This window comes from Dermacentor silvarum, chromosome 3 (genome assembly GCF_013339745.2).
Source record: "Dermacentor silvarum isolate Dsil-2018 chromosome 3, BIME_Dsil_1.4, whole genome shotgun sequence".
Lineage (NCBI taxonomy): Eukaryota > Metazoa > Arthropoda > Arachnida > Ixodida > Ixodidae > Dermacentor > Dermacentor silvarum.
In genome coordinates this window covers 181,126,813-181,263,503 of record NC_051156.1, presented here as the reverse complement: position 1 = coordinate 181,263,503, position 136,691 = coordinate 181,126,813, and the positions used below count along the sequence as shown (strand labels likewise).

Genomic DNA, 136,691 nt, shown 5'->3' with positions numbered 1-136,691 from the left:
GAAAACGGGCATATATATAAACATATAAACCTATATTCAGCGCCTACCAGTGCTGAGTAAACGATAGCTTGTTGCGTTTTATTGCGATAGTAAATATATGGACACTTCAAGCGGATTTCTGCCGTCGGCGTCGTCATCGCCGTCACCGTCGCCGTCGCCGTGAGGTTCCATATAGAGTCCAACGGCAATGAAATCGTTGCCGCGCGCCGTATATGCTTTATGTGCGGGTGAAAGCGCGCGTCCCTCGCGCGCTATCACGGGGAGCGAACGTACGGCGGAGAGCAAACGCGCGTTCTGCGCCGTGCTCCCTGAAGGGCTGCAGAATTAAGCGTCTCTTTCCTCCTTACAATCACCATACATAGAGAGCAAACGCGAACTCTTCCGTCGCGCGAAAGGCCATGGGGGTACGGAAGGGAGGGAGGGGAGGCGACGTTTAGCTGCGGCATCAAATGCGTATTTATATAAAAAAATGTCGAAGTTTCGCCCGAAAGGCGGAGCATCCATTGCGATAGCAAATTAGTAGAGAGCTATTCGGAATAGGGATAGTAGTTTTATCGGCTGCATAAACTTGGACACATTCGCTTACTAACTGAATTAACAAGCGTGGTGTCAGCGCGCACAAGCAAACATGAATAGATCACACTGAATGACCGCAGACGACGACTGTCAAAACGCTGGCAGCAAGCGCAGCCGCCGCAGCGGGCGAAGGTTCGTGCGGTCTATCGCTTCAACGGAAACTAAGCGGCGAATGCACATCGCATACAAAGGTCAGAGCCGTGTGGAGATAAGATACGGTGCGGGCGACCGTCACAGCCGGGCAAAGTACAAGCGCAGTTCTCCCCCCCCCCTCCCTCCCGCGCTGACTTCCCGCTTTCTTGCTTTCGCGTGGGAGATTGAGTGGCCAGTTCCCCTTGCGCCCGGTTGGAAGATACGCATTTGGTGCCGCAGCACAGCGTCGCCCCGCCTCCCTCCCTCCCATACCCCCCCGGCCTTTCGCGCGACGGTCGCGTTTGCTTTCCGCCGTGCGTTCGCTCTCCGTGATAGCGCGTGCCCCCGCGCACTTTCACTCGCGCATACAGGGCGCAGCGACGATTTTATCACCCTTGGACTTTATGCGGAACCTCACGGCGATGGCGACGCCCACGGCAGAAATCCGGTTGAAATGTCCATATAATTGCTATCGCAGTAAAACGTTCAGAGGCGAGAAGGTGGTAAAGGCTTCCGACGCTGCTCGACGAGTGTACCGTTCTGATCTCGTCAAAAACCTCCGAGCCGCCACCACACTTAGCGGCAACAGTCACCAACGCCGCACGCGTTCGGATTGAACGCGGACAAAACGCCGACGGCGTCGACAACAGTTCTGCGCGTTGCCGGTGCTGCTGCATGTCCAAGTTTATACAGCTGACAAACAACTATATTTACTCCGTATAGCTCTCTATTAATTTGTAATCGCAATTGATGCTTCGCCTTTCGGGTGAAACTTCGACATTTTTTTAATAGCCGCGTTTACAAGAATACGACAATGAGACATTACATCCATTTCCCGCATGTCGAATACACGTAAACGCCGGCAATGCGCGAGGACTCAAATTAAAGCACCGCTGACGTTGCTGTGCATTGTGAACTGTAGCTATGATGTTGAGAGTATGTTAGATTTTTCCCAACTACGTACTTTCAAAGAAGAATGGCTGATTCGATCTAGTTGATATCCAATTGATCTAGATGACCTAGTTCACAACAAACAACGCCCGACGTGTCTATGGTGGGCACAGTAATGGTTCCACTGCATATGATAATATACGTCAACAAGGTCATATGAGGAAAAGCATCCCACCGCATGAGAAGCACGGCCGTGAGCAATATTTTTTGTACTTTTTTCTTTTGTTAGAAAAAGTGCAGAGAACAACGTAAACAATGGATGCCAAACCGGTCTCCGTTTGTTCTTTTTGTTATTGTGGTTTCTTGTAAATGTATTAATAACGCCTGACCAAGAGTATTTGTAGGGATGATTTCGTCACATGATCCGTCAGAAGCTCGCCTTGCCAATATGTGTTGTAGTGAGTGATTTCTCTTGTCCAAAGATAACGTGCGTGTCCATAATGAGAGAACTGCTTGTGTTAATAGTTTGTAAAGCTTAGCAGAAAAACCCGGAACTTTATGCCACCAGACAGCAAAGACCTCCGATTTCTTCAGGGTTTTCCTCTCTAGACATAGCACCGCACTTTTACGTCCCGAATTTATATATATATATATATATATATATATATCCAGTTGATCTAGTTCACAACACACAAAGCGATGCCGGACGTGTCTATGGTGATACGTATATATATATATATATATATATATATATATATCACTCGAGAACGAAGTACCCTGTGACAACACCTAATACCCCAGTCACACACGCCCTTTCGATCATGATCAAGCCCTATCGGGATCGAACTTCCCTTTCTCGATTTGCTCTCTTCCGAAGTTTGGGCAAAGAAGCTAATCACGATTGCGAAATTCGACCCCGATTGGGATTAATCACAATCGAAAGTACCCGTGCGTCACCGGCATAAGTTAGGAAGCATACACTTATAGACGTACACCTGGAATACACTAACGCGGCTAAACTCGAAGCCATTCTGCGTTTTGTACATGCTTAGCTAGTGCCACGTGGATAGACTCTCGCGCTGTAAAGAGCTATTTACTTTTTAGTTCCCTCAATCACTCTTATTTAATAGCAAGTGCGGCATCATCATAGGATGTTAAAGGTGAAGTAGGAAGATAAAGTCAGTCAAAATATATTTGCAAGGTGGCCGAATTCTCACATAATCGTGAGGCCATGATCACCTGAATTGTTCTGAATTCCACATCTGTCGACTTCAGCATAAGGCAAGGCGATATCGGAAAAAAGGAAGTTCAGTCTCTTATAAAATCATTTGTGGTACCGAATATTTAATTCTGTATTATTTCAACCTTACTCGCACTACTGGCGAGGCTTCAAACTCTGCTTGGAAGAACACTCTGCAGTAAGCTTATGGCTCAAACACAGCCTGCATGAAGATGCACAATATTCTGTGGACGTTGTCGTTCATTCACTGATTTCTTCCAGTTCACCAACCAGGACGCAAGCAGCCTGACTCTCAGAGAAAACGTAAGTTTGCGAGGCATGGGCACGACGGATACTATACACGAAAAATACAGTGGTAGCTGTAGGTCAGACTAAACAACGCTCACAGAAATACAGGGCCTATCAGAAATGCATTAGAGATTTATTTATTTATTTATTTATTTATTTATTTATTTATTTATTTATTTATTTATTTATTTATTTATTTATTTATTTATTTATTTATTTATTTATTTATTTATTTATTTACGGAATAATTGTGTCCACTTGTGTATTTAGTGTATTCAATCAAGCCTCTGTGAATGTTAAGGATGGTAGAGCAGTGCCAAATTCCTAAGACATACAGGTGCTGTTTGCATGCGCGCGGGTTACTATGTGTTAACGAAACAAGAGGGGCAACTAAAACTGTAAGCGAGATAACGACGTATGACTAACCTAATGAGTGCTAGTTCCAGAGATAACCACTGTGTTCGTAACGTAGCGTAAAATTTAACATAAATTCTAGGGTTTTACGTACCAAAACCAGGATATGATTATCAGGCATGCTGTTCTGGGGAACTCGGGAAAAATTTTGACCACCTGGGGTTCCGTAACGCGCGCCTAAATCTAAGTACGTGAGCGCTTCTGCATATTGCCCACGTCGAATTGCTGCCGCTGCGGCCGGGTTCGTACCCGCGACATCGACCTCAGCAGCGTAACACGATAGCCACAGGGCTACCATGGCCAATGTAGAGTAATCGAAGCACACTTCCCTATGCGCAGCTGAAGATTGTCGTGTCCTGGGCTCCCATGATAATCTTCGCCGCCTTCGTGAAGGTAGGTTATTCGCATCTGTCCAATGGTACATTTGTTCGGTTGTTTCAGTTTGCTACAAAAGCCGTTAATAAAGGCTTTAAAGCAGTATTACTAGAATAAATGGGTCCAGGAGCTCTAAGACTTAAATATTCAATTGGAGGCTGCCTAACGTCGCACTAGATCTTAGGAAAATGGACAATTTTTACAGAAACTGTCACTACTGTCTTACTTGACTAATTATCCGAACGCTCTTTAATACGACCATATAATTTGGATGCGAGTTCCACCACTGGAACGGCTGGCGCTGCTGTCGGCGTGACGTAGTATGAGGGATCACGCGGGCCCAGCTGCCGCGCTGGCTGTGTCGGCGGCGTCGGGAATGCGAGCGGAACTGAGAATAACGGCTTTTGAACACCGCGTGTTAGTCTTAGCCATGCGGTGGTTCGCAGCGCAGCTATGATAAATAATGACATCGAAGGATTCACAGAAATATTGGGTTGTTGTGAACGCTTATCACATGTCCCCATGCGCGACGAAGATACCTATAGCTGCATGACGTATTTCAAACAGCTTCCTAAAGCTCTCACTCAACATAATTTGGCCTCACAAATGATCACATGCTCTCACATAAAGCCCACAGCACAATGTAAATTTGTTTAATATCGCGCATTCGTGATGACAAAAAAGAACAGAAATCTGCGCAGTATACGGGACAATTAAGAGCGGACGAAACTTTCATTTTTTTTCTGTCAGCTCTTCAGTTTGCCGTCTTTGTCGCAAATTTTCTGGCATGAAGTTGTCCCAGTTATGTTAAATCCAAGAGCTTCTATACCGGCTGTCCCACGTAACTTGAGCTTAACTTTTAAAATATGCAAATGCCCTGCAGCTGGACAGAACAAAGGTGATGTTGTTTGCTGTCACTTAGAGATACTGAGATTATTTTTGCATTCCGCCTGATTACATAATTGGTCTTAATTAATCAACTTTTTCAAATCTATAATTAGATTAAATCAAATCTATAATTAGATTAAAAGTGTCAATGATAAAATTGTAGCGTAACATGAAAAACTCTCGATAGAGCTTTCTGTTGCTGAATAGGTGCTACATAAAAGTTTTTTTTTTTTTCAATCATGTCAGGAGAGCCCGAATACACGCAGTAATGCCGCGCGTCTAGCCGTTCGAGGCAATTTAGAATGAAAAGCATGTATGCACACCTGATTAACTCAAGCAGGCTGGGTGACTATTGTCGCCTCCCGGTTTCAGTGGGGACGCCAATAAATCATCATCAGCAGCAGCCGCCGCCAATAGTCTTTCCATAGTTATTTTTGTCCCCAAAAAGGAAACACTATTGATACGACCGAGATGCGTACTTATATAGGATGCATACTGAAGCCCTTTTAAGCAGCTTTGTTACATCCATTCGAATCCCCTAAATATTTCCTCCTGCCAGCAGTATAGTCGTGAGAGTAACCGAAGGAACTGAAAGGCTTCAAAAGGTAACTCATATAAATGCAACAAAGCCGTAAGTTTCTTTATTGTAAAGTCTAATCAGATATGCAGTTTATTTCACTTACCGACATATCTTAACAAGGAGGCAAGAAAGGAAAAAAGGAAGACAAATCGCCCCCGGCGGGAGCCGAACCCACAAATTCCGCACTACACCTGTGGTGCTTTATCTCCATATCATTATGCCTTCAGAGTGTTAGCCAGCGCCGCTGGCGGCCATGGTGGCGGATTTGGAATGTCCATTAAACGGCAGGCGCCACTCCTAAGTTGGAGCAAGCAACAAGCGATAAGGTCCTTGTATACTGCCTTATGAATCAAAACTCTACCTCCACTCGAGAGTATTATTTCAATAAACAACGATTCGGGCCGATGTAACGTGGTACGCAAAATTGGTTGCCGTGATTTCGATGTAACACTTGTAATTACACAACCGCGCCTCTTCCCGTTGCAGCTGTACTACATTTCCTTGCTGTACGACTTCTACAAGGTGTACCGGGCAACTCGGGGCAGGGCGTTCGACAAAAATTCTCCACTCCACGTGTCGGCCAAGCGACAAAAGCGTGGTCGCTTGTGGCCGTTCACGCGGTGGCTAACAGGTGACCGTACACCTGCTGGAAAAACTCCTGCAGAGGGGACACCCGGCGGACGAACTCCCGGAACTCGCACACCAGGTGGTCGCGCACCAGGTGGTCGCACACCAGGTGCCCGAACACCAGCAGGTGCCCGAACTCCGGCAGGTACCCGAACTCCAGCGGGTACCCGAACTCCGGCAGGTACCCGAACTCCAGCAGGTGCCCGGACTCCAGGCGGACGAACTCCAGGCGGGCGAACTCCAGGCGGTCCAACTCCAGGTGGTCCAACGCCTGAAGGGCCTACACCTGATGGAGAAACCCCTCCGCCTGTTGAGCAAGCGGCGTCCACTGACGGGCAGGCTTCTGGCAGTCGTACACCGAGCGGGCGAACCCATGGTGGGCGAACTCCCGGTGGACGAACTCCAGGCGGTCGCACTCCCGGAGGACGAACCCCTGGTGGACGAAATGCCACTCGTACGTCGGGAGGACCACCTCCAGGAGAGAGAACACCAAAATTCCAGTCGCCACCGCTTCCAGGTGACGCCGAAGCCTCCGCAGGCACCGGCAGCACGGCGTCGGCGTATCAACCGCCCCGCGTCCGTGCTACGCGTCAATCCGAAGGCGGCGAGGGCGGGGGCACGACCACCGCGGGCACCACCACAACGCCGTCCCGCGCTAAGAACAAAGCACGCAAACGCGGAACGGCGACCTCCGCAACGCCGCCCCGTCCGTCAGCCGCGGTGCGAAAGCCGCGTGAGAGTGACCATGCCGACGCAGACCAGGTAGCGATCGAGATTAGCGCTTCTACTTCTGGGACGTCAAGCGCCAGCGCCGTCAAACGTATCGACGGCGCCGCAGGCCTTGCTGCTGACGTCAGCGCTAAGAGATCGAGGCAAGCGCCATCCGACGACCTCGTGAACACCGAGGTCAGCGTCGGAACGACCACGTCCCATAAGTCCTGCGCCGATCCGGCGACGCGTTGAAGTGGAGGCGGAGCATTGGGGCAGCATGACGGCGTCATCAGTGGTGCGTCTTCCGCAAGAGGTTCTAGAATGCCTCGACAGAACGACGCCACCGAAGACGTCCGCACTGCTGAGACGCCCTGGTCATGGATCGCCACGTGCTCAGTCGAAACACGCCCCGGCAGCAAGAAGTCGACGCCACCGCAGCGCAGGCAGAAGTGGCGGCGACCATTACGCCCAGTCTCCGACCGGTGCAGACCACCGGAGAAGAAAGGCTGAAGGATACCGGTCGTGCAAAGAGACCGCAGTCCACGGGCCGTACGTCCAGCCGTCGAAAACCGTAGTATCGGTGGCTCGAGGACTCCGTTGATGACGCTAGCACTAGTGAAACTGACTTATGCGAGGTTACAAGGTTCGATGATAGATAGCGTGTAGGAACGGCGTTATCAATTGGCACGTGTCATCTCCTGCCCCGATTACACGCTCGGCGCAGGAGGTGGAAGAGGAAGAACGTTTATCCTGAAAAATAAAAACGCGAGTATGATTCGCGCCAGTGTGTTTGTGTGTGAGGAGTGGGAGGGAGGGTAGTTAGGGGTGGGGAGGGGGGGGGGGTTCCTTGTCCAGGATCCGTTCGGTTATGGCTGCCCGCCGGGCCCGCCTATCCAGTTGATGCTGGTCCCGCAGGTGTGGCCTTGACAACGCGGCCTCCCACTGTTCGGGCCTAGCATTTTTGACTGTGGTGGATGGTGGGCGTATTTGGGCATGCCAAAGTAGAGTGGTAAATGGATGCTTAAATGGATGAGCACTTCCAGCAGTGTGGTCATTTGTAGAGTATGGAGGATGGGGTGAATGGCCAATATAGGCTTAAATGCGGAAAAGTATTGGTCTGTAGTTGCCGCCACGCAACGGCTTCTTCTTGGGAGAAGGTTTCGTTAGGAGGGGGTAGAGGCGGTGGGATACGCAATCGTGTTGGAGGAGGGTGTGATAAGTGGGGGGGTCAGTGTTTTGTCTATATCCACGCTCTCCCCTCACCGAGTACAGAACGCAGTCTGACCATAGTATTAAACGTCAGTTGTGCATCGTAAAGATGCGGTGTAAACTCACCTCAAGTTGACTGTTCATCGACCTACACCAACAGCGGACTTGCTATTTCCAACATGGCCTTTCACGAAATGGATCGGTGTATAGGAACGATCAATGAGATTCACGTATAGAACGTTTCTCGCTCTTCAATATAGAAAAACATAGGCAAGAATTCGCTGGACGCACCTGCGCATAGTCGATGACCTGCAACTAAATATAGCGCATAATATGGAGCAATGTCGTGTCATGGGCTCGAAGCATATGTTCGTCGATGTGGAATTGGCTTATAAAATGGATGTCGTGTCATTGAAACTCGGCGCCGGCGTTACCGCATGCATGATAGCATAATGCAAAAATACCGATTTGAGTGTCGTGCGTATGCGACTTTTTCGCGCAGCACCGAACGGAAACTTTGTTCGAGAATAAAGGGAGCCTCTGAGCTCATCGACAACGAATTAATCAGCAGAATAGTCGATTATGACTCATGCGCGTCAATGGGTAAACACGGCTACAGTTCTGCGCAAGCGTCCACGTGGCAGTTGCCTTAAAATGATTCTGCAAAACACATTTTGGCCCTTTCGCATCCCTTCATGATATCCCGTGCTTCTCAGGCAAGATGAAGCTGATAATCGCTGATAATGAAAGACACGGTTGGTGGCTTTCTCTGAACGTGTTGCTCGAGGCATGACACGTGCTCTATAAAGCTTCTGATTGCGAAAGTCACCATTGGCCGGTTTGTTTAAACATTTCAGCCGAGCACATTCACCAGGCTGACAGTACTAAAAGAAAATTCAAAAGACGAGCCGGTGTCTGATCAGGAGTGGTCCGTGTTCCATCGGACATCAACATGGTGCCCTTCTGAAAGTAGCGGAAAGCGAGGGCATGCGTAAATCAGCAATAGGTTTTGCGCAGTCGTATTTTCGCGTCTTGTATATGGCTGAAGTCACGTCGTAATTAACAGCCTCAACAACAAAAAAGTTGTCGCAGTTTCACCTGAAAGGCGAAGCATCAATTGCGATAGCAAACTTGTAGAGAGCTATACGGAGTAATGATATTAGCTTTATCAGCTGTATAAACTTGGACATGCAGCAGCATCGGCAACACGCAGAACTGTTGTCGACGCCATCGGCGTTTTGCCCGCGTTCGCTCAAAATGCGTGCGGCGTTGGTGACTGTTGCCGGAGCCTCTGATATAAATAGGCACTGCGTGCCGCAGCTAAACGTCGCCTCCCTTCCCTCCTCCTCCCCCACGGCCTCTCGCTCGTCGGAAGAAGGCGCGTTTGCTCTACATACATGGTGATTGTGAAGGAGAACAGAGACGCCTACTTCTGCAGCCCTTAAGCGAGCACGGCGCAGAACGCGCGTTTGTTCTCCGCCGTGCGTTCACTCCCCGTGAAAGACGCGCCCCTCGCGCCCTTTCACTCGCACATACAGCGTTCGGCGCGCGGCGACGATTTCTTCTCCAAATGACGTCATACGGAACCTCACGGCGACGGCGACGCCGACGGCAGAAATCTGCTTTTGAGTGTCCATATAATTGCTATCGCAATAAAAAAAGCCCAAACGATATTGTCGGTTATCGTACAGTTGATAACCGTAACGAACGGTTGCACACTTCCACATCTCCGCCACTTTCAGGAAACCACGACACGCCGAAGGCTATACTGCGTGTACCTTCGTGCCGCTGTCACAAATAGATCTGCTTTGCTCTTCGATTCCCATTCAAGCTCGCACCTGCAGATCTAGGGATCTCAAAGCATCAGAAATTATTTAAAGTGAATATATCTCTTTCTTTCGTTCTTTTGGCTGTTTTTATTGCGATAGCAGCCTTATATGGACACTCCAGGCGAATTTCCGCCGTTGGCGTATGTGATAAAATCTGGGTATCGAACCGAACAGTTTTCGGGTTCCGTTCGGGTTCAGGCTTCTGCATATTTTTCTGTTTGGTTCAGGTTCAGCTCCGGAGCAACGAATGATGGTTCGAACGGGTTTAAACCTGTTCATACAGTTCATAATGGTCCGGCATCGAGGAGAATTAAAAGCTTTAGTTAACAACGCTTTGCAGGCTTACTCGACAATTTATTCGAGCGATAAATAGTTTATGTATACCCGTACGTGATGCGGACCGATGTAAGAGGTCTGTCTCAAAGCTCATACAGTGAGCCCGCAAAAAAAAAGTTGTAACCTCAGACACTGATTCAAACAGGTAAAAAAAATGAGCAGTAGCTTAGCTCGGCTCTGCCAGGATATACGTAGCGTGAGCTAAGTCGGCCACATCATTCAGAACCGGTAGACCTGGTGGCATGGGCGGGTAACGATACCCATTGGTAACGCTAAAGAGTGGAATATTCTGCTTAACGAGAAAGTTCTTGCACGTTGTACAAACCCGCGCCACGGTTTCACCCCACTCAGGCGGCACCGCTAAACTCAACGTTTCACGCATGGCACTACTTACCGGCGTCAAGTCTTTCATGTGCCACAGTCTTTCACACACGTCGCACACATATCCAAACGGATTGTTTACGAAGTCTGTCTCGAAGGTCCGAGTCGCACTGGCGCTTTCGCTAAGTTTCACCGTATAGTCGGTCAATCGGCGAGCCTTGACGTCATCGACGGCGTCTTGTTGCTGCTGCTGCTGAGATGGTAGGGCACGTCGCTCAGCCTCTTGGCGAGAGAGAGAGAGAGACAACTTTATTCGTCAGAGTTGGGAGCTAGTTCATGGGCTCCTCAGGAAGGCCAGATGGCCGCCTGGCGATGCGTGACGGCGACCTCTTCGCCTCGCTCCACGGCTCGGAGTTGTACGTCCGGACTAGAGCTAAGCAGCACTTCCTCCCACGATGAAGGTGAGGGAGAGGCCAGGAGAGCGGGTGGAGGGGGATCCTCTTCGCAGTACCAGAGGATGTGACTGAGCGTAGCTAGCTCGCCGCACAGGTGACAGTAGGGACTTAATCTGTCTGGGTAAATGTAAGAGTATACTAAGGGGTTCGATTATGAGTATGTCTGTAACCTACGCCAGGTGACCTCCTGACGCTTGTTTAGTTTACTGTGTGGTGCGGGCCTAGTGTGTCGCATAAGACGGTAGTACTGGGTTATGTCGTGATACGAGTGCAGGACTTCGTTTGAGGTCTCCGGGTACGGGAGGCCCACCACTCGGCTGACGAATCCTCGAGCATGCTGGTGGGCCGCTTCGTTCCCTGGATTCCCCGCGTGAGCCGGGACCCATATCAACTCTACTGAGTGTGGTTCTCCACTGTTTTGTAGTGACTGTAGGAGCTTTAGTGTAGTGTGTGCCACTATTCCTCGCGCAAAGTTTGTTATGGCGGTTTTGGAGTCGCTCATAACTATACAGGCGTCAGTTGAGGCCACAGCCAACGCAATGGCGGCTTCTTCTGCTTCGGTGGGTGTGGCAGCGCTTAGCGAGCTTGAAGTTGTCTGTGCCTTGAGTCCTGGGCCTGGAACGGCGCAAACGGCGTAGGTGTGGGGTAGATCAGAGTACTGGGCTGCGTCGACGTACGCCACAGCGGAGTTGGTCCCGTACGTCTTGTGTAGTGCCTGGGCCCTCGCTCTTCTTCTGCCGTCGTGGTGGCCGGCGAGTGTGTTTTTGGGCAGGGGTTTAATGATGAGCATGCGCCTGATGTGTGGTGGGATGGTGGCGGGGTGGCTGCCCATCGGGGACACTCTGAGGCCCATTCGAGCGAGGATCCAGCGGCCGGTCTTGCTACCTTGAAGACGGTGAACCTGTGATGTGCGATGTGCTTCAATGAGTTCTTCGATGGTGTTGTGAACTCCCAGTTGAAGAAGTTTTTCGGTGGAGGTGTGTCTTGGTAAGCCGAGGGCTACCTTGTATGCGTGTCGTATAATGCAGTCGAGGCGAGCTCGCTCTGTCTTCTGTAAGTGTAGGTATGATAGTGCATAGGTGAGACGGCTGACGACAAAGGCTTGGAGGAGTTGGAGCAGGTCCTTCTCTTTCATGCCCTGCTTACGCGCGCTCACTCTGTGCAGCAGTCTCATGGTCTGGTTCACCGTCATCTGGAGCCGGTCAATGGTGATGCCGTTCCGCCGGTTCTGCTGCAGTATCATGCCCAGTACTCGTATGTTCTCGACGTGGGTGACTGGCTGCTGGTTTACGCGTATCGTGATGTGAGGTGGGGGTGACTTGTGCTTGCTTCGGTCGGGTGGTCGGATAAGGAGGAGCTCCGACTTGTGCTGGGAGCACTCTAATCCCGCTGCCTTCAGGTGTTGCACGACGATGTCGGTGGCATGTTGGAGCGTTTCTTCAACTGTGCCGTCCGACCCTTCACACGTCCAGAGCGTGATGTCGTCGGCGTATAGAGTGTGTCTGAGTCCCGGGACTTCACTCAGTTTCGGAGGGAGGGTGCGCATTGCGAGGTTGAATAGGAATGGCGACAGGACTGCGCCTTGCGGCGTGCCTCTGTTCCCGAGCCGAATGGGAGCGGAGCGCAGGTCCCCCACCGCGAGCTCGACCGTCCTGCCTGTGAGGAACGACCTGATATAGTTGTAGGTTTGTTCGCCGGGTTGCAAGTCGGCTAAGCTGTCGAGCACTGCCGCGTGGAGCACATTGTCAAAAGCCTTATGGACGTCCAGACTCAGTAAAGCTTTCGTGCTCGAACCACTGTCTGGATGCAAGAGGTCGTGGTGTAATTGAAGGAGGACGTCCTGTGTAGACAAGTGTGACCGAAAACCGAGCATCGTGGGTGGTAGAAGATCCTGTTCCTCTGCAAAGTTCTGTAAGCGGTAGAATATTACATGCTCCATGAGCTTGCCTAGGCAGGAGGTAAGTGAAATGGGGCGAAGATTCTCTAGGTTCAGTTTCTTGCCCGGTTTTGGTATGAACGCCACCCGTGCGTGTTTCCACTCAGGAGGTAAACGGCCGGTATGCCAGCACTCGTTCATATATTCGGCTATTGCTCTCACGGACATCGGGTCGAGGTTACGCAGCACCTTGTTCGTAACCCCGTCGGGACCCGGCGCTGACGTCGTGCGCAGCTTGTGTAGCGCAGCGCAGACCTCTGCCTCCGAAGTGTCAGCGTCCAGCTGTTCGTTGGGAGCACCGACGTAGTGTGGCAACTGCGTATCGCTCTGGCTCGAGGTGTTAATGTACCGGCTGGCGAGATCCGCAAGCAGCTCCGCGTCGGTGCCTGGGTATTGGTGTATAATTTTCGTCAGTTGATTACGTGCCGCCGACTTGGTGTTGCCGGGATCCAGCAGGTGTCGCAGCAGGTGCCATGTTTTCTTGCAGCCCAGCTGGCCGTTGAGGCTGTTGCAGATCTGGCCCCACTGCTGACGCTCCAGTGTAGAGGTGTGAGCTTAGATCTCCCGTTCGAGCTTCGCTATGCGCCGTCGCAGCTTGTTGTTGTGACGTTGGCGCTGCCACCTATGCGTGAGGCTTTCACGTGCTTCCCACATGTGCAAGAGGCGGGAATCTGTCGATGGCTGCTCTTGAGGCGCTACCACATCGTACGTCGTCGAAATCACGTCGCGGCTCAGTGACCTGATCCATTCGTTGAGATCCAATATGGAGTCGGGTGCTGTTTCTTCACGTAGCTGACGGAATTTATCCCACTTCGTAATGCGGGCCTTGGCCGTCTTCGCCCTGCTGGCGGCCATTTCAAAAGACAGTGACAAAATGTAATGATCGCTGCCGACCGTGTGGCCTGTATTCTGCCACCGGGCGCCCGGTATATTCTTGCAAAGGAATAGGTCTGGCGTGGTGTCTCTGCACACACTGTTACCAACCCGTGTTGGTTGTTGTGGGTCGTTGAGTAAAGTAAGCCCTAGATCTTGAGCGGTCTCCCATAATCGGGTGCCCTTGCGGTCGGGCTTTGGGTAACCCCACTCTAGATGTTTGGCGTTGATGTCGCCCAAAATCAGTAATTGCGCTCCTTTGGCCAGCAGAGACGCTTTGCGGAGGACTAGTGGGATGTCAGTGCCCTTGTCTCGTGGTGAGTTGTAAATGCTGAGGACGAAGAGCGGGCTGTCTCCCCTTCTCCTAGGCAGTATTTCAAGGAGTGTGTGTTGAATGTCTGTGCCTTCAATTTCGTGTTGTGTGGCTGTAAGGTTGCGGTGTACAAGGATGGCCGTGTTGGGGTGAGGCCCGTTGGCCGGTCCTAGCTGATTGTATGGAGTGTAACCTGGTAGTTTTACGGGAGTGTTCGTCTCTTGTAGTGCTATGATGTCTGGTGTGTCTTGCGTGTTGTGTTGGATGTGAAGCTGCAAGTGCCCCCGCTTAGTGCGGTAGCTCCTACAGTTCCACTGCCATACTGTTAGGGTTGTTCGTGGGGCCATGTTACGTTTGTGGCGGTGTGAGGCCCTGCCTGGTGGGCTGGCGTTGGTGTGTGGCTGGCTTCTTACGGATTTCCTCTAAGATGTAGTTTTGGCTGGTGTCTGTCGTTTCTTGTAGTGCGGCGAGCTGTGTGCTGTGTTTGGCTTGTGTAGCCTCCACAGAGCTCTTGAGTGTAGTGTATGTGTTTATCGTGTCCATGCGGAACGCGTGAAATTCCTGAAGGTGTGTGGCTATAAGTTCACTGATCACGTTAAATCGTGCCTCGAGCTTAGTTTCTAGGGCGGAGATGGCCGCCGTTACGGCAGTGGCATTGTCCGCTTTGGTATGGAGCGAGGCAGTGGATGTGGCTGCCTTGCGCTTGTTTGAGCTTTGGGGCTGTGGTGCCGTGCTAGTGGAGGTGTATGCGATGCAGGTGTTGATGTCGGTGTGGATGTGTGAGAGGCGAGGACCCTGTCTATCTTAGCTTCAAGAGATTGGATATAGGTAGTTCATTTAGCTATCTGGGACTGCTGAGCGGAGATTTGGGCTTGCTGGGTCGAAATCTGGGTTCTCAAGGCGGAATTCTCCTTGGCCATCTCCCTCACCTGTGAGTTGGATGCCAGCGACGCCGGGGGTCCATGTTGCCAGGCCACCATCTTGGGTGGCTCTCCGTGGCCTTGGCTAGACGACTGGAGCCGGCTTGCCGAGGGGGCTCGTTGGGTTGACCGAGATCTTGAGCGGCGGGTGCGGGACCGGGACCTGATGGCTCGACGTTGAGGTTGGCCATTGGAGTCGAGCGGTGGGAACGACGACGACCGTGCTCGGAGGGACGGGGACCGGCTGCTGGAGCTGCCGCTGTGAGACGCACTGTGCCGGGTGACCCGGGCAGGTCCTTGTGCTTGCTTCGTTTGTGGGGTGTGCGGCGTCTTCTTGACGAAGCGGTATTTGCAGTTTGAACTGCTGGTATTGTGTGACCCGCCGCAGACAATGCAGCGTGGCGCGCATGTTGAAGTTTCGCCCTCCTTGGGTGGGGGGTGCTCCTCGCCGCAACGGCGGCATCGCTGCTTGCGTGGCAAGGGACAGACGTCCGTGCGATGGCCAACCTTGCGGCAGTTGTAGCATGACTCCACCCGGTTGTAGAACGGATAGAGTCTGATGTCGGTACCATGATAGAATATCCATTTCGGGAGGTCCTTACTTGTGAGTGTGACCACCAGGTGCCTAGTCTGGCCCATGCGTCTGCCGCTCACAATAGGCATGTCGGGGTTGCTGGCTTGGAGGTCTGCCAGTATCTCTTCGTCCGAGAAATCGTCGAACGCGTGAAACATGATGCCTCGCACTGCGTCGTCCGGAGGGGGAGCATACACGTGGAGGTCGACGGTACGGGTGCCCACGTTGATGGATTTGATGCAGAGGTAAGCTTGGGCACGCCGAGAGTCCACAACGCTCAGCGTGAAAGTGTTGTTGGTGGGATGCGTCCGTAGGCGATCCCGGGTCGCTGGTGGTTGATCGGGCAACGAGGCTGCCTTGAGCAAGGCTTCGTGTAGCTGCCACGGTGGCACCTTGGTGAGGTCAATGGGTGACTGCGGGCGTCCCACGATGTGGATAGCGTCTGCTGGCATTCTAGGTAGCGGTGCGCGTCTGCGTTGGGGTGGCGGGCGCGGCTTGGGGTTCGATGTGCTCCGTCCGTTGCCGTAGGAGCTCGCTCCCGTCGCACTGAGGCTGGGAACTTCCTTGCCTTGAGCCTTGAGCTCGCGGCGGCGTCGTTCTTGAGCGATGTAGCCGGGTGACTTCCAGGAGTCGTCCGACCATTCTTCCTCTGAGATCAGTTCTCCTTCGACCGTGGACTCTATGTCGGTGGGCGACCGGGGCACGTCGAGGGAGCAGTTGCTGTGGCGCGAGGCCTACCTGGGGCCTTGCTCGCGCTAAGCCCGTTAGGCTTAGGGCGGCGAGCGGCGTTGTTCGGGGAAACTAAAACTCTCCTGGGAGAATCTCTGAAGGTCGAGCGTAGAGGGTGATGTCTACGTGGTCCTGATACCTTCCCGCACCCACTCGTGCAAGAATCATACAAGTAGGTGAAGTTGGGGCGGCGAAAACATCGAAAATCGCAGGAGCCGACGTGGAGTGCCACCATCCACTCCGAGCGCTCGCAGCGTTCCCTCTTGGCGACGCCGCTTTGCTAGACGTTCCTCCTTTGCCCCGGTGTCTCCGCAGCACGTTTAGCCTTCTTCTGTTCGTTCTTCCTACGCTCAAGCGCTAATTGCCAGGCAACTACTTCGGGATCCGATGAGTTTAGCTTCTCCGCTCTTCTGCGCCGCTGAGCAGCCATTTCGCTCTCCTTCTCCACGCCTATACCACACTGGCAAACGCCCAGCACAAACGATGAAACGCCCAGCGCAAACGCCGGACAAACGCCCGGTGCACCGGGCGTTTGCACCGGGCGTTTGTCACCGCTGTGCACCGTGTGACGTCACTGCTCCTCGCGCATGCACAGCACGGCTCTCCAGGAGCCACGAGAAACTGCTCAACCTCGGCCAGTGTACCTCACGCTACAAAAATACGGCTGATGGCAGCAGCGGCAACAAGAATAGAAAGGTCAAGAAACCAGAGAAGCAACCAAACAAGCAAACAAGCGAATGAACAAACAAACAAGTAAGTTGTGGTCTTCCCGTCATAAGCATGGAACGTCATAATTTAGTCTATATGGCACACACTTTTCTAAAAAAATTTGATAAGAGTTTAGTGTATTTGGATAAGAGAATTACTCTCTACACCAAATTCTTTCACGCGTTTTCCTGGTTGGCAAGCCTGCACCGCATTCTGAAAGTTACACTGAAATATATTATTTAGAAACGTTGTCCAAGAGTGAGGTTTGCTTGAACACATCAGCAGACATGAGGTTTGCAATGTTGGCTCCAGTGACCAATAGCAGCTGTCCTAATCGCGACTATTACTGTCTGCAGGATACCCTTTCTTAGACCATTACCCCCTTAGGGTGATTTCAACGATAACTTCTTCGTTAGGTAACTACGATATGCTACCAAGATATTTTTAAATGCGAAGCGTTTTTTTTGCCATCATTTGCCACTTTGACAGTATCTATCTATCTAGCCGCCTACGTCTTGGTACTCTCATGGTCGTTTCGTTAACTTGGTAGGTACCAAAATTGGCATAGTATGACAAGAGTGTATGAAGAACATAAATGATAGGTGATGACATGAATATCATGACATGTGTGTCATGTAGCTCATGAAAGAGCCGCCTACGTTTTGGTGCTCTCATGATCGTTTCGCTAACTTGGTATGTAACTAGAATGGGTTCGGACATGAGTACTAACTGAAGGAAACACTAAAAGATGATGATAGAACTCATAATCATGACCATGACTCATCAAAAAGGACAATGACTCAGCGAAAAACGATTAACACTCAGAAACCACCGGAATGGGTTCGGGCATGGGCGCTGAGTGAAGAAAACACTAAATGATGATGGGAGAAGTCAGTCTTGAGTACGACTCAGCGAAAGTGACAATGACTCAGCAAAAATTATTAACACTGAAAAACCACTCGAATGGGTTCGGACGTGGGCACAAAGTGAAGGAAACACTAAAGGATGATTGTAGAAGTCCTAGTCATGAGCATGACTTAGCAAAAATGACAATGACTCAGCGAAAAACTAACACTCAAAAACCCCTGGAATAGGTTCAGACGGGGTCACTAGGGGGTGGTATCCTTAACTTCGTATTTACCAAAATTGGCATACTATGACAGTGCACGCCGAACATAAATGATGAAACAAGTGCCTACGTCTTGGTGCTCTCATGGTTGTTTTGTTAACTTTGTAGGCACAAAAATTAGCATAATGACAACGTGTATGACGAACATAAATGATGGGTTATGACATGACATGCGTGTCATGTAGGTCATAAAACAGCCGCCTAAAATGACAATGATCCAGCAAAAAAAACATTAACGCTCAAAAATCACTTGAATGGGTTCTGTCGTGGGTACTAAGTGAAGGCAATGCTAAAGTATGGTGGTAGAAGTCATAGTCATGAGCATAACTCAGCAAAAATGACAATGACTCAGCAAAAAAATATTAACACTCAAGAACCACTGAAAATGGTTCTGACGTGGGCAATGAGTGAAGCAAACACTAAATTATGGTGGTAGAAGTCATATTCATGAGCATGACTCAGCAAAAAATACGACTCAGCAGAAAAAGATTAACACTTCAAAACCACTGAAATGGGTTCGGACGTGGGTACTAAGTGAAGGCAACACTAAAGGATGGTCGTAGAAGCTATAGTCATGACCATGACTCCGCGAAATTGACAATTACTCAGAGAAAAAAAGATTAGTCATGAATTGACAATGACTCAGAGAAAAAAAGATTAGTCATGAGCACGGCTAAGGCTTTCGCCTTACGGTCTCCTAGGCATTGCTAAAGGAACTCCTGAGGACTCATGGCGTGAATGTCATAACATGTGTGTCATGTAGGTCATGAAAAAGCCGCCTACGTCTTGGTGCTCTAATGGTCGTTTCGTTAACTTGGTAGGCTCCCCGCACACTGCTTCGCATGACATCGATTCTCACAAGGCGTGGGATCTGCCGGCTTTTTTTTTTTTAAGTGTTCCTCATAAAAATATACGCCTGTTATATAGACCCCCTCGCAGAAACTTAAGTTTCTTTGGATATATGCGCCATCAATCTCGCCGTAAGAATGCATTGTTGTTCAACTTACTTTTTGAACAAAACGCTCTTTTATGCATTGCAGCACAAAAATAACTGGAACACCCATGACCGAGAAGAAAGGGAACCGAGGGGCCCGATTTTAAAGGCGGAGCATTTCTTAGCAGACACTAATGGAATGTGTTCGGATGTGCTACTAAGTGACGGAAAACGCTAAAGGTTAATGGTCGAAGCCATAGTCATGAGCATCACTAAGGCTTTCGCCTTAAGGTCTCTTAGGTATAGCTAAAGGGACTCCTGAGGACTCATGACATGTCATGACATGCGTGTCATGTAGGTCATGAAAGAGCCGCCTACGTCTTGGTGCTCTCATGATCGTTTCATTAACTTGGTAGGCTCCCCGAGGGCACACTGCTTCGCATAACATCGATTCCCACAGGGCGTGGGATCTGCCACATTCCACTCCCATTAATTCGACCCTTGTGGGATCATAAGAAGCCAACAAACAACGACACCAAGGACATAGGGGAAATTATTTGCACTTACTAATTAAATTAAAGAAATTATAAATTAATGGAAAATGAAAATGGATGAAAATACAACTGGCACAAATACGTGCACAAATGCACGCACAAACAAATATACGGGGTGATCATTTTTAGGTTTTGCGCAATTCTTTACAATATAGCGTGTCGCAGATTGCATAAATCTTGTCCTTGAGCTGGATGATTCGAAGAGGCGAACATTATTAGTACGTAAAAGCGAAATGCATAATCGACTAATAAACATTCAATTTACAAATTAACTTTTTAATTGTTTACAGCTCATATTGCAATTTACTAATTATAGCCGGTGAGCTCGCAAGGAGTTTCCACTTGAAATTATTTTCAACATGACACCAATTTCGAGACATTCATTCCGGAAATGTGCGAAGAAATACATGGGTGTTCCATATCATAAGAAGCCAACAAACAACGATACCAAGGACAACATAGGGGAAATTACTTGTACTTACTAATTAAATGAAAGAAATTATTAAAAAATGAAATATGAAAATGGATGAAAATACAACTGGCCGCAGGTGGGGAACGATCCCACGTCTTCACATTACGCGTGCGATCTCGTGACGCCTGCGGCAGAAAGGATGTTCCACATCCGCCTACAAGGTTTGTGAGTGATGGCGCTGGCTAACACTCCCAGGTTTAGTTATAGTTGAGAAACATAAATACCCCAGAAAGTGGATGGGAAAGGCGATGTGGTAGCTCAATGGTAAGAGCATCGCACGCGTAATGTGAAGACGTGGGATCGTTCCCCACCTGCGGCCAGTTGTATTTTCATCCAATTTCATATTTCATTTTTTTATAATTTCTTTCATTTAATTAGTAAGTACAAGTAATTTCCCCTATGTTGTCCTTGGTATCGTTGTTTGTTGGCTTCTTATGATATGGAACACCCATGTATTTCTTCGCACATTTCCGGAATGAATGTCTCGAAATTGGTGTCATGCTGAAAATAATTTCAAGTGGAAACTCCTTGCGAACTCACCGGCTATAATTAGTAAATTGCAATATGAGCTGTAATGTAAACAATTAAAAAGTTAATTCGTAAATTGATGTTTATTCGTCGATTATGCATTTCGCTTTTACGTACTAATAATGTTCGCCTCTTCCAATCATCCAGCTCAAGGACAAGATTTATGCAATCTGCGACACGCTATATTGTAAAGAATTGCGCAAAACCTAAAAATGATCACCCCGCATATTTGTTTGTGCGTGCATTTATGCACGTATAGACTTGGGCCGTTGGCTGTGGGTGTATGCAGACCATAGTTGTCAATTTCCTATTGTAAGCAAAATTACGTAAGACGATGCCTAGTTTAGGCATCTCAATTGACATCTATTTATTCGACATCTTATCTACATGCGATAAAGCCGACGGCACTTGGTGACAACTTTTCTAATGCCATCAAATAGCCAATCAAGCAATATATCGTGCCAAGAGAACTGTCATGATCACCGAACCAAAGCTTAAAAAAAATTAAATTATGGGGTTTTACGTGCAAAAACCAGTTCTGATTATGAGGCACGCCGTAGTGGGGGACTCCGGAAATTTGGACCACCTGGGGTTCTTTAACGTGCACCTAAATCTAAGTACACGGGTGTTTTCGCATTTCGCCCCCATCGAAATGCGGCCGCCGTGGCCGGGATTCGATCCCGCGACCTCGTGCTCAGCAGCCCAACACCATAGCCACTGAGCAACCACGGCGGGTCGAACCAAAGCTTCGCTCGCGCCAATAATTACATACCGGTTAGTTTAAGTGCACTATATATCTGGTACTCCCTCATCATTGTCACCGCGTAATATAAAGCCTGTGACGCAGTATGGTCATGCCGTCGTGCCATTAAACACCAAAACATATTTGATATCACGAACCTCTCCCCCCCCCCCCCCGCCCCGCCCCCCAAAAAGTAATAATCGCGAATAGCCGGTCCCATGACGCGTATTCGCGATTAGTAAATTTCGATATATTTATGAGCTGAGGTGCCGTATCCTTCGAGTAACAGTTTCTGCGTGTCCCCAAGTTTATCTAAAGTTACAAATGGCGCGTAAATGTTTTAAGTTATGCAAGGGTGAAGTTTGTGTGTAGCGCGCAAAGTTGCGCAAAAGGTGCACGCCTGACAATCAGTCACTAGCTTGGTTGTCATTAATTATGGCACTAATATTCGATTGGTGCCGACTGCAAACACAGTAGGCGAAAGCCGGCCTAATGGAACGCATTCAGGTGACATCTGTGGCCGTATTCTGAAACGTTCCACTGCGGCGATAGTTAACCTTTCGCCTTTAGGCGCGCGCTGATTGGCTGGTTGAGCAAAACCGGAAGATAAATCGCGCCATCTAGTATAGTTCTGGAGCACGTCACTTCGACGTCGCGGTGTCATTCGTTGCTCCCGGCATATACTGAATAAACTAACACGCCTGTGTCGTACAGCGGCCGATACATTTGAAAACAACACACCCGAGCCGCTCAGCACTCGCACGGTGCGCTCTCTGGCAAAGCGTTCGAGTGCACGTGTTGGTAGTGCATGCTGACGTCACGGGAAAGCAGCCGGTTGATTTACTGAACCTGACTATCGCCTAGGCGAACTATCGCCGAAGTGGAACGTTTCAGAATATGGCCCCTGTATAGTGCTGCATGCGCACCGGCCTACGGAACCAGCCGAAAACAGAACTGATGAGCGGCAGTCGTGTGGTAGACCACATCGATCTCCCGTCATCGTTATTATTCTCGAGTTGCGCAGTGACAGTCTGCATTAGCGAGGAGGGAATGCGAAACGTTGTGACCTCAAGAATTCTTCTTCTTACTACATGTAGTGAGGCACCCGCACTGTGGAAAATTACAGGAGAGCGAAAGTGTTGTCACCGGAAGTATTCGTTTCAGAAAAAGCCCTCAGCTCGACGTGGTCTGCTGCTTATAGATGCACACAATGTGACTTTCAGGAAAGAAAGAAAGAAAGAAAGAAAGAAAGAAAGAAAGAAAGAAAGAAAGAAAGAAAGAAAGAAAGAAAGAAAGAAAGAAAGAAAGAAAGAAAGAGAATTCATAGCCACCGAACGACAATCAATGAAACAAACAAACCTACGAAAGAAAGAAACTCGTCGCAGCGGTTCCTTCAAAGCACTGAAGACGGTAATTTCTCAAATAGTATGAAGGATGCACTAAACGCTCCTCAAAGGCAAGTTATAAAAGTTTGCCAGCCGATTATCCTTTGCGTGAGCGTGTATAGGCGTTTGCGTTTGTTCTTGCCACCCTTAGTGTCTGCACGTTTGTGCGCTGTGCCCTCGTGTTAGAGCTCTGACGAACTTTGCGTGCGTGTGTCTGTGCAGTTGCTCGAATTTTCGGGTTCAACGTCCTGAAACTGGACGCAGTGAGTTATAAGGGACACCATAGTAGCAGGTGCTGAATTTTTTTTTTTTTTTACGTCGCCTGGGGTTCTTTAACGTGCACCTCAGTCTAAGTACACGAGTGTCATTGCATTTTGCCCCTCAACAGAATACGGCCGGGAGTCGAAACCACGACCTCGTGCTCATCAGCAGAACGCGAACAGACGCTGAGTCACCGCAGCGGGTTCAACGTGCTTCCATGTGTCCACTTCGTCTTTCATGTGACCGATTCCCTCTATCGGAACGCGTATCGCGTGCACGCTTTTGTTTGCAAAGGCACCCGCAATCCCCTATATGCGCTTACACTCTCAGCCCTTCGTGCGCGCGTAATGCAGTTAGCTTTCTACGTGCATGGACGAGCGAAAGGATTTACCATACGGCCTCTCCTGGCTGGCTTGTCGATACTGCTTCACCGTTTCGTGTCTGCTTTGTTTAATTAGTAAACAGCAGCAGTTGGTGGCTGTTAAAATCGCATAAGACTATTACCGTGCTGCCAGCGAGGCCACTCCTCAATCAACAAGATTATCGCTCTATACCGCTGTCACAAAAGTGCGCAATATCAAAGCGCGCGCCGCGCATCATCACCCTAGAAGCACGTTTGCACTGCGGCAGCTTACCAGGCGGCGGACAGGGTCGCTCGAGGGTATACCAGCCGAGCACCCGATCACCCTGCCCTTGAGGCACCCGTTCCAGTACCGTGTGACTATTCGTCCATTCTAAATTATTATAAGGGTACCCCAAGAAAATACTCTCCCCCCCCTCCCCCCCCCCCCCCCCATCGCTCACTCACCAAAGAGGAGGCTACCAGCTGTAGACTTATCCAGGCAAGTACCTACCCCAACCTCCACTTCCTGAGTAAATTCCACCCCACGGCATACCCTTCACGCTACCCGTGGTGTTCCCAAAAAGCCACTCTATTCCACATTGCATGGGCGTGTCGTGTAATGACTACCTTACCCCCCATCAAACACCTGAGTGGGAGTCGCTGCTGGCCAGCGAGGCGCTGGACGATCAGCTTAGCCTGATAGACAGGGCACGCAGGGCAGCGACGGCGAGCGGAGCCCTGGACTGAGGGCCCCCCACCGCAAGACCAAGAGCCTCCGATCTTCTAAGACTCACCGCGAATGTTACCATAGCTCAATAAAGGTTTTCATCCACCCCGCGGCAGCTTCGATAGAGGGAGAGTGTGCATACGCCACAGACAGCCGACGCGACCAACGGAGACTAAAAGCTTCAAGATACACGAAGGTTACGGTATCAAGAGAGAGAGAGAGAGGAGAGAAAGGGAGCGCGCCAAAACACTCTTTCCGACCCCGACACACGGCGATCAGAGCGAGAGGAGGAGTACGACAGCCCGAGCGTGCCCCAGCGGATCAGTCACCACCCTCCTCGAAGACGCTTCGACGGCCGCGGCCGAAAACGCGAGAAATGTCTAGAAGATTCCCAGGCTTTTGTTCATGCTATGGGAGCCCGACACCGTCAGAAGGTTCGAGAAACGCCGGCGGAGGCTATAAAAGCGCCGTGTGGGAAATCAGAAGGGGGATCAGACCACGCCGGTGAAGAGATGTGACGTGTAGACCAACCGTCTGCAGAAGAATTAAGGGGATTCCGCGGCTAGCTAGTCGACGAGTTCCTCGAGCGTCTGCATTTCCGGAAGAAGTTCCTTCTTCGAGATTTGCATCGAGGTACGCCGAGATCGTGCGCCTCAAGACCTGCACGGGTGAATACGAGTGGACACTTTGTGTTCCTATTCATTCTGTACTGTACGTGTTGAACTCTTAGTGCTTGTCGTTAATCATTTTTCAGAGATTTGTTAACAGCCATCAGAACTGCATCGTGATGTGCCATACCCGAAGTGTACATATGTGTAGTAACTGCCTTATCTGAAGAATATATTTTGTTGTGTTTTGACAACTCTGGGCTAAGACTCGGTCTTTGCACCACAACCGGCGTTCTCTGGCGCACGAGAAGGCATCTTAGCTTTCGTGGGGTTATTTTCTTAAGCTGATAAGTCGGCTTTGGAATTTGGCCCGGCGTTAGCGCCTCGTTCACGGGGTGTGTGACAACCGCAATTGCCTTCGCTGTAGGAAGGCCGCCATCTTTGCGTCTGATTCTCCTGGGGACACGTCCATTTCGTCTGCTACTATTTCATCCATTTTGTCTGCTAAGTGCTGATTTGCTGGGGGCGCCGGTCTCCTTCTCACGCGTAACCCAGCCTAGCCAATCAGAACTTCAGCAGCAGCAATGGACATGTCCAATATAGGTGGATCCCTGCCATCCGTTACTTTGTGCAGGACATCATCGTGAATGAATCGATAGAAAAAAGAAAGGAAGAAGAAAAAAAGCGAGTCAACAGCAGTTGACATCATAGAAAGACGAGGCATTCTGGGACGCATTAGTGTACCACTTGGTTTGCTGTTCCATGGTTTTTCCATGTTTGTGTTTCAGGAGGCAAACAGTCGCCGCGCGGAGTATGCAGTATTACTACTCTGATCACAGCTATATGTGCTAACCATATGCGTCTTTCGTGTTTTAAGCTTCTTTTTGATGGCCTTTTCGTTGTTCTACGTGCACTGCAAGACCTCATATCGCCTCTCTTACGAGGCGAAAGTGGACAGATACCCAGATTTCACGAACACCAAATCGATCTGAACGCAGCGTCCTTTTCGTTCCCAGCTTCAATATGACACCTTTTTCGGTGTCATACTAGAATGCCTCGAATTATCTCATTCATGATACGAAAGTGGCCATATACCAGCATCATATGAACATCAAATCGATATTAACTTAGTAAAGAAGACCTTGTCTTCCAAAAAAAGAAATACCGAAGGTAGGAAGACGAACGAATGCAGCGACCAAACTAAACTGAACCGCGCCGACATTTGCCAGTAAAGGAAAGCTTGCTAATAACTTGTCGGAGACACACGGCCTTGCCGGCGTACGACAAACTATTCTTCAAAAGTCGCAACACCTCGGCGCGCAGAACCGAGTTGTATCGTTCGGATGTCGTTGAAAATAATTTTTTTTCTCGCGAATGCCGCCTTCTGAAAGCCTGATGTCGACCAACAATGCACTCGCGCACGCTCTCACTGAAATACAACTTACGGTGAAAGTATCTACGTGTCCCAAAAACACAGAGATAAAATGACGCCCATGACAGCGACACTCCACTGCTCACGTGCGCTTGACTGTGCTTTAGGCCACAGCGTCGCTGGTCTCTACTTAAGGCTTGCAGTATGGCCTGTCGTGCCCACCGTCATCAAGCTGACAATAAGAGCACGATTAGGAAACGGCGGAGCCATCACGAAATCAATATACGCGTCTGAGCGCATGGAAGACGTAGAACTGACCGAACGCTATCACTGCGTTGCTGGGACCATAGAATAAAAAAAAGTGCAATCCTGCATAATTATGTGAAGAGCGAAACGAATAGCTTTTATGTGCACATTTAGTGCTAGCATCCACGTATACCTATTATAATATCCAGTTCTTGCCACCAGAATAAGACTTCCATTCAAATTGCGCTGGTTGTTTATAGCTTCGAATTTAATGTCGGCGGAGACTGTGTGGTGAATGTCAGTGCAAACGTTTGGGCGAGCGCAAATGCTTTTCGTAATTTGATGCTAAATCTAAGTGCAATTTATTTCGCAGTTGTAATACGTAAACTGAATTATGTGGTTGGCGTGCCTGCTCCGTTCACATCAGCGCGTTCCAATAAAAATAATCTCGTGTAAGGGGTAGTCGACATTCACTTGCACGCAGCACGAAGCTATGAAGAAGACCAGTACAATTTATTTTACAGCGAATCTGTCTATGGCTAGGGTACTATGCACTTTTCGTGTCCGCCAACAGATCTGCGTGTGCAGAAACTAAGCTCCCGAATTTGATGCAAAATCGCTTCATTCTGTGCAAAAGCTTATATACGTCTAATCAATTGGATATGCATGTTCAGTAGATTAGTTATCAAAATAAGCAGACTCTCCGGTAGATATTAAGGGTTTCTCAAATATTTGCCATTGCGCGACCTGCTTCGGCCATGTGTACGCTCGCACCGCCCTCTCTTTGTCATAGTTCCAAGTGCTTGCATGGCTTGCGTGCCTAGTTTCCTTCCGCTCTCCCGGGGTGGCGGTCCCGTCGCGCGTGCCTAGTTTCCTCCGGTTCCCCGAAGTGACGGTAGTCTTCCACGCGAATGTGTATAAAACCAGGAAGGTTGCCGTTCTCCATTTTAATTTCACTTCTCTTCTGTCGCCGTAATGCCGAGTTCGCGTATAGTCTGGACTCCGGAGGGGCAACGCGCCTACGACGACCGACGGCAGGAACAGAGAAGAAAATACAATCGTTGCCGGCAGGCGGTAGACCATACGATGGGGAGGTCGCGTACGGTCCCGACTCCCGAACAGCAACACGCCTACGAAGAGCATCTGTGTTACCTCTATGTCAGGTGCTCAACTGCTTCGATGTTGTTTCAGGTAAACGTCAGCTCTCAATCTCTTGAATTAAACCCGCATTACGGATGGCGGAATCATTCATACAGTCGTAAAAAAAAATTGACACAAACTTGCCGTCCCGACTTGGGCGTCGCCTACGCTTTCGGCCGGACGAGCTCCCCGCGTGGGATCTTCAACGGCTTGAAATTCCTCAGGAGCTCAATAAAGTTCTTGACTGACTGACATACACAAACTTGCCGTCGCCTGCACGCATAAAAGTCATTTTCCGACGTTGCGTTCGTCAAACGCCGGATAAGTTACAGTAATTTGCTCCTGATTCTATTTCTGAGAACAATATGGTCACCCATAAAAAATAGTCAACGTAACATGACAATGTCAAGCTTCGCGACCAAATGCAAAACGTAGGCAAAATAAAAAAAAAAAACCCTCGACTTTCTGACAGGTACCGAGACCGTTTAGCTCATACATCCGTGCATTCAGACATCAATAATAAGCGGAGGCGGTTATCATCAAGCGGGAGAAAACACACGCAACTATAACTACATCTTGGAAGCATATTTAGCGCCAGCGGACAAGGACAGGAGGGAGCCGACGACACACTGTGCTATCCTCAGCGTCGTCTCTCTCCTGTCCTTGTCCGCTGGCGCTAAATATGCTTTAAGTTTACCAACACGTACGGTCAACATATGGCAATACATCTTGGAGGCACGTCTACTGGAAGCCATGCATAAGGTTGCGGGTTCGATTCCCATCCGCGTCGGCCGCCTTTTGATAAGGTGGAATGCGAAAGCGCTCGTGTACCATGCGTTCTGTGCACGTTAAAGAACCCCAGGTGGCCAAAACAATCCGGAGTCTCCCGCAACGCATGCCTCGTAATCAGATCGTGGTTATGGCGTGCAAAACGACAGAGTTTCATTAAATAACTACTCGAGGCCATCTGCACAGTATTCTTTTAGCGCGTGCAGTGGCTAAGCTTTCTTCATGTATTATTTAGTATCAGTCATGATATATCATTTAACTGATGCTTCGTAGGTGTGATGACGCGTACAGATTGAGTTAAGAGCCTAAGTATACTGCTTCGCACAGTGGTGGCAGCTCGTGTCAGCGTATGTTCTGTTCACTTATTGTAACCTATAGCGCCCAAACCTAACGGACCACCCCTCCCCCCCCCCCCCCCTCCCGCTCGCCCTCGAAAAAAAATATCTCTTTTGACCACAATTTGTGCAGCAGCTGGCAAACGTGTCGCCCTTGTTTCCAGCTGAACATATTTTCCAGAGACGTGAATACGCTTGAACAAGGAATACCGGTAATTGTTCCCATCAAATTATGCCCAATCATGGTTTGCACATTTCTGATATATCTGTAGTTTTTGCACGCACCTGCATACTACCTGAACTCTCGTTTGAAGCAAGAGATAACATTTGTGTGCAGGTGTAAATTGGACGTGTGAGTAGCGGAGGAGCTTCGGAACATGAAAGTTACGAGGTCACGTAAGAAAAAACAATTATCCAGACTTCATAAAACAAAACTTGGATGATTCATTATAGGTCCGGAGCTTTATCCGATTCATCAGGCATCAAGGATTACGAAGGTCTTTTTCTGAAGGCAGTTCATAGAACAAAAAATAAATAGAAAGGAATGGGGGCATTCACGTCATGAGAAATGGGGTCACTAAGCGTAGTCTTTCGCACTCATACCTTATTTCCAGCCAATCGTCCTCTTGATTTGGACTGCGGTAAAGAAAAAAAGAACGAAATCGAATGTGGCACGCTCTTTTATGAAAGAAGTAATCATTTAGCCACGTTTACTTCACCATCTCCGCCAATCGAAGCGTTTCCGCGAAAGTGTCACACAGCAACCGTTGATGGGAATGTTTTGTTTCCGAGATGCCGAGTCTGGTCAAACTTCTCCAGAACTGGCGAGCTTTCAACCATTTGAACATCAGTAGGTGAAATTCAAAAGCCTCGTTTAGAGTGATTCATTAAGTCCGCGAAACATCAGTCCGCTTGATTGTCGTCATTCTCGCATTCTTGTCCCTCGGACTCCTCCTTTCCGCCGTCGCCGTCGTCAGCACCACCGATAAAGAACGCGACCCCACCTTTCCTCGTCGCGCGGTCCCCTTCGTTAACGTCTTCACCTTCAGACTCGTCCACTTTCAGCACCGTGAAAGTCCGAGACCTCACCAGCGGTGGCCGCGCGCCCTCACTCACATTCTCCGAATTCGAACAGGAGTCTTGATTCTGGTCATCGCGCTCGTCAACCTCCGATTGTGACTTGTCCTCTGTTTCGTCTTCTTTACCATCGGCTTCGTCGTCGCTCAGTCTACCGCCCTCCCTTTCAAGGCTCCCGCCATCTTCCGATTCTGTCCCAGTGCCCTCGTGACTGCTTTCATCATCCACGCCTTCTTCTTGGTCGCAGTCGTCTGCATCACTGTCATCGTGCCTTTGCGAGGACTCCCGTCTGTCATCGCTTTCGCAGGATTCGTCGTCTGCGTTTGCCGCGACCTCCGCTTCCTCTTGAGAACAGCCGCTCCCGATTGCCGGCAGGGGCGTGTACTTGGATAACGAAGACCTGTGTCCCAGCGACGTCTTGGAACGCGCCGAAGCGGCCAGTCTGGACACGTCGTCGTCCAGGTTAACGGACAGCCTTCGAAAGGAACTGCCGGTGCACCACACCGGGGACAGAGTCCTGTCCTGACCTTCGTAAACGGAGCATCTTTCCTCTCTGAACCTTCCGAGGGCTGCCGACGCTGTCGCCGGCACAGTCTCCTCGAAGGGACGCATGTCACCGTACAAGTATCCAGCACTGCTGCTCAGCTGGCATCCGCGGAATAATTCGCTCGGACTTTGCTGAAGGCACCGAATGCTGCTTACGTGGCGACCGGATTGCGGAATCGCTGTCAAAAGGACTCCTCTTCTTCTGTCTCCCGGGTCACTCGCCGCACGAGTGTAGCCCAGGGCTTTCTTCAACTGTGTCATAGAATCGCGGCCCGAAAAAACGAGAGTGCAGAATCTTCAGACGCTGTCAAAGGAAGGTCCGTTCGCATGTTTCTCAGCATTATCCGACCTTATGCACGTCAACATAACCACAAAACAGCTGAGCTTGCTGGTGACCATCGTTCAAGATCTTCGGGGTACGCCCACGACATCATCACGACCGGGAATGGTTCCAATGCGGACGGAGATGAACAGCCATCAGATGAAAGTGGGGCCCCATGCTGGCATTCGGGTGCGACTGCAGGACTCACAAGAATTACGTCACAAGAAGTACAGCTAGCAGGGATTGTAGAATAGTACCTGCAGGCACCACAGACATCACGTTTCGCGATGCCCTCCGACGATGACAATTGCTTCTCCGTCACGAAGTTAAACACCGAGCTCGCAAGGCAACTTCGTGGCCCTGAATATAGGCGATGATCTGCCTCGCCGTTGCGTCCGGATGGTAGCTACCGTTGCTCACATAACCGGCAGTCAGCCACTTACCTCCACCAATCCTTCAAGTACGGCTTCAGGTTTCTAACAACAATGACACACGCAGAGGCTTCAGTTTCGGCATCACCAATCCTAGCGGGAATCACTGTCCTGCTTGCTCACATCAGCTGTGGTCGTATACGCACTCTCGTCAATCCTCGAGTTTCCGAGCACAGCATAGTCGTGGTAGACACGTCGCCAACTGGCGACATCGTCGAAGACGCCGCCGATTACACGCGGTCCCACAGTCTGCGCCGCTTTCTATCTCCTCAGGTAGGGAAAGTCAAGAGCGGTGACTGAAGCGAGACTCCGCGGACGCTTCGACCGCTTCTGAGGGCCGCCGCCGTAATACGGCGCACGCACCAAAGTTCGTGTCGACCGTCGGCACCATGGCAACCGAAATGTCCAGTTCGATTTCTAGCGCCATCATCAGCCGCCATCGGTAAACGTAGAAAGAAAGCGAGAAAAAAAAACAACGCAACACCGTCACCTACGTGGAGAACATCGCGTCCACAGACCGGACGTGCGAGGGACGTGGCTGGTTTGTCGCGCGTGTTCCACTTTCACGTCTGGCCGTCGGGTGCGGTTCGCTATTACCACGTTTGGCACCGGTGAACTTTAAGCGGCCGACACGACGTGAACGTCCCACGGGGACCCCAGACTGCGAGACGGGGCCTAAAAAAAAAAAAAAAGGGAGGGTGTAGGCCAATCGAAAGCGCTAAGGACGTTGGCCGGAAGCTGACGCGTTGAGCCACACACGAGGCGTGCGCAGCATGTTTAAGAGAGGGCGAAAAATAAGTGGGTCCCGAAAGCATGCACGCGAGATAGCCGCACTTGCGCCTGAGTGATACCGGCGCTTTCGGCATATAGGCAGCCTACTTGACGGACTTTCTATTGAGCAGCATTTCGCCACCTGAATTAGCCTCACGTATTTCTGTGTGAAAGTTTTCTTCGCAAGGATCATCCTGTTCATTTAAACGCAGAAATAACACCGTCTGGGTTGAGTGATTGTGGCATTCTGCAGCTGTGCATAAGGTCGACGGGTTCGATATTCTATGCTGTGGCGGCTAAATTTCTGTATAAAGGCGTAACACGAAAATTCTCGAGTACCGAGACTGTCATGCAGATTGCAGGTGGCTCATTACAGAGATAGGCCGGCCATAGCTTTCAGAAGCGAAGTTTTAGTCACTCCATCAACCGACAAGTCACGCGCAAAACAATAATAATAATAATAATAATAATAATAATAATAATAATAATAATAATAATAATAATAATAATAATAATAATAATAATAATAATAATAATAATAATAATAATAATAATACTCATGGTGAGAGAAAATAAAGTGGTTTACAGTATGTCGTGGGCAGTTCTGCAAAACGTACACTTCAGTTAGATAGCCTGAAGAGAGGGAGATACCATCTTGCAAGTGCAAAAATGAATAGTTGCTCAAAAGGAAAGACGTAACGAACATTCTAACCGATAAAGTTCTGCAAGCAGTGGTTGTTTTCTGCAGTCTCTAGAAAAAATTAGTGCTGAAAATTCGTGGGTATACGCACCACAGTCACGAGCTCTACAAGGTCCCTTATTCACAAAGCCTTTCGTACGCTGTATTGATAATCTCCTACAAAACAGGTGACGTAGCCCCATGATGACGGACATAATATTGGCGATGGCTGCCGGCGATTAGGGAATTGCGTTTTACGAGCATAAAGTATGCTTCGTGAATTCGGGCGCTGTTTCTTTAACCACAGAGCTTTCCTTTCTAACGAATGACCGATCGTGTATCAATAACATTTTTAAACACTAAGCAATTCTCAACAAGCCATTGAAAAGAGTACCTGTATCTTTTGCGAGCGAAGAACTTTGAATTTCAACACCATTACAGCTGCCGCTCCGGTCTTACCTTTTCTCTACAAAAAGCTGCAAAGCACGTACTCGGCGTCGCCCTGGATTCGCGTATCCTAAAAACGTTCCGTGGTGACGAAGGTTGCGCGGCGAAAAATAAGGGAAGCAATATATTTTCTGGGGCAATTTCTAAATGCACGCAAGTGCCTGCGGTTGGCCGCTTATGCTGCTGTCATTTTTTTTTTTTTCCCGGTTCGCGGAGGCTACTTCCGCGCATGAGCTAGATGAATGCTGTGTGTCAGTCACCTCTCGACCATTGAAAGTGTCGAGCTCTGCCTCGTAAGAAGGACCTTCCTTTTTTTTCTGTAATCTCCTCGTAAGTATTTCTATATATAGAGCGTAAATTAACGAGCTGTTCAATAAAGCATTACGTATTCAAGCTACGAACGAAACAAATACCTGAACACAGAGAAAACGTTTATCAGCAGAATTAGCGATTTATCCTGCTTTGAACTCATTCACTGCGACAGCAGACCCTCACCGATTTTTATTCTTTAAATCGCATTCAGCAACCCTATTCTTGTGAAAGCGATGTTAGAGGAAAGTGATCGTTTTGTACGACAGTCAATCAAAAGTCATCTGTGCCCGAGAGCTGAAATAATTGTGTGGTAGACTGCAGAGATGCAGTGTTCTTTTGGGATATCCTGCAACAGACACTTAGAAAAGCCATAAATGGTGCACCAGATTCGATAGGTTTTCTAACATTAAAGCATTCCAATGGCCCACCATATGGTAAGCTCATCTTCTTTGTACAACCTAGTCTCTGGCAAAGTTGTATGTGTGACCGACACGCAGAGACTCCTAAGTCTACGAGGTCGTCATTCTTCTTCCGTGAAACTGTGTCGCATGTGCGCAGTGTGTATGCGACGCAATACCAGCCGCAAGACTGGATGTTCTTTGTAGCGATAGCTACACTGGCCGTATTCTCGCCGTTTCGCTGTGGCCGGTGGCCGCACCGCGAGCTGAGCCGTTGCCTAGCAACCGCCGCAGCTGGCAGCACCGCTCGCCGCGCTATCTGGCATGACGTCAGAGGATGAGCCGGTGAAACCGCGTTGCAACAACAGAGGAGGAGCCGGCATTGCATCGTATATAGAGAAGGGGCCGCTCGTGAGTCGGAGAGACTGAAAGAAGCCAGGCTTCGTCATTGGAACGAAACCAAGAGAAGGCAGCGAGCCGAGGAGGCGGAGTAATAACGAGCCGCAGGCCTCGAGAAGCGTCGTAAGTACGAAGCGGCCAGGCGAGTGGATTCAGATGAGGAGAGCACCCGAAACGTGTTCAAGTCACTGGACAACAACCCCTTATCCTCCCGCCTCACCGACCATCGGGCCGTCTTTGTGGCAATTGAGAAACAACAAGATGAAGACTTTCAAAATAAATGCGTTAATCTTTTAGATTTATAGTCTTTAATGTAGCCATAACTTAACGAGAGGTAACAACCAAACCTAAACACTCAGACGTACGAAGCTAAACGATAAAGATGTAGCCACAGAGAGAACCAAGCTAAACAATAAGATTCACCGTACCTTTTGCTACGCACACCCAGGCATAACTGAGTTAAGCCACAGCCAAATTTTTTATTATTAATATTGTTATTTTTATTAGGATGCAAGGGGGTCTTTTGTGTGTCTGTACTTTAGGTGTCTGTTCATGTAGTTCTTTGCTGACATCTACATCTGCTTCTCATGTAAAAGACAGCGCCATCATCTGTAGAACAATTTCTTCTTTGCGAAACATCACGTAATAGTCTTCGTCCGCTACAGCATACTGCTGCGGCCTCCGAACAACGTGCAAAAACGCCAGCGCCCTCAGAATCAGGGTAGGTCTATATCCACGCCTCAACAATAGTTGCTTTCAAGTAACATAAATCTGATCTCGAAGGCGATACTCTTGCGGGCTGCATGCGCCGGAACTAATAGCAGAACCGAAAATAAATCGTGACCACTATGTTTTAGACATCCCCTATTGCCACAGGGAAATCAGTTTAATGCCCTCTGGCGGTGGTTGGCGAAATTTCTTTCTTCTTAGACACGTGCTGAATGTGAACGTGGGGGGAAGAAGGAGTCCGACTACGGCGGCATGAAGACCACAGCATAACAACACTAAGTAGCGACGGAAACAGTTCTAAACGTTTAGCTCGTGTCTCAATAAGAGGCGCCAACGGCAGTGTGAAAAGAAATAAAAAGCGGAGCAGTAGAGGCGTTCCGGAGTCAGCGCCGAGGCATAATCTCGTGCGGAAACGGTAACGTCTTCGAGTCTTCCTCTTATTTTTAAGTCAAGTTTCGAATTCAGTCAGGGTGTGTTTCTGTTCGGACCACAATCACTAACTCCCACGCGAGCTTTTGTCAACCCCTGGAGTATAATAACCGTATGCGTGCAACAAACGCTATATTCAATCGGCCGCGCCGCTTTCTTTTGAGCAGAGTAACTTCAATAATGACGATTGAACATTTGTAACCAGTCGAACTTTTGAAAGCTCGAGCCAAATTGAAGTGAATAACTTTTCTTGGCTTATAAACGATACAAATGTTCTTTTTTTGTTTGTTTTTTTTTTTTCGTTTGGTAACAAATTTTTAAGGTATAATTTGTCTTTGCCTTCTTCTTAGTAAAAATAAGCAAGTTTAATTTTTTTTTCTTGCGAAGAAATACCCGGAAGGTATACTGGAACAACTGTAAATCACGCACGCGACATTCTCTCACACTCACTTCACTTCCCGAACCGAACTTCCGTCAAGAAATCAGAAGGGAAGTCAACGCCCTATTTCTGCCTTTATGACCCGCCATCGCACGCACCCCAACTGCATTTCCTATACGACACTGAACAGCACGACATCGCTGATTATACGGTCAAGAAACACGAACGTACCAAGGAACAACGGTACACGTATACGACTGAATAGAATCGTCGCTACATAGACCGCTTCGTTGCACGGACCCTTTGGTTGTATGGAATATTTCCACGAACAACCACGTTCGTGTATACGATCTCCGCTTGGTCCCTGGGGTCGATAAAACACATGCACCAACTGTCGCTGGACGCCGGCGATTTCGACCTTGAATGGAAATATGCTCATAACGGGCATCATTAGCCCTCTCCTTCCTTTCCCGGTCCCTCGCTGTCTGCCCCTTACCCCCCGGACCATCCTATTCCTGTGTCGCGGGCGGTCGATGTGCCTAATACCACTTCGGGCGCCCGCACGTGCTTTGCATTCGTATCTGCTTCATCAATCGAATAGGAGAATCGCATTCCGAAGCTTGCAGTTTCTATACGATACCGACATGAAGCATGATTAGAAGTATAAAATGCCAGTGCCAGTGATGTCCTAAAAGAGGAAAAAAATCCCATAGATACTAATGTTGTACTTAAGCCACCGTAATGCGCCAGTATGAAGCCGACCTGTGACTCGAGGATAGTCCGGTGACATCTCCATGAAACTCATCTATCTATCTATCTATCTATCTATCTATCTATCTATCTATCTATCTATCTATCTATCTATCTATCTATCTATCTATCTATCTATCTATCTATCTATCTATCTATCTATCTATCTATCTATTCAACTATCTATCTATCTATCTATCTATCTATTCATCTATCTATGTATCTATCTATCTATCTATCTATATATTCAATCTTTCTTTTCTTTTGTGACTGGCCTAAAACGAATACGATCTGCTTGTGTGCTCAATTGTATAGTGCACCACCAGTAACGAAACCACTCAACAACCACAATGAGCGCATCAAAGACGTGATTAAACTCTGGTTAAACACCGTCAATAAGCACATGTCATGCAATTCATCTTCCCATACTTGTACCAAAGTCGTTCAATACTTTGCCTTCACACTGTTACCCGAACAGGCCAGTGTCAAAGCGCTTCGACACCTGGAATTTTCGAGTCGTCGAGATATATATAGTAAAGTATAACGTCTGGAAACGGTCGTCGTAATTGTCGTTCGCGGCGCTGACATCATCGTCGTACCAGTCTTGTGGACGGCAAATGTTCAGACTACCTAGAGCGGCCGCCAAGGCGTTACCAAACCTCGTCTGCCTGGTTCGTCTCCATCAGGCTCCGTGTAACCCCGTACGGGAAAAGAGAAAGACACACACATTTTGTGAGCGACCGGGGTCAAAATGTTATTTTGAAGGGGCACGAATAAAAACGAAGGTAATGTCGATCCAACAGTCTGACAAGAGAACAATAAATTCGTGATTGGCAATCAGCCTCTAGAATTTGTGCAAGGGTACGTTTATCTGAGTCAACTACTAACAGGGGACTCTGATTCTAGAAGAATAAAATCGGGTTAGAGCGCCTACGACGGGCATTACAAAATCATGACCGGCAGCTTACTGTTATTCTTAAAGAAGAAAGTGCACAATCATAGCATTCTCTACCGGTGCTAACATATAAGTCAGAAATTTGGAGGTTAACAAAGAGGCTCGAGAAAAAGTTACGGACCGCGCAAACAGCGATGGAACGAAATATTTAGGTGTAACGTTAAGATACGGCAAGACGGCGGTATGGATTGGAGAGCAAGCGGGTGTAGCTGGGCAGGTCGCGTAATGCGTATAGGGCAGATAACCGGTGGTCTATTAGTTACAGGATGTCAATGGAAGAGAAGCGCCGTCGAGAATTCGGCTGAGAATTAAGGGAATTTGCAGGCGTAACTTGGCATCATCTAGCGCAAGCCAGAGGTAATTGGAGATTACTGGAAGAGGCCTTCGGCCCGCAGGAAACATAAAAATAGGCTGATATTGAAAGAAAAACGCTAAAAAGAAACACTAAATCAAGTGTACATCTACCGATAAAGTATCCTTTCAATTTCTTTCTTTTCGTCTATATATCAGTGATAGGTCGATTACTAGAAGAGAAAATCGCGGTCAAAGTTTTATTTTCTTAAATTTCGCGCCTGAACCCCAGCGCCCGTACGTTAGTGTGATGATACAGATTTCAAAGCATCTACTAGCGTATGGGCCGTTACGGCTCAGTAAAAGCCCTTGGAGATCGCCAAGGTCGGTCTTTGTTTCTTTCAGATTAAAATGTAGTCGATATTTAGCGATTACAAGAAATTTACAAGGCCCGAGCAGGCAACGCCTAAACCCGTGACGTCATTGGCCGGTTGATGCGCAATCTCCAAAGCGGCGTCGCGACCCGTCTTTATTTCTGGCGTCTTCTCTGACTTACCAAGTCTCCTCTGCCTTAGAGGAGTGGCTTGTTGTAAGAGTGGTTTGTTTTGTATTGTAGAAGGTTAGTTTACTAATACAGCTCAAAGTACTTTTCTCGTTAATGTCCACTCAAAGCACACTCGCCCGATGCACAGAAAGGTCGAGATCACCTTACGCGAGATATCCGCGCAAACAGGAAAACGCCACACAAAAAGCTGGCCCTCAAGTCTGTGTTCAGATCGATTCGCCTATTTCTTTCCGCCTGGGACGGGAAGGATACCGAACCGCCGCATGTCTACCATAGCTTGCAGTGTCTTACGTAACGTGAGGCCCGTGACAGCCGCACAACGACCAGTATCTGTACACCACTCGTCCAGCGGTAGTCAGAAAAGCGTTCCGCAACACCATTGTGGAGAATTCGGCGTGCCGCCACGACTTTCTTGCGCGTGTCTTTCGTCTTTCGCAACGCACGCTAACCCATTACCGTTCGAAACGATGTCCCATTTGCACGGCGGTTCGTCTCTTGGCCATTTCGAACTTGTCCTGACGCAGTACGATCCCTCTTCAAGAAACACTTGGTTGCTAACTGCGCCTTAAAACGATTGTAAGTACTTCTGAAAGTCTTCCTTTATTTTGGCCCCACCATGTAATTCTAAACTCCGCTTGGGCTTTGGAACGATGGCGACTTCTCGTGGTTCGAAACGTCGTCTCATACATGATCAGGACTGCTTCTGTCAAAAAGTATTAACAAATACAAAAGGTGAACAAAAAAGGTGGATACGTGTTTCGGGGGGGGGGGGGGGGGGGGGAGAGCTAGTCGAGGTAACAGAGTAGAGGCAGAGTAGCAGACTAATTAGCCTGTGTCCACATGCCGCGGTGTTGACAGCTGCGCGCTAAGTTCACTTTGGCCAAACCAAAAACATACCCAAGAACAGACACGAGCCTGTCGTGCAAGAACCTTGCGAAAACGTGGTTGTACACTGCCGCTACTCGGTCGCCACAGCCCGTGGCATGAAGAAAGAAAGATCGAAACGAATGCAAACATTTCAGCGGTACACGCAACGGTCGTTGTTATGACTGTTGCGCCCAGACGTACACTGGCGCGCGTGCATTACGATCGAACGGAGTAATGGGCCGCTTCGCCTGTCGACGTGACGACGCCACTGTCCGAAGCGGTGCATCAGCCGACGCTTAATGACGGCGATAAAGACGCCGCGTAGGTATAGGACTATCTCCCACGGCGCCTCCGAGGCCTGGTGGCTATATACACCCACCAAGGGCAGTCACGCAGGATATGAAGACGATAACTCTAATCTTAACTGAGCTGGATTATCGCGTCCACAACGTAGCCTATTCTTTCCCGAAAGTGCAACGGATGAACTAATTCCTTTTCCACAGAAGGTAAAAGGGTTAGACATATTGATTAATTAATTAATTCATTCATTCATTCATAATGTTGGCAACAAGTACAATATGTCACCGGATTTTCCGCAACTGTAAATTGTTAAATGAATGAAGAACGATAATTAGTGAAGCGGACCATTTCACCTTCTTAGCAGGCTTACAGGAAAATATTCACACCAGATTGACAACCGCTGCTTAACACTTTATGTTATTATTATTATATTATTATTATTAGTAGTAGTAGTAGTAGTAGTAGTAGTAGTAGTAGTAGTAGTAGTAGTAGTAGTATTTTGCTTTTTCTGCTTCGACCTCTTCCAACTACCATTTTACTTTCTCGTCACAGTCAACCATCGCCTACCGTGGCCATAAAATAAACACGTAGATAAAACGGTACACGCGTAAGTGGAGCGTATTCGGATGTCGGATATGAATTCAAAAGCCTTTACTTATTTTTTCTTCAAAACAAATACCGCAGTACTTCTCACACCGGTCACGTGCTGCGAGGGCCTCGGCCGACCAATCGAGAGCATGACCCAACACTCCCGTCAACATGTCGAGCACTCGAAACCAGTTCCAGGACGTCGTTGTTGTATAGTGTCATGGTATCCTTGTTGTCTTTGTCTTTGTTTAAAGGAATTTGCTTCTCCCGTGATAATTTATTTCTCGTGTGTACATGTTGTTCGTGCCTTGCTGTTTGTTCAGTGGAAGTGCCTTAGGTTTTAGGGTGTTTTTCTTTACATCCCTGTAATAGCCCTAGCAGGGCTGATAGTATAAATAAATGACATGAAAAAATGAAATGAAACCGGTTGCAAAAAACCTGTTCCTAAAACTTGCATAATGAGTTCCGTTCCACGTGACAAAATTACGCTGCCAGATAGAACGTGTCAGAAATATCCTTTCTCCAGCACAAGAACGACCAGAGCTGCTCTAAATCTTTATACGCACAGGGCTCTTCCGGCGCCCCTCTGCATTATGCTCATTTCGCAATCGAATCGAAACTCTTGCTCCTTTCCTTCAATCTTGTCGACGTTTCTCTTGAAGGGCTTTCGAAAGCGCCGCTTCGCCAAATTGGACAGATCAATCCTTCCTTTCTTTCTTTCTGTACCAGTATTGAAGTCGGGCTTGTTCAAGCGCTGGTCGAGCTTCTGATTGTTTCGAGCTTTCTTTCTAAACCCCGTGTTTGTTTTGTTCTTTACATTTCCTCTGGATCGCCTCGCGCGATTAGATAATTTAACTTAGTCTGGGGATCTGTGTGCCCAAACCGGGATCCGATTATGAGGCAAGCCGTACGTGGGGAACTCTTCATTAATTTTGACCACCCGGGGTTCTTCAACTTGCACCTAAATGGAAGTACACGTCCGTTCTTGCATTTCGCCTGCATCGAAATGCGGCAGCCGTGGCCAGGATCGAAACTGCGACCTCCAGCTTAGCAGCACAACGCAATAGCCACTAAGCTACCGCGGTGGGTGGCCTCACGCGACCTTTATTTTAATGATTCGCAGAGCGTGCCCTGCAGCATGGTATACCAGGTGCTCTTTGTTGCGATAGCAATTATATGGACACTCCAGGCGCAATTTAGCCGTCGACGTCGGCATCGCCGTAATGTTCCGGATAAAGTCCAAGTGCGATAACATCGTGGCCGCGCGCTGTATGCTGTAGGTGCAAGGGAAAGCGTGCGAGGATAAGCGGGCGATGGCGGTTCGATCTCGCGCGCGCAAGGGAGGAAGGTGGGGAGGAAGCCTTTCATCACGCGCAAGGCACCGGGAGGGGGGAGGGGGCGTTCTACTCCGGTGGTGGCTGCATATGGCGCGGCCGTGCCGGCCATATCTTGAAAGCGATCTGCGATGGGGACAGAGTGCGCCGAGTGCTGATAGCTTCGTGTGCGCCGTGTTCTCGCCGCTCTGTTCGCTTTGAAGCGAGAGGCATCACGAAGGTCAATTCGCTCGCAGCTGCTGCCTGCGCTTACTCACGCCAGCGTTTTGACAGCGAGTGTTCGCGCTCATCGAGTGAGATGTGTTCATGTGTGCCTGTGCGTGCGTGACACCAGGCTCATTAATTTAGTTAGTAAGCGAATGTTTACAAGTTTATGAGGCCGATAACACTACTATGCTTACTTCGTATAGCTGTCTAATAATTTACTATCTCAATCGATGTTTCACCTTTAGGCGGAACTCCAACTTTTTTTAGCTGCTACCAAATTTTTAAAAATTGCCTGTGGGAGATAGAACAATTGTAACCCTTGTGTTAAATTACTCGATGAAGCGACCATTACTTCTACGAGAAATCAAAATACTTCATTGAATCGTTAGCATAATCAGACAAATTAACTTTTTAATTAATTATTTTAGGGCACATATTGCAATTTGCGAATTGTAGTCGGTGAGTTCGCAAGGCGATACTTGGAACGAACCCTCAGGACGGCACCAGTTTCGAGATATTAATTTTCACTGTCCGACGATTGCATTGGCGTTCCATTTGATTTTGTGCTTCAGCATAAAACAGCATTTTCTTTAAAAGTAAGCAGGACAGTGCATTTTTACCGCAAGTTTAACGGCGCATATCTCGATACCGGCGCCATCTTCAAAATTCGTTCCAAGTTGATACGCCTCGCAATCTCACTATAGCGACAATTCCTAGATTGCAATATGTGCCATAACGTCCGTATTTAGTATTTTATTAGTGCAATTATGTTAATTATTCAATTAAGCATTTTGATTTTTCGTAGAAGTAATGGTCGCTTCATCGAGTAATTCAGCTCAAGGGTGAGAACTGTTCTATTTGCACAGGCATTTAGAATTTTGGTGGAGTTAAAAAATGCAAAAAAAGCACCTTATATGTGAGAGCGTGGAGGCCGGCCCTCTTGTAAGAATTGAAAGATTGGCTTAACGAACTTACTGTTCGTGAGACAACACATATAGCTGTCTGATCAGTTTGTGTATAGCCTGGCAGCTGTTATAATTTGCTGCCGGGTAGCCACCGTATCTGGGCCTGTGGCCGCATCTGGTGGTGAATATTCGGACATCTGTTTTGGGGGGATTCACGAGCCTGAAGTCACTCGCCAAGCCTCCACAAGTGCGAGGTGGCATGGTCTCGATCGTTGGTTATACGTATATAAGCAACTTGACTTGCCTTTGTGGATTCAAAAGCTAAAAAACGAGCTCCGCGGCTAAGCAAGATCATAGAAACGTTTACTTTTCTCCCTGAGCTTTGGCGGCTGCGTTTCTGCTGCAAGACAATGCGAACTTCGCCGATCTGTATCAGTTTTTGTGAAGCTCTGCTACATATATTCTCATGTACTGTAATACTAGCAGTTGCGGCGACATCATGGCTGTCAGCGTATTCGTTTATTCGCGCAAGCCAATGTCTCAGTGACGTCATCAAGACACGAGAGTTGGTGAGGGGGTGAATTGCAGTCCTCTGTATTACCCACGTAACACGACGATACATGTGAGAGTCGAGCTTACACACTGGCGTCGCGCAGACGCAATGTTAAGACAAAATCAGGTTGTTATGAAGGTATTGTTTTAATCACTAGCGAATGGGAAGCGCACACAAAATGCGACACGTGAAACGAAGAGCGCAGGATCGACACATACAGTGGCTTTGCAAGAGGGGCAACTATTGAGCTTGATGCACGGTTCAAGTCCAGTTCCACTAAAGCAGCATAATGCAAACACGAATCTCCCGTAGAAATCACGCACGAGTCAAAGTCGAGCGTCGCTAGAGGTTCGTACATATGTACAACTCATGAAATATAATTAGTATAGTTACTCTTGCGCCGTGTGTACGCGCGCCAGCCCTGTGTCGTTTGTATCGCACTCAGAGAGAGAGAGAGAGAGAGAATTTATTTGAATGAAGGCAGACAGGTCGGCCAGAGTTAGCGCGCTCTAACCTGCTGCTCTGCACAATGGGAGGGGGAACGGGGTCATAAAGGTGTTATGAGAGATGATGACTTATGAAGAGGGATGCACAACGGTGAAAGCAAGTTCAACATTCTGTTGATAAGTAAGCATACATGTCATTCATGAAGCCACCACCGGGTTCCAGACTTTGTCTGCGGTCACTAGTTCAAACTAACTTTCAGATAAAGGCGCTCAGATGAAGCCGGTGTGTGGGCTTCTCCTAAGTCCGAAGCACAGGTGCCAAGCATAGGCTTTACAAAATGTAAAGAGCCGCGAAAAGTAATTTCGTCACAGAAAAAAAGCCGGCAGATCCCACGCCCTGTGGGAATCTATGTTATGCGGAGCAGTGTGCGGGGGGCCAACCAACGACCGTGAGAGCACCAAGATATACGCGGCTGTTTCATGACCTACATTACACGAATGTCATGACATTCACGTCATGACCTATCATTTATGTTCGTCATACAAACTCGGCCGCGGCGGCCGCATTTCTATGGAGGAGAAATGCAAAAAAAAAACGCCCGTGTGCTTCCATTGTAGTGCACGTTAAAGAACCCCAGGTGGTCAAAATTAATCCGGAGCCCTCCACTACAGCGTGCCTCATAATCAGAACTGGTTTTGGCACGTAAAACCCCAGAAAGAAGAATGTTCGTCATACATTCTTTTCATTCTATGCCAAGTTTGACACATACGAAGTTAACGAAACGACCATGAAAGTATCAAGACGTAGGCGGCTGTTTCATGGCCCACGCGACACGCATGTCATGAGTTATCATTTATGTTCTTATTACACTCTTGTCATACTATGCCAATTTTGGTACATACCAATTTAACGAAACGACCATGACAGCACCAAGACGTAGGCGGCTAGATAGATAGATAGATAGATAGATAGATAGATAGATAGATAGATAGATAGATAGATAGATAGATAGATAGATAGATAGATAGATAGATAGATAGATAGATAGATAGATAGATAGATAGATAGATAGATAGATAGATAGATAGATAGATAGATAGATAGATAGATAGATAGATAGATAGACTTCGCATTTAAAACTGTCAGATATTGAAGCCAAGCTTCGAAACGTGTATGTGATTAAATGATTCTGCCAGTGACCCACTGGCGTCGATCGATGCGTGCACGTCGGCCCGCGTGAATAACGACCCAGTGTCGTTGCTGTCCACAGAATACACACACACACACATGCACTGGCTCCGCCACTACGCAGATGCCCAGATACACGCAGACGCACACCGGCCCGATCGTTGCGTGACCGGAGCACGGCGCTTGCCGAAATCGCGCCGCGTTTGAACTAGCGCCGGAACGCGCGGTGACAGCTCCTTTGTCAGGCTCAAGGACAACCGATGTTGAAGGTCGACTGCAGCGGTCACTGGTTGAATAATAAAGCGACATTTTGAAGCACAGCTATGGGCTGTCCATCGGGCCAGCGACGCAGCAGAGAGGCTCGGCCTTTTCTGTACCGACGTGGGAGCGGTCCGCTACGCGCTGACGCGCGTTCCGAGGGACCGTAATAAAGTTTTATTGCGATAGCAATTATATGGACACTCAAAAGCAGATTTCTGCCGTCGGCGTCGCCGTCGCCATCGCCGTGAGGTTCCGAATGACGTCAATGGAGATGAAATCGTCGCCGCGCGCCGAACGCTGTATGTGCGAGTGAAAGGGCGCGAGGGGCGCGCGCTTTCACGGGGAGTTAGGGAGCCTACATTCAACGGCGTTTTAACGGCGTTGCATGTAGGCTCCCTACGGAGAGTGAACGCACGGCGGAGAACAAACGCGCGTTCTGCGCCGTGCTCGATAAAGGGCTGCAGAAGTAGGCGTCTCTTTCCTCCTTTACAATCACCATATATGTAGTGCAAATGCGCCTTCTTCCGACGCGCGAAAGGCCGTGGGGGAGGGGGAGAGGGAAGGGAGGCGACGTTTAGCTGCGGCACCAAGTGGCTATTTATATCAGAGGCTCCGGCAACAGTCACCAACGCCGCACGCATTTAGTGCGAACGCGGGCAAAACGCCGACGGCGTCGACAACAGTTCTGCGTGTTGCCGGTGCTGCTGCATGTCCAAGTTTATACAGCTGATAAAGCTAATATCATTACTCCGTATAGCTCTCTACAAATTTGCTATCGCAATTGATGCTTCGCCTTTCAGGTGAAACTGCGATAACTTTTTATCATACCATACCATACTAAGGAGAAACACTTTGCTGTGTGGAGCACTGTCATCTTGCAATACACCTTAAGCCAGTACCAGAAGCAGTAAGAGTTAGCACGATGAAGTTCACTAGAGCACTGCACGGGCTCGGGCTTACCCGAAAGCCCGGGCCGGGCCGGGTAGAACAGTTTTTCGTGGGCTCGGGTCGGGCTCGGGCACGGCGTGTGCTTTTTGACCCGGGCCCGGGCCTGGCTCGGGTTTTTTGACGCGGGCCTGGGCCGGGCTCGGGCTTGGTGGTGTGCATGTAACGTGCAGCGAGTTATTCTCGGGCGTCTCAACTCTGAAAAACATTATTTTTCGGTCTCGGGCCGGGTTCGGGCCCATTTCGAGTCGGGCTCGGGCCGGGCTTGAGCCTAAGGTAAAGGAGTGGCGGGCCGGGCCGGGCGGGTAACGTAGAGTCTCGCCATAAAAGTTTTGATCGGGCTCGGGCGGGCAGCCCAACGTAAAAACGGGCCCGGGCCGGGCCCGGGCTGAAAAAATCGGCCCGTGCAGTGCACTAATGTGAACGCTCATAGCCCCTTATGGGGCGACTCTCGTTTAGATGCGCGAGGACGCCTTACAGAAAATTTTCTGTTTTCTTCAGGCGCATCTATGCTTAACAAGAAATAGCCAACTTATTACAGCGTTACACATAACACATACTCAGCTATTGATATAAGTATAGTATCGAGTACCCTAATTCCGTATCTGGAGTGGTCTGTTCTGAGGAACCCCTTTGGGAGCGACCATTTCCCAATTATACTAAACATAACGAAACAAGATATATGCTCACCACACATTCCCCGATGGAGGGTTGACACGGGTAACTGGGAACTTTTCCGAGAACTTGCATATTTAACCACGGATGATATTGCCTCCTTTAATATAGAAGACGCTGTGGCCTATTAACAGCCTTTATAATTGACGCTGCCACGAAATGCATCTGTCAAACTAACGGACTTGCGAATAAACGTCGCATTCCGTGGTGGAATGAAGAATGTAAACAAGCACGGAAAAATCAAAACAAAGCTTGGGTACGACTTCGGGACTCACCAATAGAGCACTGCATGGGCCAGTTTTTTCAGCCCGGGCCCGGCCCGGGCCTGTTTTTACGTTGGGCTGCCCACCCGAGCCCGATGAAAACATTTATGACGAAACCCGGGCCCGGCCCGGGCCCGGAAATAATCTACGTTTCCCGCCCGGCCCGGCCCGCCACCCCTTTACCTTAGGCTCGAACCTGGCCCGAGCCCGGCTCGAAACCGGCCCGAACCCGGCTCGAGACCGAAAAATACATGTTTTTCAGAGTTGAGATGCCCGAGAATAACTCGCTGCACGTTGCATGCACACCACCAGAAAGCTCGAGCCGGGCCCGGGCCCGCGTCAAAAAACCCGAGCCCGGCCCGGGCCCGAGTCAAAAAGCACACGCCGTGCCCGAGCCCGGCCCGAGCCCGTGAAAAAACTGCTCTACCCGGCCCGGGCTTTAGGGTAAGCCCGAGCCCGTGCAGTGCTCTAGTTCACATCACCAACAACTATATGTATGGCGGAGGAAGTTCATCAATGAAGCTTTGAAACTGTGTCTTGGAAAGTTGATAACAAGTAGGGACGTAAATCGAACTAATTTTGACTAGCTTACCGAACAGTACTGCTCGGACAGCAACTGCCTCAAGGGAAGTTCGGAGGTTTAATTGCCGACAGGCAACACCTTTATCGACTATTATAGCGACACCGCCCGACGATGCGATAGCGTCGTTGCGGTCCTTTCGAAAAATGGCATATTGCCTTAAAAAGTTTGTGTTTTCTGCTTTGAGATGCGTCTCCTGGACACACAGCACCCTCGGACTGTATTTAAGAAGAAGCTTTTTGACATCATCAAGGTTACGAAGGAGACCCCTAACGTTCCATTGTAATATTTGCGTGTTCATAATGAAAGAGGAGTTTGTGCTGTGTGTTCAGGGAATGCAAATCAGTTCACAGAGCCTTTGTCGGGCCCTGTGATGCGGGATTTTTCTTTTCTGGAGCGATCGCGAGAATCTCGCCGCTCCCTAGGCGCTGATGGCGCCGTCTGGCTGGTTGTTGTGTCCATCGCCTCTAGCAAGGCGCTGGACACGCGCTCTTGCAAGCGCTGTGTTGGACGTGGAGGCCTCATCTCAAGAGACGAGACCCTTGAGGCCACCAGCCCGGAGGTCGACGGCCCCTTCTTCTGGGATGGTGGCGCAGCGCTAGCTGCAGCCGCCGAGGGGGCGGATGGCGTCACCGCCGGCTCACTGTGTGCGGGCCGGACCGCCGCCGGAGGCTGTTGTGGCGCTGCCCCCTGACGCGCCACTTCGGCAAAGGTATTCTTTGGCAGGTACACTACCCGCCTGCGTGCCTCTTTGAACGATGTTTTCCTTCACTTTTATTGTCACGATTTCTTTTTCTTTTTTCCAGGATGGGCACGATCGCGAGTATGCGGGGTGCTCCCCATCACAATTCACACAGTGTGGCGCGTTCTCACAATTTTCAGATGGGTGTTCATCGGCACATTTGGCACAGGTTATTCGGCCTCGGCAGTTCTGAGAACTGTGGCCAAACCTCTGGCATTTGAAGCAGCGGAGGGGATTTGGGATATAAGGCCTGACTCGGATCTTTACATAGCCTGTCTCGATAATCTCGGGAAGCACACTTGAGCCGAATGTTAGGATTAGATGCTTGGTTTGAATCTCTTTACCATCAGGCCTCATCTTAATTCTTTTCACATTGATGACATTCTGGTCACTCCATCCCTCCAAAAGTCCAGTCTCAGCTCCATTAAATCGTCATCGGAGATGACACCACGAATGGTGTTCATAGAACGGTGTGGGGTGACACTCACTGGAATGGCCCCGAAAGACACAAGATTAGGTAGCTTTTCATATTGAATTTTATCACGGAGTTCCAGAAGTAGATCACCGCTTGCCAACTTGGAGACTTTGTAACCTGGGCCAAAAGCTTCCATCAATGATTTTGCAACCAGGAAAGGTGAGACGATTCTTGCTGACTTTTCTGCTTTCTCAGAATGTATGACATGAAATCTTGGAAAATTATCAACTTGGCGGCCAAAAAACTTGAAAGCTTCTTCGGTGCGCCCTCGTTTATGAGGGCGATCAGAGAGTTGGGGAGGAGGAGGAGGAAAAAGAAGAAAGGAAAGGCAGGGAGGTCAACCAGCAGGGGCGTAGCCAGAGGGGGGGGGTTCAAACCCCCTTCCCCCCACTTACCCACCCTTTGTTCTCGTCGCTGCGCGCTGACATAATTCATGAAACCGGTGCTACTATCACAATTTCATTCCTGGGCGCTTCCGTTTGGGTTGGTAATTTACAGCGAATCATGTCTGCATATGGAAAAAACTGTCACGGTATTTGTCAAGGCTTTGACACACTGTGAAGTTTTGGGCGAAAATGTGGCGGCCGCATTCTGAAGCAACAAATGCGCAACAAATGAAGCAACAAATGCGGCAGCCGCATTTTAGATGATGGCGAAAACGCTCGAGGCCCGTTTACTTAGATTTAGGTGCACGTTAAAGACCCCAGGTGGTCGAAATCTCCGGTATACATTTCCGCCGCTTCCCTTCAGGTGCCGGTTAGGCCGCGCTCGCGCAGGATCTTCTGCGCAAGAAACTTCTCTTGTTTGCGATTGCGCCCCTACGGAAGGCTGGTAATTACTGTTGTGTTGTTGAATCCCAAACCAGCAATTACGGAAGGCTGGTAGTTGCTGTTTTGTTGTGGAATCCCAAACCAGCAATGTACACACGAAGAGGTTGATGCCAGCAGTGAAATTCCACCGACTCGCAACAGAATGCACGAAACAGACAGCCGACAAGCATGAATTACTGCTGTGCGCAGTACAGCGTAAGTAAACTCTTGTTGCAGGCGCTGACAGTTCTCGTCGGAGTTCACGCGTCCTGAGAAATTAATTATGTGCACTATGCACTGAACAAGACCGGAGTTCATTCCTGCATCACTAGTACACCAATCAGTCGAGATTATGTGAGGTACAAGGCCGCTTCCTGTTTGCACCGGCGTAAGTGAAGCAGAAATGAGTTGCACGCACTACTTTAAATGCGTGCACATGCCATATCTATGCTGTGCGGTGAAATATTCTGTACAATTCTGAATCTGTTGACGTAAAGGCAAATGACGGCTGCACGCCTGCAGACAGCTGAAGACACAGTGGCCTATGCCCTTGCCGCAGGAAATGCAACACTCTCCTTCAGGGAGCAGGGCGACGAAAGCTTCGAGAAAAAAAAAAGCATTACGCGTTTTTGCGCGTATTTAAGTTTTCTAGCGCAAAGACGCAGCGAACAAGCTATTGCTATGGGAGTAGGTATAGCCTGGTCACACGTGCGGTTTCACGCGTGTAGCCGTCCTTGACTTCGCCCCGACGAGGACGACGCCATCTACGCTTAACGGAAATTAACAATTAATGATGTCTTCTCCGATAGCACGAGTCGTCTCAATGATGCGTTTTCGAAGACTGGTCCATTCAGTCGCGCGATGAGAGACCGTTGCTCCAAACGCCGACTTTACCTGTCGTACTTACTGTATTTACGAGCTTACTTTACTTTTTACTTAATTTCTTCACAAGCACACGCACAGGCGAGGGGGGGGGGGGGGGGGGGGCGGTCCCATGTTTTTGATATACATGTATAGAGTCTGCTTAAACTACGGGACATATATTATCGATCACGTGACGTAAAGCCCCCCCCCCCCCGGTCGGGCCGGTGAAGCCCCCCCCCCCCTCCCCCCCCCCCCGAAAAAAATTTCTGGCTACGCCCCTGTCAACCAGGGAGTTGGGGGAATGACGAGAACGCCATAAAGGTAACGACAATTTCGGTAGCTATGCCAGTCGCCCACCACCGAGCCCAACAAGGGGACGCTACGAGACCCGAAAGAGACGCAGACGCCAGCTGTACGTAGCCACTATAACCTAATATAATAGACCCAAGGTTGGATAAATTACACCAGGTTAACCCTTGCTGTCTGCAAAATTGGGAGTAAAACGAAGCGAAGAGAAGACAGGAGAGGTGGAAAGTGAGAGAGAAAGACGAAGGTTGAAGGGAGAGAGAGACAGGAAAAGGCAACTACCGATTTCCCCCGGGTGGGTCAGCCCAGGGGTGCCGTCTACGTGAAGCCGAGGCCAAAGGGGTGTGTTGCCTCCGCCGAGGTGCGTTAAAGGTCCAAACACTCGGCATCAGCTCAACCCCCAGGATTCCCTTTTCCCCGGACACGGCTAAGCAGCGCACGGTTAGACGCGGGAGGGTCCAACCCTCGTGTGCTCGGGTATGTGGTGGCGCAGCTCACCAAACGCCTGCTGACGCAGACGCCCCTGCGGGGAGCACAATAATAATACGTAACAGATCTGATATCAACGCTGAACACGCTTACTGAAACGCTGCGCTACCGAGTTATGCCCAAGGAGCAGGAGTGGTCGGATGACATTGAGGTACCACAGGTGGTTACTAAGGACGCACGACATCCTTCAGCAGCTGAGCAAGGATTACTGCAACATGTAACAAGTTGCATGTATTGATCACAGCCAGGTGCGACAGGATGTGGAATAATTAATCGTCAATCTGTGACACAGTCAAGGGTGCAGAACGCAAGTTCAACGAAAGCGTGAGACTGAACACGTGGAGTTCAGAGGTGGACCAGCTTCAGCAAAAAAGTTTACACGTAACAGGCGAGAAGAAAATATCGAGAGAAAAACAAGTTGCAACCACCATATACGTACTGGACGCAGAGGTAAATGGTGGTCAACCCAAAAGCCACTTTGTTAAGAGGTGTGCTTGCAATCGGGCGTCCCGATTCTGCGGTCTAAACCTCCTATAAAGGCGTACCCGCGGCGCACTTTTGGACGAGCGACCACGGATTGTGGACCGACGACTCCAAGAGGCAAGACGCGACCCGACGGACGGAGCCAGGGGAGCAGTATAACCTGCTGCGCTGCTGGTGGTCCAGCCGTGGACGCGTGGCCAGCGAGCATCATGACAGTAGAAGAAGAAGAAGTCTTGGTGGCGCGATGTGCGGCGCACGCACGCATGTTGCCCGTGGCTCGGGCTGAAACAATGGAACCGCCTGCAGCTGCCACCAGGTTTTCCGAACACAACGTGGTGGGCTTTCGGATGGTCGGTGTCTGCGTGGCCTGCTGCCTACCCCATCTGCGGCCGCCGCAAAAGTCCTGAAGAAGAACCATGAGCAGCGGAGCCAGGGAGCTGCCCGCGCGCAGCGTCTCCTCGGCACAGTGCCTCATTCGTGAGGGCTACACCGTCGGAAGGACCATTGGCGAGGGCTCCTACTGCCGAGTCAAGTAAGCCTCTCTCGCGCGCCGGCCCCGCCGGGCTCGGGGAGCTGCCGCGGTCGGTGCGGGCCAGCCGGTACCCGACCAGCCACTGCCCGGCGGATCTTCCCAAATAGGAAGCGCTCCTTTCGTGACAGTTCCGTTAAATATTGCGAGGCATTTTTTTCGGATAATTTAGCTTTTTATCCGGAATTAGCCGGTAAGACAGGGAGACTTCGTCTTTAGCACTGGTGGGCTTGGGGCTCCGCGTCCGCCGAGATCCTAGACCGCAGAATCAGCTGTTTCTTGCGATGTCTTTTAGAGAAAGCGCTTTAGCGTGCAGTTTTTCCGGCTTTGTTTCTTGACACAGTTGTCGTCAGATTACCGGTCGCTTTGCCCTGACGATCGTTATAGCTGCAGCAGCAGCAGTGTAGCTCGCTTGCCTTGGGTACTTGGCAGAGACGTTAGCTCTGCAGGGCTCAAGTTGCGAGCTGGATACCGAGTGGATTACGGCTAGGTGTGTACGACGCCTTAGAGCACCCCTATATAGACAGACAGGTGTCAAAAAAAAAAAGAAACATCCAAGTTCAGAAAATGTTCCGTATACTTATAGATGCCGTTTCTCGCGCGAATGGTGACAAAGCAGCGTATATATAGGTATGGGAGAAAAATATACTGAGTAGCGGTTGCGGCTGAAATGACGCACTGCATTATCGCATGCATGGCCAGTGAGGTTCTCCCAACAGCCGTAGTTATAGTTGGGGTGACCTCGAGTCCTCGACCCTTCTACAGATATTTACTTTGGTGTTCGCGACCAACAGTGTTAATTGACACTATGCCAAATCACGCTCGGGTGCCCTGGGTAGCTTCGAGCACAACCGAGCCATCAGAACTTCTCGTCATTCGCGTCATCTCCAATGCCCATAGCATCGTCCTTTTAAGTTATTTGAAAGGCCTAGCTTAGGCTTTGTTCGGCAGTGTTCAATGCTACCGATAAGCATCGTTCTGAGCGAACATTGCAGCGTAACACAGCAACCTTTAAATGACATTCCACATTCTATTCATTTTTATTCCTTGTGAAATGTAGTTGGGCGGTCACTAAGGTCACTCGTTAATAGGTTGTGGTGCTCTGTTTTCGGCTACCTTGTTCAACGCACATTAGCGAAATTTCCACCGACTGCCCTAGCAGCCTGCCGACGCGCACAGGCAATTACAGGCAGCTTGAAAAATTGTTCCGAACGACGTGCTCCGAACGTCTGCGACTTCGCGCCTGCAGTTAATTTGTGCTTTGCGATGTCACTGTTGATAATGATTATGTGAATGCACGTTAGTTCGGCAATTGTACAATATTATGGTGATCGTGAACGAGTACGCGGAGCTGACAGCGTAAGTATACTGATAACGATTGGCATAACGCTGGTTTCAGGCATTGAAGCACAAAGCCTCTGTCCACCTAAGGCCTTCAGTATATAAGTTCATGTGTATTCAAGCATCGAATGAATTGTCCTAGCCGTGTGGTGATGGCACAGCTGCATTCTTGACTAAAGTGTTAAATAACCTATAAAGCTGTGATAAGAGATAGCAAGAAACCTACTCCCCCCAACGCCCTCTCCCATCCAATACATCGCTACAGAAACAGCAGTCTTAAGACGTTGCCGGAAAGCGCATAACGAACCCAAGATGTTTCTGAAAGACGGAACGCCAGTAAGTAGCATCTGCGGCTCTGCTACATTCAAACGTGGCGGCGGCGATTGCACGCAGGGAGATATCAAAAGGCCAGGAGCGGTACGCGGTCAAAATCATCGCCAAAAACCAGACGTCGTCGGACTTCGTGAACCGGTTCCTCCCGCGCGAGTTGGACATCCTGCCACGCATCGAGCACCCAAACATCGTCAAAGTCTACCGCATCCTGCAGGCGCGAGAGAAGGTTTTCATCATCATGGAGCTGGCCGAGCATGGTGATCTGCTGGACCACATCCGGGTGAGCAGCATGCAGTGCTGTTCACACGTCATTCGCGTGGTCGCGGTGACCCGCATTTATAGCGTAGATCACACTGCCATCTGAAGCTCGCCAAATAAGTATAATTAATTGTCCCGAGGTATTTCCTCGACGGAGACGACATAGAAGGTGAGCCTTGGCAAGAGAAGGGTGCGGGAGCAGTGGCTGCTAGTGTCAGGTGGAAGCTCTCGCTACACCAAAAACCACAACGCACGTGTTCATCGAAGAGGCCGTAATCGTTGTGCGACGTAACTTAATGGTGTATAGCTAGCTTCCACTATAGGAATACTGATTCTCGGGTCAGACGCGAGTGCCTTTGTAGAACCGTACTGCACGGCACTGGCAACTTTTTGAAATCTCCCCAAAGGCGGAGCACTATACGAGTCCATTCAAGCCCTATAAATATAGGTTGCATTGGGGAAGCGTCAAGGCGCCGGTTTCTTGGTCACAAATTTCGTTTATGACCGAGAAACGTACATCAACGTATTCCGGTTTATAGAGATTTGTTCGCCCAAGTACACGCGATTCTAGTGGTCTTCCAAAGCTCACTGAAAGGAATGCTGGAATAACCGCAGTGCGCGTGGCACTGAATAACGGGCACGCCGTTCGCGTTCTACGCAGAATCACGGCCGCATCAGCGAGGACAGAGCACGCCGATACTTCGGCCAGCTGGCCAGCGCGCTCAACTACCTGCACGGCAAGAACATTGCGCACCGGGACCTCAAGTGCGAGAACGTGCTCCTCAAGGATGAGAACACGGTCAAGCTGACCGACTTCGGATTCAGCCGCTTCTGTCGTGAGTTCAAGGCATTTCTTGTAGACTCCCTCGATCGCCATAAACAAGGGGCGAAGATGTATAAGCTTGAATGCGTAATTTATTAATAGTTGTCCGCTTATTACATCATGCCCAAAGCGGGTTTCTATAGCAGGTCACCTATAAGCTAACGCTGTCAGTTGTCGAGGTCTTTGCCAGCTTTCGAGCTTGCGAGACAATACTGCTTTCGCAAGCAGCCTGCACTTGACAACACGCCACGGAACCAAAGCCGCTGTCCATGAGTAACGTTGGGCAACGCGCCACCAGGAGTCCATCACGTACAGGTGCTCTGTCAATCGGCTAATGAAGTTTATCGTGTTGCAACATCGAAAAGTGCTGTTCTATGTAGGCTCGTTAAGACAAAAGCGGTGCCAGCGAGTTGAGCTGGTATAGAGCAACCACTTTCCAGTTACAGAATTTGTGCGCACGACAAAGCCGCTCTTGACAGCGCTCACATGTATATTGCTGAGCGGGTCGGGCTGCTTCAGCTCGTCACTCGCTCAGCCCGAACCCGTTTTCGCCTGGTTCGTGCGAACAACCCTGTGTATACATATTCCTAAAGAAACTTTCGCGTCGACCACTTTCTCACCATCCACCTCGCGTACGCAGATGACCCGAGTGGCAAGCGCGTGCTGAGCTCCACCTACTGCGGCAGCGCGGCGTACGCGTCGCCCGAGGTTCTGCAGGGTATACCGTACAACCCCAAGATGTACGACGTCTGGTCGCTGGGCTGCATCCTGTTCATCATGGTGACCGGCACGATGCCCTTCGACGACACCAACATCAAGACCCAGATCAGGCTGCAGATGCACCGCGACGTACGCTTCCCGCCCAACTACTCCATCAGTTCCTCGTGCAAGAGCCTCATCCGCCACATGCTCGAGCCGGACATTGTTAAGCGCGCCACGCTCAAGCAGGTGCTGCGGCACCAGTGGCTTGAGGAAGGCGTCGCTGTAGCCTCGTGAAGCGCCCGGTCGGGGCCGTTTGTCCTACGCGAGCAAACAAAGCAAAGCACGCACCCCCCACCGAGCTCGCCTTCCGTTCGCTCGCTCTTGTGACTGACGCGTATGCAGACAATCAGGCGACTCAAAAGTGTGCGTGCCACGCGCCATCAGGACGCTCGACCGCTGGCGCAGAAGGCGCCGGCGATGCTAAATTCCCGCCCGCCATCGCAGACGCCGACACAACTACCACCAAAATAAAGCCCACAACACGTTGGAAAAAACACACAAGCGTGTTCTCTGGCTTCTTTACTGAAATCTCGGAGCTAAGATTCCCGAGCTCTAGCTGTGCCGCCTAGCAATCTAGTTTTAAGAGGACTACGTAGATCTGTAGAAAAATCGCTAGGATAACAGCTGTGCAGTTAAAGTGACATAACACAGAGGTAAAAGAAAAAAGAAAAAGAAACGCTCTATTCACACGGCTTCTACACAGATCACGGAATGATTGACACGGTTTAATTAGACATCTCACAGCGTCGTAGATGATCAACCATCCACCGCCGGAGGAGTACTTAGCTTGAATGGCTTCACACGAGCAAACCGCTTTCCCACAGGTAGCACGACGCACTCTGCGAAAACGCTCTCGTGCAAATGACATAGTTGACATAACCGAATGATTCGGTAACTTGCCTGTCAATTTTATGAGAATGTTCATTCACTTAGTTTTCAAAGCAAGAATATATGGCTATCGGGGTCTTTTTTTTTTTTTTTCCTTTTTTTCACAGGCACCAAGAGCTCCGTAGATTACCGTTTTGTAATCTGCCTCCATCATTATGCTGTCTTAGCGGCCTGGAACTTCATCCGCGACCTCGTGCTCGGAGGTTGAGCGCCGTTCATATCAATGATCAAGGGACAGCCAACCATTCATAATGTGAATCGAAATAGCCGCGCCGATGGAAAGATCGTCTTTTACTGACTGAAACCAGCAGTTTTCCTCTTTAAACAAGGATTTGTATTAATTATTCGCAACAAATTGCGAAAAATGACTTTTGGCACCTATCATGTGACGACCAAACAACAAATTACCAATGCTGCCTCGGTCCCGGGCCAGGAACTCTGAAACAGATGGCAATCGCACTGACCTTACTTGATTACAAGCGAGACGCTATTTATAGCGACTCGAGGTCTGCAGTTAGCACATTAAAAAGGCGTTATTTCTAAGCCGGCCCTCCGGCTCCTCGGGGGTAAGGAAATCACACACCACTTCATTTGTTGGTTTCCCGCACTTGGCGCTGAGCCGTGCTCCCTCAAGGGCTGCAGAAGATAGCGCCAACCTTTCCCTTTCCCTCAAGAACCACTTATCATCCCGCACATCAGGGTCAAATAGAGAGGGCTCCCCCCAACCTCAACGAGTCAGCTCACGGAGCTGCGCGCGACCTAACCTACCGCGTTACCCCCCGACAGCTTGGAGACGACTCCCCCGAGAATAGGGAAATTCCCTCTACCTACAACAAGATTAGTACTCTCTTTTAAATCGCACGCAGAACTTACTCCCTTCCACATCCGCGGCTCAGCAGAGCTCAGGCCCTCAAACTTCGGTTTCTGCAAACGAGTACGTATCCTAACCCGTGTCTCTTACACACGATCTATCCAGATACTTATACCGACAATTCTTGTCCCTCATGCGGAGAAATAGCCACGTTAGATCACATGCTCAGGCGGTGTACCCGGTCACACTCAACAATCGATACCAACTCGGCCAGGTGGGATGCGGTCCTCCACAGCCCTCTTCTGGCCGACCAACTCTGGGCAACGATGCGACCGAGAGGTTTGGCCGTCCGGTCCCTACGTGGGAGCGGCCGGCTGCGTGTAGAGACACGCTCTGCAGGACCCCAAAAACGTTTTCCATACCACACCTTTTTGAAATATATAAATACAATTGTTTATTATGTTTTCTTTCTGAAACTTCCAATGCGCAGCCAAATTTTCGCATATTATAAGTAGAAAAATGGCGCTATAGCCTCGGAGATCGGGCGACGCGCACTGTAGCCAGTTCTTGCCGGCCGTAGTGGCGCGGTGAGAACTTGGCGCCCGCGGCCAAAAGAGGGCACCACTAGCTAGCCCTAGGACAGCCAGCCACAGATGCAGCAGCGTTTTATTTTCGGACGGGGTGAAAAGTCAGAATGCAGATGGTTTATGAAAGTCATTCACTCCTGCCAAAGTCACCCATCGCATTGCTTTCCCAATTTGCGAGGCGGGCTACAGACGTAGCTCTCACTACTCAGTGCTCCTGGCGTCTGGACCCTTTCATTTTTAAGAGATTGCTCAGATCGAAAAATTATGCTTGCAAAATTTATGTGCGCTTTTGGAAGTAACTTTTGCAGGTGTAGACACTACCGAGGATGAGCGTTTTCAACGCGTCGTAAAGAACAGGGTCCCTAGAAATCGGTTGTCAGCTGGTCTCTTTGCGAGCACGGCGCTTACACAGCTTGCTTCTATGTGTGGTGCCGAGACTTCGTTTCAGAGCCGTTTGGGAGATGCAGAACTGCACACTTACTTGTACTGCTGAGGCGCCACCGTGCCAGTCGATTTTGAAATATATCCGTGAACGCTGGGGGCAAATTGCAATATCGACGAAGAATACACAGAAAAAGGCACGCTGCCTGAAACTATACTTAGTTTGTTTTACTTGAGGAAAAAAAAACTGACGATTTAGCGGGAAACGTGTGAGAAATGCGTTAGCATTACGTCGCACCTCTTCTAGGTCCCGAATCTACGATTTAAAACGCGTTCACCGCATTGCAAAGTGTCGTTCAGGAGCTCACTCGATACATGTCCTGTACCTCTTCGAGTAGCGAAGTGCAACTTCTCTCTCTCTCTCTCTATATATATATATATACGCTCAATTCTTGTTAATCCTGACCATCTAAAGCCAACAGACAATGATACCAAGGAACGTACCGGGGAAACCAGCTGTGCTTGAAATTGAAATGTAGAAAATAATAAAGAAAGGGGAAATGAAAGTGGACGAACAATTAGCAGTACAACGCACGCGTAATGCAGAGCCTGTGAGCTCGGCGGCTCCCACCAGTGGCAACTTATCTTTTCGTCCACTTTCATTTCCCCTTTTCTTTATTATTTTCTACGTTTGAATTTCAACCACAGCTAATTTCCCCGATGCTTTCCTTGGCTTCTTTGTCTAGTGGCTTTATATGGCCATGATTTTACACACGCACCTTTACCACGTGGTCGGCTTTCTACACTTCACAAACATACTCTTTTTTTTTTGCTTTGACATTCCTAATGCGAACGCATTAAAACAACAGTGGGCATAAAAGGAAGCCTTACCTCCGTCACGTACGTGAAAAGTTTCCACTGCATTTCTCCTAATCTAGTTGCATTCCTACTATGACTTATGGAAAGTCGCTACTAGCATAATAACAAGCACACCAGACAAAAGAACTGTCACAAAAATCAAGACTTCCACTTTACTAAAAACGACAAAAATGGCAACATTCAATCACGAGTTAAATAAATCGTCACTGCTCTTGTGGTTGTTTGAAGGCAATCTTGAAAACTGTATACATAGGGTTGGTGACATCCACTACTAGGAGCTCTTGGCCGTCAACAAATCCCAGTTCTGCAAGCAGACATGACAAACGAACATTAAACTTGTGAGAAAGTTCTACATGTTGAAAATTAGCTTGCTGTACAAGACACGCTGTGCTTACCGCCCAAGGTCTTAGCACTAATTTATTTCTGTGACTGCCCAGGCAGCATACCTTGAGGCTTAATTCATGCAGAGCACGTAACTTTTTTTTTTTTCCCCGAAACGTGCACATAAAAATGACACACATGCTTCTTTTCTCCTTCCGCCTGTCATAATGCTGCACCACGCGCACCATTGCATAACGTGGTGCACACTTTACAGGGGAATATCGGAGCCAACAAGCGAGCGCCCTGCAGGGTTGTGTTCGGAGACTACCACCCCCATGATCTATACAATATACTTACACCCTTCTTTTACTTCAAAATGTTAACTCTCTCCCTCCCACCCTCCCAACACCTTCTTCTCCCGGAACGCCACTGGTACAAATACGGCTGAAAGTGGAAATAAAACTACGCACTGAAGTAGTTTCGGAATTGTTCGCGTTTACGTTGATCACGTGTCCCTTTTATATATGCGCTGTCAATGTACGTCACTGCGCTAATAAATCATTCAACGAAGAGTTCAGCGCTTGTTTTTCTGTCCTTCTCGTGCCTTTTGTGTGTCTATTATACAGGCTGTTTCATTTTAGCTGCACCAAATTTTTTTAAATTGCCTGTGGCAGATAACACAATTGTAATCCTTGATCTAAACTACTCGATGAGGCGGCCATTACTTTCACGAGAAGTCAAAACGCCTAATTAAATAATTAACATAATTATGCTAATTAACATATTAATTATTTTACGGCACATCTTTCAATCTACGAATTGTAGCCGCTGAGTTCGCAAGGCGTATCCACTTGGAACGAATTCTGAGGATTGAGCCACTTTCGAGATATTAATTTTCAAAGTGTCCGACAAAATGCATGGGTGGGTGTTCCAGTAAACTTTTTGAGGAAAGCGTTGTTTTATGCATTGAAGCACAAAGTTGGAATGCCTGGAACGTCAGGTAAATTGCTGTTTTGGAGCAGGCTGGGAGCAACTAAAATACCGTTTTAGAAGAGATAAAAGGGGCATATCAGGCTTTATTTTGCATTAGAGGAGCATGCATCATATTTTAAAACGTTGAACCTGATAACATTGTTACAAAAAGGCTCGATCGCCTTACACCATTTGATTTACATAAGGAACACTGGTGTGCTAGACACTGGACCGATTTTAATGAAATCTGTTGCATTTGTGAAAGAAAGTTAAATTCTAGCGACTGTTGGAAGCAGAATTTTGACTTTAAGCCTGAATTTTTTCAAAGGAATTTTCAAAAATTGGCAAGGTAAAAAAAAAATAGAAGCACGACATTTACAAATTTGTAGCTTTGCACCAAAAACAGATATCGCAGTTCTGTAAACTGCATCCGTTAGATCATCAAAAGCAAACAAATTTGATATGTCACTTTGTACCTTACGTGAACTTGTTTACAAGGGTTTCGCAAAAGTCACACACATAATAACGGTATAATGCAGAGTAGTGTATTATATATAAATTTTGTCTGCTTTAGATGCACCATTAGATGCAATTTACGGAATTGTGATATCGTTTTTCATGGCCAATTTACAAAGCTGTAAACTACATAGTTTTGTTTTCTGAAAAGTTGCTATGTTCGACAATTTTTATAAAAAGATCTATAGCCTAAATAAAAAATCTGCTTCCACCAGTCACTAGATTTAAACCTTATATTTTGTATGCAACAAATCTCATCAAATTTGGTGCAGTGGTTGCCGAGAAAAACGATTTCTCCTTTTCCATGTATTTAGATAGTTCACGAGCTAAAGCTTCCTCTTAAACCATATAATGCCGTACCTTTTACACGCGCACTCTACAAGCTGAGCCGCTACACCTGTTTATCCCACTTCGCAATCACAACAAAGGCAAGTAATGAAAACGTGCAAGCGCGGAGAAAAGGGTAAAGGCCTACCACTCGCTTCCGACCGCTTCCGACGCCGCATAGCTGGCTACACGCTAGCTGGTGCGCTCAAAACGACTCTTACACTTTCGCGATTGTACGCTTAGTTGCGGTTATACGAAATACCAGGATAATAGTATTTACTTTTGCCCATTTTTCAGCCCTTGAAATTCCCGGCGCTACCGGCGCACAATGATAGTCGCCGCCAACTTTAACAACCACCACGTCTGAAAAAAAATGGCTCCAGCCAAATCGTAGCCAGAATTGGAGCTAGCCAGACAGAAGACGAGCAACTGAAACCGAAACTAGCCAAAGTGGCCTTATTTGTAGTAAAATTTCCTGTATGGCACAGGGCTTCATTTTTGGCGCAATTGGCGGGGGATGGAGCAGTATGGCGCAAATACCACAAAAAACATTTTTGTCTACCCTCACTTTCTTACCGGGCCATTCATAGTGGTTTCTTTCGCAACTGATGTGAGGCAACATAAATTGTTTGCCCACATAGCTACTATTCAATTACACGGAAAAAGACTGCGCCACTACCTGCAAACAGTGGCCCTTCTTCCCACAAGACCATCGGATTAGAATTCCTGGCCATGTTGAAACTGGCTTGGATCCACATCAGTTGTCGACAGACCATTCGGGCATTCTCGATTATTTGGAAAGCTTCACGGCACTGCCACTGGCCCCATAGACCCAATATACGAGGACGATTCAGAGAGTAATGCCTCCAAGCCCACTACTTTGCCAATAGAACTGCAAACATTTTGAACTCTTTATCATTAATGCACTGATGTTTAAGCTATAGTATGTCACTCGCCCCAACTTCCTATCTCTTCTCGTTTCAGAGTAATCGAGCAATCCATGGCATCCAATGGTGACGTCCAGTTGAAACAGCAGGCTGTAATTGAATTTCTGACTGCGGAAGGTTGTGCGCCCATCAACATTCATCAGTCAGAAATTACAGCCCGCTGTTTCAACTGGACGTCACCACTGGATGCCATAGATTGCTTGATTACTTCGGAATGAGAAGAGATAGGAAGGTGAGGCAAGTGACATTCTATAGCTTAAACATCAGTGCATAAATGATAAAGAGTTCAAAATGTTTGCAGTACTATTGGCAAAGTATTGGGCTTGGAGGCAGAGGCATTACTTTCCGAATCGCCCTCATACAATAAGGATGATCGAAATTTCGAAATTGTCCTTACCACATTCGATAATTTGGACTCCGTATGCATGACCGTGCGCTAATTTGTCCACTGATTTCTACACAAAAGCGATATTTCGGCTTTCATACGTCACTGACATGTTCGTCGGCCGTGTCGTTGGTGCCTCATCAAAACCGAAATTACAGAAGCCTAATCGATCCGGTAGTCGACGGCACCAAATCTTAAGCCAAGCCAGTGAGTTGTAAAAGCTGCATTTACTGTTTGTTGTGCGCCCAGCGTTTGTTCATTCACATGTTAAATAGCGACACGGTCTCGGGCGACTTCTTGAAGTAGATTCAAGTGGTGCCACCTTACATGTCTGCACCGGCAGGGGCGGCGCTTAAAGGAGCCCTGATACACTTTTTGAACATAGTAAGAAAATGTTGCCGATCTGTTGACGACGCTCTCCTGTCAAAATGTGAGCCAAATATTATTGCACTGTATGCAGCAAGGAATTTTCAATCTCGTGTCAAAGGCAGTCAAAAATCGCTCGCTCTCTCAATCACAATGTCGTCATGCAGTGTACACTCATCGCAAGCAGCTAGACCCACCAACAGCTATTGGCATATTTTGGGATCACAAGGAGGTTCTCAGCAATACAATTACAGCTCATTTGAGTTAAATAAATAAAAATATATATATGTCCTGCTATCTCAAAAAGACAGAAAAACCATTTTATCTTTGCCAGTCTACACATGACAGTTGCACGTTGCTGTGTCTGCTGCGCGTGGCCTTCGAGATAGAGAGCACAGCGCAAATACCACGACCGCCACGAGGTGCCACCATGAGCCGTCTCACTGCTGAGACGTTTAAACTTTGAGCAGGGCTGGCAGGCCATTGCTCCCTTGCCATCTCCCCAGTGTAGCTTCCAGCACACTAGTAGAAATTAATGAAGAGGGAAAGGCGCTAGTCGGTCCGATAACTGCGTCCAACTTGGCTTGTACCTAAAGGATTCGAAACATGTTTGCGGCAGGAGATTCATTACGCGACATGTCATTCATTCTATGATTAGTTAGAAAAGCGTTTCAGGGCCCCTTTAAGTGAGGGAAGAGTAGCACAATGACTGTTGTGAAGAAACTCACGATCATTCAGCTAATGCAGCGCGGTCGACTTGTGTTATCATGTTATGGGAATGAAGATTCGGTGCATGCATTGACTGTACTTCTGTCGATCTGTTGTGACAGCATGACAGTGGTCAAGATACAAACTGATCAGATCACACGCAAGCGTATATGCGCATAGCAACCGCGTTGACAAACTTGGCCCATATTCTCAGACAATCACCCCCTTTCAAAGATACCTTCACTTTCGCAATATTTCGTGCGACCAGCACCAGACAAGTCGATGGGCAACAGTGGTTCATGGCACTTTCATAAGAAAGCGCTGGCACTGTACGAATAAAAGAATTCCATCGCTCTCAAACATCGATACGTCTGGCCCTAGTTACACTGAATCTCCTGAAAATGAAACTATCCCCAAAAGTGATCATCCGAGAATACGGGACACCTTTTTTTTTGGTCACTAGTGATACAAAGCTACTTTATCTTCTCGCGAATCTGATATTTTGGGTTCACGATTATTCAAACTTTTAGATGGTTCCTGTCGAGTCTGAATTATCAGTCAGCAACTGTATTCATACATTTATGCAGTGGGGCAAACTTCCAAAATAGTAATAAAAAGAAGAGGACTCCAGAAGGAAGGGCAGAGAGGTGAGTCGGAGCAGAATATTCAGTTCACAACCTTACACTATTAGATAAGAGGTGATCAAAAAGGATAAGGGAGAAGGTGGGTAGAAGAAGCATAGAAAACACATGAGCACAGAAACAAAATAAAACTTCAAATGTGCAAAAACAAGCACAGTAGACATGCTAATGACAGGTGCCACATATGTAAAAGGTTCCATGTGCATATGCTGATTTTCATTTGGTGCACACTTGAATGCTAATAGACGGCTGACCCTGAGAAGCGCCACTATAAATAGAATATAGATGTGGGTAGTAGACAAAGCTGTTTACATCAGGCAGATTAATCGTCAAAAAGAACTGCGCTACATTTACATTAAACTTTGTTACAGAGGCAGCTGCACACTCAGTGCAGGTTTATTGTTCAAAAAGAAGGGTCTCTAGCACTTATGCGACACATTACAGTCAACACGCTGTTCAAATGAGCATGGCTACGAATACAAAATGCAGGTTCTTACCGTAATAGGGTAATTTTTATCATCACTGCAGACCTCTTGGAGCAAATATATTAAAAATGACATTCTACCATAAAATGTACCTCAACTACTGGACAGAACGTGTTAGTTTTAGCAATGCATGTTTTTTTTCTTTCCTCACCCTTCAAGGTTTTCTTGAGATTTTCTTTCGTCCGCTTCTCAATGTCAGGAACCGTAGGCATGTACAAGGTTTTGCTACGCCCATCGACATTTGTAGTCATGCCTGGAGACTTCATCTGACTGCAAGACCAAATCATTTTGCATTTAAGGAAAGGCATGGAAACATGCACAGTGGTCATCAATACAAATGTGATAATCAGCGTGCATGGCGGGCGACACTTTTCCCACCACTGCTGAGCGCTTGGGACACCGAGCTGATACTTTGTGGTATACGACGAATGCAATGGCCTTTGTGGATCATTGTGGCTGCATTTGGGCCCTCAGCGATCACCGTTAGTGCAGAAAGCGTGGGCCGCCATGCGGGTCGATTATCATGTTTGAGTCACCGAAAATGTACACAGCAAGTTAAGCATGGAGAAATGTTGGTGGCAGTTAGCTAACAATGTACAGTGAAGGTGTCCTCTAAATATGCAAATTTAAAACTGCATTAATTCTAACAGCGCGCTTTGTCATGACTGACTGATGGGGTCTTACGTGCCAAAGTGACACATGGGGTACAAGAGATGCTATAGTGGAGGACTGGCACTCTTCAACATGCTCCTGAACCCTAGTAAATGAGTGTTCTTGCTAACTACAGCTGCGCAAAGTAGGATCGAACCCACAACCTTGTCCTCAGTATATAGCAGAACACCATGGCCACTTAGCCACTGTGATGAGCAGCAGGCTTTGGTATAAAATAGTAGATCACATATGTACCTGAATTGCTGAACTCACGCAGAGGGTGGGAGGCATATGGCATTAATACCTCCGACAGGAAATGGCCTCGCTTGTTTTGTTTTTCACGATGAGGTCAAACTACCAGTGTTGTTTAGAAGAAACAAGGTCAACTGTTTCTGTTCTGTCATATACGTCTCAGTGTATAACATAACCTTGCTCACTCCGCACCAGGCTATATGCATCTTTCCATAGCATTCAGGTTGTCGACCCGAAAGTTGAATCACTAGCAGTAGTGCTGAATTCACTTTTAACATAATTTTCACATAGATAGTTATTAATTTCACACAGCTCTTCTCTCCATTTAGAGGGATGCTAAAAAGGAAATTTGAGCTGTGCTATAAAGTAAATTACTCTTCTACAATAGCAAAAAATAAAGCCGCTCGAGGTCTGGTTAGCCAGACAAGATGTAAAAACCAAAGATGAGCAGCAACAGCGCCTTGAAACTCCCCCACCAGCTCACCGCGACGTCATTAATTTTGATGGTGTCTCCTCAAGCCTAGTTAACCTTTACTACGTTGTTTTTTAAAAGAGCCAAACACTGAACTTAGCAAGTTTCAAGTATTGTTACGGAGCCACAATGGATAAAACAAAAAACAAAAAAAAAAAAACAAAGCAAAAAAACACTTTGAAATTCACGTCGCACTGATGTACCGACAATGGGTGTTTCAGTGCAAATTTAAAAAAAAAGTTAAACATTCACCTTCATTTTCACTTCTAATAATCAACCAATCATGACAATATTAACAAAAATAAGGTTTTGAAAGAATACTTTACCAGCCTAAACTGATGTACCTATGACTATGACCTGACTATAAGTCAGGTCCCCTGACTATAGTCAGGTGCTTCCCTTTAGCATCCCATTATGCATCATGTGGCTAGTCAACAGCCAGGCTTACTAAAAATTTGCCTACTGCACACATTCCTTTTTATATAGTATTTGAATCATGGTCTTTCATTTCCAGTTGTCTGTGTATTACACATTTTGTATGCAAGCAAAAAGTTTGCAGTTGTCAAATATTCTCTCCCCAGTGAATGAGGCAATTTGCCAAGCCTGCACAAATCTTATGTCTACATCCAACGATGATGATCGTGATGATAATGTCAATGAAGATAACATAATGAATGAGCCCTCGAGATTGAGGAAATTCAATAAACGAGTAGGAGGACATTTGCAACACCATCCCACTTGCCTAGTGAAAACACCTTATTTAGACACCCACAGTGTCCAAATAAAAGCCATACATGACGAATTCCCTGAAAAATCTGCAACGAAGTTTAGGTGTTAATGAGCTTCAACTTACTAATCATGGCTGTTGATCAGGTGGTCAATGATTTCTTGCAGTTTGGTCTCCTCAGTAAAGTGAAGTGTGACAGGAACCTGACTGCAGGCGAGACATTTCTCCTGTGTGGAAATCAGTGTTAGCAATGAACACACCGCCCACGGCAAAGAACTTGCAGAAAAATACTGAAGCACCAAACACGACATTGAGAGCAGCAAACATGATTCCCATACCATTCAAGATAGACAGACCTGTTGGCTAACAGTAAACGAAAAAAGAAAAGAAGAAAACTTGTAACAAACGAGAACAAAATAAGAAATTTTAAAAGAAAATGTATAACTGATATGGTGCTCTCCATCGGTTAAATTAGCCCTACTGTTTAAATGCCATTGGAATAAAACAGAATAACATATCCAATGCCCCCACTGGTACACACCCTAAGGTGCAAATAAAGATTGCTCCAGAGTTGCAAGCATTACTAAAACATTATGTTCGATATTCTAAATGTCATCTTACTCCAACTTGCAAGCTGAAGCACTTAAATTGAAACTGTCATCATTTGAATGAATGAAGACAAACACAGTGGGTCTTTGATTGACTTCAGTAAATTAAGAAGTCCAAATCACACATCAGTTTATGCTAGGACAGGAAGAAAAATGTCTACTCAACATTTCGTTCAGCTTCAAAGGTGTACGTGTAGATGCCATCGGTGTCATTGAAAACCACATAGTTGTTCAGAGGGTTGCAGCAGCTGTTTCGACAACACAACACGGCACCTCATTAGGTTGACCATACAACGAAGCAAATCTGAAATGCTTTCTCACCAATATCATCATGTAAGAAACTTAAGCTAATAACAAATATCTGACATAACGAAGGCATTTTCATGTTAGGTATGAATTCGTTATACCAAGGTTTGACAGCAGCAATGCAGTGAACGGCCATTTGCCACACTGGTTCATTCCCACTTGTGATATAAGCACAATTAACTCTGTGTTCGCGTTGCTTCGGCTCGCCAGAAACAAACTATAGCATCATGCATGATGGGGCAAAATTTTTGTGACGACATTACCTGGTGGCAATCTTGAACACTTCATTTACACAGACCGCAGCAATCACTGCGTTGGTTGATGCCACAGCCGGTATAATCCTCTTCACTACACCTGCAACGTCATCAAAGGTAATGGGAAACAACACGTAGAAAATTAGTGTGTCATTGTCTACACAATAACAAGCAAGAGAACGCTCTCAATACTGTATTTGCACGAATCTAACGCGCGCTTCTTCTGAAAGAATGGGTCTGAAAATTCCCTGCATGGCGTAGGGACCAGTCTACCGTCAGAATCGTCAGAGGCAGTGTCATCACTACTACGAGAGGCAGCAGAGCACTTCTGTAAGATTACTGTAGGTCCATTTTGTGCTCGACTGCGATCACTTTCGGACATATTGTCACTTTCGCGGGATTTCGCACGACTCAGCACCAGATGCATCGGCATATAAGGCCACCAGCGTTTCTAGCGCTGTGCCTAGCTCGCTATCTGCGCAGAGTGCCAGGAATGATTTCGACCGCATATTTGGTCAAGTTCAATGCCAAGTCACATAAAATCTCATGAAAGTAATGCATAACAATAACTCTAAAACTGATCGCTCGAGAATAACGCCTTCTTTTCTTGGTATCTGTGGCCATGGAAACACAAATGGCGATGATGACGGGCCACTTTCATTACAAAAACACACTAAAAAAAAATTTCGCACATCTCGTTCTTTTTGATCGTGACTGTAGGGATGTACTATATTTTTCTTTTACAAATCAGGCGCATGTTACATTCAAGTGCATGTTACAATCAGGTGCACTTTTATTTTTTTTTCTTTAAGCCTGCAAAAATTTGGTGCGTGTTAGATTCAGGGGCACGTTAGAATCGTGCAAATATAGTAAGCATCAAAAGAGCTAATACATTTCTACGCTGTACATCAACAAGTGGTACCTTCACAACACTTTATACTCAATTTTCACTGAATCACGGCATGTTGGCACTAAGAACAACGCTAAAGTAGTTTGTTAAAACATAATTGCAAATTGCAGATTTCGTTCCTTTTACGAAAAAGGTTTGACTATTAGTGGAGATACAGAAATGAACTTTATTTTGCAAATGGCTCTCTGTCCAAGTCATGATTGCTTGTAACATGTCATGTGGCGCTAGTAGTAGAAAAAGTTGCCATTTAAACTTCGTATTTCTCAATTTCATGTCAAAATCTCAGAGCCAGTATGACAGCATGGGTTTCAACAAATTTTCTCAAATATGGGTCAATTTATCACTGGAAACTTCATTAAAACTTGCTATGCAGGGTTTTTGGTTTCTCTAAAATGCAATGCAACCCTTAATTAGTAACCTCTTTCGTGCTATTATGCCGAATTTCGTGCTAACCTGCTATTATGCCGAATTATGACCAAAAATGGCCGAATTATTTTTATACCCAAGTTGCCAACATGTTTTACTTCCTCCGCCAGCATAAACTTGCTCCTGCTTTATATAGTGCAATTAGGAGCACAAAAAAAAAAAAAAAAAAGAGGACATGGACAAGACTGAACAACACAAGTGCACGCTAACAACTGCCGCCTCTCAAGAAAAGGTGAGATGAAGAAATGAAAATTTAAGGTTTGCATATGCACGACACAAACATCACAGGGGCACACAAAGAAGAAGAAATAAACTTTATTTAAAGTGCCGGCACATTGCTTTAAGTGGCCTCAGGTGTCGGCTCGAAGTCCTTGGACTCAGGCGGCATCTTCGGCACACAAAGCGAAAAATTTCCTCCAGTCATTTATCAGACGTAAGGTAATTAATTGTAAACTCAAGCTAACAGATGTGTCCACCAACCAACACCACTTTTCTTGATAAAGAAAGCTTCCAAGAGCTCCCGTGCCACAGTGTCCCTGCTTCAACATAATATCTTTATCTCGCTAAGCAATAGCTGCACTTGCAGCTATCGCAGTGCGCAGGCACATGCGCATTTCCTGTGTTTTTAGTCACGCAGCTTGCTCTAGGACCCGGTCGTTCACGCACCTACCCGTCTGCCGCACGTAGCACCTCGCTGTTCATTCTTGTCCATGTCTTTCTTGCGCTCTTTTAAATTTACTATATATCATGAACCAGCTACCCCAGCTGCAAATCCTGTTAAGCTATTGCTCCTGCTTGCGCAGCCCCATGGATTGTGTACTGCGATCTACCAGAAGCACGACAAAGCGCCAAGACGAAATCAGCTCGTCTGTGGCATTCCAGGAAAATTAAATGGACTTTCAACGAGCTGAGCTTGTCCTTGACAGTTCTTACCCAAAACGGCCGACAAACCCAGCTTGTCCAGGGCTTAGAAGCGGTTAAAAACACCCAACTAGACCTGAACAGACGCTGTCAAAACCCATGGAGTCGTGGATAGCTGGTGCAGGAACATGAGGGTGGCATCGCCTCCCGTCTTATTTTTTCGTATTTTCTGGCTTACCAAGCCTTCTCACATAATAGGAGTGGCTTTCTCACAGCTTAAAAAGTGCAATTTATTAATAGAGTTTAAGTTAACATTCCTCTTCAGTGCTCTCAATTTTTTACAGTGCAAACAAACTATTATTAATGCGTATCTCTTAAACCAGTGTGAACCATTGACAAAAACAAGGAGCACATTAACATACAGACAGCATTGGACTAGAAACTGCATTGATTGAAAGCTTGGCTACTGCGACATTTAACACTATAGCAAGCTCAACCCTGTACATGTTAAAAGGACACACTTGAGAAGAGCCAGTGCCAGTATGCCCTTGCAAGACTATATTAGCTTGGAGCCAACAATAGGGAGCCTACATGCAACGCCGTTTTAGGGTGGTGACAACACCAAAATTTTGACTGCTATTTACCGCCAAATTTGGCAGAAAGCCATTTTTGTCCCCAGTCTTTCTGCCTTTTTTTGTCACGCTCTGGTGTATCATGTTGGCACGTGACCTATTAAATTTCTTTAATTTAGTTTTCTGCCAGTGTGCACAAGAAACCTGCATACATCGTTAATATACTAGTTGCCTTTTCCTACTTACTTTTCTATTGCATGTCATGTCACACATATAAAGCAAGAAGTTATAAGGCACGATGGCGTGCTAGTGGTAGGATTATCTCACGCCAAGAATGTGAACTGCATTAAGCATTGTCGTTGCCTTCCAGTTGTACATAATATATAAAGGGTGCTTTTCGAAGTGTGCTGTAATAAATACTGTCCTTACTAATCTGTTTAACTAAAACGTAGACGTGTCGTGTACGGCGCTCAGACGCCCCGTTTGTCTCTGGCTGCTGAGGCCAAAGTTTATCAAAAGAAGTTAATTAATTTCACGTCACCAAGGGTTGCGGGAAGTGTGGTCTGTTGGCTGATCTTTCGCCATTTTTGTCCCCCCAATTAACCCGCCAATTTAGCTGGCGGCGGCAAGTACCCTTACAAAGGCTGTCACCACCCTAAAACGGCATTGCATGTAGGCACCCTAGCCAACAACCATCTTGGATGGGTCTAACAGGCAGAAAACAGAAAAACGCATCTGTTTTTTTATCTGGCAGGAGTTATACCTGCAGTAAAGACAGTTGTTGGCTTAAGTGCACACATACAAGTGTCCTCTTTTATCATTGTTTGTTTAGGCTAACTCAAACCATATCAGCACAACAAGTGGCACAGTTTACCTCGCTGTTACAATGCATGCTTGGTGGGAAATCTGCATTAAATGTTTCCGTGCAAATTTTGCTACAGCACAGTTCACAGTACTCTTGTAAGCTTTACTGCTGCACGTAGGTCGTCATCCACATTCACTGAATCATTCACCTGTTCCCTGCAACACCACGTTTAGCGGTTCCCATTCCTTTGTCATGACCTGCAGGTGGGTCACACGTCGTATCCCACAGGTGCATTGTGACTTACTGGCTAGTCACACACCTCTGTGTCTTTCCCAAGCTCTGAAGGGGCGGCATCACTGCCATATGAAATTTAGAGAATCAAGAACTTTTCACCTGCATTATTTTTTGCAAAATATATTGCTTCCACACTGGAAAAACCAGCATCTGTGAAATAATAATTTCACACATCAAGAAACACTTGCCTTGTGTAAGCCTGTAGGTAACTCCACTGATGTTGTACTCACTGGCACGCTCTGTTGCTTTCTCGTGGATCCACTGAATGTGATCAGGATTGTCACCATCGATGGGAGTGTCATCTGGTTACATGGAGCAGAGGAAAAATAAATAAAAAATGAAGGCCGTGTTTTGTCAGCACCAATTTTGTTTCTCCTATGAATATCAGTGAGAAATTCTAGTCACTGTCCTCAGTTCTACAGCCCTTTGGCAATATCCCATCGGCAGGCACCACCTAAGCAACAAAAGTTGTGACCTCAGTGTCATCCTCTCAGCATGAGAAATTAACTGAGATACAGCACAAAAGGAAAGCAAAAGTCAAGGCCATAATAACTGTATTGTATTACTTTTACAATGAGCCAACACGTGTAACAGGAGTGGTAAAGATCGAGATGGCAAACTTAAATTCTCTTTTACGCATCAATGTGGGGCCATAGTGGAACCTACAGCTGGCTCAGTCAATGAGGAGTGCAATAAAGATATTACGGTTGTGCAAATATCTGAAAACTTCAAATATGAATTGAACAGTCTTCGCTATTCATTCAACAATTCATTATTCGAAATCGCCAAATATTTGATCCTATTTAAATACAAAGGATGACAACACTTAGAGTCTTGAGGGAAAAAAATGTATACGATGCAAGAGGAGACTGTTTCAAGTGATTCTGCTGCAGGAGAGCTGCAGTTGTTGTGAGTATAGGTTACATAACTTCTGATCAATAATGAATCCTATGCACGGTGCTACAGTATCACTAATCTCCGTCAACGAACACAGCAACCCACATGCATCTGGTGATTACTGCCATTGTCACAGTGCACCGGCTAACTGAAGGCAGCTGTTTATCACTTACGACCTCCTCAGTTGACGGGACGTCCGACTGTGAACGGCATTACATGCATGTTCCAAATAATGTAAGTAAGCCTTTCTTACCAAGTGAACAACACAAACTTTATAGTATCTCACTTTGTTCAGAAGTTGAAAAAATATATGGTATTTGATTCAATATTCAAATATTGTTTTTCTTGAATATTTGTGTGCGATTAGAAAATTTCAGTATTTGAACCCCTCTAAAAATACGCATGCATCTCTCTGCCATGTGGCCCTCCACATCATAGCATTGTCCGTTCAGTCTCAAGAAGAGTCTCGAGCACTAAAACACATTTCGTAGCTTCCACTCCAGTGCCACATTGTTACAGAAGCAAGTATACGGTGAATCACAATGAATAAACAATCTGAGAAAGAGCACAAAGCAATATTGCCGGTGTAGTGTCTTCACCTGTCGTTACAGATTGCTGCGAGCATGAAATGCTTTAGAACAAAAAAACGCTGATGAATAGAAGCATTCATGGAAAGTGATGCTGCACTTGTCATCTGCTGCTAGAATGGAAACGCCATCCCTCAGAGTGCGCATAGGGTTTGTACAATGAGAGTTAACTATTCCCCTCTGTGAAAGGTACAAAAGAACACTGCTTAAGGAGTTCCTTTCAGACTCCTACAAGATATATTTGAAAGAAGATTGCAAGCTTCAGGAAGCATGCTTGCAAGGTCAGAAGCAAACATTAGAAGTCAAAGTAAAGCAGCCTGGGTGCTTTGTTGTCCACTTTTTCATTCTACATGTACCTATGGCCAACACCACCAACCAATTAGGACAAAGTCGCCGGATTGAAAAAATGTACTTTCTTTATCTTGCACATAAATTCATTCTTTTGCCAGTCACATCCTAAAGCCACGAAGGATACTGCAAAAGAAGGTTTCAGGTGAATTCCGACAGCCTTGGGTTTATTGATGCCCACAAACACATCAACCCCAGTTGGCGAGCGGTCACTGACCAACTTTGCAGACACAGAGGGGGCTGTATGCAGACCCAAACTCCACGACTACAGCCATCAGTTTAACCCGTGCATGAAATTTCACGCTTGATTGCCGATGAGGTCGAGCGGTACAAACACAATGATCGCGAGCTTCCTACAACAGCTTGTGACCAGCCACTCCACCAGCCGTTCACAAATTTTCGCCACAGCCGTACTGCCTAGGCCAATAGGCCTAACCAGCTCCACTTCGTTGGGAGTCGGCAACCAAAGTTGTGGTTTGGTGCTTAGTCTACTTTAAGGCAACTTCCTTCACAGCTGCAATGTGTGCAGCAATGCACACGCAGACAATGTCTGAAAAATTGAGCGGCACCCTGTGCAGTGTCCGAAATTTCGGTTGCCATTATACACTGCCATCCAAATAATTGTGCAGGTATGAAAAGTTAGATATTTGAAAATTCGATTGGAGATTGCATTTGACATTTTTCTAGAAGAATACATGTAAACCATTGCAAAAAAAAAAAAAAATTTGCTCTGCTATAACTAATACCATACAGAGTCCCACATTTCTTGTTTTGTAATGGCAGGAGAAAACTCACTGAAATAAAGGTTGACTAACCAAATTTTATATTTACTTCTTTAGAACAGATAACTGGTTATAGCATCTGATTGTAGTTTAAGTGTACACCACCATCTTTCCAGAGCAGGTGTTCTACCAATTGAGTTAACCAGGATGCTAAACAAATGGTAAACACATTACTCTTCTAGAATTTTCTCAGTGCTTACTCTGTGCAAAAAGATAAATAAGCAGCAGATAAAATCACTGCCTTTAGGCAAACAACCAGAAATGGTTGGTGGAGAACGTGGCCTTTGGTTTCTTTATTGCTATAGAAAGCATTACCATTTTCCCGTTTATGATTGTACGCTACCAACGTTCTGTTCGTAAGACCTTTCACTGACCTCCAAAAGGCTTCTCCTTAGGCCACAAGAGGATCTTCACATATTCGATGCAGTGCTCTGGCAGCCGAGGAGTGTGGGCTATCGTGCACAGAGGGAAGTTCACCTGAAAGGAAATATGGTCACCCACATATAAAATAAATATATACGGGTTTTGACTTCTCGAAACAGCACAGTGGGTAGTGAGGGATGCCAAGCGGACAGTTTCGAATTAATTTTGACCACCTATGGTTCATTAAAGGAACATAAAATGAGAAATACTAAATCAGCTTAGACTGATAAAGTAACTCTACTTTTGTTAATCCTGTGATACTAGCTTGATTACTAGAATAGAAACTTAAGTTCAAATTCATTTTTTTTTCATTTTTTTTGCGACGGAACCTCAGTGGTGATATGTCAGTGTGATGTAAAAAATTTTAATGCATTTTACCTGTGTTTGGGCAGTTGTGATGCATTAAACATTCTCAAAACTTGTCAAGTTCAGTCTCTGGCTCTTTCAGAATACAATGCAGTGAATCTTTACCAATAAAAAATAAACTATTTTAGGTCCAAACAGACACAGCCAAAATCCATGATATCCACAATGTTATGCGAGTCCACAATGTCTTGCGATACATTTTGCAGGTAACTCGCTATCCACCATCATTAGAGGTTTCGCAGAGCAATACCAGATAGACTAACATGTTTGTGTATGGTGATCAATTGTGTATGTGATGCAAATGTGCGAGTGGCGACAGCAACAAGGCAATGAAAACGGCGATTACAAGAGCATGATAGCGACGGCAATGGCATGACAGCTGATTTATGGGACTGTGAGGACAAAACATTACCATTTGTCCTGTATAACATGGGGCAATACCAAAGCCTGTACAAAGTCATATGGTGTCTCAAAGTACTAGTTGACATGAAGGAATGGTGAAACTGGAGCTCTCACTTTTATAAGCAACTTGTTGCAATCCGATGTGATGCATGCGAAGGACAATGGTAAAATTCAAATTCAGATTTGTTGCACATACCATTAAAAATATTACAAAGGAAATAATACAAATGTTAAGAATTACTTGCATGTCCTATTCCTGCGCCTGTGTCCCAGTGAAAACTGGTGCGTGCGCACATTCTCTCGCTGTTTTAAACGAATTGATGCTACATGATGTGACACGCGCAATATTTTTCTCTAAGTTATTGTTGGTGTTGACAAAAGTGAAGTACTGTAAAAACCTGCATACAATACAGACTAGCATAAGGCAGGACTTGAGAACAGCGAAAAGCGAAAAAAAAAAAGAAGTTTAATCCAAGCATGCAGTTAAACCTCGATACTAAACGAAGTCTGTAAAATCGGCAATTTGCTTCTTTTTGTCGAAATTTCGTTGTATTGAAATTCAACCTTTTATGGAAATAATTAAGTACAGTCGCCAATCTATTTTGCTTACACGAAAGGGGATGCAAAATTCTCTGAAATATCGGGCAGTCAAAAAAAAAATTTAATGAGAAAAAAATTTGCTTTTGCGTCCACTCCACCCCCGCGGCTGATATAGGGTCGCCCGCAGTGCGACGCACAACACTATCATGAAAAGCGGCGGCAGCGGGGAGCGTATGCTTCGTCTGCCTCTTGGTTCAATGCCTCTCCGAAATTCGAGATCACGCATCCTCCAGTACTAAACATGTAGAAAGACACTGCACATGATGCCACGCCATCTCGGGTTGCCCACTCTTTGCATACGCAGCAGATTACCTCTAAAACATGGCGCGCGGGCTGCGTACTCCGCTGCGCTAGAAAAGGAGATGTGCACCATCTAGCACGCCTTTTCTCCCCATCTGCATGCACGTGTGCTTGATCACGTTATCGCGAGCTGAGGAGCTTTAGTGCAATGCAAAACCTGGATATCAATATCAATGCATCGCCCTTCGGAAAAAACTGGCAAATTTCTATTGAAAAGGCCTGAAATGAGGTGCAACAGGAACCAACTTTACTGCAGAGGGCTTAATACGAGGCAAAGATTGTTTCGTATTAACAAGTGTGAATATTCAACATGAAAAGACGCCATGTTTTTCGTTTCTTCGTAATCGGAAGCGTCAGCCAATAGGTCACACAATGTGCTGGCTAAGCGAGGGAGGCCAAAATAGCTAGGCACCCACTTGAAAACAACGAAACAATGTCTCATTGTGCAGTAAATCTTTCAGCAAAGGATAAAAAACAGCAGATACTGTTCGACAAAAGCACAACATAGCATAGAGATAACATAGCCGATATAGGGAAACTGATAAGAAAAACTGCGCGCACAGTTAACACTAAGGAACACTCTGTCTACTACACCTGAGTGACTTGGGCACCTAGTCCAGGCTTTCTCCTAGAGGGTTTTACGTAGAGCCTCTCTGAATCATCTGGACATAATTCATTACATGTCAATGCAGCCTATCCCTGCTTCGCCGTCCCATAATTTTTCATGACCTCTGTGACATAATCAATTCATGCCCAGCACCCTCTGATTCAGCAGTGGATATAGTGCTGCTTTTTCTACTAAGCTTCAGCTGAAAAACTGTCTGCACTTACACCTGTCTCTGCAGGTAGGACAAACCCCTTGCAAAGTGGGCAGCAATGTGTTTATGGTTTGGTGTTGCTTTAATTGTGTACAACACTATGACAGAGACGCCTGGTGGTGCTACCTTCTGTCTTCATTCATGACTCAAGAAGACTGGCATTGAAGATCCCATTAGATGTCTGCTTTACAACAAATTTTTATTACGGTGAACTTAAGTTCATTCTCCTGTGTTAATTTACCTTTGTTGTGTTCTTTGTACTAAATTCTGCCGGCTACAGCTGCCCAAATGTGCTGAATTCCTGCTTCCTAAAGGGATAGCTGGAAGGGCTGACACAAAAAAGAGTAACTCCCCTCTAGGAACATGCAAGTTCCAGGGGAACGTTCATGCCCATTAGTTTTACATTCGCCTATTTTTTTTTTTTGAGTTAGTTGAAGTGGTCGAATAAGTATAGCCAGATGTTATTTCGTCACTGTGAGAAACGGGCTCGCTTGCAAAGAAAGATTACAACTAACCTGCGGTGGATACAGGTCCAGCGTACAGTCGACGCAAGCATTCATGCTGGGCACAATGACACGGGCATTGCCCTTGAATCCTTCCGTCCCACCATCCACCATTGGTACTATGGAGCCCTGATCCACAAGGCTGAGCTGCATGCAGGAGACAAAACAAAAAGCATGTAGCAACATCACTGAAAACAAGGAGTGCCACCAATCAAATGCTTCTATGTTGTGAAGAGAACATTGAAAATGTATGAGTGAGTTGTAGAGCCCTTGTCAAATGAATACAAGCTAACACACACAATTCGAATGCTAGCTAGGATATGTTGTTCGTAATTTGTTGCTTTGCTTCTGAAAGTGAGAATGAGAAGATTTCAGATTGCTTCAGTCAGCTTCGTTTACACGGTGCTTGTAGTGTGTACCATGACAGCCCATGCTAAGCCATCCAGGGCATTCTGGTGATACAGTAATGTTGCAATACCAACAGAATGCTGTCAATACATTTTCATTGGTTATAAGTAAAACCCCGCTGTTACATTCCCGGGTGCTGCGTTTTCCCGGCTGTTACGTCATTTTCGGCCGGTCCCGGCACAGCTCCCATAGAACCCAATGCATTGGTAACCCCGCTGTTGCGTCGCAACTGTGAGACCGTTCCCGCATCGTACGTTGCGAAATGCCACCCTGCGCCGGCCCGAGCGGCCATTTTGACTTTTCATGTCGCTTGGCTTGGTGGCTTGACGATGGCATTGGCCGCCCAAAGTGCAGCGGGCGACACCTATGACATATTTTCGGTTTCCGTCAGCAAAAGTATGGCCTTTGAGATCCGTATTTGCTATCTAAAGATGGTGTCTATGATGCGTTGTGGCCCTAAAATTGGTTTTGGCTCATAGATGTTCCGTATAAAGTCCAAGGGCGATAACGCCGTCGCCGCGCGCCGTATGTGCGACTGAAAGCGTGCGAGGAGGGTCGACGACCGTGGCTAAATCTCGCGCGCGCAAGAAAGAAAAGCAGGGAGGGAGTGCGCCTTCTTCCGTTGTGCTAGAGACACGGGCAATGGAGCAAGGGGGGAGGGGGAAGGAGGGATAGCGAGCGGCATTGTACTCTAGCATCCAAGGAGGATGCTAGAGTACAACGAGTGCTAGAGTACAATGCTAGTAATTTGTGTGAGTCGCCTTGACTCGCACAAATTACCTGAACATCTGTAGAATACGAACATTCTTGCCACCGTCTATTATTTTCACCGCTTACACCAAGGCAGCATAGCCTTCACACATATAAATGCACTTTGCATTCTTTATAAACAGAAGTCATCATTGAGCACTCCTATATTACGCAGGCATTAGACACTATTCCCATGTAGTTATTTCCCAAACTATACAGTAGGTTATGACATAGGCGATTTCAACAATTCACAATGTAGCCAGGCATGGCTGAGAATTAGAATTGAAGTCTGTACTCATCTAAAGCTTTGCAAGCACCAATACAAAAGAGAATTTATGGGTTCACAGTAGACTTTCATTATTTCAACTCTGGTTAATTCCATTTTTCAGTTAATTCAATACCGACCGAAGGTCCTGGCCGGCCCCCATGTATTTCTATCGGCCCAAAATGTTCTTATTTCAATTCTAAAATTAGCCTTGGCCGGATAATATGGACTTGACCAGTCAGCACGCACGCACCTAACCCCTTTGGTGACCCGAATAGTGACCCCTTTGGTGGCACCACCTATGTTAGGGGACAGTGAATGCGTTTAACACCCTTCATCCCTGTCAAAAAGGCCTATTTTCGGCCTGCCCTAGAAAGATTTTCAAGCAATAAAAACGTAGCTCACAATGTCTGATTGTGGCACTCAAACACGCGCCTCTTTTTCTTTCCAAGAAAATTGGGTCGAATATTGCCTGCGCGTGGAAATCGGACACGATACCAATACCGCCTTCGAGACGTTCGTATGCTTTACCGCACAGATATTTTGAGGCAAAGCTGACTTTAGGAAACCGGCCACTATTGTGCAACAATTATCAGACCTTTGGCCATTTTTCTCGCTAAAAAATTAGGTGCGCGTTTGATTTCTACTTTGTTTAGGTGCTTGAATGTCATTTCTATGTTAGTTTTCTACTTCGGACACAGAGAAAGTGGGCACACGTTTGATTTGGGGGCATGTTAGAATCGGGAAGATACTGGCAAATTAATCAGTGACATGTTTTGATTCTGCATCTTGTTTAATTCGACCTGCCGGATAATGTGATCAATTTCGTCGGTCACGTCAAAGTCGAATTAACGAAAGTCATACAATGCCATGGATTCAATATTAGAGTCCCATTTCCAGCTTCCAAATTATTATTATTGTTATTCGGTATGAAAACACAGATATAAAATGGACAAAGAGGGAAACAAGGAAGGAGCAGGCTAACTGCCACTGAGAGGAGCCCAATGCCTGCCTACTCTTCAGGAAGGAGGGGATAGATAGAAACAGAAGTTGAAAACAGCAATAATAATTCATTTGATCAATAACAATCAACTACAAGCTATAGTGTGTGGGATCCCCAGGATTCCAGTATTGCCCCTGCCACTTTCACCACACTCACCAGCATGCCATTGGCCCAGCGCCGTGCTACGATAGAGTCGAGACCACAAAGGACGATGTGGAACTCTGCACAAAGAAGCCAAAGAGAAAACAGGATGAGTCACTAAAAGAAATTTCAGTGAGAACCAACATTTAAAGGCGTACTGACATGAAATTTATGACCAATTTTTTTTTTTTGAGTTGTTGTAAACGAGGATCTTGGACCTTGAAATTTTAGTAAAGATACTGGCAATCCCTAAAATGGTCCTAAATAATTTACTATATTAGCTTTTCTATGAACACTTTAGCTTACGTTTACCAGAAGGTCAAAAGGTGTCATTATGGAGAAGGCGTTCATGTAGGATGTCGTGATGTCGCAGCACCAAATGACATATACCACCAATTTTAGGATTGAAATAATGAACATTTTGGCCCATAGCCATGTATCGGAGCCAGACCAGTACTTATGGCCAGGAAACCGAAAAAAAACTAAAAAAAAAAAAAAAGAAATCGGTCAGAATCAAACTAACGAAAATCTACAGTGTAATTATTGATTGTAAAGTAAGTGTCATTTTATCCTATGGTGCAAAAAACATAGGCAGCTATCTAGAAAGTATGCCCTCACGTTGGTAAAAACTTTCATCATAGTCCTGGATCTTCTTGAAGTGCCTGCATGATGAACACCAAGTCAAGGATACAACTCTATCACAAAGTACTACACAGCAGCTGCCTCATTGTGGTTTACACGGAAGCCACATCCTTGGATTAGACAATTTCGAGAAGTGCCATCTGTAGTGTACGGCAGTACCACTGGATGGCAGCCCAGCATCCACGGCTACATAAAGGCTGAATAAACCCTGTTGGGAACTTGCCCGCCTGGAGAGTTGGCTGCTGTGTCATTCGCTCGCTCGACACCATACTCAGCATATGCTAAGCACCTAAGATAGGATTTCAATCACGTTATCTCAAAGGTAGTCTATGTATCTTTGAAAAAAAAAGCAATAAGCAGAGATTCAGAGTTCCATTCATGACAACAGTTAAATGATACAGTACATACTATAGATGGTTTCAGAGAAAAGGTCAACTGCAACAAACTGCCACTATGACTTAATTGGTTACGAATGTCATCCCTTAATATTACTGATTAGCTATATACCCTCGAACCAACCCCGGAAAGGAAGCAGGTCTTGAAATTTTCTAATTTTCTTTTAGTAGCAGCTTTTAACCCTTTACTAACAAGTGTTGCCAACAGGCAACATACCAGAAAAAAAAGATGTCGTGATGAGTTTCAGTATTGTGTACGTACGAAGCTTCTGGCTAAATGTTTTCGGCCAACACTAAATGACAGGCGGCAAGCGTGATTTGTTGGATTAGAGTAGGAACACAGGATGAGGGAAAAAGAAGCTTGGCATGCGACTCGCTTTCTTTTGAAAGCACGCTCAGAGGAGACAGACTGATGCAAGGTCTGCGACTGCTGTGGCATCATACACGTGATGTACTACACCAACTGAAATGTACTACACCTATGGCTCAGATATGACGAGAGCTGTCTCTCCCAAATTCCAAACGAAACCATAGGTAGCTTGGGGTGAAGCCCACTTCCAGTTTCCTGCCTGATGTTTCTGCCATATTGGTGAAGAAGTTTACACAATTTTTTTTTTCTTTTTGTTGATTATGCTTACTCTCCATGCGTTTTGCACATTCAGATAGCAAATGAACATTTTTAGGGGTATTTATATGTGCCATCGTTAAAGATTAAGTAGCACCATATCAGACGACACGGACACTTGGTCGTTAACAGACAAGATGCAAATTTCAGAACACGGCCTCCGAAGCCTTAGGCACACTGTGGGTGCCACTTAATCTTGGAGGTCATGCCTAGGTGTAGTGCTGCTTCTCAGCATTCTGGATTTTACGTAATTTTCGGTGAGTTAATGATAGCACTTATCTCAATTTTGGATCGAGCAATGTATGATTTTGATATCTTCTCATGACAAATCTACTCGTAGTTCAAATGTAAAATTTTTCATGAAGGCTGCTTTGCATCTAACACTACATGGAACTAGACTTTTCTTACGCAGTTGAACACTTCGTTGCAGTTGGCACTTTATGCCATATTAGCAAATTACACTCCTACAACACTAAAAGAGCCAAGATTACCTTTGGAGAAGGCATGGTAAGACAGAAAAAAATGGAAAAAATTAAAGACTTGTGGCGACTTTCGGTTTGAAGGTTTTTCACCAGATTGCCATGACGTCACGAATTTTGATGTCATCTCTCGGGCCCGGTTAGTTTTTTTTTTTTTTTGTATAACTAAAAATGGATTACATCGCATTTCCGAAGGAGCCAAAGGCTGAACTCGGCAAGTTTCGAGAACCTTCCCTTCGCCACAACCACCCAAACACGAGAAAATACTTTAAAATCTGTGACATCACAGTGACCTATCGGTGCTGGGTTTCGGCGCGAAATAAAAAAAAAATTGATGCTTGAGCTCCATTTTTTTTCTCCTGTAATCAACCCAATTACCCTGAAATAAACTTATCCATTCTGACAGGCCTACGTCAAAAGGATACGCCTTGACTTGGCAACCAGGTACACGTTGATTGATGAAGGCTGCAGCCACTTCAGCTTTTGATTTTCCAATGTCACTTTTCCTGAATGCAAAAAAAATTGCATGTTAATAGCGCTATAAGAGGCCAACACATCATGGGTCCTGCCGCGGATATTGGCCCCCTGTACGCACCTAAACAAAAATTGTCGGTTGAGGTTGGACAGGTCAATGGTGTCCATGTCGATCACATCTATGTGCCGGAATCCCATTAAGGCCTGCACAGAAGTACGTTGATAAGGCCAAGAGATCAAAATTTTGGTTTCGTTATCTTTCGTTAGGTAGAGCTCCGCAATGCCCTTCACAGAACAACAAGGAGGCCCACAGATTTGATGACATTAAAAAGCACCAAGAAAAAATTAAAAAGGCGTGTGCCGTCTATGGTGACTGGTGGGGTAGAGTCCAGGTACGGTCCATGCACACATGAGTGTGGCATAGCCAGCATGACATTTCCGCGTGACCAAACAAGCTTGACGTTTCCCTGACCCAATATCCCTACTACAAGTAGGGATCGAGATGTGAGGTGGTATTAACCCTTAAACTTGCAAGCTTTATCAAAAACAAAATTGTGCGATATACCAAATTATCTTTAAGCACTAGATTACTGCAAACAGCTTCCAATTTGAAAATTTATCCTATGTGTGGCTTATCAGTAACAATCACCCGAAATAAAAAGGAAACAGATGTTTATGAATGACACGTTAAGCTATCAAATCAGACAAATGAATTCCCATTCTATATGACCACATGACATGCTATTAGTCGATCAAAGTGACTCATTTCCTGTGAGCAATGCAAAGGCAACTATGGCCAGGATGAACAGTTGCAATCTCTGGCAATAATGGTACGTAGTGGTCGAAAAAAACACAACTAGGGCTCGGAAGAAAAAGCATAGCTTGACAAGCAGTTATGGGTCACACAAAGCATAAGCACCATAAAGGATTCTGTCGAGACCCACCCATGCTCAAGAAAACTACACAATGTCAACGGCAGGCAGCAACAGCATGTAGAGGCCTTCAGTCAATCAACAGCACGCTCAGGCCTTTAGTCAAGTCACCCACAGATATCAATCGGAGCATGCTGTTGTCCTCAGCAAGCCGCAGTGAGCAGGCTAGTCGCAGAACCTCATGGCGGCCGCAGTATCTACGCTACGCTGCACACACAGCTACATGTAATAGCCAGCTATGTGCACGACAGGGCTGGAGAGCCATTTGCACTCATGTGCTCTAGTTTCGCCGCACAGGTGGTGCGGGCCAGCTTTGACCTGCACCAGCTTGACTGACAGATTTTAGCCACATCCAATGCTCAATACGAAGCGAAGTGTGCCAAGGTGTCTAGCCAGAAGTGGCCAGGAGTTAGCGCACAGTGGCAAGTTTACGTCTGGTCTGACCTTAAGTTTTGCGTGGTTCGGGCTAGTTCAAAACTAATACAAATTAGCGAGGCTCGATGGCTACGACAATGATAAGCAGTGCAGGCAAAGTTTCATTTCTACACAGGCGGGCGCGGCCGAGCTTTAGCAGATGATAGTCGCCAATAGTACAACAGTCATACTTTCGGAAGTACACAATTCCTATCCTATGCTTATTTCAGCCTGTTTACACAGGCTGAAGTAAGTATGTTTACAAATATACACAGTAACAGCAGGAAGAAGCGCACTGATCCAAACACCTTTCTTGATTGATGTCAGCTATTGGCCAGTAGCAGCCAGATATGAAAATCTACTATATGACGAAATATGGCAGCCCCGAAAAGAGTGCGGGGAAGGCTTCTATTGAAAAGAGTGTTTGAGAAAAAGATGACTTCACGCTTCACCTGCCAGCTCCACGCACCACACATGACTGCAAAATTTGACTGAGATTTTCACAGCAGTGTATGCTATCCGCAGACCAAGCCTGAAGGGCGGTTCAGGATCTCTTTAATACACAAAAGGACTAACAGACACTGTTCCATATGTGAAAAATAAATATGCGAAAGGAGCAGTGCTGGAACAACAACAAAATACATATGTTAGCAACAAAAAGAGACTGAAACATATTATCTAATCCAAAAAGGAGTTGGGTTTCTAATCAGATGTCATTCAGATGTGTGAAAGGGGGAGGGCATGATGGTGTTTCTGCATGCAAATATAGGGGGTTAATTTCTAGAGATAACAATTGTCCACGACTTGTGAAATGTCACTAATAGCTTGTCAATGTCACTAACAAGTCAGAGAATGCAGATCCAACTGTTTCAAAAAGGGGAGAAAAGAAAGAAAACAATATGGGCTTACCAAGTCTTTGAGCATCTCGCAGCCTAAGCCACCAGCTCCAATAACCAAAATTTTGCACTTGTCCCGTATCATCTCCATGTTCTGCATTTAGAGGAAGGCATAGAACAGGTTCGTGTCTGTAGTAGCAAGCATTTTTTGACAAATTTGTAGCACCTCAGAACATAAATCCAGTAGCAAAAAGTAGGGCTGCACAGACAGCAGCACATCCAATCACAGCCTGGTTAGGAGCTAGGTAAAGATGTTGCATCCCATTTGTGTTATGTTTTTGAGGGTTTCCACAATATTTCCTAGTTGATCAAATGGTGCATTTAGCTAGCATAAGTTATTCACATGCAGTTGAAGCTAGATGTGTATAACCAACTCGCTAGCATCTTAGTGGGAACATTTGCTCAATTGCGAACTCAGCTACACTGGTTCGGTTGCTTCAACAAGCTTTAGAGTTCCATCCCAGTGACTTCTTTTCAGTTACCATTTTGTTAATAAAATTTTGGCAGACATGCACGTGACTCCTCCATCCATACATAGCAAAAACACTCCTCAAAACTAAGTACACTGCTTGAACAAAAGTCGCTAGACTGGAACTGCTATATGAAGAGAACATTAGCACTGACAATACCGCCACCCCTTCATAAGCACAATGATTACAATAACCTCTTATGGCCTGAATTTTCTTCCCTGAAGAAAAACATTTAAACTGCAGCTAAATACCTGCATGCAAGGTAAAGACTTCCAGAATTACTTTCACACCATTTGCTACCCCGGGTGAGATTTTTGTCGACTAGAAAACTGAAACGGGCATCTAGTACAAAATAATGCCTTTCTATTCAAATTTTTTCACACTGAACAAACTCAGACTTTGCAGGAGAACTGCCTCGCATCTTATGGCAATCTGTAAAACAGTCTGTATTGTAGAGATAGAGAGAACAATTTATCTTCATGAATGGATGCAGCCGCACGAGTTTCCTGAAGTGTTCACACTTGTTGGAGGCGCCAAGCACAAAGTGTCGTTTTCTGACTCAGAGATGGCTACATGCCGACGCATTTTTGCTGGATGACCACACATCACGTCAAAACCAGGATTTCTCTCACCCGAGCCTCCCGTATGGACTTATGAGCTCCACTTCGGTATGTCAGAAAATCGTGGCAACACGCCGGAGAGCCCATTTGTCACACCACAATACATACAACAAAGAAAGGCACGTCAAAATTTACCGCAGGGCCCGGCTCGAAGTCTGGGTGCACAAATGGACCAGGTCGGAGAAGGATTTTCTCTATGTGTGTCCATCGTTTTGGCCAGTCAGCACTTCGAAAAGGAAAAAAAAAAAAAAAATTGCGAGTGGAACAAACAGTAACAATGGGGCTTGCAAAATTTGCTTGAATGCGCGGCACGCGGCACCCCCCCCCCCAGGGATGCGAACTTCCTTCAAACAGACTGCAACAAGCTAAGAAGAAAATTAATTTCTTACGCAATAACTTGCAGTTCCTTCTCGAGAAAAGTTTGACAGAGGTGAAAACAACTGGCCAATTTAGCTAGCGCAGTTTCGCTGGTTTCTTATTTATAAAACTTACAGAAATGGGAGTTTTAGAACAATTCCGTTAGAACAGCAGGAAAATTTCACATTGGCGAACATGTAACATAACACAGTAGTATGCAGATGTCAAGTTTAATACAGAAAAGCGAAATAAAGAAAGAAAAAACAATCATGTGAAACTGCATGGCATCGAATGCATACTAACGTTACCAAAACCGAGAAATCCCCCTTCAAGACGAATCGTCTTCTCAAAGACTGGGACATTGAGGATCCCAGTACATCCGTTTCTACAGAAATACGCTTCTGCATAACTACAAAGACGAAAGTAATATTCTTTTTTTCAAACCTGCTTAGTATTTGCACAACAAAACTAAACTACGAAGCGGCGATATCTCTAGGATTAAAACAACCACCTTGCTGGACCAGCAAGTATTTGTGGTTCCAATCTTTTGCTGCAGAATAAAAATGAAGAAAGTTACGTCACACCGTGCGCAATCGTTCCGTTGCGATATTGCACGTGCGGAACATTTAGCGACAGCGCTCACGGGATAAACAACCTTCTCATTATGGCAACATGCATGTGTTACTACTATCGTACAAAAATCATAATACTCTATCTTTAAATGAACAAGCTGCGAATTGTTAAGAAAACAGCGAAAAAATAGAACAAGGACTGACAACTAAAGCGCAAACAAGCCACAGACAGCGCCTCGCAAGTGTCTCACTCGTCATATTTTTCTTAGTTTTGCGCTCTTTCATTAAGCACGAAGGACAAGTCAACCAAAGTTTAACCTCTTACAAGTGAAGGCAAGTATGATAAGAGAAGACAGGGCATAGGAGCGGCGTAGTAGATGTCAATACGCAAGATCATCTTGCGGGCGTTTGTGATGCTCCCTATATCATTAAACTACCAGCACATCATTACATCTTAACTTTGTGGGGAGAATCATGACAAAATGTTGCCGCTGCACAAATTAAAAAGCCCAACTAGAGGCACGTTCGATAAAAAAAAACACATACCCGTCAACGTCCATATCGAGAGCCATTTGAGAGCAGGCGGCCCGGTTTGCACGACTTCTTGGATTGTTGTGGATTGGATACTTACGCTGAACACAGAGCCATAGTCAACCAAAACCAACCGCTTTAATGAGCAGAGAACCGAAACTAACTGCCACTGCATTTCGTAACTACACTTGATTACACCTGTGGAAACAGTTTTGTTACGTGCGGACTTCAATAGGTATAGAATAGTAGACGCGCTTGTGTTCCTTCCTTCATTTTATTTCACTTTTCGAGCACTTACACGCGTAATGATTCCTTCCCTTACGCGCGCTGCTGAGAGGCTGTTGCACATGATTCATTCTGGAACATATCTACCATATCTACGCTGCCATGATAAGAATATGCACAATTTATACTTAACTGTATTGCGGCTAAGGTATTTTGGAAGCGCGTCCTATAAGCAAGACAGCAACTAGTTGTTTTTGGACTGACTCCATATCATTAGAATATGCGGCTTACTACCACGATTTTAAAGCAGTGAATCACCGAAGAACTTCACTTTCTATGCACAGTCGATTACTCCACATCTCGTTCGCTTATGCTTTACGTTGTAGCCCAACCAACTGTTCAATTCATAGGCTTCTCAGTTTGCTTGATGCAAAACGCACTACTACGGGCTGCTAACAGTTGGTTGACTAGCAGCGCTTTTTTCCGCAAGAACTTCTTGCAACGGAGAACAAAGGAACTAACGACCACAATCTAGCAAGCGGAGAGGCATCGCGCTGAGCGGCCTGTTTGTGAGATGCTTTTGGCGGCGATCGCGCGTTGGGCGGGTTTTGGGGGCGCTGCCGTTGAGACCGCTGAGACCCCCTCGACCTGCCTGCAAAAATCGATCCGCAAAAGGGAGTAGTGCAGTAGAGAGTTCTTTCCGTGATGTCCTCGCTGGTGGAAATGGAAATGTGCCGCTTTTACCACTCGTGTGTGTTACACTAGTCAAAAAGTGTCGGCCCTGTGGACTAACCTGTGACTTCGCCAGACTATCAACATGACCAAGGACAGGCTCGCCGCCCTAAAAGCGGTAAAGTACCCATGTAACTGAAACGGCGACCGCATCTGCGGGGCGGGTTGCATCGGCACTGCGCTACCGTCTTTGGACAGAAACTAACTGGTTGTTTGAAAGATTTTGTGGGCAGAAATGCGGTTGGTTGGTTATTGTTTTCAGCCAGCCGACTTTCGGCGACGTTACTCATATGTAAATAGTGTTGTACGTCACATAGTTCCGGCTCCTGACTGCCTGAGATGGGGAAAAAAGTGGCATCACTCTAATGCACGTAAGACAGGCACGGTTCTACCAGGCTCGAACTTCCAAAGAAGCGCAGTAGTACTTCCTAAAGAAAAGAAAAACTTGCGCCAACACGGCGCCGTTGAGTGTCGCCTGGCCGCAGGACAGTGTCTACATGCCTGGCGTCCAGTTTAGACGCAGCTCTGTGTTGTGAGCTACCAGGGCACGCATTGAATCGATCAATTTCACGAGCGATGTGAGTGCTTAAGCCTAAAATCGTGGGTCAACACCTTCCAAGATACACTGCTGATCGGCGATTTTGGAAGAGCAAAGCGAAGATCGAGCGATTGTGCGAAGCTCCGAGCTGGTTTCGCTGCCGCAGTGAGCCCCGGCCGCTCACACAAGCGTGCCGCGGCGCTCTGCTCATGGGCGCAGCACTTCGCTACCGATCAACACTCCCTCGATTCACGACGGGAGAGCGGTAGGGGGGCGGTGAAATCTCGCGTGTGTTTGTGTCGTTGCTGGGATAACTGTCACAGGCTGCGGCACCAAACCAAAGATCTTCCCCTCCTCGAGCACGGTGGGGTGGAATCAAACCCGTGTGGGATTGTGTCGAGCGCGAACACTGCGGTCGTTGCTCACTTGGTCGATTAAGAAAAAGTCGTCGAGTGGTGTGTCCGTTCGCTCGTTCGTAGTGCGGTGGCGTGCAAGAAGGGCGTAGAAGAGGGAAGGAGAGGTGGTTCCGCTTTGGTGGATGCCGACCCTCGTTCTTGTGTTTCTTTTAACTCAAAGCTCGTAGTAGTGGCGGGATGGTAGTGGAAGGGCAACCCCTTCCCCTCTCGTTTGCTTATGTGTCCGGTGTGTCACACCGTCGCCTTCTCGCTCACGCGGAGACGACGGCGATCCCTTCGACGTTGCCAGCCAAGGGGCGTGGGTGTTTCATTCACCGCCGACGTCAGAAGCGCGGCGTCGTCGTCGTCTGGGGAGGGACTCTCTCGCAGGAATTCGATTAGTCAGGGCTAATTGGCCGGTCCTGATGAAAACGCCGTCATCGGTTGCCGCGAATATAAACTCGTTTGCGCCTCGGACGCTCGCTGTCCTTGCTCGGCTTATTGTGGGCCGGCGGTGTTGATCGCTCGATTGTTCAGCCCGGGCCGAGAGACATTTTTATGTCCTCTCCTGGAATGCGACGCTCCTTCGTCGTCTTGTGTGTACGCAAGGCGTGTTCCGTCGCGTATCGGGTCTCCCCGCGCGCGCCCCGAGCTGCCGACCAGCCTGTTGATTGACGGGCTGGCCCTAAAATAACGGCGGCTGGGACCACATTATTCGTGTTTGCACTGCTGCATTATCTTGGGACTCGAGCTTTATGAGCAGCGCTCTGCTTTGAAGGGAACTCGTGAACTTTTTTTTTTTTTCTTTTGCGTGAAAGACGTTATTATGCCGTCGCGGTCAGTTGAGCTTCTCTTCACCGTTGCAAGGAGTGCCAGTCTCGCAGATGCTTACGAACTTGAGACAATCTTTGTCGAATCATGATTTGCTTCAAGCTGGTGTTACGTATTTCTTAGCTTGTAGTACTTCAAAACGTGTCTTTGGAGCAACTTGTCTTCTACGTTCTGTGTATCAGGGCTGAATGTAGGTTACCTGAGCTGCTTGCCAGCAATTCAGCTACTAAGCACTGATTATACTAGCGGATATCCATTGTTGCTATTTGAGAGCAACTACTAGATTACAATGCTCAGCGACACTTTCAGTCTTATGCAGTTCGTTTTGATTCATAGTCTGAGGAAGTCAGCATATAGAAGACCTGCAACAAGTGTCACTCAAGATGTTGAAGCTTCAAAATAAAGCAAGATCATACATTAGCCAGTAAGAGATTCTGAAAACCAAGCTGTGGTGCTAGAACAGCGAAAAAATTTGTCTAGCCACTTTTTGAAGTTGCCAGTGGCTTGTTATAGCAGATATAAAACACGTTGAGTTCATTTTGATCATGTCGTAGGAAACCTGTGCTTGCAACCAATCATGACCATGGTTGTTTAGAAGCATATCAGATGTTGCAAAGCAGTTGAGAAGGGAATAAAAGTCTATTATTTATGTCTGAGGATGGGTTTAAGGTATATTTTAAAGAACACAAACAGACTGGCAGGAAAAAAAAGATGTGATGTGCAAATAAATGCCGAAAAAACAAAACAAAGTAATGCAAGGCGATTAGTTTGGCTCTGGGGTCATGTTACAGTTAGGTACAAGTCAGCTGCATTAAACCAGTTTGGCTGTTAGGAGCATTGTTTTTTTTTTTTTAACTCTTATTTTATTTTTTGCCACAGCTTGTGGGATACATGTGTACGTACCTTGAACAGTAGTTGTACTGGGCCTCATTTACAACTCTTCATGAAACCTTTGTTATAGACAAGCAGGTCATGCTTCATTGCACCCGGCGCTCATCCAGTCAGTACCGTCTGTTGCGCTTGTAGTGGGGCTGGTGACTCACACTTCCTTGTTTGTACGGATATGCATGAAGGAGACGTTCACGTCCCTTGTGCGTAAATCTTGTGCTGGTTGCCTGTTTGCCATTTATCTGTGCATATGCATATGCACAATGTGAAATTTCTGATCTGCTGGTAGGACTCTCACAACTCTCTTGCTTTGTGGAGCACTTTGCCTTCTGTCCACTTCAACAGTCAAGAGAAATTGGGAAACGACACTTCATTGCTGATAAGGCTGCCCTATCAGTGACCAGGCCTTTGTCAAGGTGCCTATTTCAACTGCACTTTGCGCACTTGCATTCCATTCTCTGGACATATTTTGATAAAACCAGGGCAATGCTCTGTCCATGTAGCACAGCATTTTTTCAATGCCCACAGTCAGTATGAACTAGTCATCAGTTGCTGTTAAGAGGAAGCTTTAGCTTGGGCCCAACTCCAATGCTGCATATTCAAATGCATGCAAAATGCAGAAACCCTTTTCTGAGACAACCTCTTAGCCAATTTTAATTAAGTTTGTTGCAGTTGAGAAAGTTAAATGCTAATGACTGCTGGAAGTGGAATTTCAATTTAAGGCCTTAATTGTACAAAAGTAATTTTAAATAATTGGTGACTGAAAAAAATGGAAGCACGATGTTTACAATTTCGCAGCTCTGCACCAAGAACAGATATCGCACTTCTATAAGCTGAATCTGTTAGAGCAGACAAATGTTATATAACAATTAATATCTTACGTGTATTTGTTACATTGATTACAAAGGTTTCACAAAAGTCCTGGTTGCATATTAGTGGTGTATTTGAAAGCCATGTGTAATACATGAATTTTGTCCACTTTAGATGTAACTATGAGATGCAATCTACAGAATTCTGATATTGTTTATCATTGCTGAGTTACAGACTTGTAAGCTTGATAACTTCGTTTTCTGCAAGTTTGCAATTTTCAACAATTCTTATTAAAAAATTTACAATTTGCTACCAATAAGTCACTAGAATCTTTTATAAATATTTTAATGCAACAAACCTTATCAAATTTGGTGCAGTGGTTGCCAAGGTTTCCCATGTATTTAGATAGGAGCCCCCAAGCTAAAGCTTCCTCTTAGCACTCCTGGGTGATAATCCTTCACTAATCAGCTGCTCGTAAGATGTTTACGAAGGTGACAAGGTTAGTGCTATGTTCTCACGGGCATGTCGCCCAATGTTAGCAAACAGATGCATGCCTTCACCCTCCACCTGCATCCTGGACTCTTCTGGCTCAATGTTTTCGAAGTTGGTGACTCATACAGACAGTTAGTTTTTTTCGGAATAAAATAGGTGTGAGTGGAACTTGTCCTACTTTTCGTAAAGGAAGCCACCTTCAGAGCATTCTTATGCCTACTGTGTGATGTGTTCATAAATTGGTTTGGGAAATCAAGATTGTTTTGTATATGGTTTAGCTTATTGTGTATGTGCTTGTTGGGAAGTGTTCCCTGCACTCAACTTTTTATTTTGCAGTAGCATGGGTTACAGTTAGGTAGTGGGGTTACTGCTAGCATGGGTTACAGTTAGAGAGTGTTCACTTTCCACTGATTTATTGCATGCATTCAGGTAACGGTTGACTCACTTGCGAACAGTTATACGCAATTGCTGTTGTATGCCGGTCAATTTCAATGTATTAAGTGGCTGGTTTTTAAGGCAGTCAAATAATTGTCCTTGTTATGCATTGAGCAGATCACTTGCAGAGTAGTTAAATTATGAATAATTGTCCTCATCCCGCTTAGGCAGGATTAAATTTGAATGGGTGATGGGTAGTGTTCAACTTTTATTGGAGCAGAAGTAGCTTCTAAAAAAAAAATCAACGTAAATGTAATACAGGCATTCGTGCACCATGCTGGATTTGTGATTGAATTGCAGTCGCATTTGTAACATGTATTTCCAGTTGCATTTATATGTGCTCCCTCTGACTCGTTTGAGCAGCATAGCAGACTTGTTTGAAAAGTGTGATGTTCCAAGCAAATCATGGGGCAACCAACTGTTAACTTAACCCAACCCGTTTAATGCCACCAGCTATCAGTGATTAATTATGCATAGTTTGGAAAAATGTCACTCTCAGGCCAACTGCAGTCAAATTTTGGACAGCGTAATAAGCCAAGCATAATAAAAGATGGGAGGTGACACTATAAGTCAATCAATCAGTCTTTATCCTTATCACAAATTACATACAGTGAGAAATAAAAGCACCTTAAAATTTCGACACCGCTTGTCTACGGATGTAAAATATTTTGTCAGTGTGTGTCTGGGGCTAGTCGTTAAATGCTTTCAAATAAAGATTACATCATATTGAGAGGTGGGCAAGGATGCAGCTACACAACTTCTGTAAGATTTTCCAGCACGAAAAGGATGGTAAATACAATAAAAGATGTGAAGTTCTCATGATGATGTCATTGGGGCGGTGGTTAGTGGGAAATTCAAAATGGGGTGTTCATACTTGCCAACTCCTGAATTTTTCATAAAGTGAACGAATTTGTCCTCAATTTACAATTTTATGAATAGTGCGTCAGGTTTTACTAAAAATGATTTATTTTTGTGAAAGACTTTTACTCAGCAGTCTCTGAACCTTCGTTTTGGAAGGCTTTCGATGGCGAAAGGATGCCAGATGTGGTACTTGATTCAAGCAAATTTATGCAGACAAGTTTCTGAAGCAGGCTTAATCAGCAATGCTGAAGTCGCAGAAAAAATTGCTGCAATCTAAAAACATTGTGTTGCTTGTCAGCATTTGCTGTGCCAAGTTTGTTGCTGCTTTTGAGCTGCATCTAAACATAAAACATTTTACTAAAGTGCATGTACTATATCTCCGTAAAAGGTGCGCACTCAGGGCAAGCTCTTAAAAAGAACGCATTGCTTTTTAATTCCCTCCACTACAACCTCATGTCATCTCGGTGAGATTTTACGAATTTTAATTTAACAGTTCGGCAGGTATGTACATGCATTTATTGGTCATGTTCAGTGGTGCCTCTTGCAGGTAGGTCACTAAGTCAGTAGGAACTGATCAAAGGTTTTCAAACTGTAGAGCTGATCAGAGAGTTTCAGAGAGTTTTTTTTTTTTTTTTTTCCTGAAAGAACTCTACTGCACAGTAGAAGATGACTTACCAACAAGCCCATAGCTACCCTCACCTTCTGTACGACGTAATTTCTATTGCGTTGCCATATGCACATGCTGCATCCAAACCGAAATCTTGTGTCGTGAACAATGCTGAGCCTTTTGCCAAGAAGGAATGGAAGTCTTCATTCACATACGACTTACTCTATACTTTGAATAGCATGGCGCTACAGGACTGCAACCTAATTAGCAACATTGTTGCTGAGCTTCAGGTTAGTTACTACCTTTCAAAAGTGGGGCTACATAGAAGCCGCCCACCTGACTACCATCTATAGTCTGCACCATAGATTTCATCAGACATAACCAGCTATACATGTATATATAAAATGCATGCATCAAATGTCTTATGCCACTGAGCAAACTTCTGAATAAAAAAAAAAAGTTAAGGTTAGGTTAGGTGCATTCATCAATGCTGTGCATGTACTTTCTCTTTTGAATATTTTTGCCTGTGTTTCCGGGCCATTACCTGAGGTTACATTCTTTCTTGTTTGTAGTGTGTATCAATATAAGTAACAACTGTTCTACAGTGAATTAGTACCTGGTCTTCATTACGTGGAATTTGGAGTGCCCGTGCACGTGTAACCGATATATCTCAGTACAACACCACTGGGAACACACAGGATGGGAAGACATATTCCAGGAACATTCTGGTCAGCAAAATTCCTTGCAAAATTTACAGAAGTTACAAGTGCTTTGAGTGCTGAAAAGAAAAAAGAATAATTGGATAAAAGCATGCAGGAAGGCAACGTGACAACTGCAGTTCTATATTATGGCATATTGGAGCATGGTGCCTATAATTCCCCACATGTGGGTGGACAGGATTCAGTGTTTTGTGCACAAGAGTGTATGAGGTTGCACAGGAATGTGGACTAGGCACAGCTGTTAATGAGCATGAATGTAAACACTGATGTGTTCACGTGTCTAGGGCTCTTTTTACTCTTTATGTTCTGTTAGTATCTGAAGTACAATGACACATACGGCACTTTTGTGCAAAAGTGCCATGACTTGGCAGTTTAATGGCATCTTGTTTGTGGCTTAATTTTTTCATGCACTAAACTGCATTCCTCTGCCTTGACAACCTTTTAGTGCACTGGTGCCGATGCATGTGTTTCCTTCAGCTGAGACATTCTAATGCTCTTTTGGGTGTTATAGCATGGGCGAATTTCATTGTTGAGGTCTGAAAAAAAGACTACTGATCATGAAAGTGCAGCTTGATCGACTTTCACACAGTTTTTGTTTTGTTTGGGCATTTGGACGCAGATGTAACAAACAAGGAGCGATGATCATGCGACATTGAAAGTGAAGCAGTTGTCATATTTTATGAATGTCACATTAGCATTTGGTGTTAAGAAATTCTGCTCTGTGGTTTCTTTGTGCCTTGAGACCTAGGGTAAGGTGAACGGATTGTTGTCCAGTTAAGGTAAATAGAGCGATTTGCCCCACATTATTTGAATCAGTCTTCAGCACATTGGGTCTCCAAGTACAGTTTCTTTTTTGATGAAATTCAAAACTGCCATATATAATTGACTTGCCTTGGTGTGATTCCCACTGTAGTATTTTAATTACCCATGAGCTGATGAGTGCTGAAAGTTCCCTTAGGATGTGCCATTACAGAACCCCTAACCCACACCCGCCAGGGTGGCTCAGTCAGCTAAGGTGTTGCGCTGCTGAGCACGAGGTATGCGGGACCGAATCCCGGCCGCGGCTGCCGCATTTCGATGGAGGCGAAATGCAAAAACGCCCGTGTGCTTGCGTTGTAGTGCACGTTAAAGAACCCCAGGTGGTCAAAATTTCAAGTTCAGAGTGGTCTAAGGGCCCTTTAAGTATAGTGTACACTTAATGTGGCGTTAATTGAGGCTCCCAAGTGCTGTAGATTGGTTAAAATTTCCTGAAGTCCAATAAAATAAGATTCAAAACAGAATTAAGAATGACTATACAAACAGATGCACACACACAGCCATTTTATGTAATGCAGAAAAAACAGCATATTTTGTTGATCATTGCATCTGTGTTTCATCACACGTCTCACTTGTTTTATCTATCACCACAAGTTGAACAAAATAGGTAAGTCACCTGGAACCATCAAGCCACTCACACTCTTTTGAGGTCTTTTGCTCGTAAACATTTAATGTTTGTCTAACTGAAAACTTAGGTTCACATAAAATTATCTATTCAGTTAGGCCATCCAAAGCTCATAGTGACACAGTGACATCATCCCACAGAGAAATATCCTTTTTTTTTTTTTCACTGTTAATACATACTGTGAATGACATACTCGACACCTTGATGTTCCAAGTTTTGGTTACAGGCCGAAATTTTAATATGTCACAGGCATTAAATTTCACAGGATGGCCATGCCACTACAGATTTGTTCTACAAAAAAAGATTGACCCTGCATGTGCAGGAAAATATTGCCTTTTTAAAAAATATTGTTAGACATTTAGCTTCTCTGCTCCTACTCTTGCGAGTTCCTTCTAATAAAGGCCATAGCTTGGTTGAGGTACTTTTGTGGGAAAGGGTGGCACTCGCCTGATGAACTGCATTATTGTGCGCATGACCTCACTGGTGCATGTTGTCTACTAAGCATCACATTAATTCTATGCCATACTTTCTACCTTCTGTAATTGTGGCACCTTTTATCTTGCCTTTACAGGCACAAGGTGAAGACGACGTTTCCGTCACAGTAGAAGATGGGGCAAATTTCATGGAAGAATTCTTTGCAGAGGTAAGTAAAGGCTACCCATTCTCTCATCGGTTTGAAGCACGGATGGATGCCAGTAGCCTGCCACTAGTAGGTCAATGAAAGGTGTTTCCTGCACCCACCGCCTCTCGAAATATTTGCCTCCAATTGCGGAAGTAGTCTTTGAAGGAAAAGCTGGACTGAATGAATGAAAATGTCATGTATTATGCGAGCACCCACCCTTTTGTTCAGTGAGCACCTTACGAAGACTCGTAAACCCGCCACAACAGCCCAGTGGCTATGGCCGTGCGCTGCTGAGGTCGAGGTCGTGGGTTCTATCCCTGCCATGGTGGCCCCATTTCAATGCGAACAAAATTCAAGAATGCCCATTTGTGGCCAAACGAGTCCACCTTAATTTGGGTGCATGTTAAAGAAACCCAGGTGGCCAATAATTAACCCGTGCCTCATAATCAGACCATGGTTTTGGCATAAAAAAAACTGAATTTCTATGAAGGCCGAGATCGTTAGAAGCCAGTGAAAATGGGCATGTTCCTGATGTCGATGTTCAGTTCGCTTTTAAGATAACGCGGCAAGTTTAAGATAACGCGGTTTGCACTTCGTGAGCTCTTGAAGTTTGGCTGCTAGTGGAAGCAGAGTTGATGCACATGAAGGGAAAGCAAAGGCACCTACTGCAAGTCATCTGCTGCGAACCCATTTTTTACCATTGCTATGGCGGCTGAGTGGTTGTGGTGCTACTGCGCATGAGGTCGCATGTTCGATTCTCAGCTATGGCCTTTCTGATGTGGGCATAATGCTGAAACACTTATGTACCAAGCGCAGAGTTTCTGTTGACAGACCTCTAGGTTGTCGAAATGAACAGTATAGCGCTCTCCTATTTGGCATCTCTGATTGGCTATATGTCAATATGGTACGTTTAACCCCATGAATCAAGCAATGGATCAGCCAAACTATTCTAGAAGTTTCCGGGGTAAGATTTGCTTGTGAGCGGTGGTTGTGTGCTCCCTTTAACAGTATGGCACACTGATGCTGTCCTTGGATGATTTCCTTACAATGTCATACGGCATTGGCCTTCTATATGGTAAGCGCTTTTGTATCGAAATAGGAGAGAGCCGCTGTATCGGAAGTCCCTGTCAAAGGTATGTGGGGCATGTCCCGAGCTGGTCACTGAGAGGCCATTTGGTCTTGCTTCCTAGAGCCCTGAAATAGAGTATGAGCTTTGTGCATGCTACGGCACTAGCTCTGACCATGGGTATTAATGGTCTGCCAGATTCTGCCAAAGAATGTACAGTGTTCTACAATTCAAACGTGATAGTCGGAGTGCATGGCTACCAGTGCTTTTTGTGCCACCAGTGGGCGCTGAGGACACCAAGCTGAGTCATTGTGGCATACGAGGAAAGCAAGAGATTTTGTGATGGCCTTGCGACTGCATTTGGCCGCCCAGCAATCGCCCAGTGCTCGCATGTGGTGCAAGAAGTGCCGACCGCCATGCGGCCTGATTATTGCGTCTGGATCACTAAACACTGTACATATCCCACTGTTCGCACTTGACCATTTTGTCCAAATCAAACATAGCTATAATTTTAGGTGCCTTTATTTGTCTTGAACATTTTGTTTCCATCGCACTGTCAGCTTTAAAGGCTTTTTTTTTTTCTTTTCATACATCAGTACTTTCATTCTTGGCTGCTTAGGAATTCACACAATTATTTCTTAGGGGAAATTTGATGCTAGTGCCTGTATGAGCCTCCAGTACAGCTGATTTTTTTTTTTTGGGGGGGGGGGGGGGGGGGGGGGGGGTTATGATAAGAAGTGCTTGGCCCTGATGGAGTTGGCTTCTAAGGTGACCAGACAGCCTGATTTAGGCAGGACACATCCAGTTTTACCACTGTGGTCTCACTGTCCCACGGCTTATGTGTGGGACGGTGTTTTGTCCCACTTTTGCATCTCCGATACCCGAATTGTATCAAAATGCCTGCCCTGTGGTGCCGAATCAGCTGTTCACTTTCTCGTGTGAGGTGGCGCCACTTTCAAAAAGACTCAAAAGTCAGGGAAGAAAGCAAAACATTGCCAGAAGTGAGGCAGCAGCACCTGTGATCTTATAAAGGTCCCGAAAGTGAACCGTTCGCTTTCCCTCGTATGATTGGTCAGAATGACACTTTTGCTGACGAAAGTAGAATTCTTATAACAGTGTCAAGACAAGTGAGCGGTTCATTTTATGAAACATTGTAAGATCGCAGCCTTCCTAGAACACACAATCACTTAACGGCTTGTACGTTCTCTCGACGCAGCTACAATGGGCTTCTCGATGTTGTGGCTAACGCACGTGGTGTTGAAAGCACATGGAATAATGCCAAAACACAAGTGCAAATTTACTGAATAGCTTGGAAAAAGAGTTTCCTATCACATAAACAAAACTCGGAAGAAATTATCGTTTCGATCTCTGTCTCTCGTCCCACTTTGGCGTTTGAGGAATCTGATACTCGAATGCCAAACGTACTGGAAGGCCCGTTAAACTGAAACTTTGTCCGACTTAATAGATAGGAGTGGCACGCTTTGGCCACACCTCGCCGTTGAACAAAAAGAAAATAATAATTATTATTATATAACAGTAATTGGTTTGTGTTTAGCCTGTTAATGTTCACTTCACTTTATTTCCTTAAAGGCCCCCAGGGTTGGGAGTATTACATAAGGGAAACTCTTATGTAATTGAAGAGTTTCCCTTATGCTTGATTATTTGACGGCTTGATTATTTTCACAGCTTCCAATAGTGTTGTCTTTTTAGAATATTCAGAGCAACTCACCCATGACAACTATTTTTGTTTTAATTGCTACCCTTTTTTTCTTTTTTTTTTTTTGTTTACGTTACCCTGGTCTAGCACAACGTGTACACTTATTTTGTACACTGAAAAAATTACACGATGAACTGAGTTATTTGTGAAGGCTAAAACATTCAGTTAGTGTTAAGAAATACTGTGGCACAAAGAGACATTGAAATAAATGAGAAAAAAAAGTGTTCTGAAAGAGTGTCGTTAGCCAAGCCAATTACCCATCGGCATACTTCCCCTCATTCGTACTGGGGCCACAGCTGCCGCACCAAGTTGGCATCTAGCAGTGTTTGTACGGGACTCTGCGCGCCTCGCGGGCGACTTTTGCCGGCAGCGGCCAGCTGCTGCCTTATCTCCCAACTTCACGATGACATTTTGACGTGACCAGGGCCGTCTGCAGTCTAAAGCTCCCCTCTGTGGCTGCTGCTTTCACAGCAGCAGCATTTCCGAGAGTTCGCTGCCCTTCGCGCCGCAGCTGCATGCATGACAGCTAGCAGAGCCGCAGAGTGACGCACGTGTCGTTTCTGTCTTGCTTGAGCCCTTGGGCCTATCACTGTTCTAGAAGGAAGAGAATTGTACTTGCACGCTGCACCACTGTTGATTTCTCTCGCCTCACCGGAGGTTGGCTCATTCTTTTCCATGAGAAGGTTACATCCGCACGTTACCAGCTGTTGCATTACAAATGAGTAATCGTGTGTCGAAACGGGTCGAGACCTTAGAGTTTTGTTCTTTTTACATTTTTCCTCGGTCCTTTAGCTGATTGCAGGCTGCGTTTATACCATTCAAAAGCATTTTAATGGGAACCTTTTGGGGAAGCTTGCACAAATGTCATCCGGCGCTGTACCGGGTACTTTATCGATGACTTTAGGTAATTTAAGTATGCCCCGGGCTGCAAACCGTCCCGTTGGGATCATCTGTACCTTCTGGCTCTTCATTCCAATCAGCCTTACTCAGTTGCACTCATGAACCACATTTCCACTTTCTTCTTTTTTTCTTATTCTTTTGTTTTGTATTTTTTTTTTTTACATGCAACAGGGCTTCCCAGTCACAATTAACCGCTTTTTGATTCACATGTAGCTGATTTTTGCTAGGCAAATTAACAGCTTTTGAACAAAAAGAAAATTTAAAAGAAGCAATACAATCTACATAAGAGGTATTTACTTGGTGATGCGGTACTTGTGCCAGCAGACGGAAAACTCATCGCATTTGAAGTATTGAAGCGAGCCAGTTATCAAGGCATGCCCACTAGTGATAGTCTTAGGACTAGCAAGAGTCCTGAGGCTTTCATCAGGTTCAAAATATTCATGGCTGATATCTGACAGGAAGTACAATTTTGTTCCACATAGTTTTGTTTTACAGCGCATAAGGAAGGCATTCTGGGAAAAGGTAAGCTGAACATGAATGTGTCTCATGGCATATTCGTAGAGGGATATCTTAAAACTGGTGCTAGTCTCTGGTTTCTTAATAAGTGGACCTGCCTCAAACACTGACCACATTGTGTTTTGCAATTCCAGCATGTGCCCTGAAGTAATTAAGCAAATATTAGTGAATGTTTCCATTATTGTCATGCAATTTCTGATGTTCAACTGGCATGAACTGTTGCTGAAAAGAAGGTACTCTTATGTCTCTAATCAACTGCTAAAGGTATTCACTGAAATACTTGATGTATAAAAAAAAGATGTATAAAAAACATGCATTCAAAAAGTTATAGCTTGCATGGCTACGAGATTGTCATGTATATTATTCAGATTTTCAATATTTGTAGGAATGCTATGTTGTTACATATCGGTGTTGGGATATCTGGTTCATCATATGCCATCTAATGACATTTCTTCAGTGTTTTTCTGGTGAGATTCGTGTCACAAATAAGACTGCTTAGCAGACTTTGATGCAACTTCTGACTGAGATCTCCATAGATCACTCACAGTACAAGAACATGCGTTTTTCTCTTAAAATCGTATAAAAATTATTTTGCACTTACCGCTGCTCTGTTCTTATTGTAATTTTGCAGCACGATCACATTTTATAGTCCAGATCGTTCAGTATAACACTTGACAAGGTTAATTACCTGGTTTTAAGGCAAATATGACAAGTTCTCATGTGCATCTTTCAAGTGCATCTGCGAGCAATTAATGAAAACCAATCTCGAAAGCCATGCTTTGTCGTATTGCAGACAGTGAAAGTGGCATAGCCGCCATGTTTTAAGCATCGCTTACTGCAAGGGGCGCAGGTGAAGGCAAATCGAATGGTTTTTTTTTACATGACACTCCAAGCAAATAGCAGCGCTAAGTGTATTACTGAACGATTCAAACCTAAATGAGTCGTTAAAGAACCGCAGGTGGTCAAAATTAATCCGGAGCCTTCCACTATGGCCTGCCTTATAATCAGAACTGGTTTTGGCACGTAAAACCCCAGAAAGAAAAACCTAAATGAGTGCTTTCTTTATAATAACTTGAATGGGGAAATTTTACTCGCACGTTGATACTTAGTGTTTATAAAATGCTCCCTTTCTCTGCGTTCTATTTTCAGGTGGAGGAGATTCGGGAGAATATCGACAAAATACAAGCAAATGTCGAAGAAGTCAAGAAAAAACACAGTGCCATTTTATCAGCTCCACAGACTGATGAGAGTATGTAGCATCATACTTTTTTTCTGAGTGTCGGATGGGGGGCGGCTTACTGAATGCAAGCTGAAAGCAGCAACTTGCATTGCTGCCACCAGACATCAAAGTCTTCGGGACTAAGAGCACAGGTAGAAAAGCAATTGTTCACAGCTTCTAACTGCCAGCTATAAAAATGGCTTCATAATAAGCAAGCACATTCTTTTTTTCTCTTGTCAGTAAGTGGGGTAACAGCATCCCCACATCAAAACGAAGGGGGTGAAGTTTGTAAAAGATAATACCATTTCCACATTACAGGCATTTAATCAGTGTCCTGTATTGTTGGTTATCTTATTTTACTTGGCATTCGGTTACTGAATGCAAGGTCGCTGGTTCAATTCCCAGTGTGGGTGGCCACATTACGACGGGGGAAGAACGCAGTAACGCGCGTGTACCGTGCTTCAAATTGACGTTAAAGGGCTCCAGATTGTCATACATAATCTGGAGCCCTCCAGTATGTATCCATCATAATGTCACAACCCACTGTGCTATTTCAGTAGATTGAATGCCATAATATTGTTTTAATTATATTTTACGCTAACATTTTACACGTGCCATGGAAAGGAAAACAATGGGTGCAGCACTGAGAGGGAGAAAAATGCAGCTGTATGAATTTAAAGATCAAATGCTGGTTATGATATGTGCGCTGTATTCAATTTGAGATTCAAGGGTGAATAAAAAAGTGGCGCAGGTCATGTTAAGAGTAGAACACCATTGGTGTATTAGGTTACTAATGTAGATCCAATAACTTGCTCAACTGCATACGTTTGTACCACTGTCGGCACTGAGGGATGGCTAATCTAGTTGACAGTGACAGAGGAGAGATGCAGTCATGAGATTAGACAATCGGGACATGGGTATTCAGATTTGTAGAGGTCTTTATTCTGCAGTGGGCTTGAATTAGCTCATTGGTAATCACGGTTGGGATATTACTGTACTGTATTGTTTTTTTTTTTCTGCCCATGTTTTGTGACACAGAGGTCAAGCATGAGCTGGAGGACCTTATGGCCGACATCAAGAAGACTGCCAACAAAGTGCGGGCCAAGTTAAAGGGTGAGTGCCACCACCAAAATGATGGCCGTACTTGTTGCTTTCTCTTACAGCCCTACAAGGGCTCTGCAATAATTTTTCAGTGCTACTGGTTCGCCTTTAGGTCTGTTCCCTGCACTTCACAGAGATGAGAGGCAAAAGAACCAAGGGGTAAATTTGTGCTCATGTAGCTGAAGTTCTTCACCTGAGATATCCCATAACTCAAGCAAGAGTTATCGGCTCGCCTCATGGCATTTTTCAGCTTGCCGTTTCAGTCTGTTGACGATGCCCCTTCGTGCTGCCCATCAAAACAGGCTCGTAAAGGAATTGAGTTTGTCATGGTTGCCAAGTCCATTCAACTCGCGCCTAGTGCTGGTAATGTCACATGACCTCGCATGTCAAGTGCCACTAGTCACTGCTTCTGGTCCAACCTGAAGCAACACCTGTCATTTGCTGCTCACCTTTGGGACACGACCTATTTAAAAGAACTATAAAACAGAAATTTGTTTCTCTCGCATGTGGATCATGACAACATGGGTTGTTTAACCACACATTACATATTCTTATCTGATCGCCGAGAGGTACTCACTAACATCTTACCGGTCCAGAAAATTGCTACTGTAGGGTGATGACAAACAGTGCTACATTAGATTTATCACACCTACTGTTCAGTAATCAGATTTGACTACTCTCACAGGTGCATTGAGGCACCACTACATTTTGTACTGTGAGGAGATTGAACAAATATCAAGTGCTTAAATATGCTTTTGAATGCATTTTCTAGCTCTCAAGGCTTTCTGAAAGAATTTTCTGGGAATGTTCTTGAAATTTCACCAAGTTGGCTTTTGCTCATTACCAGAAAGGTTATTCTACCATATATATAGATAAGAGCACAAAGAAGGTTTGCAGTGCGCCTGATCGCATCGTGGAAAAGTGCACACGAAAGTGCCCGGTGCGGTGACCTCATTTATATTTGACTATGAAAGGTGCCATCGCTCTGTAATTTAGCGCCGTAGTTCTGGAGTGTGAAATTGTGGCCCCTCCTTCACTTTATACTTACTTCCCTGTGGATCTTGCTTGTCCTTGAAAGACCATGGAAAGCACAATGGAATTGTTATACCATATTCCTTATTTCAGCTGTTATATGATTGGTGCTCCATATTTGATGTCATGGCCAGGAGTTGTGCTTGGTAGACTAAGGACTAAGGACTCTTGGGACTTGGTCATAGTTGCGCACACATTAATAACTGCAAGGAGTCTTTACTTATATACTTTCCTTCTGTTACTCTTGCTCCTTAAAAATTTGTATGTTTAATGTTCCTAATTGTTTGCTGTGTTATCTAGTTTTACTCAGTTTTGTTACTGCTTTGGTGCCAATAGTGTGTTATTTACTGTATTGTTAATTACTTGTATGAGGTCGCCCTGACATTATTGTAACTCCGAGACCTCCTCCTGTACTATAACCGAATGAATAAAATTGAGAATCGAGAAGAACCGTCATCAATCCACAGCTAGTACAACGCTGCATATGATGTGTGGTAGCTATGGGTTTGATCCCAAGCAGTAGCAAGTTTATTTATATTTTATTTCTTTATACTTTCTTTCATTTTAGAGTTTAGGCTGACATACTCGTATTAGCATTGCCATATGACTCTTATACCGAGGTGTAGCCACAAACAGAAATTCTAACAGTGGCATCTGATGGTGCTGTGCTGAACCACAATGTGTCAAAAACATTATTTGTTGCGCAACCTTTTCAGTAAGAATAAAGTTGAGGCCGTCGTTGCTGTTGAACATTTATACCAGTGGATATATAATACAGGTGTCACACTGTGCACCATTGAACGTGATTAAGTCCGATTTGGATTGAGTATCTCGACAGTGATTGGTTCCTTTGCACAATCTGCGGAAGGGAGCCAATTGCGGTTGAGAAATTCGATTCCGATCTTGCTCAGCTGCAATCGAAAGGGCACCATGGGACACCGATATAAGACATAGTTGTACCTGCTGCTGTGGCTCTGTGGCTATAGTGTTTTGCTGCTGAAAACAATGTCGATTTTTGGTTGCTGCAATCGCATTTCGAAGGGGGGAGATTGCAAGAACACTCGTGTACTTAGATTAAGAGCATGTTAAAGAACCCCAGGTGAGGTAGTCAAAATTAATCCAGAGTCTCTAACTACAGCATCTATCACAGTCACAGTGTTGCTCTGGGATGTTAAAACCCTATGAGCCAATCAAAAGCATTGTTATACATTACAAGAAGAGTTCTGTGTGTTTTGATTGACAACTGGCTTTGCAAGAGGTTACTGCCGATTCTGTCGTTCCAAGCCATGTCTTAATACCGGGCATGGTAAGTCGTAATGTAATCGTATTGTATAGCTAACATTTATCGCCCACCCTAAGCAAAAGTAATAGTATAATGTTTCCCTATGGTTAAATCACCTATCTTTGCATTTGCCTTCTTTGGCTTCAGTGCCTGTTACCCTCTTTGGTAGTTTTGTTCAGCAAGTTTTACGTTTTACCTGATTCTCCCGTTTATAGCATCTAAATCTCTTGAAACCCGTTGTCACACAGTGCATATTCGAGAATGCCGTTCATCATTGATATTTATTTTCTTATTTTTTTCTCTCGATCCTGTTTTCAGTCATGGAGCAGAACATTGAGCAGTTGGAACAGACGCAAATGATGTCCGCAGACTTCAGGATACGCAAGACACAGGTAAATAGACAAAATCATTCTGACCTTGCATCACTGTGTGACCTGACTCTGAAGGAGAAAGAAAAAGCATTTCTTCCTGGTAAACATGTGTAGTGAATTTCGAAGAACACTGTTTTGAACTCGTGAATGGTATGTTGTTACCCATAAAACATAAATTTGGCAGGTTTCTTTTAAGTAGTCACTAATGCAATTAAGAGCCGATGCTTAAAACAGCACAGCAATAATATCCCTTGTCAGCAGATTCAGCCTATTGCACCCCTGTGTAAAAAAAAAGAAAAGAAATCTTAATGCCTAATTGCATTAAATGGAGGAACCTACAGTGCTTTTTTCTTCCAATGGCTGAACATTTCATAATACAATTGTATTTCCAAGAAAAGTATAAGGATTATACTACTTCCGAAAAACTTTATTTGAGCCTTGAATTGACAGCTGCTGGCAGCTTTTGTGTGTTGATGTGAGCACATTTGGCCTGTTCATTTCAGGTTGCACACATACACTACTGTGTGCTATCAAATTGCAGCAACCTTTAGACTTTGTTATGGCTTGAACATTGCTCAGTTGGTTTTGTAGTCATAGTGAACATCTAACAGCTGAAAACCAAAGGATACACTGACACAGGAGAGTCGGCGCCAATGTGTGTCGTCCGTTGTCTTTTCAGGCCGTTTGATGTTCACATGTGGTTAGTGCAGGATGCCTGTAATGAGCCAACCAGAACATTTCATAAAATTTATAATGCTATCTCCCCTGTAGCCGCTACTAAACTGACCACCTCTCTCTTTTTCTTGTCTCTTCTCTACATTTTCCTGCCACCCTCTGTATCTGTTTTCGACATGCAGCATTCAATGCTGTCTCAGAAGTTTGTGGAAGTGATGACAGACTACAACAAAACCCAAACAGATTACAGGGAGAGGTGCAAGGCTCGCATTCAGCGGCAACTAGAAATCAGTAAGTGCCACACTTGTTTGAATAATTTGTATTTGAACAGTTTGCTAATGTTGGGTAGTGTATTGACCCCAAACAGACCAGATCTGGAAGTGAATTTTGGCCTGTTTTCACAGAGTTGCTGGCAAAGTTAATTTGTTTATTGCAATCATCATTAGGCTTGTCAGCTTTCAGCCTTTTTTGTTTTAAAAGGCAAATGAATTTGTGTTCTCACATGCATGAATCCACTGGCGGGGTCAGATTCAGACTACAGACACTGCCTGTGGTCTGGACTGCAGTCTTCATATAGCCTGAAAATTTGTCAAAATCTCTAAGGCTGGCCAAGAGTAATCACCATCATTGGGTTAGTGCAAGGTTGTTTTGCGAGGGTGACAACCAGTCACTGGCCATTTTTGCTCAAGGATCTTCAAAATTCATACAAGGAAGAATAGGTATTCTTAGTATGAAATATCATGCGTTTTTTGTGCTACCTATGGGCCAGCTGTGCAATTTATTTGGGCTTGTTTTTAGAGGCCTAGCTTCTTGTTTGCCCAAACACATCGGGTCAACCCAATTGACCGTCATATCAAGGCCCCAGGATTTATTGATTTATTCATTAACTTTAGTTTGCTTCTGTATCATTACAAAATTGTGAAGCACCTAATTTTGTTTTAGCTAGAAACCTGAAGTGTCTCCAGGTGGCTTGAATCACTGCTGTTTGTATGCCAAGAAACAACCAGTGCTCTGCTTTGTACAGTTGAAAATAGATGCAGGAAAAGGATGTATATTATTCAGAAATATTTAGTAGTTGTCTTTAGACAGTTGTGTAATTATAGAGCTGTAACACTGTAAAAAGAGCACTGATCTGTTGAAGAGTCTCAGGTTGGGCTATCATGTTTTGTTATTATTGGATTACCTTGAGTTAATGTTGTGAACTTACCTTCATGTGTTCTTCGGTTAGGCTATGCATGCTAAGAAGCACTGGGTGGTGTCCGAGTTCAAAATGATGTTCATGTTTGTGGAGAGCCTCTAGTTCTCCGGAGACCATTACAATGTTCAATGTTGATAGGTTTCATTGTACTGAAAAATCTCTGCTTGATGACCCAGCCAGCTAGCTGTGGGCTGTACGCAGACATGTCAAGTGCAGCATGTGGCTTGTGATCCAGTGTCTGGCCTCTGTTGACAAAAAGCATGGCGTCATCCTTTTCTTTTCTTCTTGTTTAATTTTCGAAATTTGCTGAAGGTTTCAGGTTGCCTTGGTTTAGACACTTGTTTATTTCATAACAGAAGGATTGTCTTGCCCTTTCATAGTCTTATTGTACGAAGTTCTGATGTGTGCTTGAGATGTACTGTTGTCAAATGTCAAGCTGTCATAGGCTTCTGCAGTTGTAGTGCGTGACCACACCGTATACGCTTTGTCTTCTGCAGCTGGGCGTATGACAACCAACGAAGAGCTTGAAGAGATGTTGGAGAGCGGGAACCCTGCCATCTTTACACAAGGAGTAAGTGTTTACATGCTTCAAGTGACCGGCCGCAGTGACAAGCATTTGACTGCCTTTTAAGTGAAGCTTAATGGGAAAGTGAAATATGTTTCGTTGTAGAAAGTGTTACGAAAATAGCACCAGAAGGACAAGTGTCTCAACGTGATTGAATGGTGTCGAATGTTGCTAATGTTGCATACCTCTGTCTGTCTGTCCTGTCTGTCTGTCTCTCTCTGTCTGAGTGTGTGTGCGCTGAATGTTAACAAAATGAAACAACAATACACACTTTGGTCTTGCAGCTGTACCTATGCATTCTATTGAATGCAGCCTTGTTTGTACTTTACTGCACACAATGACACTTGTAGTGAAAGACACATGGAGTTTAGAAAAGTTATACCAAGAGGACAAGTCTTAATGTGATTGAATGGTGTCAGATCTTGCTAATGTTGCATAGCTGTTTGCGTTTGTGTGTGTGTGTGTGTGTGTGTGTGTTGCATGCATGTGTGTGCTGCATATAAGAGAATGTTAACAAAATGAAACAACATACACACTGGTCTAGCAGCTGTACTTTTGCATTCTATTGAATGCAGCCTTACATGTACCTTTAGTGCACACATTGACACTTGTAGTGAAAGGCACGGGGATTTTAGAAAAGTTATCAGTCGTTGGTTTTATTGCTGCTCGTCGTCTTGGACACTTCAGCGTGCAGCTTCAGGCTTTTATAGGGGTGTTCAGTACTACTGAGATCTAGAGTTCAGCAGCTTCCTTGCTTCCTAGTTTTTTAAGTTCTCTCTTATCGCAGTTGATAACCGCCACAAGCTGTGCAAAATTGGCACACTTCTTGCAAGCAGCGCCATTTTGCAGAGGCTAATTCACCTGCGATGCTGTCCCTCCCCCTTCCCTCTTGGTTAGATCATCATGGAGACACAGCAGGCGAAGCAGACACTGGCTGACATCGAGGCCCGGCATGCAGACATCATCAAGCTGGAGACGAGCATTCGGGAGCTACATGACATGTTCATGGACATGGCCATGCTCGTAGAAAGCCAGGTATGTGCACTGGGGATGAGCGTCTTGCTTGAGCGAGCATTGTTCTACAGGTGGTTCCCAAATGCTGCGAAAAAGCCCATGCAGAATATAAATGACCTCTTTGAGTCGGCCTCCTTTTGGCTTCTCTTTTACCCCCTGTCACACAGGAAGATTGCTGTCATTTACACCAAATGGCGAACTAGGCAGACCTTTACTTTTGATTTCGAGGAGGCATTGGTGACCATGCTGGCAGCATATGAAAATGTCACTTTTCTGCTCAACTTGGTCAACTCGTTGGCCGAAGTGGCATGGTTGTGCTGGCAGAGCGGGATCGGGTCCATATTGTCGAGCGGCGCACGGTTTGCGGTGTCCGACGTTTTCTCAAAGCTGTCTGAATTATCGGTCGGTGACTGTATCGTAACCCCAAGGACTAGAGCCTTGCAAATTCATTTTTGGAGACACTGTCTCGGAAATTACGAATCACCATGCTAATGCAACTACAGTGGAACCCGCATATATCGAACCCACTTATAACGAATTATTGTGTATATTGAACAGCTGTAAAATTCCCTTTAACATCCCATGCAAATGTATAGGGCTGGTGCAGGCGTATATAGAGCACCCGTTCACCAGCACATTCGATATACCGAACACGGCGCCACGCCGAAGACCTCAAAGTGCACTTCTTTGTGCACTTCGAGGTCTTCTGGCACCTGGAGTTGGAGGAAAAGAGAATGTGCAGTCCGTTGAGGCATGTGGGTCGTGTGTGCAGTCAGTTGAGCCCCGTCGAGCTGTTCGGCTAGCTCGCGTGCTACCTCGAACGTCAACATTCCTTCTTTCCGATTTTCGTGGCGGCGTCATGGGAGTTGAGTGCCTATTGGTGAGTTGACAAGTAAAGAATCAACTTGGATTTTGCAATGAAGTTGAAAGTGATCCAGCCATTGTATTCAGGTAAATAAAGTGTGCTTGCTTTTTTTTTTTCGCGTTGCGTGCAATAACAATAACACTCAGACGCACTCATCAGTAAGCCGCCATTTGCCTCAGGGCCTATTATGCTATATATCAAAATTACCTATATATCGAACTTTTTCGTGATCCCCTTCAGATTCGATAATCCGGGTTCGACTGTATTTCGACCTGAGAATGCAAAGAGAAAGATAATCACTGGTGTGCCTTGTAGATTGCGTGTCTATTAATTCACGCCACAGCATTTAGAGCTGGTCATTTGGTGGCAATGTGGAATGCCTTAAAAAGCCTACTGTATAGACTCGTGTAAGGGGCACACTTTTTTTTTTTCACAATTTTGATAAGGTATCGAACAGTGCATCAATGTATCGAACAATGTATCGACAAGGTATCGAACAAGGTTTCACAATTTTGATGGGATCGTACCTTTTGGTTTGGTCCCATGTAAGGGATGCTACTAGATGGCTTTAAATACTAGATGCCACTACAAGATGGCTCTCGCCATCTAGTAGCGGCACACGGAAGTACACAGCGTGCGAAAATTCGCTAATGCACGTGCGTGGCATCGGGGCACCGAACGCAATTGCTTCTCCAATGCAATTTTTTTTTTTTTTCCAAATTTTGGGCTGCCAAGTTGGGGGTGTGAACCTTACATGGGTGCGGCCCTTACATGAGTCCGTACGGTAATTCTTTACTGCATCATTAATTTGCTTATCCGCTGAAGCATCGCACACAATGAAAGTATGCCAAAACGTCTATCGTGCGGCACTTTACTCTGTTTTAAGGAAGGAGTGGTGCATGCTCTGAGGGTCTACTGTATCATGCAAAACTAAAAGGCTGAATTTTCTTGGCACATGTCATTACGGTGGCTAGCGGTGCATCAGACTTTGGCCTTTGGCTCGGGTTTTTACGAAATGCGGTCCGTGAGAGGGGATGAGAAATTTCGTTTGAAATAACCATTGCACAGTTCTAGGAGTTCGACTTGCAGGAGGGTATTCCTGTTCAAATACATGTGACTCTGCCAGGACCAACTGATTAATTCTAATTATTCAAACTTCGAATTAATTCATTTCGAATTACCGGGATTTCACGGTATCATCTTTAGATGTTGGGGTTGTGCCTCTTCTCACTAGGAATAAATAAGCTTGTAGGCTGAAAATGAGCTCTCAACATTCACACACGTGAATGGAGACGGATATTTTATGTATTTCCCTATGTTTCACAGCTTCTTGGACCTGACATTCTAGAGTGTGCGCCTGTAAGGACCTCCGGAATTTGTTCTAGCAGAAAAAAAAAAATATATATATATATATATTTCTTGTCCAGGCAGTCTGCACGTTTGCACAAATTTTTTCAGCAGCTGCAGCGACACACATGGAATGCATTGAACTTGTGTTATGGTTCATTTGCTGTGTTGGTGGCTCATGAACTGTTCGCAAGTATTCCTCTTTAAATATTGATAGGCCTTTTATTGTTTGTGCAGTGTTTCTGTTTTTATGACACATTGGAGCACAAGATTATGTGTATCTCCTTACATTTATTTAAATAAAGAGAGCAGGGAGGAGCGGAGTGATAGGCAGAGTAGAGTTTATTGCAGAGAGGCAGAGTTTATTGCTCATGAATTGCAGAGTTTAGGTGAGCCGTCATCAGCTGGTGTGCTTATACAATCACAAAACGAGTGGAGGCACTGCAAAAGAAAAATGACCACTTAACTGCAGTCAACAATACTTCCAGCAGATTCACACGCTTCGGCCTCACACACACACAGCCAATATTCTTTGTAAGCTACAATCCACAGTACACCTTTCTCAAAATGGTGCGCATTTCTCTCTCAAATCCACGCCTGCAGTGTAACATGGAGTTGCATGTGCACTGCAGGAGAATTTTTATGACCTCTTTCGCAGTCATTGCCAACAAATGTCAGGCAGGGGTTGTGAGACCCTCAAAAGCACAAGTAATGTTTGCGATACGATCACCTTATTTGCTAGGTCACATTGCCAGGCACGTTGCCATTAGCAACAGTGTCTGCCAACGCTGCCAGTTCTGGTGGAAAGAAGGAACTGTATGTGCTTCCAAAACTGAAAGGGCGCCCCAAGAAAGCATTTCCGGGAGCAAAAATCAAAAATGCCAGCTATGCATCGCATCGAGAGAGAGGTGTGATTAAAAGTAATGGAGAAGTGCTGCTTGTGCGCGGCGACCGTACGCGTGGCTATGCACGACGGTGAGAAATACCAGTGTTGCTCGACAGTGTATTCGGTGCAGGAATTTTGAACTGGGGGGCCATGCCAAACAAGTGCTGAACTCGGCTGATAGCTATATGCTCGGTGTGGAACGGTCGGTATTTTTTGGTCTCGGAGACGAATCTAGTTCTTTATATCCATTGGCACGACAATTTTATTTCGTTAAAACAAGGTTTTAAATGCGTGGATCTCTATGGGGATTTCAAGGGGAATTGAATTTACTTCGTTATATCCTGTTTCGTTATAATGAGGTTCGAGTGTATTTGCATTTGTACGAGGTAACTACGCTTTGGAGTTATATGGCTCCAGATGTCACTAGCAAACCCACGGCTGGTTACATCTTCAAATTGATCCTAGGACAAACTAAGGGCACAGTCACATTGGGCTGTCTACTTTACGGGATTGGTGTGACAACACTACCAACACGTAGTGCTTGTGATTGTTTTTGGAACAGCAAAGTGTACACAGTTGCGCAAAGTATCGTGTGATTAGCTTGTCACAATACCAAGTGAAATGGTGGGGAAGTGTTTCCATTAGCATGCGAGTGTTTACACTCTAATCAAACGAAACTGTAATTGTTATCCATTACAGTGTTAGATTATTGTTAATGTTTAACCAAACCGTGATTCCTCCTAAGACTCTTCTAAAGCTTTCTGTTTGGCAGCGATCCCTTTACGTTCTGACACACTGCCATGCATTCTTACAGGGAGAGATGATCGACAGGATTGAATACCATGTGGAGCATGCACGGGACTACATCGAGACTGCCAAGCAGGATACCAAAAAAGCACTCGTCTACCAAAGCAAGGCCCGAAGGGTGAGTTTGATGGGTTTACTTCGGCCTCTGCTGCGCCGCTATACCAGCAGCTCTGCTTTCACGGACAAAAGCAGATGAGATGCTCAAATAGCAGCAGTCATTTCATCTAAAGCTAGCTTGACGTTTTATCATTCATCATTTAGGACACATGCTATTCTACCACGCAGCTCACACAACATATAATAGTGCGCACAAAACGGGGTAGTGTGATGTGTAATTGTCTTGAGTTTTTAAAAAGCAGATGTCAAACAATCGTCAGCCATTTTTTTTCTTTTTTCTTTTTTCTATTATTATTTCTTCCTTTTTTTTTCTTTTTTCCCAGCGCTTACTTAAGAAGATTGTGTGACCAAATGATAGCAACCCTGAGCGGCACACTCTCAACTTAAGCTCCTCTACTGGCGACTTGTAGGTCCCTATGATTAGCTAAAAGTGCCACTTGTTTAGAAAGTACTGGCAAAACGTGGTGGTGCTTTTATAGTAAGCATAGCCGAGAGTGCAGAGGAAGCTATTCACTGATGTTCCTTTGTCTTAGCAATTTGATTTTGAAGCATAGGCTCAACTTGCCTTTTGTATTCCAAGGCAAGAAAAAAGACAGCTGTGCTTGCTTTTCAGGTTGGGCCACGTACTCCGCTTGGAATGTTTCAGTGCACATTTACTAAAATGCGAATGCTTTTGCATTTGAGCGCACCAGATATACCTCACCGAGAGCCACTTTCTTTTGAACAAGCACACGCATTCTCGTTGCTTTTGGTATTTAATTGGCAAGCGGAAACTTGGAAACGTGGCAAGCAGCCATAACTGGAGATTTTTGCACGATTTGTGGCCGAGTGCATTTTTATTATTATTATTATTATTACGTATTATTATTATTATTATTATTATTATTATTATTATTATTATTATTATTGATGAATGTCAGGTCAGTATAGTAGTAGCTCACCACAATTTGAAGCAAGGCTTGTTACGCTTCATGTGCAAAAATGAGAAACATTATATGGACACATTTAACTGGACAAATATCTAAAATGAAAAATGGGGTTGTTAGGTCATTCAGGTTCATCCATATGTTGTGTTGATTTCCATCAGTTTATTTTATATTTGTTCTGATTGCTTTGCATTCTTTGAGTATTTTCAGTTTCGTTTACTTACTTTTGTATTTTTGTTTTCCCTCCTTTTTTTCCCCCCCACACTTCCCTGCACTCTTCCTTGTTTTGTTTCCCCACCACTTCCCAATTGCCGATTGTATCTCCTCAACAAAACAACGGCATCTTCGTTTGTGCTCTCCAGAAGTGCATCATTATAATCTCCATCGTGGCTGTGATACTCATCATTATAATTATAATTCTTGCCGTGAATTTGGCATGAGGGACCAGAACAACCAGGACATGAAGGAAGAGGCTACAACTGCGCTCAAGTGCGCGCAAACAGATGCTGACGACGCGTTAAAGTCTGTTGGCAAAGCTGCCCCCTCCTCTTCCCAGCACCGCACATTCATCACGCCCAGCAACAAAACGTGAATGCCCCCCTGAATTTATGCCTCAGTGTTTGGCTGCCTGTGCTAACTACTGAATGACATTTTGGTTGTATCTCTCTCTCTTTTTTTCTTTTCTTTCGTTACTTGATATTCTTCAGTTTCTCTTGTTTGACGAAACTCGGAAGTAAGCTGCCTCTTTTATTGTAGTTGGCTGCAGAATTGAGTTATTCCCCTATTCACAAACAGGGCTTGACTCCATTGAGTGTAGGACAGCGTCGCCTGTTGACCAAAGTAGACGTAACACATTAATAATGTTCTTCAGCCATTCCTTGCGATGAGAAGTTGCTCGAGAAATGTGTATTAACTCCAGTGCCTTCCTGTAAGCATTAAAGAATGTATGATCACGAAATTAGAGACATTGGGATCAATGGGGAGCATTGTGAAAGCAGAGTGACCACTTTGGCCAAGCACCGGCGCTCGCTTTCCACTTTCTGAAGTCCGGTGAATTTGTTAGTGGCGGGGGAACATTTAATGATACAAGAGTTAGCATTTCGTAGATGCAACGAAAAAGTTTGCTGGTCAACGCAAGAACTTGTTCCTTGTGCATTGCTTGTCCTGCACACCGTCGACACTGCGGGTTGGTTGCTGTATATGTGCTCAGCAGGACTTTCCTGGTGGTTTTGTTAATGACTGCTGCATATACGGGAAATCGGTAAGGGACAAACTGAATGAATGTTAACAGCACTGCGAAGGACCGAGTAGCTGAGCTGAAATCAAAAAAAGGGGCTAATTTTATTTGCCTCCTGTGCTGAAACTAATATTTCTGTGTTCAGTGGGCGCCTTTCTCCCGCCACTAATGGGAGTTGACTGTGACACTAGTGGTGCGCTGAGATAAAATATGTGGTGTTGCTTAAATGTGCTGGCTGGCTTAGCGTCCTGCAGGGCTTATCACATGTGGAATGTTATCTTATCTGGCGGGCAAATGTGCGTGAGCACGCATTTGTCTTTTTAATTGTTCATGAGGTGGCGTTAAAAAGAAGACGAAACACGGGGCAGAAGATGCAATACGTTTTGTCTTTTACTTGGCTTTACCTATTCAAAACATGAACCAACAGCTGAAAAGAGCTCATCACGAATATTTTTATTTTTATGCTCCCTTAGCTGATCACTTCATCTTTGGTCTATATTGTAGTGAGGCACGCATTTCGGCTTTCCCGCTGCATCATTTTCTTATTGCTTGTGAACTTCCAGAATAAAAATTGGTAAGTTTCACAACTATACGTGGCTGAAATCTAACAAAACTGTTGTTGGTTGAAATCTAACCCTCAATTCGGGCTAAGAGAGAATGTGCAGAGAAGAAAATTAACCATTGTTGCTGTACTTGATTTGTGTGTGCGCATAACTTCTCATCTTCACCAACAATTTAACTGCAGTGCAATAATCATGAGCAATGTTTAAGCAAGCATTACAATTTATAATTATGAAGCAGCTTTTTTGGCAAAGAACACAGATTCAGTGACATGAAAAGATCCTTCTTTGGTTGTGAAGAACCAATCTATGCTCTGTCATTTGCATTGCTGTTGCATCTAACAGTGTTAACAAAAGACACCTCGGGGGCCTGCAAAAGGTAAATGAGTGAAATCATTAAAAAGTTTACAGGCATTCTGGAATTCCATTGGTAAATACATTGCTAGGTATCCTTGCACAGCATAACAGAGCAGGTAAAAAACAGTATGACAGTTACGAATGACAGGCGTATTTCTTGTAATCTGTCTTGTAATTTCTTGTAAATTTGGCTGCAACGCCACATCTCTTTGTAGATGCCATTGGTTCTCCAATTTCTGCATGTATTGTTTGTAAGGGATGGCTTGCTTGCAAAGCAAGCCTGGGACATTTGCTTGCAAACCTGATGTATGTGTGCTTTTTGTTCCTATGCACTGCGTTTAGCGCAGCACTTCTCGACACACACAAAAAAAATGTGTGTAGTTTTGGGAGGCTTGGCTTGAAACTTTTGGAGGCGTCGCCACTTACTAGTCGCATTGCAAGGTTCACAAACAGCCGGGCTCTTTGTGTGTTTTTTTATGCGACTGCAGTCATGTGTCATGACCCCGATGCATGGTCCAGTGGCCGCATGCTTTCTGAGCAGGTTTTCATTGATTGTAGAGAGCCAGTAGTCCGATTCTGTTTCATCACTGTATTGCTTATTGTCACTTCAGCTCGTGTGGTAATCCTCAGATTTCTCACTTGTTTTTCCTTTTATATTGTTTGCTTGTGCTTAAGGAATTGCATCTTGGAAGATGGTACTTTATGTATACCAAAGCTACCATCATCTGTTCTGTATTCAGATTGATTTCAAATGAGTGTGAATTGGGTGTACCATGTGGCTAACGTACATTTGCTCATAGCTGCAGCTCCGTTACATTCTATGCACACACACACACAAAAAAAGATTGTTGTGGTGATCTTTGGCACTGCCATTATGAACAAATCTTGTCTTGTGCGAAGTAGTTGGAGTCTGCACCAAAGTGTGTTGTTCTCAATTCATTTGTTATTTAGTGCACCCTCCTTCATGTTGGCTGTGGCCAGTTGGTATCTGTAACCTGCGCTGGCGCCCTCAGTGTTGACACTTTTCTTCACAAATGCTACACAAAGTGTGGACTACATGGGCTGGTTTCTTTTGGTTTTTATGCTATTTGAAAAGGACCTTTAAAATCTCAACTTTTCCTTTTTTGCTTTTTTTTTTTCACGTAATAAGGTCTGTATTTCTTAGCTTGTAGGGCATTAGGCACGTTGGGGAAGTGCTAACTACCGCACAATCGTTGCATAGAGTAGTTAAGTCGTTTTGGGTGCAAAGTTACGTTTAGCCTTGCTGAGAAAAACAAATGTCATTAGTTTGGTGCCTTAAATGGTTTACTTGCTACCCATTCATTGCTCGTGCTTTGAGTGTTGACAGTTTTTGCCTGTTGAACACGGGAGTGGAACAAAGACTGCATGCATGCCTTCATTGAGAGTGAGCCTCTGTTGAAAGGCTATATGGACACTTCGCACATCTCGCTCGATGTAGCCAAGGTTGTGAGCCTTGAAAACGAGTCTGAACACTGGCAGAGGCCACCACGCTTCTTTGCTTCGAGTGTGGCCGCACAGTTCAAAGGCATGTGAGCTCGGCCATTTTTGTTCGGCAGGATTGAGACGAGCTTGCGGGATTTTCTATGCCTGGTTTAGCGGCATGTGTTTAGCACTGAGGATTCAAGTCTTACTGTGCCTGACAACTCGTGCGAATATCTGTGATTCCTAAAGAATCCAGGGTAATTGAGGCTTGTGTAATCGGTGTGCCTTCACTTGGAATGCACTCCGTGTTCGCTCGTGAAAGGAAAAATAGAAAATGGCTTGATGTACCTGCTTGTTGGAAATCTTAGTTGCCATCTCAGTTACATTCTTTCTGCTGCTAGCAAGAGCGTAAATCTAGGCGGAAATTTTGTGTCAGTGGCACAAGCCCTTCTTTGGTGGTAGTAGCTATATGACACTTGGCTTGGCTGCTGCTTAGCTAGCAACGTAATGTTGCTACTGTACTCAAAGATTTGTGACCAATCCATGTGGCTTTGTGACTTTCCTTACCCTTGTTTTCTTTTAAGGAAAACAATTGTATTTTTTGAAACTTTTAGTGTGTGATAGTTCATGTGTCTGTTCCTTTGCCCAGAAGTTTCTTTCTCTTTTTCTGCGTCAGTTCCTCGTCCAGGCTGTCGGTAATAGCTCTTTGTGTGCCGGAAGAAAATTATATGTGCATATATATAAAATACAATATATATATATATATATACATTTTATTTGGTTGTTTACTGTGCCGTGATTTTCCTGTGCCTTCTGTTCACCTGTTATTATTTTGGTGTCGTTTTTGTTTTGGTGGGGGGGTGTATAGTTTCTGTTCTCTCAACAGTTCTCTCAAGAATGCTTCTTCAGGGACGCTGCTAGACAAACTTTAACGTATTGATTTGGCCTCTTGCCATGTTCCCAAGTTCATGTAACGCTACATGAAGCCTGCAGTTGAAAGGATGTTCCGCCCCGAGTGACCCTGGCTAACATTACCAGAGATAGATCTAGTAAACACACAGAAGTACTCAAGCAAGTGGGCGGGTGACAGCCTCTGCTTTAGCTCAGTTGGTAGAGCATCACACACACAATGTGGAAGATGTGTTCTGCTCCGACCGGGGTTAATTTTTTTTTAATTAATTTTTTATATGTTTTCAGTGTTTTAACTCAATTCGATTCCCTTTATTCCTTTCTTTTGCTTGAAAGGAAAACGCATTCACTAAAAGCTACAATTCGTAGCTTTAAGAGGTGAATGCACCCTCGACACGACATTTCATTGTCTGTCAGAATTATGGGGCTGTAACAAACAAAAATAGAGCCCTTCGGTTGCACTTATTTCTCTTGCGCAATGCGCAGTATATTAAAGTGTCGGAATAGAATTTATGTTAAAGGATAGAAGGAGCAAGCCTTTAAAGGTATGTGACAGTGACTGGCGAGAGATCTTTTTTTTTTTTCTGATAATTTCTTATATTTGTATCACTGCATATGGAACAACTGCAGAGCGTATGCAAGGTTCACAGTTTTAAGAGAGTAGCTCGTCGATGCTCAGGCAAGCCAGCGTGTTGCAACTGCATGTAGTAGGTCTCAATTACCCAAAGATATTGGCATTTTCATAACAAAAACAATACACGAGTACGTGTCTTGTTACAGGCTGCATAGCGCCAATGTTATAAAGAGACACACTAAAGAGGAATATTCGAGCTAAGCTGAATTAATAACGGCCGCTCTTACAGCGAGAGCGTGGCCTCCGAGATCGCGCAGACCGTTCACGGAGGCTACGCTCTCGTGTCGCCGCCCGGAAGTTCCCGAACCAGCTCGCCGTGACGGCATGTGTTTTCACAGCGCCTGATCGGGCCTTGATCACTTTTAAATCTGTAAAGGACTACAATATATTCTAAAGAAACCCAATGAAAAGCAAGCTAGTTACAAGAAATTTTGCACCAAAAAGGCCCAAATACAATTACCTTGAAATCCTTGACGTCTCATTGACGTGAAGGCGCTAGTATTGGTAGGGTATTGGTTAAGAAAAATGGATGTTTGGCCTTTGATTATCTTCAGTGAAAACCAATTAACGTTTAGCCAAATGAATGAAAACGGCCGTTTTTTTTTTTTTAAGCATACTAAGTAGCTTGCTTTGACATGCTTTTAAGATGTTGTGCGTTCGATTCCCGACCGCGACGGCTCTGTTTCCGCGTAAGCGATCGAATCGCAAGAAAAGCTCTCGCAGTTAGATTTGAGTCCACCTTAAAAGCTTCTGAATAGGTTTAGGCATTGCAAACAGACCAGCAAGGTGCGCATGCCATGCGGTGGCCGCCGTGTCTGCAAAATATTACGCCAGCGCGAGAACAGAGCTGGAAAATCAAAACGAAAGCTGAAGCTTTCTTGTCGGAGGATGCGCTTAAAGCCCATCTCCATACGCGTTTCCAGCGGCGGTGGCGCGTATATGGAGGGGCGTTAGGGGCGCTGTCCTCGCCGGCAAAGACTGACGTCACACATGCCGCGGTGCGGCACTCAAATAGCCAGCAGCAACGCGAACTGGAGCATTTCCACGAAGCAGAGCTGTATGTTCCTAAACATACAGCGCGCGCAAAACTGCCATCCGGTAATGTTCCGCGCAGCAGGAAAAGGTATGAGAGAGTGATGAAGAGGCGTGAGTCGGTGACGTAAACGTCACGTGGCTCTCGGTAATGATCGAATACAACATTGTAGTTTATATCTGGAAGAAGCATTGCCACCACAGGGTCTGGGGGCAATATCTTGTGGGCGCTGTTCGAGAGAATGGGGGCGAGGTTTTCCGGCAAGTGAGGGTAGTTCGCCTCGCGCCATCGCCCAAAAGTTTGTTTGCTTCCCCTGCCATAACTAGACCCCTCATATATATATATATATATATATATATATATATATATATATATATATATATATATATATATATATATATATATAATAAACACTTTTGTGGTAGCCCACCACCTGGACGGCGTTTTACAACTTTCAGTGTGTAACTGAAATTCCCCAGTAACATAGCTGAGGGGGCCCATTAAAGCGCCCCGAGTAGCAGACGAGTTTCCACTTGGCTTCCTCGTTTCTGTAGCCCAACGCACTGTGTGAGTCTGGAGACCTAACCCTCGACACGCGGGCCGCACATTCAGCGTCGATAGCTTGAAAGCACGGCTCCCGTGCCGCCTGAAATTTACGCGACCGCTTTGAATGGGATGTTTCATTCGCATTTCGCGTGGAGATAAGATCGACTGTGCGCTTGTTTTGTTTTGTTTTTTTCATAAGCTTTAATAACTTCATGGGACAACCACGGTTGACGGTGAACTTACGTCCAAACTCGTGTCGCATCGATACGAACGTTGAAAGTGCGCACCTTTTGTTGCTCCAGCGCGATAAATTGCGATGGTTACTGGCTCGTCACTTTTCTGGAGCTAACGCAGCACTTTTCAATGCCTGTGATTAAAGGAGCAACGTTTGTTAAGCGTCATTGAACAGGCTACAGAGCCAGAGGATTGAAAGGGATCCCTATACGAAGAATATTATGCTAGACGAAACAAAAGCGCCTTTCTTACCGTGAACGGAATCTTGGTAACCCGGAAAGCCGCAATTGCGGAGACTCATCGTGGATTTGGACAATTCCGCTCAGGACTCTATAGTTTCTAGCTACGCAAAAAATTGCACTGCATCCTGAAGGAGCCAGACTCATCCTACGAAGTTTTGGACAACTTCCATCTGCAGCAATAGAGCCCGAACGTGCGAAAATACTCGCAAATATGGGAGGACGCTTAAGCCTCGAGCGGAACGCGAAAGCGTTGTATCGGGACCCGTTCGCATCGAATTTTTTTTTTTTTTATGAGTAGGCTTCACTGCTACCCACAACGTGGGAGAGCCAGCTTACAAAGACCAAGCTTACACCGATCCCCTTAAAGTCGGCTTCACTTTTAAATACAAATGCATTGCTGGGAAGACATTTTACAGGGCCAACATAAGCCGTCTTATATCAAAATGTGAAGGCCCTAGGGCCTTTTTCTTATTGTTTGCTGTTGCCCCGAGGCGCGTGCGTGTCCAAAATTTGGAGGACGCTTTAGCATTCAAAGATCCCTGAATGCTTGTCAGGCTTCCCGGCAGCTGCAGCTTTTTTTTCTACCTTTGTGTCTGCGCGCCGCTACCGTGGAGGCGAGCGCCCTCTGGATGGGGTTTTCGCAAGGACCTACCCGAGCGCGCCGCTGTTTTTATGGTAGAAATGCTGGAAAAGTGGTTTGAGTTTCCTCGGAATGATGTTTCGTCGTACATTCGAATTACAATCCGACGCTATCATGTCTGTAGGTTGTAGTTAAGTCGTACATTACGGTTTTTCTGACGGATTTTACTTTGAGAAATTCAATTTTTGTTCACTAACGCCTTGCGCCAAGTGGAGAGCCTGTATGACGGGGTGGTTCGGGGTGAATTTTTCCGCCATGGACGCTGACGCCGGATTTTCTGCGACACGGGGCCCTTAACGTTGAAATCCGTGAAGTCACAGTGACGTATATATATAGCCGTGCTGCGCTCACAAACCACAGATTGCGTCACGATCGAGGCGTATACACGCACGCTGAAGATAAGCGCGGCGACATAAGTGTCCTTGTTCGAGAGGCAGCGCTTGGCCACCAGCCATGTTTACGAGGTCGCGGGATTGAATCCCGGCCATGGCGGCCGCATTTCGATGGGGGCGAAATGCTAAAACACCCGTTTACTTAGATTTAGGTGCACTTTAAAGAACCCCAACTGGTCCAAATTTCCGGAGTTCCCCACTACGGCGTGCCTCATAATCAGATCGTGGTTTTGGCACGTAAAACACTATATAAATTAAATTAATTATACGCTGATGCACACGCGCACTCTTCACCCGCCGTGCACTGTTAAGATAACTTACACACTCGAAAATGAATAATGGTGTAAATATAGTCAGATTTACACTCTTATTTTACTCCCAGGGAGGGTGTAAGGGTGCCAGATATTTACACCCAGGAACGGTGTGAGCTATAGACAGATTTACACCCTTATTCTCTTTTAAGGGTGTGAATTAGTTTACAGGGTGGCGGTGCAGTGCCATTGGCTTTGCACTGCCAAGCCCGAGGGTGCGGGATCGAATCCCGGTCGCGGCGGCCGCATTTCGATGGGAGGGGAAATGCAAAGATGCCTATGTACCGTTCATTGGGTGCACGTTAAAGAATCCCAGATGGGCAATATTAGTCCGGAGTCCCCCCACTACGGCGTGCCTCGTAATCATATAGTTTTGGCACGTAAAACCCCATAATTTAATAAATTAATGAACGCGCACTCTTCGACGGTGCGCGTCGACTGGCATCTTGTTGAGGAAGTGCGATACAGCGTGCTGCACAACCGTACGAAAGCAGAATGAATGGAATACGTTAACAGCAAAGGCACGTGACCTTGAGCTAGTTGGTGCATGCTTTCGGAGCAAACCGCAGATTACGGGACACAGAACGAGACAGCCTTAGAGCAGTGCAAGACAGAACAGCGTATTGTTATGTTAGATAGCTTTCACGTGACGTCACGCACCCACCTTATCACCGTGTCGGGGCACCAACATGGCGACTACGAGCACTTCAATCCAATCCATCTTATTGAAAGCTTTCACGTGACGTTACGGACCCAGCTTATCATCGTGTCGGTGCACCAACATGGCGGCTACAGTGACGTCAGTGCAAGCCATCTTTATATAGTGATGGTGAAGAATCAAACAGTACCAAACTGTGAGTCACTAATTTAAAGGGACACTTCAGGAAAATATAAACTCGAGCTAGTTCGATAGTGTGTTCGTCTAGAAATCTATCATCGTTTTCTGTGTGCCAATACATGCCATTTGTTGGGTAGAGAACTGCCGCTGAAGGTCCCGCTGCATCTGCTCAATTTGAACTGCCCGTTGAGGAGTTGACGTAGTCTCCACGTGACCTCCCTCTATGCCGCCTGCTAGGTCTTTTAGAAACTCCTTATTTATCTGTGAATAGCACTGCGACTCTGCTTGGGCTCGGGGTATCGGATGCGGTCATTCGATTGAGTCTCTGCGACCGGAGCGGGTGAGGATAGTTTCCGCCTTGGCGGTTGAGAACAGAGGAAGCGATGCAGCTAGCGATAGCACAACATAACAGCCGCTCTCTGTGAATCAGGTATCGGATGTCACATATGAGCGGTACGTACCATAGTCCACAACAGGGGGCGCCACTCCGATTTTTTTTTTTTAATTTTCGTCGTTATCTCGCTTACAAAAGTCCTCTGCTTTTGTTACGAATGACGAGTTCGTTATTACAGAAGCCTAATTAATCTTTAAATCTAGCTCGAATTAGTATTTCCCTTTAGTGCCCCTTTAAGGGCACATTTTTAGCCTAGCGCTGCCTTCAACGCCATGCTAACGACCGTAAGTGCCGCGGAGATGCCGTTTGGTACGCACTCGCGTGGTCCATAAACCTTCGCGGTCAACTGTTCACCACTACACGCTTCGCGCACGCAACCTGATTAAGCAAGTGTTCTTTTTCTATAGAATCGGCATCAACGTTCGAGAAATCATCCTAAAAGGAAGACTCGTCTTGCGCCGAGCGCCAACTTTGTAGCATTTGTTATCCGATGAAAAGTGTTCACGGGGAGGAAAAAAAAAAAACAAAAAAAACGTCAACTAAGCACACGTGTCAACATATAGTGTCTTCTGTCATCTTGTCCTGTCCCGACTTTTGCGCTGTTTGCTCCCGTTAACGGATAAGTAAACGCCAGCGCCATAGGTACCTCTAGTAATATTTGTAGAAAACGCAATGTGTCTTAGTAGACAGTCTTGCACAACCACCTTCGGCACGCATATGGGATCTGTCCCTGAGTGCTAGAGGTTTGTCTACTTTTTGCGCAAATAAATGTTTCCTCTCGCTTTTCTTCTGTTGCTTAACTATGCGTCGATGCTACAGAAGCTCTCTTGACCAGGTAGTCGAAGAGTGTGCTTGCTAAGTCTTGTAATGAGATCTCAATTCTTAGGCGATGACCCGTGCGCACTTCAGTGGAATAAATCCATTCTTCAAATGAGTCGGCCTTTAGGCTAGCAGAGCATCAATGGGGTATTTCGACTGTGCAAGTCTTATTTATATTGCAGCCTCTAAAAGTCATTTACTTAGAGAATAGCATGGCCTAGAAGGGGCATTCTCACTTGAAGCCTTAACTTCCAGGAGAACATTGAGTGCTTGCGTGCACGATGATAACTGCGACCCGGTGCCGCTCACAATTTTGTCCGTGATTCCGTAACCGGCAAAGAATGATTTGCACGGGCTTAGCATGTCGACGGCGCGTGCTTCTCAGGCCTTGTCAGTTCAGGGCCACCACTAATTGTTAAACTGAAACGAGTGCACTGCAATGCGATGCCACGGTCTTGCTGCTTATTCGGAGATTATCGGTAGTACGTTACTGTTAAACATTTTCGATGCATTTCTGACATTTATTCTCTAGCAGCGTTATGTCAGTTCACATAGTGGGCCAGCAGACATGGTCTGTGGGCCAAGCAGGTAGGACTTCACCCTGGCATGAGAGAGCGACTGCATCACGACCAGCGCGAAGTAATTTGTCTTCCAAAGTGAGCTGGGTGTCGATGCACGTAGGACGATCAGGTTTGCTAGGAAATCTCGCCCGGTGGTCCATTCTATCTCGCACGTTTTGCGAAGGCAATAGGTAGCTTCAAGAAGTATAGATGAAATCTTCAACGTTGTCTTCGAGCTTAGTGTCCCTTGCTGTGGAAATTGTGCCTGTAGTTCGAAGAGGCTGTTTCCCGAACGTGCTTCATTTCGCAATGGTATCACGTCGTCCTCGTCTTCAGTCTCTGCAATCTTAGAGTTACCTCGGCGAGTTCTTTTTTTTTTTTTTTAGTAAAGATGGGAAGCAATGGTTTATGACCATTCTCAAGCCTAGACAGCTCGCCCAACAAAGTAGTAGTTGAACTTGTGAAATGCCCAGATTAGGGTAAGATTTACTCCTAACGCTTGTCCGTATGTGAGGGTAACTTAGAGCAATAAGCGCGATCCCTGCAAACTTTTTCGTTCGTTTGCTCTTGCCGGATTAGCCCTCCGAATCCGTACGAGAACGTATCTTCTGTGACGACTATCTGTCTCGACGGGCCGTAGACGTGGCACGACGCTACACGCGGACTCTTCGCCACGCCGTCTTGTTCTTACCCGCAAGGCCACAATATGCAGCTTCCTTAAAAGTAAACCTTAAAGGGGCACATCAACACCTTTTAACACGGTAAGAGATCGTCGGTGATCTATAAACATTGCTGTCATAAACATGTGCGAGCCCAATATTATTCCGATGCATGTACCACGAAGTCTACAATATCACGCAATGAATCCCCCTCTCTCACTCTCTCTCGCTATCGTGTGGCTTTCGAAGACCCCTCTATTACGTCCCGTTTTATGAGGCCATTGTCCAGAGCGACAGCTCACAGACACCAGATACTGGGCGATTGTTCTTGATCAGTTACTCCACGAGCGAAAGCTGGCGCATGCATACGCATCCCGCCAATATTCTAGCAAGCAGGGAAGCGGCGGTTCTTAACGCGTCCCGGCCCCCCTTCCTGTCTCCTCCTTTGTCGCTCTCCGGCACCGTTGTCAGGCGCTAATTTTGAATAGTTACCAAAAGTGCGTTGAGGAAAGTAGAAAAGTAAGAAAGGAGCATCATGGCGCAGGGCTTTGCTATCGCACCACCTCAGCTGAGGTGAAACGTCGTGTTGATAAGGAATATGGGGAAATTAAACATACGATCTTTGTACCACAGTCACTGTTAGGTCCTTTTCGAAAAAAGATTCTGCGGGTATATTCTTTTAACGGAGTCGCACTCGCTCCAGAGCAAATGTTAACAAAAAAAAAAAAAAAAAAAAAATGTTGCAATGTTCCTTTAAATCGTGCTTCTTAGCAATACGAGTCTTTGTGCGGAGAAGCCCACTTACAAAGCGCTTTTACGGTTAACATCCAGCGTAGTATCCGAATCCTCTCGATTCTGATAGCGGTGCTCCACCGATCTTTGGTGCTTTCGCTGAAACATAATTTCTCACTGCGAAGCATGCAATGCGTGCAATGTGGGCTGAGCGCCAGATGCTTAGAATAGTTACAACATGGCGTAGAAAAAGCGGTGGTATGAAAATTAGTGCGAGCATGGGAGACATGGCAGGAGGAGCGATGGCATGTAAGTTAGTGCGGAGGTGAAAGCGGTGGTTCTCGTCATAACAGCGTGTCAGCGTCGCGGAAAGTATAGCGTTAAGGGTCCCGTGTCGCAAGAAATCGGGTGTCGGCGCCGGCGGGACACATTTGGAGACATTCCTGGACACATATGGGACACATTTATCTCGGAATTACAGGGCGGTAAGTGAGATGTGTAAAAGATGCTCACCGAAGATTGGTGACTCCTTGTCGAAAGTGCGTCGCTGAATTGATTGATTGATTGATTTTTACGCACCGAATGCACACTGCTGACCAACTGCGGTTCTTACACGTACCTGAGCGTGTTTGCATACCGTCTCCATCGCAATGGTGCCACCGCGGTCGGGGATCGAAACCGCGACCTCGGGTTCAGAAGCGCAGAAATGAAATAGGCCACTAAGCCGCCGTCGGATATGCGTTCCGCGTGGTTGGCGCTTTTTTCGTGCTGTATCGAAAGCAAACCTAACGTTGTGAAAGATGAGGCAAATCCAAACGAAGGCGAGGTTAAGGCATCGCGAAAAGGAGGGTATAGCGGCAGTTGGCGTTGAACGACTTCACTGTGGCAGTGCGCGCTGCTGCGATATACTTTATTTTGCTTTCGCTACGCGGCAAGCCCACACACTAGCCACAATGGTTCCGCGCGCTGTCTCTGCACTGGCATCGGCCAATGGCAAAATGTGCGAGTTGGTGACATCGTGGCGCTATTACTGACATAACTGTTGGCGGCAGAGGACGGCACCACTCTGCCGGCTAGCGAATGCGTTGTCTTTTCTTTCTTCCTTTTTCTTTTTTTTTCCTTGTTGCTTGAATCTGTACGCTCACTGCCGTGTGCTGGACAGTATATGGTACGGTCGGCGAACGGTTATCGCCACTAGTTTTTCTATGCTCTGTTCCCTTTAATCCACAACGATCGTATACCTGTATAAAGACCTTTTAACTGGAGGCTTCTTGAAAACGTCATCCGCTGCTAACGTGAGTCTCACTGGGTAACAAAGCCACATAGCCGCGCCACTGCGCACACTTGGAAGCCTTTTTAGCATCCATGCTGAGTGCCCGTCGTCGCCGCGTTTGCTCTTTTTTTTCTTGCCAATCCGCAGAAGAAGATCATGATCCTGATCTGCGTGGTGATCCTGGTGATCGTCCTGGTGTCCACTCTGGGCAGCTGGCTGGGCTTGTCCTAAGGACAGGCCCCGCCGGCCGCCAGGAACAGCGCGACCCCCGCTTTCCCCACCGTCTCCAGCGCATCTCGCCGCACTGTCCGCCCAGATGCCCGCGCGGCAGGCGACCCAACCGACGACCCAAACACCAGCCTTGCGGAGAGGAGGCGGAGGAGGACGGGGAGGAGACCGCCACCAGGCTGCAGCAGCAACAACAACACAACCGACGACAGCGATCCCCTTCTCCCAGCGACGGCCAGGACACAAGGACACGACGGGGACAGGAACTCGGAGGCGGCGGCGGCGGCCAAGAAGTTCGCGCTGTTCCCTCTTCCGGTGCGCCCCACTGCGCTGCCGCTGTGTCCCTCCCCCTACACGCGGTATAGCTACCACGAGCTCGATGATCCTCCGCTCATTCGGCGCGTTTTCGCCTTCTACCCGCCGCACTGCGTGCGTGTGTGTGTGTTCTGTGTGTGGTGGAACTGGCCGCATACGTTAAGAACGACCGCGTGCCTCTGTGCATGCCACGGAGGCGCGGCCAGGTAATTAGGAAGGGAGGAAGGTGCACGCCACGCCGCACACACCTGATGTTATACACTTATATATAGGCCGGTCACACCGGAACTGCGGTAGCGGTGAAGAACGGACGGAGAGCAACTCGGGTTTTTCCTGCTTTCCTTATTTTTGTTCTTGTTTATTTTTATTTTATTTATTTTATTCGTCGACGTTATACTAGGCGTTTCTTCTGGACTGCAGCTAGAAGTACGGGGTAATAGAGACTGCGCGTGGCTCGGTGTCTGTCGTATATATAGTGTGTGTGCCACGTCCTCGCGAGCAGGCAAAAAAGGAAAAGCACTGACGGAGACCGATAAGCTCACGTAATACTCCCGCAGCTTTGTCTGTAGTACAGAAAATGGTAATTGTTGAACGCTGAGTATATGTATACATATACTATATATTTGTTGCGAGGTGCTGTTTAGAAGAAGAAAAAAGAAAAAGAGAGTGAAAGCTTCCGGCGATACAGACGACGCTCGGGAATTGGGGTAGTGAAAATATCTATAGAGATATATCTTCTCCTTTTCTTTTCTTTTTTTTCTTTTTGTTTGGTCATTTGGTGTGTGTTAGGCCGTTGTTTCTCGCTTTTAATTTAATTTTTTCGCGGCCACGGTGCACTTGTGGTCGTCGTTGTCGTCGTCGTCAACGTCGTCGCTTTCAGGGGGCGAGCGCGCCCGGAACGCTATTAGATGTGGCGCGGGAGATAGTTGAAACGAAATGGCTGAACCAACCTCCGCGCTGTGTGTATCAGAAAGAATGTAAGGCTGCAGGTGCCCTGCATGCCTTTTAGCCTGTGCATTATACTCGCAAAGATGTGTACTGTTGAATCTACTTGAAGCATCGCGCTATATAGTTCTCTTTGCCACTTCCGACGCTGTTTGTGCACCCGTTTATGTTTGACATCTGAACCGAAACGCTGTTATTGAAGAGGGAGAGAATGAAATATATATATAAATATAAATATATGTACGTGCAGAAGTGTAGTTCGAAACGAGACATCGTCTTGGCTTCTATAACGTATATAGTGGCTATCCGCGACAACACGTTTGTGCTCATTCCGAATATCTAACCCGACGCATTGTAACAAGCCATTCGCAGAATTCCGTTGGTGTTCTATCTCTATCTCTCACTCTTCTGTGTTGTTCCCGTATCTCAGTATATTATATACACATATATAAAGGGATAAACAAGCGCTGATCGCAGGCGCGTGAAAATCTGTCGAGATAGCAAAAGCGATAAACTACGTGCGCTCGCTGTATAGTTTTGTAGGGGTTCAAGCTTCTGGCTTTCATCAGCATATGTCACCGCCGGTTGAGTCGGTATCGCTTATAATACATTTCAATCGACACTTGACTCCCCCCTCCCCGTGCCGGTTCGTGAATTCAAAACTTTTTTTTTTTTTTTTCAATCCCGTATAAAAGCCCACACCACGTGTCTACATAGAGGCAACATCCGCCGCCGCGCTCTCGCTGTTAACGCTCTCTCGGTCGACATCGGCGCGAATGGCGGTCGCTGTGATCTTTTTTTTTTTTTTCACTGAAGTGCTGGCAATAAGCGTGTTCCCTCCCCCCTCCTCTCTTCCACTTTCCCCCTTCCTTTCCTCTCCTCCCCTTTACCCGCGGACGAACAAGAAAGGAAACGCGCATGCTCGCGTCTCTTACAATGTGTCTGTGTTGTGTGTGATCGGGCTAACGGGTCTTTCTCTGTGTGCTCCTCGTGTGTAGAAGATGCGTAGCGTGCTCTTATTTATTTATTTTTTTTTTTTCTGTTTGGGGCGGAGTTCCGCCTCATCGGGGAATCGGTGGCGAGAGCGTGAGTGCTGTGCTGTCGCCCCGACGTGGCTTGCATCTCCGTGGCAGCAAGCTTCGCGGCGAATGAAGCGTAAAACATCAGTGAATGAACAATCTCGATCGATCGTTCACTTAACAGCGGCCAACGAAACAAAGGTCAACCTACACACATACAAATACCCGCGAAAGGGTTTGATTGTTTGTGCGTTCCTTTTGGCGCACTGTTACTCGACAACCAACAGGTCTAAATACTGTCGATTCATCACTTATCGGAGACACGCTCACTTCGGTGTGGTGTCTAGCACGACGCCTTATTGGGCTGACGGGCATGTCGTTGTCCACTGGCTCAGCCAGTCAACGCGCGTTAAGAGGGATAGATAGCCAATTCGACCTCGTGGCGTCTGTGTGTCGTGCTGGACGCGCCCAGCTTGTCGCCGGACCCGATCCATAGTTAGGTCGTATCACTGGGCCGCGACTTCACGCTAAAGTGGTGACTTTGGAATTACAAGTGTCATAAGGGAGGCAAGGTGGTGTAGTGAAATTGGTAAATTTGCAGGCATAAGTTGGCGCTAGACAGGGGTAATTGGAGGCCTTCGCGCTGCACTAGACATAAATAGAGCGATGATGATGGTGACTTTGAAGTAACAATCCCGCCCCACTGACATCGCGACGATGGTAGGGTTATGACGTCACGTAACCTGTCTTCACGTGACGCGTATCGTATAGCGAGATGTCGGACGTCTTGGCGCAGAAAACGCCTATTTTCCTCCGCCGCGGGCTGTTTGAAGGCGATACACGACACGCGCTGTCTGATGAAAAACACCGTGAAGAGGAAAATCATTAATTATTCCTTAGAATAGGAGGGGTAGGTATCATCCAGTCATTGGTGTATCATGTGACGTCACGCGCTACTACTTGTAAATGATGAAATACGTGCTGTAGTCGCGGCTGAGTCAACCGGCGGTTTCCGCGCTGTATGCTGCTACGAGAAAGAAATGCAGCAGATCCAATGAGTTGGAATCTATATACAGCGAAGCTTTGTGTGAGTTCACAAAGAGACGAAACACGAGTTTGTGTGCTCCCGTTATTTGGAGAAGCGAGCATGTTCACATCTCTCTTGGCAATCAGCGCCCCCACTGACAAAGCAGACGGCGCGAGCAGACAGCCCACTAAGCAGGTTGTCAAACGCGAGACGTGCCCTTCGTAGTGATAGCGGGGCGTCTTGGCGTTTTCCTATTTCTTTTTTTTTCTTTCCTTTCCCCCGCACGGCTGCCGCTGCCGCGGATGCGCGGAGGCCAGCGCCATCTCGTGGTGGTGCAAGGAACCTAGCGGCGGTGACGTCGGGCGCGCGTCCACCGCTGTGATTGGTTGGCCTATTTGGCTAGAGAACAGCCGTGCCGCACTACCTACGGTCACGAAAACCCGGCGAGGTTCTTAAAGAAAAGTTTCGATTTTAACACCTGCGACGCTCCTAAAATGTTACGCAACACCGTTATTCATTCAACGTACTGCTGTAGCTTCACGCTGCTTACGGAGATAGCAGGCCACGTAAGTTCTTCCGGGAATAATGGAACAGAATCTCGTCTGCCTCGTGTATTACGTTTCACTTGCATTAACTTGTACTTGTTTTTTTTTTCCTTGTTTTTTTCATTCTCGCCACTGGCTAGATAGCCTCCTTGTTGCTTACGCCGCTTAATGCCAGGTACTTTCACTGTTGCATCGCACGTAAAAACAGAAAAAAAAAGCAATACGAAACGACCAACGACGCGTGCTTTGACGTGTATTACGCTTTCGTGCCAGTCCATGGCAACTTGGCAGCAAACTTCGTTGTGCATGCCGATACAGACATTCAGCGACATTCAAACGATGCAACTGATTGAACGTTTAACACCGACACCTGGTGCCTATTTCTCTCCCGTCATTCCCGCTAAGCCCCGGAGGTGACAGCACAGCTTCATACGTCGCTGTTCCTTGGGGGCGGATTCAATGCCTTCCGGTAATAGAATCGCGTCGTATCCTCAACGATGGTCTTAAACCAGTGTGTGCCCTTTAGCGCTGGCGATCGTGGCGACGCCGTGCGGTGATGCGGGGTAGTTTGTACATACATACATGAAACAGAGACGACCCGGAAAGCGGACTGCCAGCTAATTCTGCCTACACCGAACAGGACAGTCGAAAGAGAGGGAAAGAGAGGCTGTGACGACGGGGGGGACCGTTCTTTGTCGGCAACAATCACGTGGTGTCGAGGTGCCACGTTACTACGTGTGTCTATGTGTGCGTGTCTCTATCTAAAGGGACCTTACGTGTCTCGTGTCGTTGACGCCCTTTAATCGTACAGCCGTGTCCGCAGCGCGCGTTCTATCGGCGACAGTGGCTGCACTGCTGAAGCTCTCGGAATTCCAGGTGGCACACTTGACGTACGGGCTTACTTCGGTGCTGACCAGATAGGTGTAAGTCATGAAAGCAAATCGTTCGACCAGTATATATATATATAATATGTTTATTCGCCTCGTTTTTAATCTTGTTAAGGCGCACTACTGTATACAGACGGCGCTATACGGTTCTTCTGTGGCACTAACAAGGACATCAGACCAGAATTTGCGTTAATGCTTTTGTTCGTTGCGCGAATCCTTCCGCGCTACTTCAGTGGCACCAAATGCCGTCGTGCTTCGTTCTGTCACGGTCCTAGTTCTCTCATTTGCTCGGCCGGCAGACTAGGTCGGCTGGAAGAAACATCGAAAGTGTATAACGCAGGCACCAGAACTTCGCCCTGCCGAACTCACTATGGTTGGCAGCATTGTTGCGCAATCCTTCCGCTCTAGAATGCTCTCCTTTATTTTTGTTCTACGCTTTTGACAAACGACAGGGTTTCGGCTCCGCATTAGCGGGAAAGGCCTTTGCTCACACGGTTTTTTTTTTTTTTTTTGCTTTAGTACTGAAGTTTTATGGCAACGGGAAAACGTATTAGACAGGACGCTAATAGGGCGGATAGGAAACATGGCCCCCATTGTTAGCATGCTTAAAAGTATAATATACGATTAGAAATCAGTGTTTCATCGAGTTTCATTTGCCGTTTGTGTTCGCTTGATTGAGAACAACACCTATATGCTAGCATCACTATAGATGCCAGCATAAAAGATTAAATTGCATCTCGTCGTCTGTGCTCAGATAACGTGCGTCCAAAACAAGAAAAGGGGAACGATGAGCTTCTACTCGTTCAGCTGTAAGCGAAGACATCACGGTTTCGAGTACTATAACCACAATCGTATGATGAACCAAGGCGGAAGGCTCATGCGCGGGGCCTCCAAGATCTTCGGAGCGCGTGGTGTCTTCCGCACATGTCCCAAATCTCGGAGGGACATTAAGATACATAAGATAGATATTACGAACAGCTCGCCGAGTAAGGTAATCTCTTAGATGTGCCTCGCAACAGTCCAAGCTGCAGTGCAGGGAGGGAGGGGGGGGGGGGGGGCGGTTGTTCTGTAAGTGTCCACCTAGTGGACATGTCCATTTCGTCTGCTGCTGGAGTGCTGATTGGCTGCACGGGGCGCCTGTCTTCTTCTGACGCGTACCCCAGCCCAGCCAATCAAAACTTCAGCAGCAGACGAAATGGACATGTCCATTAGGTGGACACTTACAGAATACACCCCCCCCCCCCCCCCCCCGTATGGCGTCGGATTAAAGAAAAAGAAAAGGGCGTTCGATTTTCGTCGCCTAGCCGACAGAGACGTCTTGGAATACTATAAGGCACACATCACCTGGTATACGGCGGGCCGCAAATTATGTACCTGTGGCGAAACTGCGCGTGCATCCGTTGTACAGCGACGGACGTACACAATTACCTCACAGCAACTTCATCAAACTGGTTTGACGTCAACGATACTACCGTATAACCATATACCGAAAGGTTCCGTCGTCTCAGGTGAAACAGGGACTGTCAGGGATTGCTTCTGCCTTAACTCTGGAAAACGTACGGGCCTTTGTACGCGAAAACCGACTGGCGAAATCCGCCCCGAAAAGCGCGCGAAGGTGCGCTGAAAAACTACCGATTTTAGGAAGATGGAAGAAAATGAATGAGGCGCCGAACTGCTTGTCAACGTGTGTAACTGGCGCAACAGACAGGAGACACGGATCCTCTGCCATGTTACTGCTGTGACCGAACCTGATGCGTGCTCGCTCGTTTGCAGCGCAAATCGGGCGTTCTTTCGCTGTGTGCCAATGTGCAGTCTTTGTCAAAAGTTGCGAAGTCACTGTGGTCGTGTATGAGCCGGTCATTGGGTGGTGCAGCTGTATAGCTTTTGTTTGCCCTCCAAAGTTCCAGTGATTCTCACACCCTTAATATCGCAGTGCCAGAAGTTCTGTATGGCCACACGACGCTGCCACAGACGTACAGTGTTGAGCGCTGTTAGGGTGAACACCTCATTAGTATTCAGGTTGGTGTAACTTCACCATACCTTCTACTTCAGGGGGGAAATGTTCCGAATACGACGGCTAGTGATGATGCCGATAAAAGAAATAATAGTTTTCTTTATTTTGTGCTAAACACAAACTGCTGTAGGCCCGTGAATACTAATGAGGGGTTCACCTTAACAGTGCTCACCACTGTACGTCAGTTGTAGACTGGCCTCAATACTTTCGACAAAGGCTGCGCATTCCATCGGGGAGCGTTTGATGGTCGCGAGGCGCGTCATCCACGCAGAAAGGGCTGCACGCTGTCTGTACGGCGCTGTAAGAACTGTACGGCGGATGTCTGGGCTGTTGATCACTGTCGTGGCACTATACGTTTAAACATTTCTTACGTGCAACTCGCGTTGATAATAAAAGAACAAAGATGACTAACCAAAACGCACGCTTTACTGGCGCGTTTATCAGCCGCCGCTGTGATACACGTCCATGCGCAGAGAGTGCTATCTGGGATTCCGCGCATCCACTGGATCGCGCGCTGCGTCGTAGTCGTTTTTGGTCCTCCACCAACCGCGCGTTCACTTTAACCCCGACCCTGGTGCCCTTGAAACACGCGAACGGTCGCCGACCGTCTTCGACCCCTGACCGGCGCACCAACCGACGGGCGCCGGGGAGCCGTGGACAGCCGTCGTCTCAGCAAACAACAAAAAACACAAGCCAATACTGCCAGCGGCGTCGACACTGACGTCGCAGTAAAATAAAAATAAGAAAAGATAGATTATCCGTACACGCCCTCCGCTTTCAATCTCGCCTCGCCAATTTCCTTTGTTTGCTGGATTCCTCTTTCTTCGATGATGCTTGTGGCCGTACGACAACCGTCTCCGTCGCTGCGATTCCTTGCACGGTATACGCGCACGAACTTGTGGGGAGATAAAAAAAAAAGGGGGCGGAGGACGTCGCAAGCAAGCGTGCCGGTGTTATAAACGACGTCACTTGGTGCGTCATTGAGTGCGAGCTTGCGTTGTAATTGATAAGAGCAAAATTCCGAAGCGGTCATTCTCACTTGAGTGGCA

General features: G+C 46.2%; 3 protein-coding genes across 3 annotated transcripts; 2 read left to right on the top strand and 1 right to left on the bottom strand.

Moving 5' to 3' along the window:
• Window positions 1–51,495: 51,495 nt before the first annotated feature.
• Window positions 51,496–55,792, top strand: LOC119446179 (testis-specific serine/threonine-protein kinase 1). The gene is made up of 4 exons (XM_037710539.2): window positions 51,496–51,783; window positions 53,515–53,734; window positions 54,374–54,548; window positions 55,176–55,792. Exons 1-4 carry the CDS (start codon window positions 51,668–51,670, stop codon window positions 55,529–55,531), a joined length of 867 nt encoding a protein of 288 aa, XP_037566467.1. The 5' UTR covers window positions 51,496–51,667; the 3' UTR covers window positions 55,532–55,792.
• Window positions 55,793–58,970: 3,178 nt separating this feature from the next.
• LOC119446177 (NEDD8-activating enzyme E1 catalytic subunit) lies at window positions 58,971–87,811 on the bottom strand. Its single transcript, XM_037710536.2, has 15 exons — window positions 87,665–87,811; window positions 86,325–86,415; window positions 85,113–85,193; window positions 82,979–83,061; window positions 82,809–82,889; window positions 80,861–80,904; window positions 80,258–80,322; window positions 77,688–77,822; window positions 74,638–74,740; window positions 71,838–71,951; window positions 67,791–67,881; window positions 67,388–67,469; window positions 66,740–66,840; window positions 64,663–64,781; window positions 58,971–59,147 (listed from the first exon to the last, which is right to left on the bottom strand). Exons 1-15 carry the CDS (start codon window positions 87,688–87,690, stop codon window positions 59,047–59,049), a joined length of 1,317 nt encoding a protein of 438 aa, XP_037566464.1. The 5' UTR covers window positions 87,691–87,811; the 3' UTR covers window positions 58,971–59,046.
• Window positions 87,812–88,489: 678 nt separating this feature from the next.
• On the top strand, window positions 88,490–119,214 carry LOC119446178 (syntaxin-like). The gene is made up of 10 exons (XM_037710538.2): window positions 88,490–88,724; window positions 97,195–97,266; window positions 102,594–102,693; window positions 103,702–103,776; window positions 106,397–106,470; window positions 107,307–107,415; window positions 108,820–108,893; window positions 109,785–109,922; window positions 113,814–113,924; window positions 115,212–119,214. The coding sequence occupies exons 1-10, from the start codon at window positions 88,692–88,694 to the stop codon at window positions 115,287–115,289; spliced, it is 864 nt and encodes a 287-aa protein (XP_037566466.1). The 5' UTR covers window positions 88,490–88,691; the 3' UTR covers window positions 115,290–119,214.
• Window positions 119,215–136,691: the final 17,477 nt, after the last annotated feature.

Bases quoted from the DNA above. Each gene is read 5' to 3' on its own strand.
- LOC119446179 (XM_037710539.2), top strand. From the start codon at position 51,668: ATGAGCAGCGGAGCCAGGGAGCTGCCCGCGCGCAGCGTCTCCTCGGCA. The intron at 51,784-53,514 runs GTAAGCCTCTCT...GATTGCACGCAG, and splicing joins GGCTCCTACTGCCGAGTCAA to GGAGATATCAAAAGGCCAGG. The intron at 53,735-54,373 runs GTGAGCAGCATG...CGTTCTACGCAG, and splicing joins ATCTGCTGGACCACATCCGG to AATCACGGCCGCATCAGCGA.
- LOC119446177 (XM_037710536.2), bottom strand. From the start codon at position 87,690: ATGGCTCTCGATATGGACGTTGACGG. The intron at 71,952-74,637 runs GTCAGTGAAAGG...CCATGTAACCAG, and splicing joins TAAGGAGAAGCCTTTTGGAG to ATGACACTCCCATCGATGGT. The intron at 67,882-71,837 runs GCAAGTGTTTCT...ATGACGTTGCAG, and splicing joins TACCTACAGGCTTACACAAG to GTGTAGTGAAGAGGATTATA.
- LOC119446178 (XM_037710538.2), top strand. From the start codon at position 88,692: ATGACCAAGGACAGGCTCGCCGCCCTAAAAGCG. The intron at 102,694-103,701 runs GTATGTAGCATC...TTTGTGACACAG, and splicing joins AGCTCCACAGACTGATGAGA to AGGTCAAGCATGAGCTGGAG. The intron at 113,925-115,211 runs GTGAGTTTGATG...TGTGCTCTCCAG, and splicing joins ACCAAAGCAAGGCCCGAAGG to AAGTGCATCATTATAATCTC.